This window comes from Cebidichthys violaceus, unplaced genomic scaffold (assembly GCF_023349555.1).
Source record: "Cebidichthys violaceus isolate CVI_PGR_0920_01 unplaced genomic scaffold, fCebVio1.0.p SCAF_13, whole genome shotgun sequence".
Taxonomy (NCBI): Eukaryota; Metazoa; Chordata; class Actinopteri; order Perciformes; family Stichaeidae; genus Cebidichthys; species Cebidichthys violaceus.
The window spans coordinates 15,460,570-15,583,164 of NW_027176296.1; the positions used below are offsets into that span (position 1 = coordinate 15,460,570).

General features: G+C 44.3%; 2 protein-coding genes across 5 annotated transcripts; both read right to left on the reverse strand.

The window, feature by feature from the left end:
• Positions 1-3,741: 3,741 nt before the first annotated feature.
• On the reverse strand, positions 3,742-28,032 carry znf644b (zinc finger protein 644b). 4 transcript variants are annotated; one of them, XM_068707903.1, is made up of 9 exons: positions 27,809-28,032; positions 24,626-24,675; positions 14,603-14,722; positions 9,972-12,671; positions 8,843-9,376; positions 7,313-7,426; positions 7,026-7,116; positions 5,702-5,816; positions 3,742-4,097 (listed from the first exon to the last, which is right to left on the reverse strand). In XM_068707903.1, the coding sequence occupies exons 4-9, from the start codon at positions 12,655-12,657 to the stop codon at positions 4,071-4,073; spliced, it is 3,567 nt and encodes a 1,188-aa protein (XP_068564004.1). In that variant the 5' UTR covers positions 12,658-12,671; positions 14,603-14,722; positions 24,626-24,675; positions 27,809-28,032; the 3' UTR covers positions 3,742-4,070. The 4 variants fall into 4 exon arrangements, with proteins under 4 accessions (XP_068564004.1, XP_068564001.1, XP_068564003.1 ...); XM_068707900.1 differs by having other exon boundaries at positions 5,662-5,816; XM_068707902.1 differs by lacking the exon at positions 24,626-24,675 and having other exon boundaries at positions 5,662-5,816.
• A 27,656-nt stretch (positions 28,033-55,688) lies between these two features.
• tgfbr3 (transforming growth factor, beta receptor III) lies at positions 55,689-117,744 on the reverse strand. Its single transcript, XM_068707904.1, has 17 exons — positions 117,536-117,744; positions 114,053-114,223; positions 100,165-100,337; positions 88,243-88,380; positions 80,131-80,314; positions 77,591-77,753; positions 76,986-77,133; positions 74,139-74,328; positions 73,629-73,903; positions 72,277-72,432; positions 70,660-70,785; positions 70,074-70,259; positions 68,597-68,890; positions 67,852-67,981; positions 64,072-64,116; positions 63,342-63,449; positions 55,689-60,141 (listed from the first exon to the last, which is right to left on the reverse strand). Exons 2-17 carry the CDS (start codon positions 114,111-114,113, stop codon positions 60,023-60,025), a joined length of 2,496 nt encoding a protein of 831 aa, XP_068564005.1. The 5' UTR covers positions 114,114-114,223; positions 117,536-117,744; the 3' UTR covers positions 55,689-60,022.
• Positions 117,745-122,595: the final 4,851 nt, after the last annotated feature.

Below are 122,595 nucleotides of genomic sequence, written 5' to 3' on the forward strand. Positions count from 1 at the left end.
TAATTACGTCTCAATTTGAAGCCTCGCGCCGGTCTATAATGCAGTGATTAAAACCCCTCTCTGCCCCCAGTGCCTTTAGGGCAGCGCGTGATTAGGACCTGTCAGCTGCTGGAGTGAACGGAGCCAGCCATGCGTGTTGTGCAACATGACCCGCTGTTGTTAAAGCTTGTCAACATATTAACCTGAATTCCCCAGTCATTATGGACCGATGTGCACCGCATAAAGAGGGAAGATTGTACACATATGTATGTGTAATTGAAAAAAAAGAAAAAAAAAGAATGTATATTAATAACAGGCAGCGTGAGGTCACATAATGTCCCAAGGCCTATAGGTTCAGACAATAGGAGCTTGAATGAAAACGGTGTTGACATACATCTGATTTAATAATTATATAGGCTGCTTCAGACGTCGTAAATCCTGTTGCTATATATTTATATGTGTGATCTCAACAATCTGGAGTCATCTGATCACGTGGACAAACAAAAGTAAAAAGGTTTGACGTGAGGGGGGGGGGGGGGAATAGTGTTTTGGGAGAGCCAAAAGGGTTCATCTGAAGCACATGTGATCCTTGTCAAAATATATCGATTCCCGTTCTTTCGAGAGACAGTTGATGTCTTCCTTCATTTTTTTTTTTTTTCACCGGCCATCTGGAACCGACTGACGCGGGAGACTCCCGTGTTCCTTTGTCGGCCAATAAAGTCAGGGACCTAATGAGGGAACAAAAAAAAACAAACTACAAAAGTGATCTGTTGACATGCAATTGAGATATGACGCAACATTTCCCTCGGAATGATTTTTTATTTATTTGTTTTCGCAACAGATGACGTCACAGCGTTTCTAGTATACCTTACAATGCAAAGCAGGCGCTTCACATGCAGCACCCTGTTAAGGTGTGTGTGTGTGTGTGTGTGTGTGTGTGTGTGTGTGTGTGTGTTGTTGTTGCAGGAGTGGCCCGAGCAGACTGGGCCTTAGGTTTTTTTTTTTCATACGAATTTCCCCTCAGCCACAATCAGTGCAGCAGAGTTTTTCCTTTGGTGTATCCAGAGGTGAATAATTTATAGGAGGATAAAAGCGTTTGTGGTAGAGAGCTAGACAGTCAGACAGTAGAAGGAGCCTGGCTGGGAATCCCCCCCCCACACCACCACCACCACCACCAACCTCTCAACACACACACACACACACACACACACACACACACTCACACACCCTCTCAACCCTCCCACCCCGCCCCAGCTGAGCTCGACCCCCTTGCCGCGCGGTGGCCTTGCACGATACGCCTCCTCGGACGGCTGCTTGAAGTGCAAATCTGTGTTCCAACTTGTTCCCGGTGCCTGTCAGCATGTTTTCCTCTTGTCAGCAGCGATCGAGCGCGGGCCCGTGTCACCCCCGTGTACCACCGCTGTAACGGGATCATTGACGGGCCAGTGACACTGCCCAACCAGATAATGGAAACCTATTGATTTTTTTCTGCTTTTTTTTTTTTTTTTTTTTTTTCTCACACAGGCAGTCTGTGGCACTACTGAACAACTGGCAGAAGGACAGGTCGTGATCAATGGCCCTCGGGATCACTGCTGCCACGTGCAACTTGAATGGGGGAGTAACGCTAAACCGCTGACAAAAAGTCCTATGATGATTAACGCACACATCAAAAGAAAGACATAATCAAATATGATATAATAACTTGTAATCTAAATTACACGTCAGTAGCCGACGAACAAACACACCAAAAACACAAAGCTATCCAAAGTTTCCCAGTGTTCCCATTTCAATGTGATTCATCAAAAAAAGCAAGTGTTGCAGGTTTTCTGTGTTGTGCATACAGGGGTTTAGATTTGCAGTTTTAATGGAGCAATCTCCAGAGAGGAGGCCCCTTTGATACCCATGGCGATGATAAGCATGCATTGGCTGCCTACCATTGGACCCCCGTGGCAGATGGCGAGTGTGGGTCCTGCAACAACACATTTCTTTATGTCAGCCTTGTCCCTCTCTCTCTTCAGCCAGTGGAATAATGAAAAGCCCAATTCTGGTCATGGCTAACTCAATCTCATTATAATCTCCCTTTTTTTTTTTTTTTTTTTTATTCATTCGGCCCCTTGGGATGCTGTCTGCCAGCGATGTGGCTTTCAACCTCCAGAGAGAACATCTTTTGAAACAGCCAGGAGACCTAATGAAGTCACAGAGTGGCACAATTATTTCCCAAAGAAGGAGCATTAATGTACTTCAAAATTCCCTCCGGAGACGCGTGATGACAATTGGTTTGTACAGCTTTGATCGCTGCTTTAAATACTGCCCAAGATAAACTGCGGGGTTAGCCCCCTTTGCCACTGGTAAGTAGAAAACCCAGGAGTGGCTATCAAGCGGCGGATACATCAAATACTCAGCCTGGAACGCTAAAAACTGGAGTTTAAAACAGCACATAGCCTTAAAATCACTTCCTGTTGGGAATAATGGCACAACGTCACACTGAAATCTCTGCGTTTGAGGGCAGGCGGCAACCTCCGGTTCTGACAAGTGGAGCCAATGCGGAAGTCTCTTAAAACTTGCATTCTGTCTAATGACCATCAGGGGGCGACTCCTCTGGTTGTATAGAAGTCTAGTCTAAAATGACTCTACTTCTCTCTTGATTTATTCCCTCAGTAAACATTGTAAACATGAGGTTATGGTCTCAATCTCTAGTTTCAAGTCTTCTTCAATACAGCATGATGTTCATTTAGTAACTTATGCTCCATTTAGAGTCAAACAGACCATAAAGCAGGGGATGCTTTAGGGCGGGGCTTACTGTGATTGACAGGTCGCTGCCACTAGAGCTGTATCCGGCATCTCTATGTCACTCAGCATTCCAAATATGGTCACTTCTTTACAAAAAGTCAAGATGGCGATGACAAAATCGCCCAACTCGGGCTTCACAACGGCAGTCCACAAACCAGCGGGTGACATCCTGATGATACGTCCACCGTATACAGTCTGTGGTTGAGGGACAGGGAACGGTCCATCGTGACAGGGTCAACTTTTAATCAGAACTTTCTCTCCAGATGACACGATGCATTATTAAACCCAGTTTTCACGCAAAGTCGTCGTCACAACAGTAGACAAACTTAATTAGTCCTCCACAGAATCCACCAGAAATGCATCTTGTTTTTTATTTTTGCTGAAATCTTTGTTTTAATCATGTGCATCATTTACTGCAATAGACGCACTCCCACACGTCACGCTACTCTAATAGCGCCGCCAGTATCGGCATTTTCCTCTTTTCTTCATGATGGTGATGATTAAAGGTTCCTTAAAAGAAACAGTTTACCCCAAAATCAAAAACACATTATTTTTCTACGATTGCTTTGGTGTGAGTTGCCTAGTTTTGGAGATGTCAGCCATAGAGAAGTCGGCCTTCTCTTCAATATTACGGGACGCGATGGTAATTGCGATGTGCAGTTTGTGTGTCGGCACTACAGCTAAAGGAAAAATAGTTCCAACATGAAACCGCTCACAACAAGCTGATTTCTGATTGCCGATGTCTCTAAAACTCTGCAAGTCACACCAAAAGAATCTAGATCGATAAATAGCACTTCAGGTAAGAGGAAGCATTCATTTTTTTGCTTCTGTTTCTGTTGCACAAATCATAAAATGCATCACTTTCTTTGCCAGATTTCCCCCCCTCCCCTCCTCTTATAACTGGAAGTTTGGAGCAGCAACCGTTAAGTCATTACCGTGTTTAAACTCAGTCAGTATACGTCCGAGAGTGACTGAAGGAAGCATAATGATCATTTATTCACGTGAACATATGAATTCTTATTTTAATACAGGTATAGCAGAATAAAATGGAAACACTGAGATACATTGGGATGACAAATGGGAACAGTCCTCGTCCTTCCTTGTCTGGTTGGCTCTGCATATTGAGTTTCCAAAAATAAACCTAATGAGTGAAAATGTGACGATGGGAAATTCAGCGCGGCCGTCCTTTAATTATTCACCGGCCTTCTTATGCACCCTGACCTCGACTGTCCAACGACTTCTGGCTCAGCGTTCTCCAGCGCTGCGGTGAACGACTTCAGCAGAATCACCAACGAGTCCAACTACCGTTCTGTCCATTTCCCCCGTACCTGCATTCCATATTCGACAGAAGTTAACATGGCGTCACTAATAAATGCTTTAGTTTATCTGGCTGATCTAAGAATAACTCACAAGATTTAAATTTAGCGACACGTTCAAATCATGCAAGGTTTACTATTAATGTCACTGATTTCTATACAAACATCTACAAAATGTTGCATTTGAATCTGAGCTAAAGTCTAAAAACTATCAAGCCTGAGTAGGGAAGTGAGATATTTTATAGAAATCCATAATTGTATATTAGAGAGCGCTACATATCTACAAATTTTAAAAAGTTGAATATTTAAAAAAAAAACAACCCATAAAATGATATTTGTTCATTAAAGCTGAATATTTCTTTGATGTAGTTAAATCTTTAAATCCTTACATTAGAGTTTTTATCATTTGATAGGCATTACTGAAATATATACATTCATATTTATATTGGTGCTATAATACTTATTCATGTTTTCTTTCTAATACTGAACTTTAAACAAAAATAAAGTAGTCATCAGAATTGTAAAGTTTGACTCAAAGAAGGACAAACTGTAGCTCTAAAAAGAATCAAATAAAAAGCAAGAACGACCAATTTTTGAGTCGGAGCCTTTTCGGAAATACAGAGCTGCCACAATGAGAAAAAAATAATTCTAACAACACGTTGTTGTTATAACCGGAAAAGGTTTCCGGTTATAACTAGAGAGTATTCCTCATTATAAAAAGATGTTGCCATCGCGGCTGTAATGAGAGCCGAATTTCTCGAACCTGCGCCGATGGGTGAAGGTTAAGCAAGCGGAACAGTGACAGAACAAGCTGTCCCAACGTAATGAATGTCGCTTTGATTAAGAGAGATGCTCCCTCTGATGCAGGCGCAGGGAGGTGAAATCCCACAAAAGCATCGGCGCGCCAGCGACAGCCCCGTGTGCGCCGCTCCACAACGAGAGCGCCGTTTGATTCCACGTCGTCTCTAGAAGAAAGCGAGGCGTGAACTCAATTGAAACGCTCGTGTGTTTTTTGCCAATATATGCATGCTCCTTTCAACTTTTGTTGTTGTGACAAAAAAAAACAAAAAAAAAATCTCATAAAAAGAGAGTAAGCTATTGAGAAATGTTTCTTTTTATAATGAGAAATGTTCTGTTTATGACATTAAAAAAAAAGTTACAAGAAATTGAGATATTTGGATATTTTTGTCATTATAACAAAATGCTTTTTTAACAAGGCACTTTTCTTTATCATGACAAACACAGGAGAACAATGTTTTTCTAACAATGGCAGTTCTGCACCGCCAGATCAGCTTCAGCAAAGCAGCAGTCAATAACGATAAATCCTACAACTTGGATTAGCTAAGTTTATAAGGCAAAGCATAGCATTAAATATCCTATGTAAAGTGTTTGCTAATATATACAATATTATCAATATACTACTATTATTAAGTAGTGTAGATTAACTCTTATATATTCCTAAAAACAACTGCAGGACTAGTCTAGAATGTGTTGATGAGACGTAGAAACAATGTGCAAATTCAGGCAGCTGGAAGTTCTGGACGGGTAAAACTCTACTCCAGATGTGGGCGCTCACGAGACATCCTCATGTGTATTTTGTGATGAAGACCCAGAACCTCAACCATCCCGGTCCCTGAGTGGGGCACGCTGGTGTGCAGAAGGTGCCTCTGTAAGTGCTTGATCCAGTCCTCCTGGATAGACAGGGGACCCTGGAAGACGAGGTCGCAGAACCTGCAGAGAGAGGGAGAGAGGAGGAAGAGGAGGAGGAGGAGGAGGAGGAGGAGAAGGAGGAGGAGAAGCCCGTCACTGTTTCTAGAATCGATGCACTCTCCTTCAGTGTGGAAAGCTTTGTTTTATTGCGTCGACTGTATTACGATTTCTCCTGCATCCAGTTACATATTCCATACGGCGGGTTGTATAGAGTTACATTATGACGCGTTCAAAGTCCATTGAGTTAAAAAAAAAAAAAAAAGAGTATCGGACGAAGGTGCATTTTTAACGTTATCATGATGTGGTCAAATATAATCTAGTTTTTGGTGAGAAACTTGAATACATACAGTCGTTTGACGTGTTTTAACTTTGTTTATTTTGAGCACACTGCTATCAGCTGATATGTAACTTCAGGTATTGGAAGGAAAAATGGCATCAAAACATCTCCAACCTGCGGTGAAAACCAGCATTTCTCCAGTTAATTGACCCCCCCCCCCCCCCGCATACAGACTAGATAAGTATGTTGGCCGACCACTGTTGAAGGCCCGATTTCCCCAGCCTTTGACTTTTGCATTCCTTGTTTTGTTTTTTCGCAACCAGTGAATGGAAGTGACCATATTTGGAATGCGGAGGAGTAACATAGAAACGGCGTATACTGCTCTGGTAGTGACCTGTCAATCACACCGTAGACCCGCCCTAAAGCATTCCCTGCTTTATTGTGTATTTACTCTAAATAAGACTATAATTTAATATTGAAGAAGATACTATAGATTGAGACAATAAACTTATGTTCACAATGTTTACTGAGGTAATAAATCAAGTGAGAAGTAGAGTCATTTTCATAGACTTCTACACAATCGGACTTCTTTTTGCAACCAGAGGAGTCGCCCCCTGCTGGCCATTAGAAACAATGCAGGTTAAAGGCCCTTCTACATTTGCTTCAATATTCAGAACCGGAGGTTGCCGCCTGATGCCGTCATCATTTCAACAGTTCTGCCAATCGTAATGTGGTTGCAAGCCCTTTCTTTAGGGAGCGGGTGCTTGGAGATGCCCGGCGGCAGCTACTCTAAAAGACTTCTTGGGAGTCCCGGATAAGGAGTGGCTGGTCAGAGTTCTGACTGCTGTGCTGCCTTACATCTCCTCATCCCTTTCATTTGGGGCCTACATATGAGCTACGTAGCTGGGCAGGGAGCTCTCTCGCTTACATATGTAACCTTCACTCGTAAGTACCTGCAGGAGAGCGTGTAAATCTCAGCATTCAAGGAGGGTAGCAGCTTCTTCTTGAGCCCAGGCCTTGGCTTCTTCGGTTTATAATCGTAGCCTAAAAAGACAAAACATTGCTTTATCTGACGGAAATGCATCACGTAATCGCTGACAAGAGGCATCGATAAGTAAATAATCTCAATATTGATTTTTACGATCCTAGTCAACATCCATTGTGAGATCTTCCACCACACTTTTGGTTGCACGGCACAGGAAACATTTTTTGCGACACACGCTTGTCGTCACCGGCGTACCTGGTCCTTCAAATATGGCGATCCTCTTCCTTTGTGCATACGCTCGAAGATGACCAGGAAGCCCGGGGAAGGCGCCGTTACACTGAATACAAATCGTATTCGAATCGCATTCCCCTGAAAGATCAGAATGTTGAAAAAACTAAATTAAAAAGGCAAAGAGAACAGGGCGAGTGGATCAACAGCATTTAGGTTTGAATCATGCGAATGTCTTCTTCTATTTGATTGGACGATCTTAATACAGGTTAAGTTGATATTTCTGTTTTGAATCGAGGTTTAGACACTATTATTTAAGGAATGAAGCATTGTGGGAGGGTGTGCGAGTTCACGCCGTAATTTTATTATCAAGCAAAACTGTTAGTCCCAGTGGGCTCCTCCACCTGGTTTCAGTCTAAGCATCTGATTTGCACTCTCCTGTTTGAAAAGTGTTACATGGTGAAGTTTAACACAATCTTGTGTCTCTTCGGGGGGGGGGGGGGGGGGCGTATCTTTTCACATACACCGGAGTCACAGAGGATTCATAAACTACTCTGGAACATCACAGACGTGTTAGTCCTCTGACAGTGGCAGTGCTGAGCCCCATCGCCTGTTAACCAGAGTATTTGTTAAGTAGTGATCCCGAAAGATCTCTCTACATTAAAAATGATTTAGCTTTTTGTTTCCACTAAAATACCTAAATATTGATTAAAAATAAGTTCTGTGTTTTCATTTAATTTTATATGTGAACGACAACTCTATGATGAAATAGCATGATAAGCATCACCCTAACGGCAAACTAATAATTTAACCTAAATCAGCTTTCAGGATCGGACGTGCAGAGAAAGACGTCTTCGGGAGAACATTACAGCGCCGTGATGTTTACATCTTTACCTTTTTTTTTTTTTTTTTTTTTTTTATACCCGGCACTGAAAGTTGGATTTGGACAGACATTAAACAAAATTGTGGAAACCCGGATGACGGGCTTCCAACTAAACATCAAGAGGATCTCATGATTATTTAATATGAACTTCAAAAGCACTTTGGCGACATTCAATCCACCGTATTTGTGTTGCTGTTGTTGTTGTTGTTGTTGGGTTTTTTTCCCCATAAAAATCAAATGATTGTGAACTATTGTTTAACTGGCATCCACCTGCAGTACACAGCTATCTGTGGAGAGATATTAAATATTGATGACAATCAGAGGACTGAACGTTAGTGTGTACACAATATAAATAGTGAACTTCCCTGTTATGGAACAGAGCTAAACGTGTTACATTTGTGTAGGAATAGCACATGGATGATCTATTGAGTAGTTCATTTTCTTCCCAGGTAACAGGGAGTGAGGGGGGGGGGGCGGGGGGGCTGTATTGAAATGCTTCTTATATCTTATGAGTGCTTTTGCCAAATATCTACAAATCAAGTATACTTTACATAAATGCTGACCAGTTTCCACATTGTTAAGATTCCTTTGCTACTGTACCACCTCATCCTGCCATGTTTATGGAACCGTTGGACCATGAAGTTGCTATTATGCTAGTGCATGAGACTCCCTACCATGAGCCCAGTTTGGTTCCTCCATGTAGTCTTTGGTGAAATCCGGGAGCTCCCTGGTTGCGTGGGCTTCCTGGTCGCTTCTCGCCGGGAGCTCCGTACTTTGTTGTCTCACCTTGAGCAGTTCGACTAAAGTGCTTGAGGAGGCCTCAGAGCCTCGTTGTGCTTCTACCTGAAGCCTCCTGTCTGAGAAGGCCTCCGCTTCCTGTTTTGGTACAAAGCTGTCCAGCGTAGGACGCGGACTCCTCATCTCAAACTGGATTTTCACTGGGATGCCCATGCGCATGAGGATCAGGCCGTCGCTGCCGATCCGTGAGGGGAATGGGCTCTTGTCGAGGACCTGGACGACGTTCTGATGTTCCTTTTTGTCCCGCAGCAGTTCGTTTAGGATGCCCAGCGGGGACTTGCCGGTGCTGGTAACACTTCTACCGATTCGCTTCAGGTGTCCCCTCACGTGGTTGGAGAGGCCGGTCTTAGTATCGAACCAACCCCAGCACAGGGGACATTTGTGTGCTCCTTGGGTTTCTGGCTTAACAGCTGTAATATCAGATATGAGATTTGTTAAAAAAAAATATTGTAATGAAAGCCAAGCCAATATTCATGATGTACTGCTTTGGATTGCTTTGTAATGGACAAGCCTTAAAAAGGTTCTATAAACGTGGATTCAGTTAATTAATATAGCAGCTATAGTACATCTAAAGCGCCTATAATCTTAATCTTATACTAACAAAACCAAATCTAAAAAGAGGTTTGATCATTGTAAACATACAGAGAATTACCACAGGAGCTTTATAGTGAGTTTCTCCCACTGACAATACAAATGCATTGAGAAGCAGGTATAATGGCCGCCGTGTTCACTTCAGCGTGTTAACATCTGCCAATTAGCACTTCACACGAATCGCATCTGAGGCCGACGAGAATGTCGTCAGCTTTGCAGGTATTTGGTCGTAAACCGAATCATCGACAGGGATATTTCAGTCTGAAGTGGTGGTGCGACGGTGCGCGATCTTCCACCACCCTGACCTTTGACCTCCAGATCCAAAAATTGGATCAAATTTCAATACTAAAAAAAAACAAACCCTTTTGTCTTGATCAACTAACGTCATCGTAAATCAAACACTAACACTCGTACCTTTACTCATTTTCCTCGTGCCACTGGGGATCCTTCTGCGGATTCGCGGCTGATGGTCCCGCAGCGCCACTTGCTCCGGCGAGACCATGTGCCGAGCGTTGTAGCTCAAGCCGACTCTGTGGAGGTGCCCTCGCACGTGATTGGACAGGCCCACTCCGGACTCAAACACGGCCGGGCAGTAGGGACAGCGCTTGCGTTCCACCCCCGGTGTGGGGGAAGCATCAAAGCTGTCCCCCGTGGACGTACGAGGCGACTCTGGGGAATCGCCACACGCTGTGGTTTCCATATACTCCTCCTTGATTATGAGTTGCTCTATGTCGCTACAGTCTTCGCCTCCGTCCTCTTCATCCTTGAGCACACCAGGGCTTAGGTCTTGGGCTGAAAACCTCTGCCTCTTTGTGAAGTACCTGCGAGCGTACGGGTTCCTCGCGTTCTCGCTTTCCGAGAAGCTGCCTGCAGCTTCGCCGGTGTCGTCACTGCCGCCCTCGCAGCCTCTCTCCATCTCCTGATCCGCAGACGGATTCTCGAGCTTCTGGCAAAACCGCGCCGATATATCACCATTCACATTGTCAATAGTGTTACGCAAGGGCGTTGACATGTGTCTCATTGACGGAGAATAATGGTTCGCTCGCGCTCGTAGGCTCCCGCTTGCCGGGTCGTTCTCGCCACCCTGACAGAACATCTGGTCTAATTTAAGATTTCTGGCTGAGAGTAAGAAATCGGCGGTCGCAGGACAGGTTGCCTGCTTTGAGCTGCCAAAAGCCTTGCAGTCATTGTTTGCAGAGTCTTCCTCCACGCAGGTGAGATCAGTTGCCACATCTAATTTTTCTACCGGCTGCAGGAGTAGTTTTCCATGCCTGTCGACCCTCCACAAAGACGGCGACAGCCTGTTTTCGGCGCAGTCGACGCGGCACTTAAACTGAGGAGAAGTTACAGTTTCGTCGTTGTACTTTTGAATGTAAAAGTCCCCTTTTTTACTACAACGCCGGGGGAAATGGGCCGCTTCTCCATGAGTCGACTTGTGCAGATTTGGTTGGGGCTGGTCGCCGACCTTTTTATAATTACCAAGCGAACGCTCCAGCTCAGAATGTCTTCGCAATACCACATCGTGTTCGCTCGTGAAAAAACACGCTTTGCGCCGAAGCTGAACACGGTCCGCTTCCCCGGCCTCGTTAGCGCGAGTCATTTCCCCGCGTTGAGGCCTGCGCGCGTTGAGGTGCGCGACGCTCAAGTGTGCTTCGAGTGCCTGCTGCGTCAGCGTAACGTAGTTGCACTCCTCGCAGAAGTAGTAGTGCTTCAGATTGTCCCGCGTTTTGGCGTGCTGGACGGAGATTTTAGGGCAATCGCAAGCGGGTGCGCGCGGAGGGCAGTGCGCCGCGGCGCCCCCGTCTTCCAATCCGGCGTTTTTGAGATCTTTGATTCCCTCCAGAAGTTTTTCCAGCCTGTCTCGGTGAATAATGATGTGCCTCATGAGGGAGCTGCTATCACAGAACAAACGCCCACACTCCCTGCATATAAAGGGCTGCGAGACGTTCTCACTGTTCACCTGATTATGCTTGCCTAAATGATACATCATATGTCTATGGAAATGTCTCCTCTCCTTGAAATTAACATTGCATGCTGTGCATGAAAAGAAAAGTGGATCTCGTTCCACTTGTTCCGTCCTCAACCGTTCCACTTTTGAGCTGCAATTGTCTTCATCTTCAGGGTCATTTTCCTCATTACAGCCTCCCTGTGCTGCCGCGCTATAAATATGGTGCTGCGAGTCTGACGCCGCGTTCCCAGAAAGATCTTTGAGTGGCACCACGGAATATTTCATATCCGATCGGGCACCCAAAGAATCATCTAGATCGGCGACGTCAACATTTCCAACACCACTGCAGGAACAGAAACGTCTGTGTGTGTGATTTAAGCTGCTGTTAACCTTTTCCAGAGAGCCTGACATGCTTTTTGCATGTGTGTTGTGCTTCCTGTCCCCTTGGTGCATCACTCTGGTCTCCAGCCTTCTGTCGTTGTGCAAGAGGCGCTCCCTTGCTGAATCCCACCCGACCGCCTCGGCGGCGGCGGCGTAATCATCCGAGGAGCTCTCTGGCCGTTCTACGCCCCGGCGAGATCTTGTTTTCGTGGTCTGCTTTATCAAAGGTTGGCTAATGTGCATTTGCTCCTCGCCGCCTGCACCCGACAGTGTGGGACAGGCCAGTTTGGACTCATTCTCCTCCGAGTGAGACAGTGGCGTGTTGACACCTGGCTGTGTGGCCAGTGTTTTCACGACGGGCCCCGCTGTGTTCTTCCAAGCGTCTGATTGAAGCTCACTAGGTGGTGGTAACACCTCGGGGCTCGTGTCCTTCCCCGCTTGCCACGCGGCATCCAGGACATTGTTGGATAAAACAGTGCCTTTGTTCAGGCCACAGTGTACCTCTGAGGTGGGGTGTGAACCAGGTCCATTAACAAGTGCTCCTGAAGGCAATGAATTGCCTGCATGGGGAACAGCGGGGACCCCGCTGTATACAAATGGATTCGGCTGGGTTCCATTTAAAGGGTTTTCGTGTTCATCCGAGGACAGACCCGCAGCATTGTTCTTCGGGGACAACGTGTGACTCTGTAATGGCGCCTGAGTTCGACCTGGGCTGTCAGACACCCGTTCCACGTCTTTGTCCTCTTGTGCATTTCGCCCCGGATCAGACATAGCACCGATACGTTCTGAAAACATGAAAGAAGATCACAAATTTATCAAGTGCACTTCATATTTTCTATTCATTTCAAGCCCGGCATCGCTTCACGAGCCGAATATTTATTTTACTCATGTGCCGTGTTCAACCATCCGAAGACAATTTGCAGGAGGAAATAATGCAGATGTAAATTACAAAATGAAACACTCTTGCACAACAGGTTTAATAAAGTCTAGCTCATTTTTTTCACGCTGATAATGTGGTGCCGTTAAAAAAAAAAAAAAAAAAGCGGTATTTTTTCTCCATGAAACAAGAGCGGTGTTATTCTGTGCCGCATTCTGATTTCCCCAACACCCTCTTTCGCCACCTCTATTCACAACAAACCCTGCTGTTAGCCCTGAATACCCTGGCGAGGATGCTTAATTATGTGAGCGTACCTCTGGGACACAACCTGCCCCGCTTCTCCGCCTAAAGTTCTCAGTCGTCTGCTAAAATTGACCAATTTCCATGGGAACAAAGTACACCTCCAATGAGATCATATTGCGTCTTATCACTCTGTGATGGTGCCAACACGGATCCCAGCATGAGACTGTTGTTACTCGAATCCTGACAAATTGGCAGGCACACAATCTGTCTCAAACACAAACACACGGAGCCCCGCATAAAGACAATGTTACGCACGTTTTTAAATCATACCTTTTTAACAAGCCTAGTAATGAAATAGGATCTTAAATCAGAATATGATTAAACGTGCGGAAGCTGCATCTTGTGACAGGTTAGATGTCCGGAGTTGATTCAGTTCTAAATGTGCGCTCAGTGGGTTTCCGACATCCAGGGCCGGTCGCTCTCTACAGGAAGCTGCGTCGCTAACGAAGTGGTAAATTCAGTGTTAATGAGTGGCTTCACTGTTACCACCTCCGAGGTAAAACCTTCCGAGCTCCGTATTCGCCCCCATCTGTTGTGGTGTAAAAAGGTTGGAAGGGGGAACAGACGCTCTTCCATTTAAAAGAGAACTTCGCCGTTACCCCCCGAACGGCGGGGTGGCAAAACCATCAAAATATCTTGGTTCGAGATGTGTGCAAAGCCTCATTAGCAGCCAGCTCACACAACACTCGTCTATATATATATATATATATATATATATATATATATATATATATATATATATATGTATGTATATATAACAACCAGGGGTTCAACCGAAAATGCAATTCTTTATGAATTTATTTGCGTCTGTTCACTTCATTTAGTCGATGTTAAAAGGCTGACTCTGCCTTGCCTGGAGATATTTACAGGGATTATGAGCTTTAATACAGTTAAGCTGTATGCACAGATCAATCTGCTGTGAGCCTTTACCAACCCCCGTTTTTTTTTTTGTTTTTTTTCAGTTTCTGTAAATGAGATTTAGGAGGAGCGTCGTTATCATTGTGTACCGTTAGACAATAGGAAACACAGTTATGTATTGGGCCACGTCTTTTGACTTTTGTTAAACTTTCTTTTCTCCGTTTCAGACTTGTTTTTCTAATAAGATACTGTAAACTTCTGGTACAATATAGTTGCCAGTTTATAAGGTACATCTGTGCAATCTGATGTAATCCAATACAACGAACAGTTCCATCTTGATGAAGCTCGTAAAGTTCGTCAGAGGCGTTTCCACTAATCTGTCCAGGGTGGACATTATTAGGGCACAATGTGATGCAATCCAACGGAACAGATGTGTTCAGCTCTGCCTCTGTGTAGCTTGTACAGTTCAGTTTAGACAGGATTTAACAGGCTGTTGCATTGGATTGCATTAGGTCGCGCAGGTGTACGTGATAAACTGCCGGCTCATAACAATAAAAGCTTTAATTTGTACCAACAGAGAGAGAAAAAAAATAAAATTTGAATCACTTTAAGTCATGCAGTTAAACATGATCTTGCGCTGCGAGAGCTGGTGGGCTGGGAGCCGTGCCATGTACTCACATCAGCGTGGCTTTGAGTCTGGCACACGACCTCGGCGCATGTCAGGCCCTGTTCCCTTTCATCTTCCAGTCGCTCTCTGCTGCGCACAATCTCATTTCAGAAAAAGACCATACACTTTGCCTGGGAAAAAAATAAATTAAAAAAAATGCTTGCCTGAATTCATTTTTTGTTCCTTAAAAGCAAACAACAACATTTGTTTTACAATCGTTAAAGTACACTAAATATAACCTTCTAATGACATGGGGCCTTTGAGCAAAAAACAAAATATAAATGTAGCTGCTGTATAGTAAGAAAACATGCACTGACTGAGGCAGGAAACAAATGCTGGACTATGGAAGAAGTTAAAGGGATAGTTTGGGTCTTTTGAAGTGGTGTTGTATGAGGTACTTATACATAGTCAGTGTATTACCTACTGTAATAGTACTGCTGTGGACTGGGAACATCAGCTAAACGTATTTTAGACTTTGTATCCATATACACCCTCTCCAAAGCCACCGGACGCCATTGACAAAAAAGCCCAGTACCCGTGTTCTACCTCGCAGAACACGGGTTTTATCCATTTGCTGGTCCCACCTTCTTAAATGAAAGTATTTGTTGCTTTTATTCTGTATTATATTCATTGTAAATGGAATCTTTTGGGGGTTTTGGACTATTGGTTGAACAAAACTAGCCGTAAAATAAAATCTTAATGGTCATTTTAAACAAATACTTTTAACAATATAAGACAAATCACGTTAGAAAATGATTTAGTTGCAACCCAAGACAAAGTCCCGCCGTCCACTACAAACACAAACAATTAAAAGAGATATCCACAGTGACATTTCTTTTCATCAATTATTTAACGCAAACAACCGAAATAGCCAAACTTAAAAGTCTTGCGAGGACAACACACAGATCGAGTTTGGCGCTGTAGGCTTGCGAGGGCTGCGAGTGTCTAAGCAAATTCCTTCTCCTCGTTCGACTGGAGAGCCGGGCTGGCAGCGCGGTGGAGGCGGCGCTGAAAACCAACTGGGACCAGTCAGCCAAACCATTTCAACCGCCGGAGCTGTCTGTATGGATCAACAGCCAACCTCATATTCCTCTGCCATCGCCTCTTGCCGGAGAAATGTCGAAACAAGGGGAGCCGCGGTCCCTCAAGTACCGCGCTACACAACTTCCTCGGCTAATGGGATCTATTGATTTATTTGACACAATGTGAATTTATGAAGCTGCCTCTTAAGCGTGAGAGTATCAAAGCGAGGCTCAAAAAACAAACAGACGGAGATTCGGCTTGACATTCCGGTAATCCCAAAGGTGAGTACTGTTCTCTCAGAGAAGGTGCCACAGCGGGGGAAAAAAAGAAAAAGAAAAACAAATGTTAAGTTCTTCTTCTTCTCCTCTCTTTGCCTCCTGCAGTTCTACCCACAGTACGAAGCGGCAGAAGAGCAGGAGGAAATTAGCAAAATGCAAATCTCGCTTTCCACGGAACACCGTGAAGAAACACCGCAACAGCAGATTTCACCGAAAACACCCCAAATGTCTTAAATTTGCACAGGAGAAAATAAAGAGAGGGGCTTCACACGCCGCCTTTGTCTGGATTACGCACTCTTTTATCCCACTGAATTCTTGTCACCCAAAGGTCATTTCCATAATAATGGACTCCATTCTCCCTAATGGGATTTTGGCTGTGATTATGTATGCCAGCGTCTTGTGCAGACACTATCAGCCCTGTCATCCTGAATTGCACAAATGTAATTACGCAAAGCCTTTGATAACTAAACAATGTAATTTACTGCTTGAGTGAAAATAGATACGGAGTTATACGACTCAAATTATACATTAAAAAAGGAAAAAGTGTGAGTACCAGAGGCGGTGTGTTGAAAAGAAAATGGTGTTCTTTATTGTAAGAAAGTTAAGCGCTAATGCATGCTTTAAGAATGTTGGATGTACATTCAAGTGATTACAGAAAAAGAGTCACACAAAAAAAAAAGTATTACTGGAAGTGGTCATTTTAAAAAGCCACATTTTTGGGATATACTCTTATTCGATAACATAAAATAGCAATGATATCCGTCAGCTAGCCTAGCTTAGCATAAATACTGGAAACTTTGGTAGAAATGGGAACACAAGTTCATCATGAAGAGCCAAAGTGAAACGGGGAGTAATGAAGGTTTTTATTGCTACTACCGTGTCTAAAGCGTCTAATTCAGTGTCGGAGAAACGACTTGACTCACCGGTCAATTTGCCTTGTTGCGTCTCATAAACACGAGTTAATTCAGTACAGTTCATTAATAACAATAAGGTCTCATCATCGAGGTATCATAGCCTTCAGAGATTTACTCCTCCCCGCATTTGCCACTCGTCAGGCGTTCGTTTCTGACCCCTGGTTGGATGTTGGACAGTAAGCTCAGGAATGTTTTTCACACAGACTGATGAACCAAAAGCTGGATGAGAGATTGCATTGAGTTACAGAGAGGGAACAGCTGATGACCTCATCAGCAGCGCTACAGCTCGTTAAATTAATAATTCATATCTTGTTAGTTTAATGTGTAGGAAATAAAATCACAAAGTAAATGACAAGTTGCTGTCATCGTATTTTGTCACATTCGGATAGAGGCGAGCCGTTTCTCCGCTACCGATCTTTATGCTAAGCTAAGGTAAGCTAAGCTAACCAGCTGCTGGCTGTAGCTTCAGTGTCGATGTTTTTAGCAAGAAAAAGGAAAAAGAGCATTTTCCAAAATGTTGATTTAACTAATAGAATGTTGAAAAGTATAGAAAAAGGAAGGTAAAAATGAAAACGTGCGCTTGCAGTGGACATCAAAACTACAAAAGACACATGGAGACAGGACGAGGGTTAAACTGGTGAGAGCGGTGCCTTGAACCACAGGTGACACCGAATCCTCCGTCCGTCGTCCAACACATATCCTAACCCCCCCCCAAAACTTCTCATTGCCCCCCTCTCCTGAAAAAAAAAAAAGGGGGGGGAATGAGTGAGGCGGCTGTGATGGCAGATTTACTGATGAAAAAAGGTGAAGCGAGAACATTGGGAGTGATAAAAGGGGACAGGGAGCGAGTGACAGTTGGGTTAAGACAGAAGTCATGTTCAATAGCAGGTAGAAACATCAAACAGCGAGTTCACAGGAAACCCCATGCAACCTTGTCTTGAAGGAGGATTTTCTGTTGTGTGGAGTAGATTATATCTGTTCAAGCTGCTGACACGGCCTCATTTGCTGCCCGTAGTGTTGGAGGGGGATTAAACGATATAAACTTTAAAGCTTTAAACAATACCTTTCAAAATTAAATGGATTAAGGGAGGGGTGTCTGATGGGGATTTCCCAAGGCTTTGTTAGTTTTAAACTCTACTCCTTTTAAAAGAAAAAATAAAAGAGGGGGAAGAAGAAGAAGAAGAAGAAGAAGAAGAAGAAATTTCTCAGGCATGTGACCGTTTTAATGAGGCTGCTCTCACGTTGAGGAGGGCAGCGGGCTGCTGAGGCAGATGGCTCTCATAAACATCATATCTGCTCTGTTTAGATACACGACTTCTCATCTCCCGACGCCGAGAGGAAAACAAACCCCGACCATCACCGCCAGCGCTACCCACTTGCCCACTTTTGGCACGCTGCGCCGACTCGTCGAAATGGCACATTTCCATTTTTCTCGCGTCCCCATCCCCCCATCCCCCCCCCCCCGCCCTCCTCCTTCGCAACAATATGCATGAGCTGCGCAATTGATACACATAACCTCTAATCTGTTCTAAGTATACGCAGAGGAGATGCAGCGACTGCGGCGCCGGGTATTTTTGTTTGGCGCCAGTTAGGGTGTTGACTTTTATTAAATGTTACGATTAGCATATAACCGAAAGTGTACAAACACGAGGCAAGACAGGAGTTGTTGCCGGGATTGGGGCGGATGCTTCCCTCTTCGGCTGAGATACGTTTATTAATATATATCAAACTTTGTTGCTGCAGACATGTGACCATCCAGATGAAAGGGAGTCGGTGTCAAGCTGCTCTCCAAATTGAGGACGGGCTCCACACATTGCTCCGCAGACATCAGTGAGCTTAAAATTCGGAGGCATGTCAAGTATCGCAGGTATTAGGATGAAACCTCTCATTATCTTTAAAACATAATGCGAGTGCACCGCGGCAGCAATGGGGAGAGGCGGGAGGGGTGAAGCGGGGGAGCACGGGCCTCGCAGTCACTAATGGCAACCGTAGTGAGCCCCTCAGCAGGCACCTTGGGTTCTATTATTAGACCGGGACAAACAACTCCAAACAGTAGCTGGATCAAGAGTGTCGTGTGCAGCCTCTGATTTGGGTTTAGGGAGCTCGGAGCGGCTCAAACGAGCTCCGGCGTTGAACACGCGGGGGTCAAAAGAGATGAAGAAACCGCGGCCCGTCAAGAAGTCGCGCGGAATGCGGAGGGCCGACAAAAGAAGCGGCTATTTATCTAACTCTATCAGAGGGGGGGGGAGAGTGGACAGCTTGAGCGCCGCGGCCTTGACGGCGACGGGATTCCCACTTGTCATTTCCCAAGGTCCGCGTACACACACACACACACACACACACACGACACACACACAGACGCATGTAAGGCGATTATTCAGCGCTGCTTGTCAATTGTACCTTTTCAACCCAGATCAATGAGTCGTCTTGCACCAGGGGCCTGTATCAACGCCAGTCATTAACATGTGAGTGCCACTCTATCGGCCCCGGCTCCAAATAAATCAAAGGGGTCGGGCCACAGAAGAAAAGGGGCTAATATTTCCTCAATAACCCCAGAGGGACACCATGGAGAGATGCAAATTGCCTCCCAGGAGACCCCGGGGGATGTGGAGGAGAAGCTCGCTGGGAGGCAACGGGAAGCTAATGAGTATAATGGTAAATGTATACAAGGAGAGGGAGAGGGGGAAAAAAAAAAAAACCTCCTCTCTATTCATACCAATTAATGCAATCTTATCAATGGAGGTGTACTGTAGGAGGAGGGCCCGTGTCTAACCCCTAACCCTCCTCCCCACTTCCACCTCGCGAGCGTCTGTATTATTCAACGCGGGGCCAGGCTGCGGTCATTAGCCCTGTGGGAGGCTGGGCCAGGCCCGGGGAGTTAAGGAGATTTTAAAAACCACTCACTCCTCACATCAAAACAAATCGGGCCGAATCAAAGGGGCTCAAACAAAAAAAAAATGTCCTTTCTCGGAGGGGGCGAGGGAAGGGAGTCCGCCATTGTTGTGAAAGCCGGGCTTTCCGCGGCACAGACGCGCGGAGAAAAAAAAAAACACAAGATAGCGTCGGACAGAAGTGGCTTCTCCAGTCGTGCCGCGTTTGAGGGAAAAGGATTAGCGGTGATTAGAATGTCGTGGCATGAAATAATGTGAATCCAAACCGTGATAGTGTTAAATGTCTTTGCATAATAACTAGAAAATGATGGCATCAATACATTTAATTGATTAAGTGGAGCTTAGCAACTGTGATATTTGAGCTTTCATTCATTATTTTTTTTTTTTTTTCTCCCCTATATCATTAACGGATTAACAGGATGTTTTTTCAGCTGCGTCTTTGAAAGGAACGCTTAGCTCGCTGAAAATGAAAATGAATTTCCACGCAATCTTAGCCATTATAGGTTAGGTTGCGATAACTGCTGATGCCACATCAGAAACCTGAACAAACAAAAGTCCCGAAAATGTGCATTTCCTTCAAACAAATGAAAAATCGGGGTAACATTATTCTCAAACAAAAAAAGAAGCTTGTTAGAAGAACTTTCCTAAAAAAAAGAAAATCTAAATGTTGTTTTCTGGTGCAGAAATGTGTTTTACTGCGTCTTGTTTGAAATGACTGACATGTATTTCTAGATAATTCATGAAACAAGTGAATTTGTGGAGGAAACTGGTTAAAAGAATGTCTACCCCACTGGCAGATGTCTACTTGTTGTTGCTATCAATAAACAAAACGTCTTCTTAAGATGGAGACTTTAGTTGCGGTGCCTGAACGCACCTCTGTTTTTTTTTTTGTTTTTTTTTAAACAATCATTCTACCCTGTATAGATCAACTGCATTCACACAGCGACAACAATACATTTGATCTTCTTAAACTACAAACTGATAAACGGAACCCCACAGAGAAATCTGTATATCCATAAATACGTTTATTTCTCTGTGTTTTGCAGCACTTTCCGTCATTACAGTTGTTAGTGTAATATATACAGCGCACCAAAACAGTCTACAGTACCTGTCATCACCAACGGATGGCGGCTCCATGGAAACACAAAAAGATAAGCTGCATGACTCGTTTCCTCCGTCACTTACTACGCTAACTTTACTTTAGCCGCCATGCCAGGTTAACTGACTGACACTTCCATTTAAGGTAATAAAACACACCACTAGGATAACTTAAAGGTGCACTGTGCTGTGCTCCATGGCGCCTCTAGTGGTCAGAAACTACGCCGGGGCAACTTTAAAGTTGCCTCTGAATCGATAACGGCCGCGTGGCTGAAAGGAATCGAAGCGGTATGTAGTTTAAGGAAGCATTTGAACTAACTGAAAGGCCAAACAAATGCCTCGAAAGCATAAAGAAGAAGCGGGAATGCCTCGATCATTTTGAAGGTCACTTATCAAGGCGGGGAAACGTACCTGGCGGCGGGAAGACTTGCCTTGGAGAGATCACCGAGGGGACTCAAATGAAGGTTAATCACGATATAACTTTCTACACGTCTAATCCTGTACTCCACATTTCATTGAGCATAGCTGTATAAAAAAAAAGAAGAAAAAAAAAAGCCCTCCGTCAGCATAATTGCGCCTAACCTGTGCCCCCGCGTCGAGAATATCACATCCAACTCTGAGAATAAGTGGGGAAATTAATGAGGAAAGTGCCGAGCTCAACCTCAGATCGGTATCACAGGAAGGGTTCGCCGCCTCGCAGCCTCCACAATAGAAGCTCGCTAATCCGAACCCTCGGAGATAGACGCCGTTTGGACTTGTGAAATGTTCTGAGGGGATAAATTCAGATTTGACATTCTGATCAGACCTAAAATAGAATAGATATGTAACCTGGGGATTTAGATTGTATTATTATTTTACTTAATGTACTCCTGCAGCACAGCAAATACTAATTACACAAATATGTAATCACACTATAATTTGTATTATTGTAATAATAGATCAGAATATTCTTTGGTCATAACTGAATGTATTATTTAGAAATGATTTACTTCCAGGTTTCCTGTTATGACAACCCTGTTAATAAAAGTTTTTAAATAACGAGCTACCCCCCCCCACCCCCACCATCATTCCTTTTTATTATTAATTAAATTTAATGATATTACACAGTGCACATTTTACTGAGGCTGCTTTTCCAACGCATCAGCCCTTTGAGGGAGGGCTGAGCGCATCAGTGATCATATTCTGCCCCTTAGTGGAGGAACCGCTCCATGACCGGAGTGAGGCTCCTCTGCAGAGGCTGAGCAGCCGGCTGCGTTGAAGACATCTGCAGCTCTTGACTTAGTGCTTCATTCAGGCTTTGATGAACCAAAAGCGGTCTCACCTACCCGGCCCCTTAGGTTTAAGTAGCTGAAAACAGATTCCTCTCCGAGAAGAAGTCACTGTAAAGAGCACAGCGCCACGTGATTTACACGTACATATCCAAAACGCAGAACTAAAGACAACGGGAATCTCAGGTTTGGATGTCGTCGTGACGTAAACTGGCTTCAAGAGCTGCTTGCTTGAGGGGGTTTTGTATAATCAGGCAGCGTCGAGAGTCAGAAACCAGAGAATGAACCCTGATCCCTGGAAATTCATCCAAAAGTATGTTTCCGCGAATCCTTCTCAGTTGAGCTGCAAGTTGAGGAAGCAAAAAAAAAAAAAAAAACCGATTCCTCCCCTGAACGGCGTACTGTCTGCTACTGCGGCAGCGGAGCGTGAACGTTCACTAACGTGAGCTGAAATGTACGAAAGGAAAAAAAAGCTGATCTTTCAGTACGAGCGTTGAAATCAGATGCAGTTGTGTAAAACCAATAAAAAAAGCCCGTCTTTGTTCCAGGTGATTCTAGTGGCCACAATTAAGAGCATTACAATCATTTGATCCTCCCTCATGCAACACATGGATGCAAAATGCCTGATTTTATGAGATGGAGCAAATGATATAAGGCTCCAAATGTATAAAGAGGTGGAGGCCTTGTTAATGCATTGAGGTTATCCATGCCATACATGTTTTACTACATGCATGCTACTTGTATGTATTCCATTTTGTGAATTTAGAAGTATTTGTAGCTAGAAAAAATATGAAAAGAGCTAAAAAAAAAAAAATGGATAAAGAAAGTTTAGTAATATTGAAGTTATACGGCAATAAGTCGAATAATAGCTGCAGTACACTGGTTATTTTCAGTATCGATGAATCTTTTGATTCAACGTTAATTGGTTTGATGGTTTTGTGTCTTTAAATATTAACGAATGTCCATCATGATGCCTCGAGACCAATTATTACTCGTTTTGTCCAACCAACAGTCTAAAGGCCTTTTACACAGCGGGGACGTCGTCAACAAACAACGAAGAAAATGAGAATGAAAATTTGCGAGCAGAATCCTAATGACCCAGCGTCCTTCAGTCTGTCCGAGGTAAACTGGTGGACGGCCAAAGCTACTGAAAGTGAACTTGAGTTCCCTCTGGTGAACAGTTACGCGTGGACCTATGTCTGGGGCTTTTATTGTGAAAGGTAAGAACGGGAGGAGTGGATCTGGTGGAAAGCAGTAATAAAGTTACCTTAGCCTGCATGTTGTCGTTCAACGTACTCTACGTTCCGCGCGACATGATTGGTCGATGCCTTTATTTGCTGAGTGAAAGATTTTTTTTGCCGCAAGAAATGACGTAGCTTTTTCGCCGGGGTAATATTCTCGCTCAGTGTTAAAGTACTAAAAGACAAAAAACGACAAGTTGAAATATTGAACGGAAAGAAAAAAAAAAAAAAAAGGTCCACGGTGTGTAAAACCCAAAGATACTTTAACTCTCACAAAGAAATGCAGCAAATCTTCAAATTGAGAAGTTTCATAACGAGAATCTCTGGCATTTTTGTTTGAAAATGATTTAAATGTTTAAAAAATTTAAAAAATATTTAAAAAAGTGACACCCATAGGGACATGTAGAGATCCTCATTTAAAGGGCCAACATCACGGAGTAATAATAAGAATACATGGAGTGGAGAGTGACTTCTATACATACACAGCTTCCTGTCTATGCAAACGGTGTCGTTTAGTCATGAACTAAGACACAATAACCATTTAGTCGATATTTTTGCTAACTTATGCGTGTAAATAAAAACGACCTGTTTCAATACTTGAAACCCCCCCCCCCCGATTCAAATCACAACGCGGCGACGGTCTCGCCATCCAAATCCTTCGCCTTTTGAAACAAATTTAAACAAAGAGCGGAGCATCGTAAACACTTGTGTGTCAGTGATTTTTGTTTCACGCCGGAGAATAATCAACAGCCAAGCTTGTCACTCCCAGCAACCTGCCAAGTGTAGGAGGGGAGGCACTGACACATGTAACTGACATCTCAGATTTAATTTGACTGGTAATCACACCCAGCCATAGTTTCAGAGCGTTTCACACCTCGGAGCTACAGTTTCAGGTGTCAAGCTGGCGAGGAGACGTACAACTGTGCCTCTGAATGATCACACCTCTTCGGAGCGGGGCCACATTTTAGCTTTTACGCTCCGCCATTGTGATTATAATGACGATAATGCTAATAACGAGAACATTAAGACGCCTGCACAACGCGGATTTTCTTGCTTTGCAATTTTTTAACGCCAATCAACGCTCGCTCAAATACCAGTAATTTCAGTTCAGCGGCTATTTGGAAGAGGAGTTCTGAACGCGCGCTTCGCAGCGGGTCACCGTGTTGTGATTCTCGTCTGAATTGGTGAGCCACAGGCTGACAATAGCACTTCTGATAAGAGACGCGATTCTGCCAAATACCACCCCGTGTTTGAGCGAAGTGGATCTCAATAATCACGCAGGATGTTTAACGAGGTGAAAATGAAACGAATGTGTGCTTACGAGTCTATGTCGAAGCGCCGGTTCCACCGCATGGCTCTGAGAAAACACACCTGTAAACAGAGAGAAAAAGGTTCTTTAATTACGTTAACGAAGCCGCTCACTACACGGATCCACGGATCCAGATTACATCTGACACACCCTGCCTCGGGGAATCTGTCCCCCCAAAAAGTGAAAGCTGAGGACATCCAACCCAGGTATTATGATGGAAGTGCTGACACGATTAGTTGACGTTGAAGTTGAAGTAATCGGTAATTGTTTGGGGTCCATTTTTCAAAGTGCAGGTTGGTCCGATGGACTTCAACACACGGTTAACGTTGAGAATTCAAACAAAACCTCTTGTTTAGGTTTAGGAAAATATCATGGTTGGGGTTGAAATGAGTACAAAAGTAAGTTAACTTAAGTCCGTCAGTTAAAAACGTTACATAGGAACTATGTTATGAAACGGTCTCAATGTAATACTGATGCCTCTCTATGACCTCCATAAGAAAAACGAGACAATCAGCGAGAAGATTGGCTTTCTCTGTATAGTTACTCTCAACGCGTCCTGGGTCGGATTCCACGCAGAATCAGATGAAATCATTCAGAAAGTCCTTCAGGTGAGACCCCAGAGGGGGGGGGGGGGCAGCCAGACCCAGACCCAGACCCAGACCCAGATCCGGCAATGCTGCAGCCTTCGACCTTCGGTCTGAAGCTCCGGCGGGAGGAGGAGAGCTCATTGCCCGTCATAAGCGACGCCACGCTGCTGGAGACCCAGGCTGGAGGCTCGGGAGAACCAGAACTAGGCCTTGTGCGTAGCAGACTGTCAGATACCTGCTGCAGTAAAATGAGAGGTTTTCTAAAAGGGACTCTGGTGCTCAGGGACCACAGGGACCACAGGGACCGCCAAAGTCAACACAAAATGAAAGTTCCTTGAACATCAAAAATATGTTTTGCCGAGGTAGTGCCTTGACGTGGACAACGTAAATAACATGGAAACTAGAGCTGAAATGATTTGGCAATTGATCGATCAACAAAAATATGTATATTTTAATAATAATAAGAAACATGACTCGGTGGTTCCAGCTCCTCATGTGTGTGTGTGTGTGTGTGTGTGTGTGTGTGTGTGTGTGTGTGTGGATTTGCTGTTTTATGTAATAGTGCACAGACTTTTGGACTGTTATTCAGACCAAAACAAAGCATTCACTGACATAACGTTGACGTCCGGGAGTTGCGACGGGCGTTTTTTTTTTCCTCCACCGTTTTCTGACACGTCACCGTGACGATGAAGATAATCTGTGAATGCAGCTCTAATGGGAACTGCAGTTTGTATCGAATACGAGCGAAAAACGTGGAAAACTGAACGGCTCAATGCGACAGTTATTCACTTAATGCGGATGGAAGGCAGCGATTCAGCCGGTGTGATTCTATGGAGGCACGCCGCCCTCACACCCCCCCCCACCCCCCACCCCTGTCTCTGATATATTTCTGCAGACCTCAATGTTCTTGGTAGACCCACCTGATTACTAAAATATCCCATCTCCGCAGCTGCTCCTCAGCTGGGTTGCTAATTCAGGCCAGTGTACTCCCATTTAAGTAGTCCCAGGTGTCTTCATTTATAGCTGTGCAAGCAGCCGGCCAGGCCAGCAGAGAACACAGAGCTGTTTGCTATGCCGAGCATTCAAGGAACTTCAGGCATCTTGGTTAAAATATTTGACCTTGTCAAGTGACACATAATCAATGTGTGGATAACACGCCTCGACCGTCTCATTTATTTAGTCGAGCGGTTGACTCCTTCACTCCCGGCGGTACACTAACGCAGCACAATCGACAGCGGCCCCGTTAAGCTGCCACTGACTCCCTTCCTATGGAAACGTAAGCTCTGCCCTCAGACACCTGCAGGGAGCGATGGACTCACTTATGTAGGCCTCTAACGCTTCTTTTTTTTGTTTTGTTGCAAAACCTCCGTTCCCGGGAGCTGACGTCAGGGACAACGAAGATGCGATGCCTGCGGTGGAAAAACACGGCCGGTCATTACCATTCACCACCACGCTCCGCCGTCAGCTCTTTTGTTGATGATTGACAGTCGTCACAGAAAATCACTTATTGCCGTATTTTTTTTTTCTTCCACAGAGTGTTGGTACAACGATTGGTCACAGTAGACCAGATGTAGATGGATCACCATTTTAAATGAAAAGGGGGGGGTCTGATCTGCTGATATTTAGTCACAAAGCACAGTCATGTGTCTTTTGAGACAGTTATCATGTGGGTACCTGTGTAGCATCTCTGCTAGCAGGTGGGCTACTAGATGCTGTCTGGCTTGTGTCTGCGAGTTTATTCCAGTTTAATTAAGTGACTGCTGGTCAGCCCCAAATTCCTTGTTATTAAGGTCTGATAGTAGCACAGTTTTGGGTGGCCCCTATGTGTCACGTTCACTTGATCACGTACAACGTCGTTTTCCCACTGGCTCTTGCTATTGCCAACGCCACCTATGCATGAGGGGGACAAACTGGGGCTTGAGTCATTTTAGACGGCAATAATTGCAAAAACACAAATTCTGCACACGTACTCTTCTGAAGTGTGAAAGATTTGTTTCCTTATTTCTCGTAGTGTCTTTGCTGCGCTCGCTCTGCTCTCCTGTCCCTGCAGCTCTATCTCATGTCAACTTGCAGGTGGATTCCAGTTTAACTCTGCTTTAGCCACTGGCACTACTTTTTTTGGCGTTTAATAACTTCCATACAACATGGGCATTACAATGTGCCTCACTCTCACACTCGCTCTGTTTCTAATGGGCCATTTTAAAGTCAGAGAAAGGCTCTTTTTCCGTGTTGCCACAAATTGACTGTCCAAACAGTCAATACAAACTGGAAATATTTAGCTAGATAGCAAAAGAGCTGCCTACTCCTCCTGACGTTAGCTGGGACTATATTTTGACGAGCTATGCGACAGTCAGCTCGCTGCTCTGCCCACAGACGGAGCCTCAAAGACGAAACTGTAACAGCGACGTCTCAGAGAGACACTGTGTAGCAAAAGCGAGCCAATTGAAGTTGAGGCAGCAGCAGCTTCCCCCAGTTCTCGGTCACTGCAGTGTTTTCTATTCCCTCACATCGACCCACGACAGCGACACGTCCCTGACTAATGACCACACCTGGCCGCGACGTATCCCTGCGCACATCAAAACCGGACAGCGGGCGGTGAGGCACTTACCTCAGGACGACGAGTCGTGTCCTCAAGTTTGTCATTGCACTTGACACCGTTTGCCCGTCTTCCCCTCTTTCAGACTGTCGCCATTTTGCTTTAAAAAAAAAAAAAAAAAAAATCAGGCAGGTTGCACTCTGGTCCGGAGGAGAGGGATGTTCACGGCGGAGGTGGAGGAATGAGCGTCGCCCAAACTGCACACCGAGTCCTTTATGTCCACTTCAAAGTGTCTCACCGCCATTCAACACTTAGACCAAGTAACTAACTAACAGTAACTAACGCGACGAATGTGAGTTAAGAGGATTACAAAATGTAACATCTCATTTTTTAAGTTTGTGATGGGGGGGGGGGGGGGGGGGGGGGGGGCATGACCTTGAACTGAATGCAACATGAATAGACATTCGGCCTACTTTCTCTCACGGAGACACACAGGCTTTGTGAGTCTGTCAATATCACGTGGGTAAACCAACATTTAATACAAAATGTTATTGCTGTTTATTATTTATGTAAGTTAGCGTATATGACTAAACAGGATAAAGCAGTTGTTCTCTTCTGGGTTCCACAAACCACAACGGAGTCGACCACAGCGTAACTAGGACACAAAGGGTTAAATTCGTCTTTTGTAACCAAGATCTGAATTCCCCCCCCAAAAAAAATGAAATGAAAGTTTCACTGAATGGTAGAAAAAAAAGTATGCTACTGTTTATATATTTATTTATATATGTCCCGCTTTAACCCTCATTTAAATTGCAGAATATTGATGCAGAATGCATGCTTGGAAATACATTATTAATACTGTCACATGTTTGTTTTTTTCCTGCCCAAGTGTTACTTCCACGATTCCATCAGGCATTTCAAACCTCGTCATGTCAGCCTCGACGTGTTTTTATCCCAATGATCATTCCTGTTAATGTTGTTTGACCTCCATCGGACCGGAACACAAGCTTTAAGCATGGTTAGCTTCTGATTGACGCGGTGATGAGCCAATATGTTTAATTGTATGTCCCTTCCATCTTATTAGAAGACAATCAAAGTGTCTGGATGCGTTTTTGTCAAACGTTAAACTGACTGGAAAGTGGAAGCTTTGTGCATTGGGACACATTGCCACTGTGCCGTTGCCATCACTCCTCTGTAAGTCCAGCCAAATGCTCAGACAGACCCTGTTATTGTTACACGAAACACAATGACGCAATTCAAACCACGATATACTTTTATTGTTTATGACACTCGCTGTGCGTTGGGGAAAACATTTTGTACGTGTGTGTGTGTGTGTGTGTGTGTGTGTGTGTGTGTGTGTGTGTGTGTGGGTGTGCAGTGGTTGATTGGAGTGGTAATTCTCATTTTCATAAACATAATAAAACATTGATTGGATTAAGCAAACAACTAACAAATCTTTGAATGTACTTTGCTCCAGTGACTGCTATTATCAACACAAAATAGTCTGCAGACGACTCTCCAAATCTGCTGAATATTCATTAAAGTGGGCAAAATATGACTTATTTATTTTTGCTCAATTATTTAACGTGTGGAATGCGGATCATTAATCATTAATATTGATATATTGAGAGAAACTGTAAGACATAAATATTTGTGCATTAATATTCATCCACCCCACGCCAGTGTGTGTTAGCGCATGCTTTAGCTCCTCATTCAACAGAGATGTGTTTCTTTCAAAGCTGTTTCCAAGTCACTTACTGTATTTGTGCTTGCCTCACTGTGATCTGAGCTTATCGGCGCACCCGCCCAGATGGCAGACAACACAAAGCAATTCCGAGGAGTGCGTTGTCTTTCTGCAGAGAAGATATAGGGATTGACACAAGCCCTCTGTTTTCAGAGCATGAAGTAATTCTTTTAATGGCCTGCCAACTGTGCACTCCAAAGTTTGATTTTGCGCCGCGAAATGAGAGCAAAAATCTCGAACAATTTATTATGCTGTTTGTGCCTCGCTTCACTAGTTATCGTCTGCAATTTATTTCCTACCTTGGGGTACTGCGAGCCATTTTTCTCCATTTTTCAGTGGCTCACTTTCTTTCTTTTTTTTTCTTCTTGATCCTGCATTGCTGCTGACTAAACTCCTGCCTCCAGCCATGGTGTTGGAACATCACAGAAAACTACATCATTATACTGAAGCTAGTTAACAAAGAGAGGCAGAGAAGTTTAAATCGCGGGGGCACAAGACAGTACGAGGAATTACGAGTTCACTCACTCGGGCGCAGCGGCCTCGCTCAGGTGAAACGGCTCACTAATGAAAGGCTGTCTCAGGCCCCGGTTTCAATTCAAGGTCGGCACCGGACCGCTCCTCGCTGCTTGAAATTCATTTTTCCTATCATAAATGATGCCTCAGTTCAAACGTGAGTCCCATGTCTGCAGCGGCTGAGCACCAGTGATGACCTTTTTACATTTCCACTCATTGACATGCATTCATACATTATTTAGACCCGTGCTTTTCCTACTGTGACATGTCATAATGTGTGTCCGTAAAAGGCCCCCCGACACTTTCTGTAAAAACATGATCTATCCGACTTGAGAGATGACAGACGTTTTCATTTTAACCATATGAAGTCACCTGGGGTCACAGGAACAGTACCCATCATTTAAGGTGTTTACGAATTTGCAGGGGTGGGACAAATATTCAGATCCTTTACTTAAAGGGGACGTATCATGCTCGTTTCCAGGTTCATACTCGTGCTTTGGGTTTCTACTAGAACATGTTTACAGGCTTTAATGTTCAAAAAACACTTTATTTTTCTCATAGTGATTGTCAGAATATGCCTGTATTCAGCTTCTTTCTGAAACGCTCCGTTTTAGCGCCTGTGTCTTTAAGACCGCTCAATATGGCGCACCTTTGCAGAGGTAGGTCTCAAGCCGCGGGTGGATACTCAGATAAGGGGGGGGGGGGGGTATATATGCCAATTAGCTGCATGTGACATAGGAAGTGGAGCCGAATCTGATTGGCTTGTAGAATCGGATGCGTTCTGATCCAGGCGGACCCACAAAAAAGTGACTGGGTCATCTTATTTGTGGGTTGGTAGGCAGACACACAAATGGACTGAAGCGGTGCAAAAAAAAGCAGTGTTGTCAGCAAAATGTAACATAAAGGCAAAAGTATTCATTATGCAGCATATATCCAAATGATCTCCATTTGCTTCTCCATAGAGTACAGTAGTAGTACAGTTTCAGTATTGTACTTCCCAAAAAGTCCGAGGCCTCAGAGGAGAAAGATCATGAGAATAAAAAAAAGTCAAAATAAAGCAGGATACTTAGACTTTAATATTTTGACTTTTGGTTCCCAGTGTGTGTGTGTGTGTGTGTGTGTGTGTGTGTGTGTGTGTGTGTGTGTGGTAAATTATTTTCAAACTCAACACACCCAGTTTGTAACGCAGTCTTTCTCAGCCCAAACTGAAATAACCATTATGATTTTTTTATTTATGTATTTATTTTATTTAGCGTAGTGTCACTACGATCAAAATCTGAGACCTGAGCGCAAAAAACACTCACGAGAACATAACCGGCAAAACAGAAACAACACAACTACACAATGAACAGGAATTCAATAATTTAGTGACAAGAATCTTAAAAACAAACCATTAATTAATAAGGATTTAAAACCTCCAAGGCCGAATGCAAGACTCTAGTCTGAGGGCAGTTTGCAGTTCACCGGTTCTGCCAAACATCGGGGCGCATGCATGAGGGATAACTCAGGCGATGTGAGAGAAGACGTCACAACGCTCCTCCAGAGCCGCGGACAACGTTATAATGAGGAGCAATACTGCTAAAAATGCAACTCTAACATGAACCACGTCAAGTGTGTATAGTAGGTCATGATGTTTGAACAGCCCTTCCTCCCCTGCAGTGGTATAAATCGACCACAAGGTGGCAGAGGGAAGCCTGCTGTGTCCACTCCTGCTATGCCTTTTGAAATGAGTCTTATTAACTACCATTAAATCACCGCTCACAAATTGTATTTTGATATGCAAAACGCTTTTTAAACGCATATTATATGCTGTTTTAATCCTTAATATCAGTAAATATGGCATATTAGGGCTTTTAATATTCTTAAGAGATTACCAGGCACTCGTTTGCCTGTGTGCTTATGCAAGGCTTTCAGCGCCATCAAATATTAATTCTTCTAAACTTGCTCTTTTAAGAGGACTTCTTTGATGTTGATGTAATTTTTCATCAGCTAAGCAGATCTCACACGGCGGCGTCTGTTGGAAAGCAGTGGGCCCATAATTCATTGATGAGCCATGTGGGGCGCAGATATCCACATCCCGATGCCCGTGCGAGATCTTAAGCACTTTTTTTTTGAGATGTGGGATGGGTTTAGCAGAGTGGCGCGGTGCTGGGCTGCCGGCCGCAATGGTGCCGCGGATTTATGGGCTAAGTAGAGGGCGAGGGAAAGTAATCTGTGTGAACGTTGCAGTCATTTAAAATGCTTAAAAGTCTGCGTAGACGTCGGGATGAATGAGAAGACATCAGGGCCTCAAAAGACGAAAGCTTCCTCTCCAAATCTGTTAACAACTGACGGTCAGAGTCATTAGAAGAAACACATTTACTTTGTCACCACCACGAAATATACAAGCACCGCTTTGATTCGTGTTTCTGTGGCTGAGCGAGAGAAAGAAGAAAAAAAAAAAGAAAAAATCCGGAAGAATATTACAGAGGCAATTATGGCAAAACATAAAGTTTAAGGTTATCATTATTAAATTATTCATTTTTGACAATGTCGGCCCCTCGGAGTTGGGGAATTGATCTCTCTGTAAACACGCTAAAGCAAGCTAGATTGACACAAATTGCGAAAGACGGAGCCCCTCTTTTGAGCGCCCACGCTTTCCCTTTCATGTTGCCTCACTGTGGGGGCCGAACACTGCTAATAAAAAAAATAAATAAATAAATAAAAAAAAGAGCGGGAAGACCTTGGGCGAGTAACACGGGCTGATTAGTTTTGCACACTGGAGAGCGGCGGCGCTTTGGAGTTCGGCAACGAGATTTGTTTGCTTCTCGCAACATATCTGAGAAAGAGACACAGAGATGGGAATGCTTAAAAGTTTTCACCGACGTGTTTGTTCTCTTCAAAGCGGGAGAGAGAGAGAGATCTAGCGAGTCCGTGTCGGGGCGCGGTGCGTGCGCGCTCATTATTGCGATGAGCCCATTTTGCCTCCCGTGATTGCTCTGTAAAGAGAATAGCGGATGACCCCTGGCTCTGTTGTTAAGTTAATGCTTTTGCACGCGAGGAAAACAACTGGTTTGGGGCCTTGTTATCCCGGACTAGATGAGAGCACGCTGGTCCGCTTGAGTTGGTAATCACACGCAGGAACAACAAGGCCTGTTTGGGTAAAGTTCTTCACTAATGGGATAATTGATTGACAGTCTTTGAGCTTTCGCGCGGCTGATTTATTTACTGTTGCGCTTGCATGCTGCAACGCTTTCAATTTAATTGAGAAGCAATTGGGTATGAGGGCAACACTGCCATAGGGGGGGGGGGGGATCAAGTGATGGGACTGTTTTAATGATTCCCCAACCGGAGAAGTTAGAAGATCCACAGTGAACTGAGTTTCTTTGCACTCTGATCTCAGAATGACAGCACGCTGTGATTATCCCAGTTGGATATATATATAAAAAATATGTATATGTTGGGCACCCAGCTTGTCAATTTCAATATCAAAGATGAACTCTTTCGTGGTGGGAGCGTGGCAGCATGTGATGCCCTCAGACGCCTACAGGCCAGATATTCGCCAACGCTTTGGCGCGGTGAAGCCGAGCAGCTTCCTGTACATTCAGCTGCTGGAATAAATGTGCTACAGCGCTCCGGACGGTGCCAGAGCCGCGCCGTGGAATGCAGACTTTGGCTCCCAGTCTCAGTCTGCACTCCTCACACACACACACGCACGCACATGCACACACACACACACACACACACACACACTCATCCCTCTCACTGTCTGTCTGTGCTGGAGGGCTTCGATCGAGTTCAACTACAATCTGAAGGTACACTGCACTGTTTGTTCATGCCTTTCAGTCGGAGGAGGGCTCGGTGCACTGTGTGCATGAATTCAAAGAACGCTCTGATGGAAGAACTGCCTCATTTAATGTTTTTCTGTCTGAAGTTTTAGGTTTAAATTTACTCTTTTTCCCCCCCCCCAAGGACACACACAGCAGCAAAGAGACACAGGGTGTTTGAATGTGTGCAAAATCTGAAAAAAAGTAAAATATAGTGTAATGATATAATGATTAATGAGGCCACTACTGCCCTTGGGTAAATTATTGTTCAAGCTGCCAAAACCCAGAATTATAATTTACTATAACTTCAAACGCTACCATTTCCTTGTGCCCCTTTTTTTTATCAGGTATTACCTACATTATTATACAGACCATCCATGCAGTAGATGTACATGCACACTATGCAACAACCCACTTTCTAAATGTGTCAATCACACTAATAATTCCAACGCTTTCTCTGTATGATTTCACCACAGCCGAAGCGTTTCCCATCATCCTGCTGTACGCTCATTTTGTTTCCACTAGAGGGTGCTGCAGATGAGCGCTTTCCTCTCAGTGACTTCCTTCTGCTTCCTTTCAACCGTTACCTGAGCAATAAGAGCAACCGAGCCGAGCGCTGCAGATGCTGCATTAACTGCATTAACTATGCATAATAAACATGTATATTATATGGCAGTGTGTAATATGCAATAATGTACGCATCGTTGAATTATCTCCGTGCACACCAATGCATATGTGAGCAAATCCGTTGGTTCAATGCACCCATGCATGCGCAAATGTTTGCTTTATAGCATGCTATATGTGCATCTGGCAAGCATGTGTGTGCGCGCGCAACAAAGAGCTGGGTGACAGCGTGTGTGTGTGTGTGTGTGTGTGTGTGTGTGTGTGTGTGTGTGTGTGTGTGTGTGTGTGTGTGTGTGTGTGTGCGCGCAGCTGAACTTTGCGGCGATGAGCCAAAGTTTTACAGCGTAACCACAAGAAGAAATATGATGTTGTGTGTGTTATCTCATCTCCCACTTTGTCCTGAAGATGAGCTCACCGTGACAGCTTCACCTCCTGACAAGCCTCCTGAGCGCACTGACGCGCGTGGACAACACACTTGGAGCCCCTGGTTTCAGATGATCCTGACAAAGTCTCTGTGACAAAGTCGGAGTCGCGCTACACTCATCACCTTTTTATTGGGAGAGGATTTGGACTAGGTCGCGCTCTGGGACAGCTTGGCTTCCCCCCTTTTCCTTCCATATAACTCTCCGAGCTGACGGTTCGTCCGCTGCCGCTGTCCCTCCCCGTCCCAGATATTACGCAGGGAGAGAGCTCAGCCTGACGTTGCGCAACCCTCTCTGCTGGTTCCCATCCAACACAAACCTTCTCTGCCTCTACAGTGCGGTGTACAGTACCCTCTGCGGTGCCAACGAACACATGTCGGGCAGCAGCAGAGACCACACTTTGTGCCATCTGTAACCTGGGGGGGGGGGTCCTCCGAGCAATGAACAAGTGACAGCTTCACCGCCCCCTCATAATGAACGGATTTAAAATGATCAATAAACAGGACTCTGTATTTGTTTGTGTTGGAACCTGAGCCACGCTGCTCCACGGCCGTGCATTATGCTGTGGAACAGAGATCGCCGGCTGCAGTCTCATTAAGAGTTAATGGATCATTTGAAGGCGTTGAGTGATGCCGCGCCTCTTTCTGGAGGTACACCAAGCACAACTGGCTTGATGGAAATGCTGGTTCGGAGCCAGGACTCAGTGGAAGGACTACATCTCCCAGCTGGCCTCGAGGAGCAGCTGCAGGAGAAATACTGTAGATGTGCATGTGTTGCCTTTTTAGCCTCGTTTCTTTTAGCCCTTTGGAGTCTAGCAGTTAGGTGGTGCGAATATGAACATCTTATTCTGGTTTCAGAAACAAGATACATTTTGAGAAACCTGGATATGCATTTTTGTATGTTACCCATTACTCCATAAACTGTAGTTAGTAACTTTTATCAATATCATATTTCATCACATTTGCTCAAACTATCACTATGTCCTGACAGTAGTACACCAGACAGTGAGGTAATCAGGTTTCTCTGCCTCCTTTTAGGGCTCTTATTGGCCTTTGCAAGAGTCCACCAGGCCAAGAGAAAAGCCTCCAATCAGAGCAGAGGAGTCTCAGCTGTCAATCAACGCTCATGAACACCGATCAAACTATAGGCAGCGCTGATCAAACATGAATCAAGATCACGTTACTGTATTGTCTTTTTTCTCACCTCACAATTTTAGTTTGCTGTTAAGCTGTACAAAGAGAAAGTTTGACCCGGCCTGTGGGCGGAGCTTGTTTTTTTTAGCTCGACTAATTACATTATATTACATTACATTACAGTCATTTAGCCGATGCTTTTATCCAAAGCGACTTACAATAAGTGCCTTCAACATTGGTAATCAAAAGAACTACTAGTCACCAGAAGTCATAAGTACATTTCCTTTTCCAAACAAGCATCTAAGAGCATGAAGCAGAGCATAACTCAGAGCCAAAGTACAGGGCAGAAACAAGAAAAACAGTTAGTGCTATCAGTAATATGAATACAATAAGTACAACAAGCTAGTATGAGTACAATAAGTGCAACAAGCTAGTATGAATACAATAAGTGCTAAGTGGAAGGCTCAGGGTAGCACTTCCTGAAGAGGTGGGTTTTCAGCCTGCGCCGAAAGATGGGCAGCGACTCCGCTGTCCTGACGTCAGTGGGGAGTTCATTCCACCACTGTGGGGCCAGGACAGAAAACAGCCGTGACCGGGTCGATCGGCCGCCAGGACCTCTGAGCGACGGGGCGACCGATCGCCCCCCGAGGCAGCAGAGCGAAGTGGTCGGGCGGGGGTGTAGGGCTTGACCATGGCCTGGAGACTAATTTCAACATGGCGTCCAAATTTTACAAACTTTCAAATTTTTCAGCTAAACGTACAGTAAAATATGTTTCTGGAAACGTTTGAGGCAGGAAATAGACAATAGAGTAACTGATTACTCCATACGTCATAAGGAGCAACTTATTTGTATCAGGATAAAGTGACAGAGTAAATATGCTCTTTGGCCATACTGTCGGTAGTAAGCTAGCTAGCAAGACGTGCTAACAATTATAGAGCAGATAAACACACTGTTTAGTCAGTCCCTAACACTTCTGCTCCTGTGGTTTTGTATTCATAGAGAACTTTTAATTCTGGATGGATGGAGCTGGGTTTGTCTGAGGCTGATCACCAGACATCCACAGCGACTCATTGGCAGCATCCAATGCGAGGATGAGTTATTCCTCTCCGTCCCGACACCACTCCTCAGGGAGCCGCTTCCTCTACACATCTGGATCACTGAGCTTTTTTTTTTTTCTTCGTTCTCTCTCTCTCTCTCTCCTGTCCTTGCGCTGGGGTTATTAGCATTAATCTGCAAAGTAACATCTGTGAGTCCCTCTTCATTTCTCCATATTTTTCTCCTCCCTCTGACCTTCTGTGTGATTTGGTGTCTGCTCACTGGGTTTACACCAGGCAGCCAAGTCTCTCCAGGGCGCAGATGTTTTTCGCTGCTTTGTGGTGGAAAAGCAGGTGTCCGCCGGACTGCAGGTAGACGGACCGCAGCTTCCAGAAGAGGAGCAGTCTGGGAAAATGCCATGCGCCGTTTCAAAAGACCCCAACAACTGACGCCACAGTTACAAAAAACTCATGGAAGTCATTGAAAACAATTTGTTATTCTCTTATTCAATTTCCTGTTTACTGTGCTGAATGCGATGCTACATGTGAGAGTAGTCTGTCTGACAAACTGAAGACAGCTGATGTAATTTCCTTTGCTTAACACCCTCTAAGTCCCATGAACAAAAAATGGCCTCAAACTGGAAACATCTGGCTCAGATAAGACGGACAACGCGTGAACGCTGAAACCCAATAACAACGGAATCACAGAAGCAACATTTCTATAAGCAAATAAAAATAAAAATGTTGGTAAGCAGACACTAGCTCGCTCCGTGCAAAGCTCGCGTTTAAAAATCTAAACCAGGCTCAGGAAAATGTGTGTGGGAGAGCCAGCCAACAGCCTAATTGTCAGTTGTGGCTTATCTAATGGCCTAAATATGCTTTATAAGAGAGGGTGGGGGGGGGGGGCTTTTTGTGTGTACGCCACAGTTTTCATCACAACAGAACCCAAAATCTTAACGATTGCCTGCGTGATTGCGTATTACCCCTGGGAACGGAGATTTGGTGCGGCCCTGCTACCACATGAGCTTCGCCATTAACCATGCACTTTATAGCCAAGACGGCCCCCCATCCGCTCTGAGGCCGCGGTCTGCATTTTTACACTACATTTCTTTGGCACCGCAGCGTATCAGATGCTGCGATGCAGACCTGGACTATACTAGCACACTGTGAGGGGTTGTTTTTACGCCAACATCCTGTTAATAGTCAAGTTTGATCAGTCTCAAAGTCACGTTTGAATATTTCAACTAAAAGCATGTTTCATTCAGAATCTCACCACAGATTGCATCTATTTTCTTTTCTAAGCTGCAGGTAATTGCAAATAACATAAATAACCCTCCCAAAAAAAGCGATTTTTTTGAAGTCCATGAGGTTGAATTATTAGTAGTCGGCACTGCGGTTTCAGAAGCCGTATGCACATCAACACCGTTATTTCTGCACAGGGGTTGTGTAAAGAAATGTATCAAAGTGGACACTTTTTAAAAGGACTAACAACAAAGCGTCAAAAAAAAAAAAGTTCACAGTTCATACGGATCAGAGGGATTATGGGGGGGGATAGTCGCTGAATGTTTGATACACAGTCCATGACAGAGACTTTGCATCTGCGAGTATCTGACCACTGAAGTCTCTGGATCAACAGCGGAGCGAGAGATGAAGAGCGGGAGTGATGCTCCTGCAGGGCAACGACGGAGATCTTGAAGGACTGCAGTGGACTGTGCATGTCCCCCCCCCGTGACGCGGACAACGGAGCTACAGCTCTGTGATGCCTCAAAGGGCTGCTTTGAAATCTCAAGTACACAAGTCGCACACACACACACACACACACACACACACACACACACACACACACACACACACACACACACACACACACACACACATCAATCCGTGGGCCCACGCCATCAGGAGAGGTCACAACGTCGGCCAAAGCAAGACTTTAGTTCATATGCTGGTGGGTGCTAAACTTTTTGAGCTTTTTAAATCAGACAGAAGTTATATTTCAAAGAAATCAAAAGTGTTAAAAAGGAAAATCTGTATCACTCAATTCCAATGAAAAAATCCACATAGGATTCAGTATGCATTCAAATCTATGTTTACAGTATTCATCTGGCCCTGATGAATAGCTGTCCTCTCTAACAATGGCTTGTTAGTCAGGACAGACGACCAAAGGCAGAAGTTTCAGTCCAATCTTCAAGTATTGCAGGGTTCACCTGGTTTATGTGACAACAGAAGAAGAAGGATAACAAAAGGATATTTAACCAGACATCATAGTTCCTAATTTCAATAAGTAAAAAGGTACAGGGTGTAGGATTTGGCGGCATCTAGTTGTGAGGTTGCAGATTGCAACCAACTGAAACTTCTCTCATGTGTGCCAAGTGTACAGGGCGGGTGACCGTGGCTAAGTGGAGAGCAGGGCCGCCCTTCAATCAGAGGCTCGGTGGTTCGATCCCTGGCTCCACTACTCCACGTCGAAGTGTCCTTGGGCAAGAAGGTCCCGTAGCTTTGCCTACGGAGTGTGAACGTTGTACGATGGGGAGGTGTGCACCTTGCGTGGTAGCCCCTCTTGTCAGTGTATGAATGGGTGTGAATGGATGACATGTAGCGTTAAAGTGCTTTGAGTGGTCGAAAGACTAGAAAAGCGCTATACAAGTACAGTCCATCTACCATACCTGTCAAACGCTTCACTGACCCACTTTTAGCATCCTAAAAACATTCACCAATTCAGAAAAACTAGTATTACTGAAAAACACATTTTATGGATTCGATCCCAGGCTGGACGGCCTTTCTGTGTGGAGGTTCTCCAGGTTCCTCCCACAGTCCAGAGACATGCAGCTTAGGTTAATCGATGACTCTAAACTGCCCGTTGGTGGGAATGTGAGCGTGACTGGTTGTCTGTCTCTGTGTGTCAGCCCTGCTATAGTCTGGCGTCCTGTCCAGGGTCTACCCCGCCTTCGCCCCAATGTCAGCTGGGATCGGTCCCAGCACACTAAGGCCGAATCTACTGTAAGCTATGTCATCGGGTTTCCTTGTATATGTCTGGTACTTTTATTGTGAAAGGTATGAACGGGAAGGAGTGGATCTGGGCTGCGCTGCCTTTGCATTTCAAAAACACTTTGTGGCTTTAAAGTCAGTTGAATCATTAAAAACATTTCGTACAATTAGCGCTGAATGTTTTCATGTACGAATGTACAAAAGAGGTCTAAGGTCACGTGACGTATCTAAAAAAAAAATAAAGAGAAGACCATACTGGCCAACAGGGAGTTAAGAGGGCCTTCATGTCAACGGTCATGGTAAACACCCAGGGGAACAGCAGGAGGAGACTGCTGACAGAGCGGAGAGAGAGAGAGAGCTAACCTTGACGAGTGCGTTGCCGACAATAGACAATATAACTCAAGAGAGCCAGTCAAGTCAGCACTTGTAGAGACAGTAGAACAAATGAGTTCGAGGCTCACGGCTAGAAATACGGCAGCCTTCAAACAGCGAGGCTACTCTGTCAAGGTTGTGGAGTAAATACGTCGCCACCGAGAGGAAGGGCCGAGGCTGGTGGGAGAGAAATCTTAGGATTCAGGCACTTAAATATAGAAAGAGATACCGAGCTGGCAGTGGAGATTTTACAAAGACAAGACTTTTTTTTGTAACTTTACTAGGAGACTCACACCTTTCATGGTGATGCAGGTCAGTACAGTTGATGTTTGAGGGCCAGCGAGGTCGGCTCCAGGGTCGGCTTGGACATTCAAATGTGGACATTGTTTTTTTCTCCCGACCAGAGCAGTGGTTGTGCAGTAAAGCTTGTGGGCAACATGAAGCCTTCTGAACCCTCGGTATAATCACATTGCACGAGTTAACTTCAAGTCTTAAAAAGGTGTCATTTCGGCGCGAACATCATTCATTTGCAACGATACTAGGCCGGTTGAAAAATTTGCAAAGTTTGCCCTTTAAGTCTCATTGTCCTCTTTCAATGAAACGCTATGATCGGGCGTCATCGAACTCAACTGATAAGAATTTAATGCATGTTTGTTTTTTACTGCTACAGCAATTATTAGTGGGGTTTTTTTTTGTACATCTAACTCAAGCTCCTGTGTTGAGGTTCGGCCTGGATTATGAAATGCAGCTGATGCAGGCAGACAGGAAGTGACAAAACGAAAATACAAGAACTCACTGGCGTGGGAAGCTGGTCTGAACAGAATTAACGGAGACTCCACCGGTGTGGACAGGAACTGGGAAAGGTAAGAAGTGCAATCAGGCACATATTTGGGTACAACCTGGCTGGAAATGAGCTGGTTCTATACTGCGGGGCTGATGAGGGGAAGTGGAAACAGGTGAGCGGCTGGAAGTGAAAGTCAGGTGACTGGGACAGGTGGGAGGGTCGTCTGGCGGCTGCGTGGGGCTGGGGAGGTGGCTGGAGACAGTGGAATGAAAACAGCTGGAACAGACTCTCTGCTGCTCTGGCAGATAGTATTCTGCGGCGATGGTACGTCATCTTTAACACATATTTGTGTGAGTTCCATCTATTTACCATATTTGTTTTGAAGAAGACCCAAGCCTTTCACGAGCCTCGCTAAAACTGATACTAGCAGTTCATTTCCACTGCGTCAAGTATGTGCTAACACCTAATATGAGCGCATAGAAATTAGGTCACAGGAAGGATGGAAAATTGAAAAGATAGAAGTTCTATTTCTATTCTGTGAAGAACTTTGAACTGGTTATGAAACGCTCTCAATTTAACACTGATGCCTCTCTATGACCTTTGGTGTTTTATTTTTTGCTCTTGTGGTCTTATGGTTTTAGGTTATTATTATGTTGTTTTGCTGTGTTCCTTTTATGTCTTTGCTATATTGGATCGTGGTCAACTGTTTTTTTAAATGTGCTCTATAAATCTAAATTTGGATTCATAAGTTAAAGAGACCACCAGCGAGAAGATTGTGTATTTCTAGTTATTCTTATCCGACGAGATCAAACGCGATCATGCAGGCTCACCATTGTTAGGAAACACCACCGCTTCTCTTCACAGTAACCGCCAAAATTGAAGGCAAAATGAAAGTTCCTCGTATCAGCTTTAACGTTAATACATTCAGTTTGGAGACTTGCTTCACAGTAGCAATTTCGATAAGGCCGACTTCATGCGAGACCTCCATAATAAGAGCGTGGGGGTGGGAGCAGCTGGGTAAGGCATTAGCAGATCAACCCAAACACCGTCTGTGCGACTGCAGCGCGCTCTCACCACTGCCCGGCGAGGTCACGGCGCTCTGCTCTGCATCACGTTCACGTCGTGATTTATTGCGCGGCAGAAAAAAAATTCCCCCTCATTACGGGGGAAAAACGGTGACAATTTGAGACACTCGTGTGTGTGTATTCCTCCAACGAACCAAACAGCCGATGGTGAGCAACATCTGCTGGCCCACGGAGGTCCCACGGTGGTGTTTTCATGTACCTTCAACTTTAATCCTACGAATGTGACTTATTGATCACGGTGGGGGGGGATTTACGACATTACGACATTAAGATGTGCTATTCGATGCACACTTACTACTGTACACTGTGTTTCCCTTTCCTTTTTGTTTTTCAGACTGAACTTTTGTGCAGCTGGGCTCCAGCGGACGTCAGGAACCTCCACAAAAAAAACAAAAACGTGAAACCTTGAGACGGTGACACTTCCATAAACAGAGGTCCCTGTGAATCATTCGCTTTAGGCCCCTAGCCCCCCGAGTGTTTTTACTACGCTGACCATATAGGGTGTGGACTCTCTGCGGGGCAGCGGAGCGTGGCTGGATCTGTTTACGCCGGAGCAATCGGGCCATCGGGACTTTTAGAAGAATCGGTGGGTCTCTCGGCGTGCGTCGGCGTGCCTTCCTGACAGATCGCAGAGTAAAAAGAAGCAGGCGTGAACAGTCGCTGTGTCTCCAAAAGCTCACAGAGTCGCGATGCGATGCGCAGGGGGTGGGGGGAGAGCTGAGAGCTGTTTACGTAATCCTACCATTGCTTGTCTGCAGGATATTATTGATCTTTGGTGGGGGGAGACTCAAGAGCACGTCAAGCCAAGCTGTCAGACCGTATAAACGAGTCGATTCGTAATGAGGAGCTCGTGCAGCTTCGCTTCAAAACACCCACGGTCTTCGACAAATGGCGGCGGGGCTGGGTATGCTGGGTATTGTGTTCTGGTGAGAGAGGGTGGAGTGCTTGCACTAGCAGACGGAGACGAGGAGGAGAGACAGAGTCTGTTATTAAGATTGAGATGAAAACTCCTCGGGGAGTCTTTCTGGTAGCGTGTCTGTGGAATGCGGCTCAGTTCGGCCAACATAGAGGGCCCCTTTAAAGGGATGTATACCTCTGACGATTGTACTCTGATGTTTTTCTTCGCCCCGGCACGTGACCGATATTTGGAAGAAAGGAAAAAAAAAAAAAGTTCCAACATTTTCACTTGAGCTACCCTTAAAACAGACATCAGCGTTCACGTCGAAGGCACCGCTCGCCGCTACCGGCTGCTTTTAAAGGCCAAATATGAGCGATGCAACGCAGGGAAAGGACAGAAAGTGAGCCGTCCATCCATCCTCCAGAAGGGGGACAAAGCCACTGTTTCTGCAAATGACGAGTAAGTCTCTAGTCTTGGCTAAGAGCCTCCAATCCACATGATTTAAACAAGTCATCCTGTTTTTTTACGAAACCTAAAACTGTTTGAAATGTTTAAAAATAGGGCGACAGTGTTGTCAGAGTACAGAAATAAAGATAGCAACCATTTGTGAGTCAAACGTGTTGCACGTTACTGTCCCTCACATCTGAATGTGATGAACCGACATCATCTGTTTCTACCGGCCCTCCTGCTCGCGCGTTAGCCGCTGTTAGAATGATTAAAGGAAATTGTATTTGCTGCACACTTTTTTTTAATAATTCTATATTTTTTTAATAGTTTTTTTCTAGTTATTGTAGTCTGACTTGTGTCCAAGTCAACTGACTCAAATCCGTTTTGTTGCTGAGTTGATTAAAAGATTTAATTATGATTTTTTCTTTTTTTTCTTCACTAAGGCTCTGGTTCCCTTCTCTCAATATCAGTTGCAGATTTTTTTTATTTATTTTTTTGCAGAGCAGCCCACAGCTTCCCTTTCGACGCTATATTAGACTATTTTCTTAAACTACACCTCTGCTCCATTCACCTTTCAGTGCTGCCTCGGGCTGCGAGCGTAATTTCTACGCACACAGTCCGCACATCTGTTTTCTGGATGACAGCTTTCACTGATCAGCTGGGGCTTTCACTGGACCAATGGCAGGAAAGTTCTCTATTTTTCTCTGATTATTAGAGCTGAGGGCAAACATCTGGTTGCATTTAGGAGCGGGTACTTGGACCTGGCTTGTTTGGTTTGGTTGCAGTGCAGATTTGCACTCTGGAGGCCTGGTGAGGCGGTTCTATGTGCAGGATTCTGGATGGAAAAACAAATGTTAATGAGGTCTGGCCTTCTCCCTCTCCCTCCTGCATCTCGCTCTGTGTGTCGCTGGACGAGCCGCCCGACGGCAGAGAGGGCTGCGTTTTCATCGGGGGGGGGGGAAGATTTACCAGAAATCAAAAAACATACCTTTTTTATTCATTGGTCAAATTTGGTTTCCATAACATGTCTTCGTTCAAACCAGAGGGAACATAACACCCCAAATACACATGTAGGTGTTGTCTTAACTCACTTTGTCTATTTGCGTAATTTTACAATACAAATCTTTCTCAAAGTGAGTTTTTTTTCTCAAACTCTGAGCCAGAAATCTCTGCTTCAGTAGCACTTACACACACCAAACTTTCCATCTTGATTCCTATCTATATTCTGAAGATTCATCCAGAGGGGTTTGTTCATATCTCATTCATAGCCTGATTTATATGACATATTATTACTAAAAATATGGACAAAATTGGAGATGATAGGATTTATGGAGTGAAAAAAAGAAATATACAAATTCCTCTTGTTAAAACATTTGACTCAACAAAATGAAACAATCATTTTGAACCTGCGGCTTTACCCTACGTTCAGATTTCTGTTGTGGAAATGAATGCAAATTGGCACATATTTAATAAGGTAATGCCTCATACATATTCAAACATTTTCAGAAAACGTATAATACAGAAGATAATTGTCTTAATGTAAGGAGGACGTTTCATGGTGATGTCTGTCAGATAACAGTTCTCCCTTGTGTCAAAGGTTCTTTTTGTGTTTTTGGAGGAATATGCTTTCTATTAGAATCATTTCATCTCATACTTGCCAATAATACTCAACCCTCACTTCATGGCAAGAGGCCATGGAACAACCCAAACATGCCCACAGTGGAGACAACTGTTCAAGACTCCACTGAGAAAGGTATTACAATGATTGAAGATCTTCAATGAAATATTTGCCAGAATAACATCAAATATCTCCTCCAGACAATCTTTTCAAAGAACTTCATATCAGACCCGGATTGCAGGAAGGGGCTCGGTTGAGGTGCGGTCCGGCTCCTGGAATTCATTTTTAGTATTTGTTGTTGTTTATTCTCTTTTTAATTACTGCATAATTACTGCTTAAAGAGGAAATAAAAGTATGATATGTTTGGACCCTTGCCCTGACTACATTGGATATGGGATGTCTCTTTCAATAAACAGATTTTGACTCAAGTAAATACTTGTATCTGGCACACTCAGTGTCATAGTCTTACAAATTCGCTTCGTTGCCTCTATGCAAGTCTAAGGTTGGTTTGGTAGACTATAATGCCGTTCAAAGAGGGATTTCCAAGCAGCCACCTCTGCTGCATGGACCATCTGCTCCCCAGCTGATACGCTCGTTTTTGGCTCTAATCCAAATGAGCACTGCAAAAAGGTCCGCTGTTAGAAATAAACAGCGGCCGTCCTCCTCCGTATGATCAGATATGAATCAGGCTACATCACAGCAAGAACATCTGGACAATGTTACTGGTTTACTGATGGAATTAAGCTGCAATTCATTTGAATTATTAAAATAAAACTTGTAATAAAACGGATATTCTCTAATTCCAGGTCTTTAAAATGAGTTCAAATAAGAAAGAAATCATCTTTCAGGACGTGCAGCATGAACACTTCATGTTGAGAAGAGGCAACTCAAAGTGAACCGTGTTGACACAGTGTGACTGCACAACAACAACAATAGAAGTGTCTGCAGGCAGGAAACAGTAGAACACAGTGAGCTCTTATAGGAGAAGTTCAGACGATCTGCTGCGCTTCAGGAGTTGTTCATGGAGGCAGATATTCTTCTGATTGGGGATATTTTGAATCTGTTTTATGGTGTTTATTTCCATATATAATATTATATTAAAGCGTCAGAAATGACATTGTAACACTTTGTCAAGTTCCTTAAGTTATGTATTCACTGTTTTCACATTCATATCTTTTTAAGGTTCCCTGTTATATTTGGTCTCTCACCTCTCCCTCTCGTTTCACATAACTTCACTTCTTGACCCGGAGTGTTTCCAGCCAGTGTGATCACCTTTCCCCGCCCTGATCAGCTTCATCTGTTCCTAATCCCCTCCTCCTCCTCCTGCTCCTGCTCCTCCTCCTCCTCCTCCTCCTGCTCCTCGACTCTGGTTTTCTCTCACTGCCTTTTAGCCTCATCCTGTTTTAGATGAGTTTACCTGCACTGACTGCCTACCTGTGTACCAAACCTCTGTCAGTAAAGACTGTTAGTAGAAGATCAAATCCCCCAAAAAGCCTTTTTGTATTTTGTATTTCTTTCTCTTAATGTGTCTATTTATTTTTTTAAACAGTTGTATAAAATATTTCGATGTTTGGATTCTCCCCAAAACTGCAAATAGTGAGAATGTAGGCTTCTCCCAAAGGGACAGCGTCTGCCTTATCACATGCATCTCTGGAAATAATGATCAGAATGTCACCAAATTTGAACTGGATGCTCACAGACAGTTATTGCATCCAATCATATATATATATTGAAGCAATAAATAATAAAATGCTTCATCAATACCTTTGTTCACCTTTGAAGTGTATACAGTTAAACAAACATGAATTATAAGCGGAATATGAATGGAAAAGGCTTAAGCAGTTCCAAATAATACCTGCTTATATTATGACCACCATGAGGTCAATATTTCAGCTCTTTATTGAAATATTTTTCCAATCTGTGATCCCAGAGGATCATCTCCTGACCTCTCATTTTGAGCAACCATCAAGTCAGGGGAAGAGGTTCAGCCATCATCCCTGCTATCAGGGATTCTAGTTCTCTGGCCAAATCAGTGTCGCCCGACTCCGCTGGTGCAGCGGGGGACTCCATCGCTGTGGAGGCTGATGTTGCGGAGTCCAAGCAGAAGGACTCATAGTCATTGAGCAGGTCACTGAAGCTGCTGACGTCCACAGTGGAGAAAGTTTCCGTATGAGGACGCTGCACCTGGATGGTCTCCATCGCACTCGCCTTTTGGGTGGATGGCTCCGTCACAAATGTGTGTGTGGGAGGAGCCTCCACCACGCCAGTGTGCACTGAGGTCACACATCGCCTCTTTGTCTGCTGGAGGACCTCTCCAGATGTAGACGCTGCTGTAGAAACAAACAAAACACCGATCAATCCTCTAAGACTTGGTAAAGGACGGTAAAAGCTTCTTCTTCTATGTATTTTGACTCTCGATGATCTATCATAGTCCAACAGGAGCCTGGCATGAAGTTTTCATCCCATTTGACATGAAAACCAGCTGTGATCCTCAGAAATATTGTCTTACCTTCAGCCATCTTGGCGGCCTTGCTCCTGTTCCTCTTCCTCTTTACTCCCTACACAAAAACAAACACGTTAGACTTTCCATCTGACAGGAGCTGATAAAAACAAGACTCCTTCACTGACTTTGTTTCATAAGCTCTCGTATTCTGGCGTTAACATGAGTTGTACATACGTAATTGTTGCTGTTTGACCAGTCAGGGTGGCGCTCAGCATGTAGACGTTTCTCTACAGCTGCCTGCTGGTAATATTTGGCCTGTCCTGCATGGGAAAGAGACTTCCACTGTGGAAAGAGGACAACATTAATGAGAGCGGGCTTCCACAAACTCCCACAATGCATTTGTGTCAGAACAGTTTGCGTTAAGACGTGTTCTCTAGTTATGAGACGATAACTGAAAATCATCAAAGGTTCCTGTCCAGATGTGAAGATTTAGATTTAGAGGAAAGGGTTTTCTTGGACACTGATCAATAAAGAATAAGCACATCAGCAGAATCTTTGACCAAACTGTCATGAAGGTTGCGTAACATCGAGTGTCTCTCAGAGCAAACGCACTTACCTTCTGTCCCAGGATGCTGTTGATAACCGCCATCCCGCCGGTGTTCATGTCGGCCTCGTGGTTCGGCCTCTGCTCCTTCATGAACAACATGAAGGCGTTTGGCGGCTTCTTGACGTACGGCCCATCGAGGCGCTTGCCTTCACGCTTTCTCTTTCTGTGGGAATACGGAACAAGACAGAAGCATTTTAGGAAGAAGCTCTGAAGTGAGCAGAATAATACAAGACATGGGCGAAATGCATCATCGTCTGTGCTGTGCTGTTCATTAAAAAAGACCGATTATTATAATATTCATGCAGGAATATTGGTCGACAAATAACAGACACAACAGCTGAAAAACTAGAAAAGGTGAATGTGGTTTGTTTAAGAGTTGGTGACCACTGCCAAAGATCATGAGCCAGTCATAAAAAAGTGCACGTTGACCAGAACTGCAGAGCTTACTTTGTGTTAACGGTGTTCGGTGGAGGAGCAGCCGAGTTGAACAAGGAGAAGCTCTCTGGAAGCTGGTACAGCACTTGTCCATTCCTACACAGAGACAGAGAGACAGAGAGACTTTAGTCCATAGAAAGATTGTGTTTGAAGATAAACAGAAGCTCAGTGTGTGTGTGTGTGTGTGTGTGTGTGTGTGTGTGTGTGTGTGTGTGTGTGTGTGTGTGTGTGTGTGTTACTTACAGGACTCCAACAATAGGCAGGTCCTTGAACAGGTCTTGCACCACAGGAACATTGTTATACTGGAGACACAAACACACACAGAGCGGCTGGTTAGAGAAGCTGCAATGGTGTCACCTGTCTATCAGGCTACATCACTGCAAGAACATCTGGACAAAGTTACTGGTTTACTGATGGAATTAAGCTGCAATTCAGTTGAATTATTAAAATAACACTTGTAATAAAACGGATATTCTCTAATTCCAGGTCTTTCAAAAAAATATTTGAATGATTGCGTCATGCATGAATAATTAAACAACCTTTCCATTCTGTCATGTTGTAAGTTAAGGTAGGGTTTGTAAGTTGTTGAAAGTATTAGAATATCATCTAATGCTCATTACATTCAACATCAAGTGAGATAAAGTGTACTTATATTAAAATCATGTTCTGTCCTCCATATGTTTGTTCTAATGCATCCACCATTGATACCAGGGCTGCTACTAATGATCACTTCCATTATTGATTGATTGATTAACCGTTTGGGCTTTAAATTGCAATAAATAGTCCAAAAAATGTCCATCACAATGTCTTCAAATTCCCTTTTTGGTCAAAGTCCCCAAAAGATTCACACTTGAAAAGCTGCAACCTGTGAATTATGGTCATTGTTGTTAAAAAATGAAATGAATTGATTATTTCAAATAGTTGCAGATCTACTTTGAATTAATGGACTGATCCTTTCAGCTCTGACTGATGCTGATCTTTTCTGATGCAGGTATTGATAAAACTCTTATGATATCTCTCCCTGACCTCTTCTTATCTTACCTGTCCCTGGCTATGAGAACCTGCCTGATTGTACAGGGGACCTGGCTGCTCAGATCTGTGTGGGTCTGCTCCCAGGGGGGTGCACCCATCCATCCCAGCAGGGACGATAGGAGGAGGTGGAGCTGGATCACAACTACCATCCCAGAGGGTGGATAGCAGATCGTTCAACTCCTGATCTGACAGCAGGTTGTTGATGTCCTGATCTGAGAGGAGATCGTTCAACTCCTGATCTGTTAGCAGGTTGTCAATGTCCTGATCTGATACAAGGTCGTTCAACTCCTGATCTGTTAGCAGGTTGTCAATGTCCTGATCTGATAGGAGATCATTCAACTCCTGATCTGACATCAGGTTTTTGACGTCCTGATCTGACAGCAGGTTTTTGAGTTCCAGATCCAGATCAAAAACAGATTCTGCACTCTGATCCATGTTGTAAGACATGTTTGCTGTCTTCCTAGTCAGATAATCATAATGATAATAAAACAATAATAATAGCTGAATTAGAAATATCATCTAAAGTAAACACACAGCACAATAACAATCTATTACTGACAGAATAATAAAATCCTGATGTGTCTTAGGGGTGTAACGGTTCACAACATTCTCGGTTCGGTTCACTACGATACAGTGGTGCCACGGTTCGGTACGGTTCTGTACGTTTTCAGTACAGCAAAAAAGCAGAAATGCCAAATCCTCGCTGGTGAGACTCTCAAGTCGTCTTTAATAATGAAAGGTCGTGTTTGATACTTAAGATCTTCTCTAAAATCTTCCTCTATAAACTCAAACAGACACGTTTAAAAAAAAAATTAAATTTTTTTTTTTAAAAATGCATTATTAAACAATATATAAAGTGTATAACTTTCACCTGATTGACACCTTGAGGTGGTTTGCTATCAACCTGAGGTGAAATAATTTGTAACTATGCACCATTTTCCTCACATGAATGTGATTTGAATTTAGCTCATGAGATTTTAAAGGGCTGTAATTTAAAAAATGCTACTTCAGAATGTCTTAGCTCATGATGAGATTTTGAAGGGCTTTAATTTAAAAAATGCTACTTCAGAATCTCCTGTTTCTCTCTGAGTTTCACCTTGAGGTTAATTGCTATCAACCTGAGGTGAAATAATTGTATAACTATGCACAATTTCCTCTAAAATCCCATCTGAAATTAGAGAAATTGTCTCATGAATGTGATTTGAATTTAGCTCATGATGAGATTTTGAAGGGCTGTAATTTAAAAAATGCTACATCAGAATCTCCTGTTTCTCTCTGAGTTTCACCTTGAGGTGGTCTGCTGTTAACCTGAGGTGAAATGATTTCACCTACATGCTACATTTAAATACAGCTTACATGTTGATGAATCAGTATTAATAATCCAATAATATAAAATATGATATAAACTTTGAACTGAGCCAATCTGCATGATACGTTATTATGCTGATAATACTTGTGAATCTTTCTTCAACAATTCTTTGAGGTGAACAATTTGACAATTAACAGAGCAGAGGAAATATGTTTAAGTAAAGTTTAGAGAGATAATAACATCCACTTCATGAGTGTTTAACTTGTACGTGAGTGAAAACTGACATTTACACGGAGCTGATCAGCTGTTAGAGTACTTACTTAATAGTTCACTGACGGTGGAGTTCGTTGAGTTCGTTGACTTTGTGTAAAGTGGTTTTCTTCCAGGAGAAAATGAGTTGTTCACACGGTGAAGTCAAAAGGTGAAATGAGGAGAAGTGAGCGACACACTCTATAGAGCCTCACCGAACGTTCCGTTTCTGCATAAATTAGAACGTTTAATGATGACGTTATTCCGAGCTATAGTTGCTGAGATCTCACGTAATTAGCATGAGATATGTTTAATATGATCACCTGTTATGAAATGGGTATCGTTAATAAATGTTTGTGATATTGTGTCATGCATGAAGTGAAAATATGCCCAGCCTGCACGGCCTGACAATACGCCATAAATGCATATTAATCAGAACCACAGCGCTGTGTGTACGTTTTCAAACAATAAAATATAGTAAAAAAAAATCCTTAAATCATTGTCTGACTATGTTACTGGAGGAACCATGAATTAGTAAATATTTCCTCCGCATCATCTGTACAGCAGAATATTTCAAGGTTTAGTTAAGATATTTTTATTTTCATGTAATCTCCACAATGCATGAACTAGTCCAACGCATTACAATGAATACAACATACTATAAACCTCTTCTGTGACATGCATGCACAATCACTGTCATTCGCACCATGACAATACCACATCTACTGCACGCACGCCTACTTAGAGTGGAGAAGCATTTCACGCACTCTCAGTTTAACGTTTAGCTCCCTCTGTTGAAACTTGAGTAATAAATGCCAAGCAGCAAGGTGGTAGGTTCACCTTCTGTGTTGGTTCACGTATGCGCAGCAGCGCAACGCGCACAACTTCCGGTTGAAGGTGAATATCGATCCGCGGGTGTGGTGATTATGAAATACTCTCTCAGCCAATCACATCACCGCTCTCATAGCTCTGACACAGCTGTGCTGATCACAGTCAAACGCGATAACTGCAGCTCAGCAAACGGAAAGCTTTACCTCACGAACACACATCACCTCATATTCATCATTTCACTTTCACATCTATCTATCTATCTATCTATCTATCTATCTATCTATCTATCTATCTATCTATCTCTCTCTCTCTCTCTCTCTCTCTCTCTCTCTATCAATATATCTATCTATCTATCTATCAATATATCTATCCATCTATCTATCTATCTATCTATCTATCTATCTATCTATCTATCTATCTATCTATCTACCTATCTCTATCTATCTATCTATCTATCTATCTATCTATCTATCTATCTATCTATCTCTCTCTCTCTCTCTCTCTCTCTCTCTCTCTCTCTCTCTCTCTCTCTCTCTCTCTCTCTCTACGCCACTTTTTGCTGTAAAGAAAGTTGTAAAGGAGGCTGTGATGAGCTGCCGGACGTCTTCTTCGTAAGAAAGCACGATATCGACAGCAGAGGCCCAGTGTCGTAAACAAAGTGCACGGCGGTGCGTAACGGCGGTGCGTAACGGCGGTGCGTAACGGCGGTGCGTAACGGCGGTGCGTAACGGCGGTGCGTAACGGCGGTGCGTAACGGCGGTGCGTAGCGGCGGTGCGTAACGGCGGTGCGTAGCGGCGGTGCGTAACGGCGGTGCGTAACGGCGGTGCGTAACGGCGGTGCGTAACGGCGGTGCGTAACGGCACTGCCATCTGGAACATCACTCCTTTAGATGCTGCAGAGATTTCATGAAGTATAAAGCGCAGCAATTTCCTTCCTGAAGCATATTGGGTCAAGAGCATTCAGTCATAAAAAAATACATATATATATTTAGAAAAGAACTAAAACTGCAAGGCTGCAAGGCCGTGCAAGAGGCCCGTAGAGAGTCGAGGCTCACTTCACACAACCCATGCAAACGTTCTGGGTTTGAGGCACTTTGGGGTCGAGGCCACAAGTTAGCCAAGTGTAAATGAATGATGTGTCTGCACAAGCCCCGTGCGCCGCTGTGCTCCCTCCTAAAAAGTTAGGACTTCAACCACACGGGAAACACACACTACCAACCACCTCAGTTATTTTCACAGGAAGCTGTTGGGTCGATGCAATCACAGGCTCCTGCTGTGTGAGGGAAGATGTGGTCAGGTGTGAATCGAATGTGGATCTGGATGAAAAGGAGTAAATGATGTCTCGGCCCATAGTGAGTTTTTAAAGGAATCTGTCGTTGTCCCCTTTCATCGTTGGTGCTTGAAGTCCTTCACTTGAAAAGCGGGAATAGAGACAGTTTGTCCTAACAGTACAGCCAGAGTCAATGCTGCATGGGTAATTTTTCCAGTTTGTTTTTGTTTTCAGTTTAGATTTGTGGCTTGGGCAACAAATCAGTAAGTACAATTAAGTGCATAGGAAGGAATCTGTGTGTGTGTGTGTGTGTGTGTGTGTGTGTGTGTGTGTGTGTGTGTGTGTGTGTCTGTGTGTGCGCGCAACGGGTCCAGCTTGGAGATGAAGGAGAAAGGAGTACAGAGAAGAAAAAAAAGACTTTAACATTAATCGAGTGGGAGATGTTTGTGGTATAATGCTAGTTATGACTGAGCCTTTTCATTATGACCAATGTAATTTTAGGCTACAGGGATTTTTTTCTTCTTCTTCTTCTTCTTCTTCTTCTTCTTTTCTTCCCACTGGAAACACGCAAGTGTTTTCCAGCAGTAAGTTCGAGGGCCTCAGATGTCTAAAAAAAAAAATACACACATGCTGTACCCATGTGCCACAATGAAAACAGGGTTTGCAATTCAGCAAAATGAGAATGCTTTATGGATTCTGGCAGCAAAATGAAACGTAGCGCAGTCATATGTTGGTGCAGCATAAGAACCAGCTGTGATGGGAGGCTAAAGTTAGCTCAGGGGCTATACGGTTTCAGCACAGCTAAAAAAGAATAGCCCTGACAGGAAAGAGGATATCAACTAGGGCAGATAAGGACGTTAATGGCTAAATATGTATGTTATTTCAACTTGTTGAAAGTGAAATTTGAGGACTACGTCAAGGGGAGCAGTGCCTGTACCGTATATCTGTATAACTGTGTGAATGTTCGAAATCCTTTGGCCATTGTTACCGAGTGTTCTTTACAGTGAGAGAACCGTTAATCCGGGCTTTAAAAACAGGAATATTGGCTGTCCATTCAAGTTATTTAAGAAAAGATTACTGGTAACTTTAAAGGCACAGTTCATTCGATAAGATAACACTTACATCCGTGAAGCTACAGCCAGTTAGCCTAGCTTAGTGCAAACACTGGAAACTATTGAAAAAAAAGCTTCAGCTTCTACATTAATGTGAACACGCTTCCGCACTAGAGAGCCAAAGTGAAACAGGAAGCGTCATGTTTTGATCCAGGAGTGGGAAAAAAAATCGAATTTTTACGCTAATAACTAAAAATCCAACTTTGGAAAAACAACTACTAAACGTTGTTTAACTCTGTGAAAGTCTTGGAGGTCGTTCACTTCTTACACACATTGAACTTTTGATGCCGTGAAGCAAGATCTTCAGCGTCTTGTCTCTCGGGCCCCAGTCCCTCGCAGGACGTGCTGTTATTGTTCCGACCTCATTGCAGTCATGTGCCATGGGACAGGAAGAGGCGCTGTGAGGGTTGGTACAGGCAGCCGGTTAACATGCTCTCATCCCCCTCCGCTGTTGCAAACCAGCCAGAAAGTCTCACTTAACTTAATTCAAGCAATCGTGTCTTGGAGCAGAGGTCTGCTCTAAATTAGAGCAGCCTCCTCAGCGTCACTGTTTGGAGTCCTGTCAGCTAAAATAAAATAAACCCCCAAAAGCTGTTTTTTGTAATGCGGTCCTGTATTTGTCATGCACTGTATTGTCTGGGGCACACGTAATCAATGACTAAATGGATTAGCTGCTGAGTGTGAAAGCCAAACAACGAATTTGTGTTCCAGGGGGGAGAGCTGGAAATGAAAATAACGACATTCACGATCTGAACCGGGACTCGACGAGGCAGGGGGGGGGGTGACTGCTCGTTTAAGAATTTGATATTAGTCATCGGTTTGGATAGGAGCGCGTCGCAGCGCGAGGAGGTGCAGCGTGGGGGGGGAAACAGAGATGTGACATCACAGAGGCCTCAAAAGGGGGGGTCACAAGGAGCCGTCGACCCAAATCTGGGCTGGCACGACGGGAGGCCTCCTGTCCTGTAAACGCGCTGCTTTACGGTGGTCTCCGAGGAGCTGTGATCGAAAAAAACCAAAGATGGAGCACATGCCCTGTGGGGAGGGGAAGACCTCCACATGGTCTGCATCACGCTATGAGCTCACCACAGACGAGCCCAGCGCTTACACATCATTATTACATTTCACTGTTCTGAACACAGGAGGCATCCACGCTGTACCCACGCCCATGTTTGGAAATCATCAAACGACACTCTCGAACATTATTACAGAGATTTTTATTGGACATAATGGGGTATACAGCTATCGTGCGTATTTACATCATATAAAAAGTTTCAAAATCCGGAAAGAAAATAATAAACGGCTTATCAAAGTTTTACACATTGACAACGCTCCCCTCCCCGCGAAAAAACAAAAGTCAATCTTGGCGACGTGGGAAAGCTCAAACTCTTCATCGTTTGTTTTGAGAATGAAAAATAAATGTGAAACTGCAATAAAACCACGCGGGGCCCCCTAATCGGCCCCCAACTGCCGTATCATCTAGGAGCGTCTCTCAAGTTCAAACATACAGAAAACACACTCACACACGACGTAGCGCGCACATTACACATCCATAGAGAAACGTGAGGTAGTCAAATGGTTAAAAAAATATAAAATCGATAACTACATACATGGATTTGTGCTCCGATTACAGCTGTTTTCAGGTCAGCGTTAACTATAAGTCATATCGTGATCTTCTACTTTAATACAGCATCCTTATTTCATATTGCATACTTTAGACACATGAGGGTAGCTGTGTGTGTGTGTGGGGGGGGAGAGCCCAGCATGCACTGGGGCAAAAGGCAGGGAGGAATGTGGTTATTTGAGCAGCAACTCTCAAGAATCGCATGGTTAGTTTGAGTCGAAGAATACCCCCAAATGTTCTCAAATGGGAAGATTGGATCCAGAACATGAGTCGAGTCTCGGCCACTGAACAGCGTGACACAAGGAGGGGGGGGGGGGGGGGCAGGAGGTAATTACACGAGGGAGATGGATTCGCCGCGGTCGATAAGAGAAACCCCAAAACTAGAGGAATGCCAGAAAGCCTTCTTGCCACAATGACCGCTGATTACCGGCTGCGGCACATCTCCGCTCTGCAGGACACAGATCTTTCCCTGCATGCAGTGGGGTACAAGTGCGGCTGTTCACAATGATGCTGCTTGATAACGGCAACGTTTCACTGCTGCATATTTACTTAATAACTGAGGTTTTTGGCGAGGACACACCTGGCAACCGGCCCGATAAAACAAAACAAAACCAAGTGGTTCTAATGCTCAATAACAATTATTTCTCGAGTGTTATTGAAAACAGTTGAGTTTCCAGAAACACTATAACTTTTGGATTTGTTCTCCAGCCTCCATTCTAACAGAACACACACACACTTCTTATACGTTCCACTTTCATGTTTGGTTTAACTGCTGTCCTCTTCAGCATTGACACTTTTTTTCTCATTATTTAAAGTGGGTTCACGTCAACAGGTCAACAGTTTGTGATGTGACCTTTGTGATGTGACACTACGGTAACTGAGGAGGAACATTAAAGGGAGAATTCGCCACTTCTTATGTGGATGTCCGGTCAGCGTTGATGGTAAATGTAGTCCATGGAAACAATGAGTTCCTCAGCGAGTGCTACATGGACCCAGAAAGCCGGGCTCTCCTGCCGGCGGAGCCGTGCCAGCAGTGCCTACATGTACCAGGATGCATTGCAGCTTGTAGTTCTGCCGTACTTCCAACTCTTGGATACAGGAAGACAAACGTTTCTGGGTCAATACAGCCCGCACTCAGGAATTCAACACAGACTTATATAATATAGTTAAATATGAATTGCTACATGTTATCTTCAATGATGTGACATTTGTATTTATGACATATTCATTTGCAAGGTTCTCTAACACGATTTCTTTACTTCATTATCTAAACAGAATATTCAGTGAAAAGATGATGACAAACTATGGTAATGTTCAAATAAAACATGAGGAGCTGTATTCCATGAACAGAAGAAATGACCTGCATTATATATATATATATAATAATTATTACAAACTCATAACACGTTTTGTGACACATTCTTCAATAAACAATTGAAATATAGAGTTTCAAATGTACATAAACATGTTGTCAGTGCAGTGTCAAAATTTGTTAATATTAACAACTGGACTCTATCAAATGTAGGTGCATATATCAAGGTCATAGTAATAATAATAATTATTATTATAATAATTTCATTTTCATCAGTTAAAGTGTCACAAAACATGCCGTGAAGCTTTCATTAATAAACTAAATAAATCCCCCATAAACAAGTATGTTTGAGCACATCCACAATTCACAGTACATACACACACATAGAAGACAATAAATTTCTCTTGGTAAATATATTCCAAAATATAATTTTATACACAAATATATATTTAGACTCTGTTCCCTCTGTAGAAAGCTTTACACATGTTTACATAAGAAAGAAAGAAATGAAAAGCGTTGAGATAATATACATTCTGGTTTTCTTGTTGTGGTTAAGTCGATAGCGTTCAAAGTTAGTCCCACACATACAGCTTAGAGGAAGGCACGACAGCAAACATTCGCATCATTCTGAGACGGTGGGGGGGAAGTCGTGGAGTTGCAGTTTAAAGAAACAACATGAAAATAAATGTCCATAACAATGAGCTTCGTCTACAGCTTATTCAACACGCCGTCGGTGCCAAGATTTATACAAAAAGATAAGAAAACCCATAACCTGTACACTGTCTGGCTTTATGATGTAACAAATCCACTCTGTCGGATAAGAGGACAATCAGCTGAGTGTGTACAGAACAATAATGTCATGCTGGGGTTGGTAATGTTGACAAACTAGCAAGAGTGCGCTACGTTTTTAAAGTGATCCAACCGGAAAAGCTCTTTCCTTATGAAAGTAGCTAGCGGCACTAGCTCCAAAAGTCGCTAAAACTAGCGAGAAATTCGTTAAGTCGGCAACACGGACACCCCGCCCCCTTTTTTTTTTTTTTAAGAAGAAGAAGAAGATTACCAACCCTAGCTTTAAGTTATTGTTCAAAAATGTAAGTTATACTCTAAGTTGAAGTATGTTCAACATCCTGATTCTTATTTTATCATTGTAAAATGAGGTTATTGTATTAACTTGCATCTCACACTGATTGATCTTGTCTAATCCAGAAGTACAAGACCAGCATTTGCACAGACTCGTAACAATTTTGAGTATTTACAATATTAACAAAAATATACAGGTGTTAAAAGAATGATTTGTCAATTTGGGAAATAGGCTTATTCACCTAATTTTGATTGCGATACGAGGATCGATACCACTCTGTGACGTCTGTACGTTGAGTATGGAGCTGGAGCCGGGAGGTGATTAGCCTAGCTTAGCATAACCACTGGAAGCGGGAGGGGGAAATAGCTAGCCCTGGGGAACAGTTTCTCTTTACGTAACTTTTAATTTTTAGAAAATGTTGAACTATTTCATCTAAGCTAACCGCTTCCCTCTTCTTTTCGTCTCAACGCTAAGCTAAGCGATCACCTTCTACATCAAGCTCGGCACTTAAAAGTCCAGACATGAGAGAGGCGTCGATCTCCTCATCTAACTTTTGGATAACAAGCGAATAAACGCCATTCCCAAAAAATGTTGAGCTAGTCCATTAGCGACGACTGGTAAAAGGGAACCCATAATGCCCCGGTGACGTTGCGTAACGTCGATGAAAGTGAGGCTCAGAGGCCCGTCTACTGAAAGACATGACTAGAACGTGAAATAGGTCTTACCAGCCTGTGCGTATGAATCCATTAGGAGGGAAGTATGCTTACATTACAAAATGTGGCATTTTTAAATCAGCATGTCTTTCACATTTTTCTTTCACATTTTTTGGCGTCTATTCTTCTGTATACATTCAATACCTAACAGCATCTCTCTCTCTCTCTCTCTCTCTCTCTCTCTCTCTCTTTGAGTCAAGATGAAGACTTTCGTTCACACTGCACTTTTGTCCGCATGTTAATTAGTGGTTGCTTTGCTCCTCTGCCACCGTCAGGGTTGCACGCTGTGAAGTGTTACAGTCCAGCCCGTAACGTCTCACTTACTAATACTGACATCACTGCGGCCTGATTGCCGTCCTTGCTAGTGGAGTAGACCTGCCTGCTACAAACAGCATGGATCTCACCATTTAGGGTCAAAACAAAAGGCTGTGATTTGTGGTTAGAAAAAGAAAGAAAAAAAAAAGCTTTTTGGATTGGAAAGAAATGCCTGAACTCACATTTGTTTCTTGTAGTTTTTCAAACTAAATATGGCGGTGAGGCTGCCAAGCTGGGATCGCTACCGTTACAGACCAGTAGCACCAGGACAGCACATGTGTCTAAAAGCACTTGAAGTGGCACAAAAGGAATTTACACAAGGATCAACGGTGTTATTGTGTGCGTGTGTTTTTTTTCCAAATCATCCCTTTTTTTTTTTCTTCTTTCCTTTCTATCACATCCCCTCCAAAAAAAAAAAAAAAAAAAAAAGAGTTCCTTTCACGGAAGGAGAGCAACAGACCGGTGACCCGCCGGGTTGCGTCCTGGGCTACGCCGTGCTGCTGCTGGAGCACGGCGTGCTTTGAGTGCTGCCGATACTGTGGGCCGCGCTGCTGTTCTCCGAGGCCGGCTGGGGCTTCTGGACCTGCTGTGGGCCAGCTGTCTCACCTGGACAGAGAGAGAGAGAGAGAGAGAGAGAGAGAGGGAGGGAGGGAGGGAGGAGGGGATTGGATCAAAGGAAGATAGGGAAAAAACAGGTATATGTATTACAGAACAGCAGAGAAAGGCAGGAACACGACGAATCGGTTTGGTTAAAGCTACAAATTGCATTGTTCTTACTGTTTAATCTCCTACTGTCGCTACTTGACATAAACCTCACACTCTAGCTAAAAATAAAACGCTTCATCCCGATGTTTTGGGCAAAAGACCACACATTTTTTTCTCTCTCTCAAGTATAAAAAACATCCAGTTTTCAGCACAAAGCACTTGGCGAATACGCAAAGCCACACAACACTGGACTTCGTTTTACCATCTTCAAGCATAATCCGCCACAGATTCACAAAGTGTGTTCAAACGCTCAGGAACAGGGAAGCTTCACCTCACAGAGCCCAGAAACAACCGGCCACATCCTCTCTGACAGATGACATTTTTGAACGAGAGAGAGAGAGAGAGAGAGAGAGAGAGAGAGAGAGAGAGAGAGAGAGGAGAATTGGCGTTCATGAAGTTCCTTTTCTTGAGTAATCTGGATTCAATTAGCCTGGCTTTAGTAGATATCGCAGAGACAGGACCTTCAAACCACTGACTGGTTTATTGTTCTATGTCTAAATAAGCGTTTCATTTGGTAGACTCTTGGGATCCGACGCTTCAATTGAAGAGGCTAATGAAAGCGCTTACAAATGTTTAGGAAAACGTCTCTGACAGACAATGAGCAGCTTTTTGAAATAGAGCCAAGTCTGTGTTTAATTTCAGCACTTGGACGCAGTTATTACTGCAGTATTTTCCTTGTTTGCTTCCTGGCGTCTTCTCTTTGGCAAAGATTTTTCCAATCAATTAGTTTGGTTTGTACTAAAAGTTGTGTGTGTGTGTGTGTGTGTGTGTGTGACAGGCATATGTGTCCGCAGGCGATCTTACATGGCGCTCCCTCTTTCGGGGCCCCTCAGTCCTGCTAATGTTTAGCAGAGCGGAGCTGCCAGCGTTCTTTTCCCCCTCGCAGGACCGAGAGCTCTACCAAACAAAAAAAGAGGGCCTCGGATTCACCTCATCTGTCTGGGGAAATATCACTCCCAGAGTCCAATATTATCTTTCTAACCCGGAGAGATAAAGGCTGCTTTTATGTCACAGAAATATACTGTGTATGGAAACTCTTAGTATCCACTGTGTGCAGCGTGGACCAGCAGCGTCGCAGTCATCACACGGCTTGAGGAATACTACAAGTTTAAGTTTGGACTCTAGAATCAATAGAGACATTTTCTATTATCTCTGACCTGCCTCTGTCTCTCATGAAACATCAATGTGAGACAGGGTGGGACCACCATCCTAGTTTAGTCTTTAGGATGCTAACACATGCTTATTAGCACGAACATTTTTGATTTGGCACAAAATTGCAATTTTGAATCGGAATTAAAAGTGATAATTTATTCAAAGTGGAACAAAATTACAAAGCTCCCCCTCATGGTGGCGCTAGAAGAAACGTCGGCGGATCACCAAAGTCACTAGCGTCCATCTTTTGGGTGCAAAGAATGTCCTGAATATCCATCCAATAGTCGTCGTTTGAGATATTTGAACCAAAGTGAAGGAAGGAGTGACCGACGTCGCCCACGACGCTGCTGTGTGTCTGTCACCATTATTTTCTCTGCCTGCGTTTGGATTTCTGAGCAGATGTGTGAAATTCCACCCCCCCCCCCCCACCCCCGGTGAATCTTTCAGCCTGTTTTCACAATCGGTTAGAATTATTGGTCCGTGTGTTATTTCACCATTTGAGCAGATCTCTTGCCAGACAGCGACTGCAGCCCTGGCTGAAAGCAGACCTTCTGTACGCGCCAAGATAACGAGCAACACGTCAAATAATATATGGTGGGGGCGCTTTTCAAAAAAAAAAACGCTTATTCTTCTAATTGCCTTTTATGGAATTAAACCATATTGGATACAAAACCTCAAACATAATGCCAATGAGTGTGTAACCTTAAAAAAAAAAAAAAAAGAAAGCTTCTTTCTCAAGAGGCCATTGTCCTCAGAGCCTGAGGGGGAAAGACCCATTTTTGTTTTCATGTTTCATCACTGTGTAGTTTAAAATACACTCTGGACTGATATTTCTGCTGGTTGTTTTGGGGGATCTACAGCACATTCTTAGGGTTTACATGGAACTGCCACTATCGCCATGTAAGGCCATTTCAGCCAAGTTTAGAGCAACACGCCCAGCTAAGGCCTGTTCTGATAACATCAACAGGAACATGTTGTGAAAAGTCTTTCCAGCGCTACCATCCTCACACCTGTTTCTCTGTACATGTTCACTTCTGATGTCTTTGGAAGAGCGGCCAATGAGGCACTCTAGGAAACCCATAAAGCTTCAATAAAGTGGCTTTCTAAAGCGGAGCCAATACCAATATTGTGATGAAGATAAAAAGGCACTAAAAGCGGATCTTTTCTGCTACATGAAATCGTGTTTAACAAAACACTCAGCGTGACTGGAACAGTTTAACTCTGACGAGTGTCCGGGTCTTTGCCTCGCTCACAACTATCATTTACTGATCGGGGCCATTTGACGCCGGCTAAATGTGAGCTTCAACTTCAGCAAAAACGTAAACACTCACGTCGGTGGATTTGCTGAATGACCTCACTCAAACATCCTGACCCCCCATTTATAAAAGACGCTCATGGCGATCAACAGGTCAGCGGTCAGGCCGGATGAGAACAGAGCAGCTTTATGCAGCGGTGAACTCCAGAGGGCTGCTGGGAGCACACTTCCTCCCAGGGGGTCAGCTGGGGTCGGCGGGCTGGGGGACGATGGGGAAGATCTTTGGCATCTAACGGACAGATTGTGTGTCTTTTCCTGTGAGTGCCGCTAAACCCGACATGGGGGAATTTCCAACTCGTCTCCAGCCATTGTACTGAGAATATTCGCCGACCACCCCGCAGCTCCCGAAAACATTCAAAAGGCAGGAAAGAGAGGAGCCCTCGCTGCTGACCAACAGGATATATTTACAGTAGAGGAGTCAATCTGTTATTGTGAACTGGCCCCTGTCAGCAGCAGGATGTTTGGCATTCCCCGCGACACATTTCTGGCACACTCGGACATTCCTTCGCGTCTTATCTTTTCACTGAGGCGGAGAGGTGAGCCGGGGCCGCGGAGCAGCAGGTAAGGCACCTACCTGTGTGCGAGTAGATAAACCACAGGGCTCCGGTCAACATAGCCCCGATCACGAAGGCTGCAAAGGCGATCCCCACCACCGTCGGAGTGTCCAGCACGTACAGCACGTCTGGGGAGACAAGGAGGCGCACGGTTCATACACACTGACCTCTTTAGGACTGTTCAGGCACAAAGGCTACGGAGCCCCAAAGTGCCCAATATCCAATGAATAAGAAGACAATACACATAAATAATGACATGAGTAAATTGTGTGATGAGCCAATCATTTGTTAAATAATAATAATGAAAAATGGTTCATCTTAAGCCATGTTTCCATTCAATTGTCAAGCGAATTAGTTTTAATGGGGCCCGTTTAAGCTAGTATTAGCTGTCCAGCAGCAGAAAGAGCGGATCAGTCATGTGAGTTAAGTGTTTGCTATGTCAGAATTTATTAGAACTTATTCGGCAAAGACATTTCCATATCCCATTTAACACATCAACTCATTTTCGACAAAGGCAAAATCGAACTCAAGTGAGCGTTAAAAACACATTTTTTTTGCGCAATTTGTATCAAATTTGTGCCATTTTCACGCAGCTTTTCTAATGCAATACTTTAAAACATGTCAATGGAAACACGGCTAATTTCTCACCATTTCATTCTCCATGTCTTATTTCTCCATATAATTCACATACAAAGACACGCATGTAAAGCGAGAATAATATCGTGGGAAACTTTTGTGTAAGTAACTTACTGTCAACGGAAGCACCTCGTGGGCTTTGGGTCGCTTTGTGAGTTACTGCAAAACAAAAACAAACGGGGACAATTCAATGGATGTTGAGCATCGTGTCCAGTGATGCACATCATACATTTTAATTGCTCAGCTCCAGGCCGGAGGATAAGCACATCGCTGATATTGTCCTGTGTTGATAAGCAGCTCTCTGAGGAATGTGACACAGAAACCTGAACCAGGACAAACGCTGGAGGAGAGCGGCTACTCTGTAAGCTGACAGAGTCTCTGATCGCTTTACTTCAAGCCATCTGGGAGGCTTTCCAAAGTGAGCTGCGATGATGTCTTAACAAAAAAAAAAAAAAAAAAAAAATACAAAGGCGCTTGTGTACGGGCAAACTCAAGAGGCGAGCCTGGTTCATGTCCAAGACTCCGGCACAATGGGTGCTATTCTTGGACGGGACACCTTTTGAGTTTTCAGATCGCATAATGGACGATGACGGGTCATCAGAGGGGACTTTTAATATCAGAGGGGACGATGGCCAGAGGACGTCCTTTTCTGTAAAGCCTCCGCCCCTCGTCACGTCGCTCCAGCGTCATCTGTCCCAGTAACGCTGTCAGCCCCACGCCTAGAAGAGAGTGGAAGAGCTTGACGACCGAAGTCTTAAACTCGACTTAAAAGATTACGTTTAGCGTGGAGAGATTTGCACGACTCTCGTCCATGTAGCTTTTCTAATCGAAGCCAATGGGGAACAATACTCTGCTGGACGTCTGTCAGGTCTTTAGCGCTGTTCACTACTTTAACAGAACCACACAGCACCCGAGGAGTTAAACTCACAACCCAATGTTTGCAGCTTCAAGCCACTGCTAGAGCTGGAACAGTTTGATATCTCTCTGAACGTCATTTGTTTATAGAAGCCTTCTTGCTGTGGAATGAGCGAGCATGCTTTTGTTCAACTCTGACCTCTCCTCACAGGGGCGTGGCCTGCTTGTTCGTACTCCTAAAGCTCGTTAGAGTGCTGCAGGAACGAGTTCCTAAAACAAGGAAGTGAGTCAGCAGTTTTGCGCTTCCGGTTACCTCGTCTCAAAGTCGATGGGTGTTTTTGAATTGTTTTTCGGTGAGGTGCCTGAAATAAGGTGAAGAGATTTGAAAGTTTCGTTTCTACGACATACGTCAGAAAATACCCCACTTGTGAATTTTGACGCTTTTAAGTGTCTTAATTCGTAATTGTCGTAATTGTTTGTAGCCTAACGTTAGCCTTTTACTTCTGCCGATTGCATTCACGCTTCACAAAACATCAAAGTGGTGTTCTTATGTGAAGATTATCCTGCCGATCAAAACGTGTGAGTGTCAAAAGCATCGTTTGTTTGCCACAGAGCTTACTGTCCTGCAATAATCCAAACGTCAATGGGAAAATCCCATTGACGTTTTTGTCGAGGGAACCAGCGCGATGCTGAACTTCTGGGTTACATATTTCTCTAATGGCCACAGTCTGCTGAAGCACCCTTGTCTTTTGAGCTTTAAAACGATAAGTCTTGAGTTTCAAATAAATGTATAACATCTAAGTAAGCTTCTTGACATCAAGCGAGTGAATACAGCAGCCCACAGTGAGAACAAAAAGAGCTCATTCTGTTGATTTTAAGGTGATACATCATTACAGATATCCATCACAGAAGAGCAAACACATTCGTTTACAAAGTACATTTCAAACACCGCAGCTTCGGCCTGTCCAATAGACTTCAACACAAAAACCCTGTGACGGAGGGTTTTCTTTTGAAGCGGATTACATTACTGTTCAATGTAATGCAATAAACCAGACTTATTATAGGTTTTCCATCTTCTTGCTTTACTCTTTGCAGACTTCTGCAGAAGTGCCGCTTCGACTCGCGCAACAATACAATCAACACTGCCAACCTCTCACATAAATGATACTTTTCAACCTTTCCTGAACGTTACCAGATCCAGTTCAAATTTATTGTGAAGCAGTAAATCCACTTCTGATGGCAGAGCTTTGAGGCCGTTATGTTTTTTCCGTGCACCAAAGTTGGCCAAAAGTGGCCCGGTTTGATTTGTAGATCCGCTGGAGCTCTTTGGGATACTGTCCAGTGCTGAACTGTGGCCCTTGAAAAGGCAGCTTGTTTTGTTTACCTTCCAAGCACAAGAGATGCCTTTTAAAAAAAAGAGTTTGTTTTTTTTCCACTGTGTTTATTGGACATTTGTGTTTACTTTATCTGTTCCATGGAAAATAAACCCCGCAGACCTGGCATAGTGCTGTGGTGGGCAGTGCCTGTTCTGGACCTCGCTCACTCATTTACTGGAGGTTTCGGAGTCTCTGTTCACCGATAGCTTCAGCAGCTTCTTCTGTAGCACCAACACTGGAACTTCTGTGCTGAAAAGTGACTGCATCTACATACCAGCCCAGCCTTGAAACCCTATGACCAATTAAAATGTAAAAGAAATCCACCCACTCCTGTTCAGCGATGTTCTGAGCAACTCCCCGACTACTCACTCTAGACCCGGCTGGTACCGGATTTTTGAGGCCGATACTTAACAGTATATATATCGATAATTGAGAGTTTTAAAAAATGAAAATAATAATAAATCCTTAAAAGGAGTCGTGGCCAACATAGTGTACTGAGCGTACAGCTACAGCTAAAAATGATTTTCCTTTTCATTCCGGATTAATTGATTCTTCTTTATCTTAACCCTGCATGTGAGAAACTACGTGTCTTTGTCACTTCTCGTGATTCTTAACAGCTGACCCATAAACCGACACAACACATCCACACCGACCTTAAACAGGCCAGTATCGGGGCCGGGGCTGATGCATCGCTCAGGCTCCAGCTCACACCGATTCAAATGATGTGATGTATATTAAAAACCATGAGTCAATGCAGTTGACTCAAACTGACCACTAGGTTTGATGTTGATGTCATCGCTCAGAGGGGGGGGGATGCTGATTCGAATAAAGCTCTGGCAGTCCACCAGAGATCGGGCACTCATGATATCACCCCATCTCAGTTTAGGCCATAATTAGTAAAATGTGACCGTGGTTACCTCAGTCCTCCCCCCCCCACATCTGCAGGCTGCTCCCTCCCTCCGATCACACTCACAGCCCTTAGAGACTCCACAACACAATGAGCGGCTAAACAAGTGATGATCGAGGGGCCTTTAGGTTCTGGCTGGACTCCCAAAGCCAACAAGAGGACCTCCACTCTCCTCACACACACACACACACACACACACACACACACACCCTCCTCCCCTAGTGAAGGTCCTAAGTGAAAACAACTGGGGCTTGGTTCTGTATGATTCCTCTTTTTCCACCTCTCCCTCAGCATGGACTGGTCCACAGCAGCCGAGCTGGGCCTCAGCGTTAGCACGATACCCTTTACTACAGTCAACCACATGCTAGCATGTACACACACACACACACACACACACACACACACACACACACACACACACTCTTGTGTACGGATGTTAATGTAAACAGACACGTGGGCGCATACACAATCACACACACACTGCAGTTAATGGTGACCAGATGTGGGGAAGTGATGTGCAGCGTTTTGTGGTTTCAGTCTAATCGCAAAGTACCGGACCGAGCTTTCTCTGGCTGCTTTCTCCCTTTACTCCGGTTTCCTGATCACACTTTATACTCTAAATAATGTAAGTCAGAGCTTAATTCATCATTTGTAGCGCTGTTAAAACAAAAAAAAAAAGCGAGAGATTTTCAAACCCCCGTGCGTGTTGAACTTCTCAGTGGGTGTAAAATGTGTTTTTCTTTGCTCTCTACTAACCTGTTTCCTCCGATCGACCGTTTCCATCCACCACCACCAGCGGCTTGGTAGTCGTCTTGTAGTTCATCATCATCATCGCCATGATGTTGTCCCCAGACAGAGAATCGCAGGGCTCCCTGGGGCGTAAGCACTGTGTGGACAGAATTGACTTTAACTTCAAACTTACAGTGAAGAAATCCCCCCCCCAAAAAACAGTCACGTCACTCTGTAAAAAAAGATTTAACGCGCTCTGATTTTTACAGAGGGGGAAAAAAAAGGTTTTGTAAAAACAAAAGCAAACATTCACATTTCTCAAGTAAAAGTCTTCCGTCATACCTGACAGGAGTATGAACTTAAACCAAACAAATGACACAAACTCATGAGCGTGAAGCCGAACCTGATCGGAAATCTGAGTAAAACAATTAGATTCGATTTTTTTTTTATAGAAATAAAAGCAGAGGTAAATGCTTCAAAGAGATTGTGTGTGTTGGACAGATAACACAGTGAGATAAAAATGAAAGATGCTTATTTAGTTCTGCAGCTGGATACTTGGCAAACCTTCCATTGATTCATGTTTCCTGCTTAGCTTTGGGTGCAGGCCTGATACAGAACGACTCGGGCCGGCCAGAGCAAAGATGGAGCACTACTACACCGACTTAACATCGTCCCAAACAAAAACACTGCTGATACTTTATGCCTCAGGAGAGACGGTATAGTAAAACCATTGCATATAGGCCAAAGAATAAATAAAGATTATAGTGCATACCGTTGGTAGTCTCTGGTTGCTCTGAGAGCTCTTGGAGCACAGACACATCTTGCAGTGCAGGAAAAGCAGAGACCTGTTGAACGTTGAGTTGAAGGTGAAGCTGAAGCTCTTCTTCTGCGGCTGTGCGTGAGGGACAGGGAAGTCCCTATGAGGATCGTAGTCGACGGAGTCGTCCGAGGGGCAGACTGTCTCGATGAGAGTGTAGTTCGAGGCCACGTTGGGGTTGGAGTCGGTAGAAATGAAGCACGATATGAGGAGGAACCCCAGCTCCGGGTCGGATGCGGCTGATGTCACCTGGAGCGCATGACAGAGAAGAAATACGTGTCGTTTGACATTCGTAAAGGCTGCTCTGATGAACACTAGCACCATCATTTATACTGCATCTTCTACAACATGTTCTACTTCAGTACAAGATCAGAATATTTCTATTTTAGACCCACTTGAGTGTCGTGTTGATCTTCTCATCTAAAGCTAGATAAGCTCCTTACCCAAACTTTCCAACTGTTCCTTCAAAGCCTCTCTGATCAATATTTTTAGACAAAAAATGGATCAAATTCACATTATGTAATATGGAAAATGGGTGCAAACCCAGTTTCCATCAGCTCTACCAAACCTTTAAGCACCTTTCAGCTCACTGTCTTGGATTTAAGGCCGCATCTTTAATGCTAAAAATCCCTCTCATTAATCCCACTATACACTAAACAGCACCAGACAGCTGACAGACACCAATAGAGACTAGCTGGTGAACATGGTGAAGCATTTAGTTGCAAATGAGACGGATATTTGGCAGAAAAGAGAGTGAATATTGGACTATCATTCATCGGGTGGACAACAAAATGACTCAAAATGAATGCTAATGCCTGTTGGATTGGTAACAACTGTTTGCTAAATGGTTAGCTATGTCGACTGCATTGAATCTCAGTTATTATGCCATCAATGTCTTTCCATCTACAACCTTCCGTTGAGTTATTATTCCCCTTTCTTTTGGATTATCAGTGACGGTGTCCTCATTGAGAAGGTCTCCCATACACATACACAGCAAAGCCTTTGTAACCAGCTGGCTCAGCGAAGCAACCTCCCACTGATATCATCATAAATCATCTTGTCAAATGACCTCAGAGTGCGAGTCTTTGCCATCTCTTACACGACCTCCATAATTGTGTTGTGAAAAGGAGGATTTTTAGGCAGACAGACAGAGGAGAAGAGAGGAGGAGACACAAAGACTACGAGGGGGTGAAAGTGAGCATTGGCTTTTTAAGCCGCAACTAGACAAAATACAAATTGGCTCTGTGGATGCCGCACTAAGAGATCAAAGCAGTTAAAGTCCCAGACAGAGAGCACAGTTTTGTCACTAAAGCTTCCATTTGGGAGCAGAAAACACACGTTGCGTAAGACAAACACAGCATTAATCTGCAAAAACGCGTCTGACACGTACCCTGCTATAAAACGGTGATTTATTAGAAATGCAAAGGCATACCTCCACGAAGACTTGCTGCTTTTGCGACACAGTGTAGAAGGCCTGGCGCGAGGGGCTGTTGAACGGCAGCTTGTTGTACAACTCCATGTTAAACGTCATGTTGCTCGCCGGTTGCCTCCCTCGTCCCGGTACAATCCTGGGAACCGTTGCTGGGGTCTCCTGGTCCCTTCGGTACGTGCAGTTGAACTAGGAGGAGAATGAGGCGACGCGATTATCAGCAGGGATCTGACATCTGATGCCACCGCTAAGCACCTTCACCCTCTGTGTGTATGACCACATTAAGATGGGAAGGAACCCAAACCGCATGAACAAGAACAATAAGTGGGAGACGAGGAATGGATGAGACAAGGGGAAAATACGTTCGTAGAGGGAATAAGATGAAGAAACTTCAAAATGGAAACTCTCAGGTCAAGTCCATAAAACAGAGATCATGGAAAGACAGGAAGATTGCAAGATGAGTCTTTACGTGCACCAGGGGACAGCGGGGAATGGAGTTTCCCCCAACTCTGAATGATTTACATAGAGATGTAGATGACTTGTCAACTTTCACCCTGCAATGAGCCGCAGCTGCCACAGTGATTCTCACCGCTATGAAGGACGTCCTCTCTAAGTCCACCGGGTCTCTCAGGAACAGCACGTCTTCAGATTCCAGATCCTCAGATTCCAGCGGCCTGCCACTCCCATCCTTGGTCTCAGCATGACTTATCAAAACCTGCAATCCACAGAGACCTGCGTTACTCACAAAACCTAAGCAGCGTCAGTTAGTAAGTGAAAGGAAAAGCTTCACGAAAATCCTTTCCAGATTTTTTTTTTTTTTTTTTTTTTTCCTTTTTTAAAAACAGATCCAGTTGTGAGTAGTGCTCCGTAGGCCAACGACACAGCGATTCGAATCTTTGAGAGGAGTTGCCAAAAGACATTCTGCAACCGATGAGTTGGATTTAAAATGTGGGAATGTCCCGTGGCTTCAGCAGTGGGACTCATCCTGGACAAAAACATAAAACATACTTACGGAAGAATGTCAGGGGTCGGACATGGCTTTAAGAAAATTCTGATTTAATGAGGTGAGGGGACAATCTCAGTGACGCTGACAATGCTTTTCTCGAGTCTGCAACAAATTAGCGAGTTGATGCGCCGTTGGTGCCACTGCTGAATTAAATCAACATGTCACAGGACAGCAGAAACAACAGCCACAACACATTATCTCTGACGTGTAGGGAGCCGGACAATGACATTTGTGTCTCTTTTTGACTAGAGGTCAGAGGTCATCCCTGCAAGTGCTAACACAAAAGACGACTTTGGACGTGTGCCCAGGTTTAGACAGCAAATGTGTTGTTCCAAATTTCCCCCACAAAAGATCTCAAAAGGTTGGGGAGGAAGCGATTCATCCTTGCTTGTTAGAACAAACACGCTGAATGAATGCATTCCACAATAATGAAGACGACTTGGGAGGTTAGATGTGACTGCTGAATCCCACACTGTTCACCACGACATGGAAATGTACTTTACACTCGTCATATTTTTCCATTTTCTATTCATTTAAAAAAAAAAAAAAAAGAAAAAGAAAAAGAAAGAACTGTTAGTGGAAAAAGTGTTTAAACTTCGAGGCTCTGAGTGGGCGTTTCCTATCAGCTCTTCACATCTGATAGCTGGCGATGCGAGGAAACGTGGTGTCAACTTCCGTGATGCTCCGCTGACTGGAGGATGTCATTCGATCCCTCGTTCTCAACAACCATCAGAGATTCAAGACGTTTGCATTCCACTCAGAAAACGGAAGCTGGGCAGCTGTGCTAATTAGCTTCCACTCAGAAAAGGACGAAAGAAAACACACTCACATACTCGGCAAAAAAACGTTTTCGTTTCAGTTGAACTTTTTAAAGGGACAGCGTGTAAAACTGAATACCCTTTCGCTACCCCCTTACGGTGGCCTTCAGCTAACATAAAAACATTGGTTTGTCCGTTCAGGCCTACTGTAGATATATCGCGGTGCAACATGGCGGACTTTGTGAAGAGGATCCGCTCCCTATGTAGTTATGAGGGGCTCATTCCAAGCTAACGAAAACACAATGATTCTTAGTTTCAGTTGGAAACTCTTTTTTTGTATTTATATTATAAACTACGGGGCAACTTGAAATGCCTCAGGTAAACCAGCTGTATGTGCATGACTTGTTCTCGACCTGAATGTAATAATGGGTGTTGTACTCACGGAGTTGATGTGGAAGGCTATTGTGCTCCCCTGCATGGGAAACACGGTGGTCAGGCAGCCGGTCAGAGGAGTCTCCAGAGTGTAGTGGGTGGCATTGACGGTTGCTTTGCAAGCCGGGTCTTGAAGAGTGAGGTTGGCATGAGTAAAGCCATTCACCTGAGGAAATGGCAAAAATGGCAACATTGGATAACCATCAAAAAAATGTTTTGCTTTATTAACTCATTTTCAGAATAAAAGAAAGCGGTTGTGTGAGACTTCGAGTTTCCCAGGAATAAACAAATCCCACAAGGTGGTCTAGCTCCAGCCCCAGCTTCTCCTAATTACAGTCTATGCCAGTTTCCATTCTGTGATGTGGGCTGACTGCGTCAGGCCCGCGTTCAGACACCAAATGTTGGGAAACGTCGTGCTGGCTTCAAATGTCAGCTTTTGTATAGCAGGGACGCTGCCGTTTAATAAAAAGTAATGGAATAGTGACAACATTTCTCATTGTACTTACCAGTATTTCTTTATATTCTTACTTTAAATCAGTTTAAGGCCTTCATATCGATCTACAAGTGACCTTCAGATGTGTTACCACACTGAGCATTGTGGTGTAATAAATGGAAGCTTAAGACACTTCATCAAAAGCCTAGCAACATGGAGGTTGATGTTGGCATTTTCTAATCACAGTGCAGAAGACATTCATTCATTCAGCCCCCTAATTGGTCCTGACACTGGCATTCTCTTTGGGTGTCCTCCATGTTTGTTGTTTTCTGTTTTATCTTCAGTTTGTCACATCAAGTCTGTGTCACAAGAGCAGAGATGTAACAAAACAAAAAAAGAAACCCAGAGGCAAATGTGACTGATTGGTTGGGAAACAGAAGATTTCCTTTGTTTTGTTCCTTGCTTGAATAAAGTGTTATCGAGCATTAAGTATTATAAAAATAATGTTCTGTCTATTTTACGTTAGAGGGGAACATTCCGCAACTGTTTGCTTCTGTGCTTTAACAATGTTTTGCTTAATTGATTGGCTGATTGACAAAAAAAGTATTTATTTAATACGGTTATTATTATTACTATTTTTATTTTGAATAAGAAAAACATAACTTCCTATGCCCTAATCTTCTTACAAAAATTTATAAATTAATACTTTTGGTAGTAAATAATTTTAAGTTTTTTTTAAATGTTATATGCTATGTATAGATAATATGTCTGTGTTTCTGGTTTTTGGTTTTCGGGGCTTTTTCTGTTGTGCATATTTGGACATGTGTGTTATACTTGTTGCATTATGACACAATCAAATTAAGACTTAATGCCCTATAATATGTTTCTAGGCAGGATCCATGATGGATAAAATCATGCTGCCCACTCACTTGCAGGCTTTCTTTAGTGATGCTGACCACCATCCTCGTGTCCTCACACTGTACGCTGAGGCCGACACTCAGGGCGCCCTGGTGCTCCTCGGGCTCCCCGCTCTCCATGGGCCGGTTCTTCAAGAAGGGCAGAGAAAAGAAGTCGGACGCAGAAGAGGGGAAGTGAAAGGGCACACCGGAGCGTCGGGTCGCACCTCCAGCTCTTGGGTGGGGACTGGAGTCGCGCTGGATGGAGAGCTCTGGAGGCAACATGCTCTCCAGAGGATCCACCACATCTGGAAGTCACACATTGTTAGAACCTCATGAGGCTGATTTTACAGGCGGGGAAATGACACAGGACCACGACTATAAAACCTCACGATTTCACGCCGGTTCCTCTATAAGTACTGTAAAATGTGCGATACTGGTCATGAAACAATTGCAGCAGCTGCTAAATGTCTGGCTGTAATTTACCTGAACACACTATTTCTATTTCTGCTTCAGATCAATTCAGTTGTTGCTTCAGTTTACCTGGCTCTCTGAGGCGGATGTTGAAGTGGTTAGCCATGGGAGTGCTGGTGTAAGAGGTGACTGGACCGTAGCCGTGCTCCGCTGCCCACTTGATCAGGGCTTGTGGCCCAGACGGCAAGTGCTGCTTGGGTGATTTTGACACTTGCATCAGCCTCTCCGTATTGGAACTGGCACTCACAGTATCAGAGGCCTGTGGAAGAAGAAAGCGGAGTTATCTTGTCTTATCGAAGATCAAATTGTCATTTCTAAAAGACCGTGTATTTAACGTAAGCTCCCTTAAGATTTTCAGGAACAAAAGACGTGATTTACTGCTCCACAGGTATCCAACTTCAAGTACAGTCCTGCTCTCATTCTGCGTCAAGTGTGAATCATGTGCATGGGTGTGAGGTAATGGGCGTGTCGGCTCTCGATCAATGCTGAGAAACCATCGTGTTAGTTGGCTCCTAAAAGTCGTGTCTTGCCCTGCTGCATGACACGCAGCACTGATTCACTCTCACAGCCATTTCCCACACATTCAGGCTCTCTTGTGCACCGCTGAGGAGAGGCAGCTCTCTGACAGAAGCAAGGCCTCCTTTTTTTTTTTTTTTACGAGGCTATCGTATCACATAAACTGTTGTCGCTCTCCCAAACACTGGTTGCACAAGAACAGCGTCCGATGTGACTCTGCCGTCAAATAAAAGTCTTAAATGTCAGCCATTTGGGAACAAAAGACGCGGCTTTGTGTTCAGACTGACCGTCCGTCTGTGGTTTTAAATTGATGATTATGTGCGGCGGCAGCAACAAACAAACCACCCGAACACACGCTCGCCATGCGTGTTGGTAACTTGTGAACACGAATTAAACGTTGAGAAACTTCTGTGCTAAAAGAAATGTAGTAGATAGACACTAACACAGTCAAATTAGCATTGTTTGAGGTGATTAACTTTCAGTTTGTGTCTCCATCTTTTCGTAGTGCATAACCACCGATGCCACCGATATCAAATTGAAGAGTTTCTTTTATAATTGATGAATCATTAGCTAATAATTTCTCAAGTAAAGATGACAAACAATCGAGGTTTGCAGGTTCTCAAATATTAGATATTTCCTCAGTTAAATATCAATTTAAATGAAATATCTTTAATTTAATGAGCTTTGGAAACTTGTGATTTCATAAATTAAACAATTACTTGAAAATAAAAAAATCGATACATTACTCAACAATGAAAACAATCTCTCGTAGAAGCCCTTATGTGCATATTAGTAACAGTGCTCTACTCTATACAACACAATCAAATATTAATATGTTGATATTAAACAAGTATCATTTTTTACCGTGGACATAATCTTAGTTTAGCGTGGAAGCATTCTAACATTAGCTATTAGCACTACACACAAAGTGCATCTGAGGCTGATGGGAATGTCATTAGTGTTGCAAGTTTCGGATGACGGAGTCAGGAGAAAAGTGAATGGAAAGTTATAACAATTCATCCAGAGGGTGACACTGACTGATATTGAGTCCAAATGCATGGAAATCCATCCACTAGTTGTTGAAATATTTCAGTAAATAACTAAAAATGTCTCCCTCATACTGGTGCTGGAAATCAGCAGCTCAACAAAGTCAGAGGGGTTCATCCTCTGTGGACCATGAATGTCTGAACAAAGTTTTTACGCCAATCCATCTGATAGTGGAGACATCGCAGTCCGGCCCAAAGTGGTGGACAGACAAAAAGGGATCTACATTCCTGACCCAAACTGCTTTATTGTTGCACAAGGGAAAAGTGCTACTTCAGTATAACAACACACAGATCTGTTGGGAACCTCCAACAGAGGCATGACAAGCAACTTGTGCCGATGTACGTGCGACTGGCATCACGCTCACCCGACCCGACTGACTCACTGTGCGGCGGTGACCCGGCAGCTGTGCAAACGCAAAATCCTGGCAAAAAGTGCAGCGTCATGGCCGAGGCAGCCCTGCAGGAGTATAAGCGTTACACAGTGAGGAAACACAGACCCAACGTGCACACCTCCACTGAAATCAGCACAGGCCTAGCAACGAGAGTCCATCATCCCACCCGCGAAATACCAAAAAGTCACTCGACAAATGAAATATTTTGATGAATGCACAACATTAGTGGGTCTCCTTCAGTTTTAATGCGCTGTAGAAAGCCAAGGTTTAAAATTCCCTCCCTGGAGCGATACACAGCGTTTGGACGACTGCCAATCCCCCTTCGACATAATCTACAGTTCAACTACTCTTCCAAAGTGTACATAGGTGTCTTATAGTTCCTAATGGGTCCTGGGAGACTTGTGTAGCACTAATGGAGATTTAACACCAAAACTGCGCACTCAGCTTTGATAAGTATAAAACCACATTTCTAAGTAAAGGTTCATTCTGACATATTGCAGTAATTAGCCAGTGTTTGTCTTTCGTGCGCGGCGAGGAGCTCCTGGCAGCTCGCTGCTTCAGAAAGTGCCTAAAGCGAGCTCGTAGTGCACGTTGTGACTGGCGGGGTGAGCAGCTGAAGTGCAGCAGTAGTCTTGGCTCTGAGAACGTGTGCGACACCGCCGCCGCTCTCTCTGAACGCGATGACAATGCCCCGAGCTGCCGCCGTGAAATTTCACAGTTCCTCCGAAACCCGTCATCCCCCGCCCCTCTCCTGCAGCAAGGGGACCGGGCGCCGCCGATTCAACGCACGAAAAATATCCGGTGTGACAAAATGATTCAGTCATCGGTGCAAAGCGATGACATTTCTGTCTGCGACATGACACGGGGGCCGCTGTGATGTGCGATAAGACTGCGCTAAATCTCAGTGGCGAGGATGTTCCTGAACGAGGAGCTATTGCGCGTCGTCACGCTGCTTCGCTTACCACCACGTCCAGCTTTCCGATCACACTCTGGGCCTTGACGACCCAGTTGACGGACTTGGCGCACTTGAGCAGCAAGACGACGTCACGATGCAGCAGGGCATCGTCCTCCAGAGGTCGTAGATCAACTGTGACGTCCACCTGGAAAGCACTGCGGGAAAGGAGAAGAGGAGAAAACAAAAAAGAAGAATTTTGGACGAGGAGGTCTACGTGGTGTTATCGCGCCTCCAGTGTCTGGCCAACTAATTAAAAAAAGCTGGACGCATTCCCAGAAAGAAGGATGCAGACATATGCACGACAGACCAGATAGCACTGGAATGAGATACAGCGCAGTTACAGACGCATTCCCAGATCTGCTGTCTTTTTGAGCGAACTAAATAATCACTCCGCTGGGGGAATGAGGAGATTATCTGGCAAACCTGGACATCGACATCGCAGTTTTGAAATAGCCTTTCTCAAAAAGAACACTGTTTAGTGAAGAGTACCCCCCCCCACCCCCCGCCTTAATGCGAGTTCCCATCCAAAACAAACTCCTCAGAGCTCAGTGAGAGCATCTTGACCTCGAAAATAAACTATGACAACATGTATTCTTGGCTTTGGCCGCTCACCTGCTGGAGTTGGGGGCTTGGAGCTCAACGATGTGGACCTCTTGGTCTTTGTCGGGGCCAGATAGGACGCAACCCTTCGATGCCTGTGGCTCCACGTAGACGCCCAGGTAGTTCAGAGACAGGAAATTGGTTACAATCTTGCAGGTGTCAGAAAGCAGCGGATCTGAAAGAGGAGAGATTGTTTGCGTTACTGGTCGGGGAGGCTATTTTGATCTCCCATGAGGAGAAATACTTCCGCTACCGGGAGGTCAGAGCACGAGGTCGGCTAAGGAACAACACCCCCCCCCGTCCTGCTCGCGGAGACTTGGGTAGGGTGGATGTTTGCTTTCTTTGACCCGTCCGTTGCAGCTGACTAACAGTCTCCCTGCTCCCTTCACCACACAGCCCTGCAGCTGGTATTCCCATTGTCTCAGCACCAACCGGGCCCCGCCCTGTGCCGGATGAGGTCGACCATGCTCTGGTTGGCATGACCTGTCTACTTATCAACAGAGAAATTGTATTTTCTGTCTTTTACGTGGGAAAAGTAAGCAATATTCTTAACAGAAGTCCTCCACAATGGACAATAATATTCATAAACACATGTTTATATCAGTATAGTGTTTGTTTTTTTCCACTGTTTGAAAATCCGCTAACTGCTGACAAAGTTTTTAAAAAGTTACACCCCTTCTCAGCACTAAGAGAAAAACACAAGACAGCTGCTTCCTTATTTGGCAAACAGAGCCTCGGACAAAGTGTAAACCGAAAGTTGGCACCTTCCTTTCCGGAACCCTTTAGCTCTTCAAGGCGCTAAAGGGGAGACCTTGAGCACTGGTTAGGAAGCAGAGCGAGGACCCGTCCCATCTTCTCGTGACGCCGCTGACGACACGGAGGAGTGGAAAACTACGGCTCTCAGCTCGAAGGAAACACTGTGGCACTCTGGGCTTTTGCCAAACCACGAGTCAAACGCTCGCAGGCCGAGCAACCGCTCTGTGCTCCGCAGCAACTAACAAACACAGAGGGAGAACTTATCAGCGGCAGCGGTGGAGCTGTTGCTTCTCTCCAGACGTGAGCCTTGTTTTATTTCCACGCGGTGAAGGGTTCTCATTAAAAGTCAAGATGTCCTGAGCCGAAGTTGGACGTGCTGTTCCCTGTTTGGGCCCAGTGGAGAGAAAAGTCCACGTGAGGAGATCAATCATAAGCCTCCGATGATCGATCACCTGCTTACCTCTGCTGTTCTTCCACCTGACATTTGGTCAACCTATGCATGCCCTCCAGCAGGATTTTGTACATTTTTGGGTTTGTATTTATGTAGCCATATTATATTCGTGAAAACTAAGTCCTAAATAGCAACTTGACTATTTTACAGTTTTTCTTCAAATCACTATCCTTTCTGTAACATCTTTATCTGTCTCCCACTTTTCACATGATCTCACATACATACATACATAACTAGAATGACAACCTCGTGGTTGTATGCCTCTGCTTGTCAGTCATGTAGCAGTTTACATCTATGTCTATGTCTGACTGTCATCGCTTGATCATTTTATCCTATTAGACATTTGTGGGAAATTGTCTTTATTGGCATATAAATTCTTGAGTAATGGGGCAGAAACATGGTTTGTGAGCTCACAGTGACCTTTGAGCAGCAAACTCTACTCAGTTCATCCATTAGGCTAAGTGGACGTTTTGGAGGAAATTCCTTTTAGACGTTCCTGAGATATTGCCTTCACGAGAATAGACAACCCCGAAAACAGAATGTTGCGTTAAAGATGCCCTTTGGAGTTTTTGACCACTAGTTGTGTTATGGAACAATATTATTTTTATGAGAGGGTCTCTGTTTTGTTTTTTTATCATGCATGCGTACAGACGTACAAGTCAAGTAGAGGACAGCCAGTTAGCAAACATGGATATAAATATAAAAAAAAATCAGAAAAAAATGTACTTTGTGTTCAATATGGTTGTTAGACCTCAAGGATACAAACAATGTGTTGTCGGAATTAAACATAAACATAACTTTTGTTTGTTGACAAGAAAATTCCACGGTGCACCTTTAAGTTAGGCAGTGCTGAACATCTTCATGAATAATTATGAATTCCGGATATTTTGAACTCACTTTTTGTTATGCAGCAAGATGCTCCAATAGATAACCAAACCCCCCCCCCAGCAGGTCAGACTGTGGTTGTACTGGATAATATATATATATATATATATATATATATAATTCAGCAGAAATACTGAAACACAAAGTCCATGCACCTTCTTCATATTCGTTCTTGAGGCTGTGAGCAGCTCACTGTTACACAGGTATCCTGTTCAACAGTAAAAGGGTGAATGCCCGTTGAGCGAAGGAAATTCTTTTCCCAGAGTAGTGCATGTAAACCTTTAGCCAGGGTTCAAACACAAAAGCTAAGTAAAGTTATGGGAGCTGAAGGGGAACGGGGAGGCGCGCCTCGGGGGCCCAAAGAGCTATGTTGGGAATTTTGGGAATCTAGCACACACACACACACACACACACACACACACACACACACACACACACACACACACACACACACACACACCTTCTCCGACGTTGATGTTGATGTCTTGAGTCATCCTGAGCTCAGAGAAAGAGGTGACTGCCCTGTACTTCTTCCGGGCCCAGTTGAGGAGGTGCTCGTTGCCATGGGGAAGGGACTCCTTCTGGATCTGGCAGGAGAGGGAGAAGTTTCCTGGCTGGAAGTGGACCTCTGAGCCCTCAGATACCTTGAGGAAGGGAAAGTGCAAGGGTTAGAGGACAAAGGAGCTCCTGTGTTATCTGGGATAGTAAATACAAATTCTATTCACGCTTCAGTGACGTCTTGCATCTATTTCCGTTGATTTATTTCCTAAAATATTCTGTGTTTCACTTAACAGTTTAACATTTGGAGATTACAGTTGATGGTGACCTCTCTGTTGAGAAGGATATGCACATAGAAGTCAACTGAAGAAGAAGAAGAAGAAGAAGAACCTCAGCATTTCCAAAATTAAACCTGCTCTCTAAACATTGGTGGAAGCCATCCTTCACACTCACATCCCAAACCGTTATTTCAGAAGCTTCTACAAATATGCCCCGCGTATTTTTACACACGTTCCGCCGCACAATAAGGTGTCTGGTTTCCAGTGTTTGTACCGCGGGCTGCGCTTGTGGTGCGTCATCGCAACGGTGTAGGTCTGCGTCAAAATGGCCACAGGGGTGGAAGACACAAATATTTGACGCGGACGGACTGAGTGACGGGTCATAATAGCGAAGGAGGAAGTCTCAAAATGACACAGAACGTTTGTCTCGGCGGTATTGAGGAGGGACCGCCCCTTTGGCACTCGTCGGAGCTCAGCCAATACGCTTCATTTCAGAGTGATAAACATTCACGTGTGCCGAAAAACTCTACCGGACAACCGAAAAGGAGTTTGAGCAAACGGTCTAGTGCCTCTAGGCGTACCTCATTTCTCTGCTTGTTTTCCTTCCTCCCTAGGTATCCTCTCTGTATGCATGAGCTGAGCCAGTGCTGGCAGGCCCAATTAAAACACCAAATCCTCCTGGATCCAAGAGGAACACGTAAGACCACTTCTTCGCGATGATGTTATGAAGTTGTCCCTAAATCGCAATCGCGCTCGAGCGATAATAGAATAATATCCCTTTGGGGTGTTGAGGCTTTTCAGACATAACCGTTCAAATCTCCCTCACGCACAACATCTGCCTGACCTCTGGACGGTCCTCTCGGTGTTCCTGGCATCGTCACCAGAGGCAGTAAATACCGGGGGCCGAGGAGACGGGCTCTGTCGAAGAACTCAGGTTTTTTTTTTTCTTTTTTTTTTTTTGTGCGTTTACTACGGCGAGAAGCGACGGAGAGAAAGATGGCGAAAGAGGTGGTGGCCTGAGCGGGTGAGGAGGAGGCGCTTCAGGGTTACTTTGCTATCCCTGCCAAGCTCAGCAGAGTTTATCAGTTTAATTGCAGGAATACGACTGTAATTAGTCGCAAAGAATTAGAGGGGGAAAGCCTGAAAGCCAAATTAGCTCCAGGCCTTCCAGAGCACTGAAAACCTCAGGAATTTGAACCAGGGAAGTGAGGGACCCACTGTGGGCTTTAACAAACTCTCTCTCTCTCTCTCTCTCTCTCTCTCTCTCTCTCTCTCTCTCTCTCTCTCTCTCTCTCTCTCTCTCTCTCTCTCTCTCCCCTATATTGCATGCTCAGTTGACAGACCCAAAAACTTTTTCCTCTGGTGCAACTCTATTCCTTTTTTTTTTTTATGTCTGCCCCTGTTTGGTAGTTTCCTGGCAACAAAAGCAACGTGTTTGCGCCGAGGTGGGAGGCGAGGCGCAGACCAGGCCGTGTTATGCCGACTAGTTGGCGTGATGGAATTTTGGTGCTCAATTTGGCACTAAACCGCGTTTGCGTTGAAACCATATACAGACCGTGTCGACCTTATCGCAGATGCCGGGCGATTTTAGGTGGCTTTCAGTTGGCACGGTCCAAAATAAATAAAACAAAAAAACGCACAGAAAGTGCAGATGGCAGGAGAGGAAACACTCTACATGTTTACCGTGGATCATGCTCACTTGTGTTTCCTTCTGCTTGGAGCTCCATGGCAAAGAATTACACTCACACACACACACACACACACACACACACACACACACCTGGACCACTTCATTAATCGTCATCTTCAGACGAGACACCGGGATTTAATATGAACTGACATTGTGCGTTTTTCCAAACACGAGCTGGCAAATCTCCAAACCTTATTTTGCATTTGTTTGTATTAAGATATGAGGACTGATCCATTAACAAGTGGACATCAATTTGTCTGTCCATTCTACCATCAAACGCATATTTGGGGGATGTGAATTTGTATTTTGAAACTTCAGACACTTCATGGAGGTGAACACGAGGTTATGGTCTCAATCTCTAGTTTCAAGTCTTCTTCAATACAGCATGATGTTTATTTGGTAACTTATCTTCCATTTAGAGTCCATAAAGCAGAGTATGCTTTAGGGCGGGGCCACCTTGTGATTGACAGGTCTCTACAACGGCGTTGTCTGATGTTTAAGACTTTCGCAGTGTTTTCAGTTCATGAAGGTTCATCGTAACCTCTTTGGTCTTAATTAGTTGTACTTAGCTCCTCTCAGATCTCGTGTCCCTTCTGGTTGCAAAAGAAAACCGAAGCCGACAGCCAAAAAAACCCCCACAAACCAACGTCACTGGAACTACGTCCATTTGTTCTATACAGTATGTGATGTTTGGTCTTTACTGAAACCTACCCTGCCTCCGACCACTCATTCTATAGTCCTTCTTTGAATAATGTATTCATCCTGCTCCCAGCTGGCTGCTCCTGATTTGCGCCAACGCCCGTGGGAACCAAATTTGCAAGAAATGTGCTGGCCACGCCCACTTGTGTTTGTGCTCAACTTCAGGAAAATAGAGAAAAGTGCTGGAAAGGATAGAACAATTTCTTTTATGGGAATTTTCATAGTGGAATATACACTGTAAATATAAATGTACTATAGTGCTTACGATTTACATAAGCTGTCACTCTCTAAATACCGTTACTATTGCTGCTAACGTACACACGTTAAGCCAAAGAGGTTCAAGAGCCGAGGTCTTCTGAGCCCACGGCCAACTAAAGCATAACCATCATCTCTTATGAAGCAATCTGTTACCGCCACTGCCAGAAAGTGTTCCTGGATGTAGATCTTGTTAGCTGCGAGGACTTTGTAATGTAGAAATGTGAAGAAATACATGAAAACTGGATGTAACCTCGACTTAAGAGGAATTCCTCAGACTTGGCAGACAGTCGAGCGCAAACAAAGAATGTCCAGGAGAAGCTGGTTACATACCACGGGGGACTGAGACTCTCGCTTTCATGTTCGTAATGACAGAAACTCATGTAACATGTTTGTAAAGGTATTCGAAGGCAGGAATTTTACTTCAACCACTGTTAGCTGTGTATTATATCTGTTTCTAATGTCTTTTACATTCTAAGATCACATTAAACAGTAGATTTCCCGCCCTTTCCGCCTATAAGCATCAACATATTATGGCCATATGAGCAGTCAAAAAGGAGAAGGCGTGCCAAATGTTTGAGATCAATTATCGTGCAGCTGTAATCCTCCACTGAGCAACACCCTGAGTCTGGGAAATTGCAAAAGGCTGTTTAGAAATTAGGAGGTGTTGCAAACAGAGGAGGGGGGGATGGAAAGTGCAGAAAGAGGGGGTTTGACAGATGATACGAGCGTGCATAAACTCTCCGGTGGTATTAATGTGATAAACGCTTTCGTGGCTGATTGGATCTCGTCTCTTCTTGATGAGATGCTGATTGCGCGTGTTCGTGTGAACAGGCGGGCTCTTTAGTGGGGAAAACAACAGCATATGTCTCAGCAATCTCCTGCCCGTTCCCGTCTCCAAATTAAAACCAAACTACCCGAGGTTTCCATCAACGGAGAGAGCTCTTGTGCGAGGGCGAACGAGCTCGAGCTACGAGCTCTGAACTAACGAGAGAAACGCGGGAGCGTAAAGAGCAAAGCTTGGCAAACAAACAATAGGCGACGCGAGCCAACAGCAAAGCTTTACGGTCTTGTTCCATCCAGAGTCACAAAACATTTGATCCAGATCGAGTCTTTCAAGCACTGATGCATCACAGCCCCCCTTCCCTAACCATCGAAAAATAAATATCTGCACTTGGCCGCAAAGTCAACACAGCTCACTCTGCACATGTGTCTCACTTGGAGCCCTGGTGTCCCTTGGTAAAAATCTAATTTGGCATGATGTCAATGTTCATATTGCATGTGACTTCAGACCCACGATGATTCCTGTCTGCTGCTGATTGACGTAAAGTACTGCGCAGAACATGTTTTACAGCAAAAGTCTGGATTCTGGCGTTTTAAAAGGCGGAGGGGTCCGCTGGCCAACAGCAACAGCACGCTCAGCGTCTCTCTGAAGCTTTTCCAGGCAGCCCATCTGTGTCCAGGGAGCCCAGAGCCTTGGGACCAGGAAACTAGGACTGGCAGGCCCGAATCAGAGTCCAATTAGCTCAGGGAAACAGCCTCTCCGATGGAAAGGCAGAGCGAGGGAGGTCTGGCTGTGGGTTTCTGTTCTGAAGTGTTAAGCTCAAAACCAGCTCCTCTCGACTCTGTTCCTCTGGGACCTCACCACAGCGACTCCCCCACCTGAGAGGGTTAAGGGAAACAAGTGGGAACTGGCAAGGCCACTAATACAGTGAGGTGTTTGCATGTGTGGTCGTGGTGCATACATGGTTTTGTGGCAAGTTTTTAATTTGCTAAACCCCTCCTCCAAAGGAGGAACCGTAACCAGGTGCTTTAGATGTCACCATATGTTGGAGCGGTGTGCAGAGGGCATAGAGACTCACCATTTAAATAATGTTGGAGGGTGGTTACATGAGCATACGTGTAAGGAATAGATTGCACCATGCGTTTACTGATAACACCATTCACTGCGGTGATCGTCAAATTTAAAACCTCTTTCACATGGTTCTCATTTTATAAGCAAAAGAATATTGTGTCATCCAGAGATATGGTGTTTTTCGACTAATCCATGGAGCTAATGCTAGCTCAATTAGCTAACTGGCTAAAGCTATTGAACCTACAATTGTCCTTTCAACAGTCGCCGGCTTTTGTCTAAAATCTTTCTGAAAGCAAGGAACCCTTGTTTCAAACATTACTGTGAATTTGTGGTTAATATGTCTTCATTTTTATGGAAACTGCATATGAAAGAGGAAGCTAGGCGTAGCAACAGTCAGTGAGAGGGGCTCAAGTCTTCTTCATACTCGCTATGAGCATGCAACGCAATGTTTGTTGCAGTATTTCTCCGAAACACTATTTAACTCATTTTTAATATATTATTATATATATTTAATGTAACAAATATATATGCCTAGCTACAGATAATCGGAAGTGCAAAAATAATCGGAGCCTCCCGCAAAAATATGATGCGATGACGTCACTTTTGGGCTCGGCGGTTGTTCTCCTGAGAACCCGGGACGCCTCTGGGTCACGGCCATGTGCGGTCAGGCTGGTCGATGAGATGCCCGACAGCGTGCGGCGCCAGAGGGCTCGGCGCTGTCACTCAAACACAAAATACATAACCGCTAATTCAGCGGGCTTTGTGTCTGACTGCAGAGGCCCCTTTATCTCTCCGCGCCCCACTTTAAAATCATCACGAACGTCAGACGAGTGTCCCACTGAAGGGCCGACAGAGCAAGGCTAATACCTCAGTGTGGTCTCCAGTCAGATGTGTTGCTGCTGTAAATTTCCTCTGAAAATACACATTCCCCTTCAATTAAAAAGTATATTCATGGCAGCCTCTTGCTCAGCAGAGATTAAGAAGACGTAAAAAGTCCTTTGCGGTGCAACAGCGCTGATGTCCGACATCATTAGACACACAGCAACAGCTCTGTGGGGTTTAATGATGGCTGTCAGCTGTTTGCTGTCTTCCACCACTGACAAGAGGAGACATTTACTGTGATGCAGGCCTGCTGCTCTCTACGGCAACACACCATATCGCACATTATCACAGCTTAGGAAAATACAAGCGGGCCAGATGCACATCCATCTGCATGAAATGCTACACTTTCCTTTGACACAAGAGCATTTATTTCCATTGCTACAGGAAACACTCATTAAAAGGAGGCACTCCGTCTTCATGTTGTTCTCCGACAGCTGCGGTGAAATGCAACGAGTTTTGTTCGGAACGATCCATTTTCGAAATGTAATTATTTGGATGCAAGATGAGCGAAGGTTCAGAGCTCTATCCTTTAACTATGCAACCATTTTTAGTGCACAGAAATCACTGATTCATCAATATATCTGCTTAAAGTGACATGTCTATAAGGCTAAAATAGTTCCAAGTGGTCGCAAATACGCGTATTAATACTCTGGTCAAAGGGTGCTGGGACAAAGACAGCATGGGAGTGGTGCACGAGGCATACGTGTGTGTGTGTGTGTGTGTGTGTGTGTGTGTGTGTGTGTGTGTATAGGTGAGCCTGTGAATAACGATAGGATTTTGCAATCCATAACTGTTTTTCTCCGTGTCGGGACGTTTTGGTGCGTGAGGAGTAAGCAAGAAATCCCTGGGCCCCATGTGGAACTCATTTGTGTACCTGATACTGCATTCTTGGAGAATGCTGTGGTGTTAACATACAATTGAAAGTGATTACTTCTGGGAAGCCAAAAAATATAGAAAAGCCTTCAGCGCATATAAAGGCAAAGAGAAAAAAAAATAAAAATAAAGTTTTCACCGCAATATAGTATAGTTAAGCCAAGGCCGAGGTTGCTGGGTCTCATTTCGCTATGATTTTCTCATGTAATACACAGGCTTTGAACAGGGCCGATGAAGCGGTCCATTTTTACATTTTTTATTAAGTTTCCCAGCGAGGCCCCCTGGTACCTTTACTAAAAATGGCTGGCTCTCCAGGGGACTGATATATCCCTCTTCCTCCCCCACGTGTGCTCTGATCCCGACTCCGTTGAGCTATTTTCATAACTTTAAAAGTGACACAATGTAACTTTTAAAAAGGAGGAACAAACACTTTTCCTACAAATTAAAAGTAACACTAATTTCCAACTCAGTTCTCTTAGCCGCTGCATCCTTTGATGCTCTGGTGTGATTCGTAGCTTATGGCGGCGGATGTTAACAAACCTGACCTGAATGAGTCAGTTATGATTGTGCTCTTGTCGCACTACGTTTTAACAAGCCACAGAAAAGCAACACGGAGAGGAAACTACACTCACAATGCGCCGTTGTCCTGTAGCTACCGCTTTGAACCACAGAGGCTGCTGTTCCGCAGAAAGCCACATTGCCTCACTTCAACGGTCGGCGACGAAAGCTGCTTTTTTTTGAATGAGTGTCTTGCAGACGTCATCTCAGATTGGACACCAAAATGCAACTGTTGACATTCATTATTTCACAAACAACTAGGCATTATGATTCCTGGATTTCAGCAAATACCAGAGGGTGAGGGATCAACTCCTTACTCAGCAGAGCTTTAGTGGTTTCGTGTTTGCTGCCACACATTCCCCGTTGTTAGGGTTTTCGTGGTGTACGGATACGCCCTGTCTGATTTGAACAGCTGCCAAGATATCAACAAGACTGTTAACGGAAGGGAGGTGGGGGGGTATGGCCCCGTGGTTATAGGGCGGGAATAAAGCTGACAGGGCACATTACATCTTTTTATATAAATACATTGTACACCACGGTGTGAGGGAGTGATATTGGTTTGAGTTTGGCAAAATAAATAAAAAATTAAAAAAAAAAAAATCACAGTTACAAACTGAATCATTTGATATGAATCAAAGAGTATTTGTAGTTCCACATTTATATTACAAAAGCGCTAAGAATTCGTCTGCACACTTCTGAGAGGAGTGCACAACTGTAGCTAAATAAGGATGCGCTGATGAAACGCTATGTGTGTGTGTGTGTGTGTGTGTGTGTGTGTGTGTGTGTGTGTGTGTGTGTGTGTGTGTGTGTGTACAGAGATTAATGCCTCGCCACAATGGCCATGCGTGCACGCACCGTTATCGGGGGCGGAGCTCCCAGTGAAGCAGGCTACTGACATGGGAGCACGGTTTAGCATGTGAGGAAATGAATACGCGCTTTTTAGGAAGTAGGATTTAAAAGGCTTGGTGTGATGCGGGGACTCACATGAAAGGTACGTTTGACGCCCAGGGCCAGGCGCTCCGTCTTGATCTTCCAGATCAGCGGCTGGGGGGAGTTCAGCACTAAGACCAGCGGCTTCTGGTGGCGCTGCAGAGACTGGATCGGCTTCAGGTGCAGCTCAACCTGGTAAGGCAAAAGAAAGGGATCGAAAGTCACATAAAAGGCACAACACACCAGTAAAAGAAAAAGTAGAGCGTGGAAGAGATTTAGGCCTAAACAGTGAGAGAGAGGGAATTCCCAGCGCGTCACATGATCCCGGTTCACACGGCTGCACTGCGCAAAACGTCGAAGCTTTTGATATTCTCGTGTTCACTGAAACACGACCGAAAGCACCAGGCGGTACAGTCACTATCTTGGTGTAATTGCTGCGCTGTGATGTAGATTGTTCTTCTTTATCGGGCTTTGTGGTTGTTTATGCACTCCCTTTGCTGATAAACTCACAGAGGCGGCATGCTGTGTTCTCCCTAAAAGGCGCTTGCTTAGCTCCGATACGAAGCCTCGGCGGGGCCTGAACTTTCACACAGTGGAGTCTTTGTTAGCGGGGGGGTGGGGATGGGGGGGGGATAGTAAGCGGCGGGTCCCTGTTACTATCTTCACAGCACGCAGCTATGCCTTTTGGTTCTCAGCCTGCCATTTAAAATGGATTTTCACAGTCTGGTAGCGGTAGACGGGGAGAACAAACGTGATGTTTTGGGACATAAACTGTTGTTTTCTTGTTTCCACCAATTGGACCAAATCTAGTCAGGTGGTTAATGGCCTGAGCGTGCGCTCAACTTATCCCGGGCAAGGATCTGGCTTTCTATCGCCCTCCTTGCAGATAAGCGCAGCTTTTTTTAAAATAGCACCGCTTAATTGGTAACATTGCCATTGACGTCGTTGAGTCGTTAAAAAATAAACCCTCCATCGCTCTCTCTCTCTCCCGCTTTGATGAGAAGTGATGCTCTAGAGGCTACGGTGGTCGCTCTGACACTCGTCTTTAAACTTCCTCCCCTCTGTGTTCCCAGACTAATCCCATTAGCCCCGTCCTGTGTGTCAGCGGTGAAAGGCTGCAAATCACTAATTCAACCCACAAGGATTCGCATTATATAATAGAACCACCCGTACGGTAACTTAATGAGTCGCAGCACGCGAAAAAAACACTGGCCCGACTCTTTTCTCAATCAATCCAGCCTCTGAAGCTGTGATGGGACCAGCGATCTGTGAGGACGATCACGGTGTTGTGATGTTGATCTTTCATTCCAGAAGTTGACCAATTAAAACCCTGAGTGTTGCCGTTGGTGCAGCGCTGTTAATCCCATTTTCTGTCGGATTAATATGTTCTTTGAATGCCTGCGTCTGCGCCAGAGACTCTGTGTCATCAACGCATTAGTAAGTCTTACCCTAGATCAACAAGGTGATCACGGAGCCGGCTCAAGAAGTAGTTGAACGTGAAGTGATTTCATAACTGAGCTGGCTAATCAGTGTAAACTGCTGGATTACTGAAAGTTGGTCGACAGTGAACAGTATTCTGAATCTTCCAGTTAAACCTCTTAAGCTCATTATATCATTTTTGGAGCTTCTAACAGTAAAAGCTCAGTGCAGAGCTGTAAATGGTATCATTAGTGTTCATTAGATATACATGTTTTTAGAAAATAAGTTTGTGATTATGCTCGAAAAAACATTTTATCTTTTATCAATTTATTTTGTTACGACTGAGTTTCACAGGTGCTGGTCTTTGGTGGACTTTGTCACCGTCGGACGGAGCCAGGCTCCCCTGTTTTCAGTCTTTATGCTAAGCTAACGGAACTGGCTGTAACTTCATATGAATCATCCAGCTCTTGGAATAAAAAAAAATTAAAATGAATATGCGTACTTTTCCAAATCAAACTTTTCCCTTGTGGGAAAAAAAAAAAAAATTGCATGTCAACAATAATGACCACGAGGCAAACTCCGTCTGCTGACGAGGATGATGTGATATGATCGAAAGCTCCAGAAGCGCCACTAAATGAACCTTCAGGTGACGGTGTTCCAGGTCAAAAGTGAACTCTGAACCTCAACAAGCACACAGCATCTTGCTCAGTGCTGCGCAGACCATAAAAAAAAACGGCCTGCAGTTCGATTCACAGACAATAATCACCATTCAAATGTCCATATTGTTCAGAAAAATTGAAATATCAGTAGACAAGATGTGAAAAAAAATACTGCTCTGTATCTCTCTCTCTCACACACACACACACACACACGCTCTACGCTTGCATGCCAGACTCCTGCTCTCTATTCTTTCCAGTAAGCGTAGTAGTGTAGTGTGATTTTTATCTCCTGGCAGATGCTCTGCGTTCAAAGACCTGTCACTGCGATGCTGCATGCAGCCATTTAACAAGAGACACCGACAGCACAGACAGAGTGAACACGAAGCATCAAAGCCTAATTACCAGTCCTCCACAGATGTACGCCCCGGAGGAGAGCGACACAAACGAGTGTTTAGTGATGTGGTCCATGAAAGTGCTGCACAAATCATTAAAAAGTCCCTCTGAGAGAGGGAAGTGGAAGAAATTACTGGATGTTGATCCAGACAAATAGATCAGAGACTCCGAGACTCACTGCTCTCTCTCTCTCTCTCTCTCTCTCTCTCTCTCTCTCTCCCTCTTTCTCTTTTTTTTTATTGTTTTTGCATATTTGCTCCCCCTTAGTCCAGACTCTGGAAAAAGCGAGCGCATCGCTCCTCTGAGAATAACAACAACCAAGATATAATCATACCTGGCTTGGCTTTGAGGCCCTGGCTTTGAGAGATGGAAGAGAGAGCCAGAAGAAGAATGGGAGCGAGCGAGGGAGAGAGTTGTAAAAAGAAGAGGAATTTTAAACTCAGACAGAAACATCTCCAGGAGACGTGAGTCACCTGAAAACACAGGCATAAACAGAGCGCTGTGGAGAGGAAGTGCCAAGAGGCACCGACGGTGAGGAAGAGAACACTGCGGCGATTATCTGCCCTTATTCCAAGGTTTTAGCAGGTGAACAGTGATAATATCGAGCTTGATCAGCACTGACAGGAGCTGGGGTGCACAATGTAAGCAGCAGCTGGTGTGCATCTCTTCTGCCCGCGGAGATGCCGTCATGAGGTCTGGCAGGACCGGCAGCAGACCTTGGCCGTGGTTGCACTTGCCTTTTCGAAATGTTAATTTTCATACCGGAACATAGCCGATCGGATGTATTATGTGGTCAACGGAGCGGCTGTAAAACGTTGGATGAACACATTTCTATTCTTTAATATAAAAGTCCCTCGTAAAGCTTTTATTTTGAAGGAGCAGAATCTGTACGAGTTGGGTTTTCACCAGGAGTAACTCAACAGGACTCAGACAGCGTGTCTCAGCTGGGCTCCAGTCCTGGTTTTCCTACTCTCTTCCCTTTGCTGTCCTCAGGAGACAAACTCCAGTGTGTGTGTGGGGGGGGGGAGAGAGATGATGTGATATGTTTGATAAGTATTCAGGATTGTGCCCACATGCTGTCCACACCTCACTGAGATCCAAACCCAGTGCGAGCCAGGCAACCTCGGCGTTCGGATCCAAATTTGAGCAAGATCTGATCTCCGGGCCGTACAGGCTCGGCGTTTAGTGCGTCCTGGCGTGACTGGATGACAACAGTCGCATTAAGAAGACAAGTGTCCCCGCGGCCTAAGTCACACAGCCAGGGTGTGGAGAGACGAGGTGCAGAAACACCAGGCATCCGAGTGCCTCTTATGGCGTTTGGCGAGGATCAGGTGGCGCTGAGTTGTTCCTCTTGTGGCTACCTTCAGGAGGCCACGCCTGATTGATTATCAAGGAAGGCTGGCACATGGATTTAGGGGGGTCCAGTGTCCATTACAGTTACGGGGGGGGGGGGGGGGGGGCATTTTGCCAGCAGCCAGGGATGGAGGCTTGTCCTCCCTATCACGTTACTGAAACTACACTCCACACAAGGGACGACAGCTGTAGCAGCATAAGCCGGGCCTGTCACAGAGCATACCATTAGTGGTGGTAGCATGTGTAAACAATGGCAATGTTAAAAAAGAAACAATACGGCTTCAACTTTAAGCTCCAAATCACCAGCCGACTGGAGCCGCAACCCAAAACGACGAATCCCACGCTGACCTTAATTGTATAACAAAGCCACATGGTTAGATTTAGAACATGCTGATGCCCGTGACACTGTAATTATAACGCCTGATCTGCTTGTCCTGTCTTGAGCATGTGGTTGCAATTTCGGGACCTTTCAGGCCAACTAGATCGTGCTAAGTTTCAAGTGCGCTTGACGAACACGCAGCGCATCGACGTCGCAATGCGATACTTTCCCAGCATTAAGCAGCAGACGCCCTGCAGCCGGGGCTCAGTATCAGCGCGGCTCAGTGTCCTTGCAGCTTCCTCTATTGACGGAGCCGATTAAGCGCCTGATGATCCTGTGTTGATGCAGAGAAAACCCCAAAACATCCTTTAATTAGCCAAAAAAGTGGGACTAATCTAGGAACACACACACATACACACACACTCTCCCTCCCAGGAAACAATAATCAAAAGAGAGCACAATGTATTCTGTGGCATGAAACAGAGACGCGCGGAGCAATGTCTGAATAACAACGACTTTGTTGCACATTTTTTAATTTTTAAACTACATCAAGATTGCAAAAAGTTGAAACAGGGGAGGGAGAGCTGAGAAAGGCCGTCTGCCTGAGACCAATCACAGCGTGTTATCTGATGCCCGCGTATGTGCCTGTGTCTTGTCTGTCTGGATCTTGGTTTTTTCTGGATCACCGAGGGCGTACAGAGGGAAGTGGGAGCCGCGCCGAAAACCCGTTGACCGCTCTTATCAGCGCCACCCACATATTTGAGTGCGATGGGGACGCTACCTGGAGCCTTTTTTTTCCCCGCTGAGCCGCGATGGCAATCAGTCTGCACGCAGTTCGAGCGCACGAGCTGCGAGAACGCAGCCTGGAAAAGACGGCAAAGTGAGACGGGACCCGCTGGATAGCAATCTGTGAGTGATATGGCAGAATGGCAGGACATGCTGAGCAAAATAACTCGGCATCCAGGCGGGGGTCAGGAGGACAGACCGAGATAACGCTCTGATTACAGTCAAACAGGAAATAAAGTCAATTTTTTTGTGCAACAAAATTGTATTTATGTATATTTATTTATTTATACACCAGGGTTTGAAACCTGAGTTCCATCTGACAATGTTAGTGCTGTGATTTCATTGGTAATATCTGTGTGTGCAGGCACAAATAATGGTTCATAATATCACTTCCATTTCAAAAGGGCCACACAGCCAGTTGTTTAGCTCTGGGCTGATGTTCCATTTGTGATTTCAGCGCTTCCTTTGTGACTTTGGATGTTCTACCTTTTATATAAAATGTATTCACATCTGGAGATCTCCAAGGAGAAAAAAAAACATTGTCCTAGGGAGCAAAAAAAACATGTGACTGCATAACATTCGGTAATCCTTAAAAGCAAGTTTAAATAAAAACATTGCTCTGTGTGTGTTTGTGTGTGTGTGTGTGTGTGTGTGTGTGTGTGTGTGTGTGTGTGTGTGTGTGTGTGTGTGTGTGTGCGCGGTTGGTCTTGTGTGCGAGCCCTTCTCTTATCTGACACTGTGCTCTCGCCAGCTGTTTGTGCCCGGTGAGCTCCTCCAGCTAGTCACTCACACAGTCGAAAGATATCCGCGAATTCCTGCCGATAAAACAATCATCTGCTCTGCCTCACCCTGATTCGGAGCCAGTGGCCGTGTTTGATGTTTGCCTTTTTGGTAAGCTGATTAGAGAGAGATGGCAGATTGGCGCTATCACCGGCCCCTTATGTTTATTTTCTGCCCCATCACCCGGCCGTATCCCCAGACAGGCCTCTTGCTTTGAGTCGCTTTGTTTTCTGCTCCACGGTTTTGCAGTAACCGGGGAACTAGGTGTCTGCCAGAGTGCCAAGCTCTGCATCAGCACACATGTGGTGGTGGGGGTTTGTTAGCAGGGTGCAAAAAGGCCACTTGAGCATGTGACAGGAGGAACATATGGAAAAATGTTCAAACTTGATACCTACACCGTTGAAAACAAAGTTGCGGGGGGAAAAAAAAAACACACTTCAGGATGAGGTCATTGTTTTGGTAGAGCTTAAGTGGCAAAACACCAACACCTTCAGGTCAACAGCCAACCGGCAAAAAGATATTTTGCCTCGAAATCCCAAAGGGTTTAATTAAAGCTTGGCTGAAACTTGAGCAGAGAGTCGAGTTAACAGCAGAGCTCCCCTAGACTGTAACTCTCCTTCTCTCTCTCTTTAGAAGATTAGATCTTTTTTATACTAATCCTGCTTGAATTGAATTGTTTGAAAATGTGAAAATGATTCCAGCATTACTTGAGGAAATCACGACCCACGCGAAGCCCCAACTTGGCACTGCGGCCTCTACTCTGACTTGCCAGCCCCAAGCAGTCGCTTTACTAGTCCTGTTCCAGGATACCGTCTCTCAGCGTGGTCTCACACTGAGAGGCCCAAACGGGTATAAGACAGAGAAAGGGGGCTTCTGTTTCTTTGATCAGGACCATTGGAGCTGAGGAGATCATCACTCTGTTTTTCAGACAAATGTGAATACCACTTCAAATAATAAAAAGAGAAATATTGTACAGGCGAGCCAGCGTCGTTACTGGTCATTTTACGGTTATGAATCTATAAAACAAAACAGCCCATTGTCTGAAGGAGATGTTGAGTAAAAATCTGGAGAATGTATGATTAAAAAAAAAGGAGAAAATTGTTGGTTTGAAATTGCAAACTGGCCAAATAAAGCCAGCCCAAAAATCTCCCTCATTGTGGTCTGGCAATGCTCAGTGGGCGTTGTGTAAGGTGGGTCATTTCAGACTAAAAAACAAAAGGACCAACGGACCTTTTCAACAGCAGACTATTTGAGTCGTTATAGTAGGAAAAGCACAGGTGGAATTGATGAACATTAGCAATGACTCAGCACCATTATGTATTCCAGTGAGACGGCACAATCCTAGCGCCTCTCTTCAGTGGAACGCAGCCATCGTTAATGGTATTAAATACACTCTTCTAGAAATACTACACTTCTCCTGAACATCTCATTGAAATCAGTTTCTAACAAGACAAATTTAAAATGTTCTAACAAGAGTCTAGAGCCAAGCTAGCTGCTTCGTGATTCCGTGACTAGGCTTTGAGATAAATGCTAATGCTGGCATGCTAACATGCTCACAACGACAACGCTAACATGCTGATGTTAAGCAAGAATAATGTTAAACATGTTCACTATCTTAGTTTAGCATGTTAGCATGCTAACATTTACTACAGCTGATATTATTTTTATGACATTCATCAACCTCATGGTTGCGCAAGAGGAGAATTCAGGGGATCACCAAAGTCATTAGGATACATCATCTGGGGACCATGAATGTCATCAGAAAATTGCTTAGGAATCCATTTAATAGTTTTTGAGATGTTTCAGTCTGAACCAAGGTGGTGGATCGAACTTCACTCGACTCGATCAGTCTTCGTCAAAGCTTGCAGCTTACAATGTGGCAGCTCAAAATCCAAAGGAAGAGCAACAGAAAGCTAGATGAAGGAAGACGATATGAAGGATCAGACATTTGTCAAATGTACATGAAATAACAGCAAGCACAACGTAGAGGTACAAGTAAACTGAGACTGAACCCATCATGAACGACACAGGGCGTTGCATGAAATTGGTTGTGCCACACCAATAAGGACGTACTCACTGGCTCATTGGTGGACATTATGAACCATGACCGGTCAACTAAATACTGTGCTTGAGCAAAGCAGCTGGGATGCTGTACTTGACTTCAGTCATTTGATTTGTGTGAGGGAATGCTTGCAAAACTAGACCGAGCCCATTTCCAAATTCATTTATTTTATGTTGATACAAGAGCCTGACAGCAACACCCTTGTTAAATAAAATGGGCACTGATAATCATACTTTAATTAGGGCTGCATCAAGAACAATACAAGAAAACCTATTCATGACTCCATTTGAGCTTCCACCTAAATCCAGCACGGCTATACTTTCACCTAAGCAGCTGAGCACATGGCTTGTACATCACTAGAATACTATCCAAAATATTATGGTGGGTATTTCTAGCTTTGGGCTCCTTGAATGAATGATTAGCATATTTCCTCCTTCTGTTGTGTTATGCTACGGTGACTGCGGGCCCCTGTGAGGGTGAGTGTATCCCGGGCGAAGTCACTTCTGAGGTGTTCTGTTGCACTTAATAACTCAGCTGCGGTCTGTGTGTGTGTGTGTGTGGGTGTGTAGGTTGGCCCGGAGCCAAAGTGTGTATTCTGAGTCAGGTCCAGCTGTGCATTTCTCTCTGTGGATAACAGCTCGTACCCCTCAGCTGAACGGGTTCCCCGGTGCAGACAGGAAACAATTCATTGCTCTCACGTCTTCACTGGAAACACGGGAAAAAGTGAAAGCCGCCACCTTCACACGTGGTGAAGCAGGCCTCACACGTCGCAGCCCACAACCACGTGATCCCTTTTGTCTGCATTAGTGCGTGTACACACCCGCGCGCAACGGCGGATTTTATTCCCCCGACCCGGCTTTCGCAGACACTCGGCGATGAGTCACTGGGGCACATCGTGTTCTCCGGCACACAGCCAGTCACAGCCACAGGCACCTCTTGTGCTGCAGGCCGCCGTTCAAAACATCCAAATGCAGTCGGCTCTGGGGCCCGGACACCCGCTGAGGTGAGGAGGAGCGCTCCGGGATCAAATCTACAGAATCACACGCTGACCGGGCAGCTCTCCGCTGACTTTGAGAATAAGCGGAGGATTACACATGTGACAGCAAACACGGGAAAAGACCCATTACCGAGAGTGAACTCCATTTGGACGCTTCCAAATCTCACAGCCAAAAGCACTCAAATACAAGAAATAGTTCAACATTTTGGAAAATACCCTTCTGGCTTTCCTGTTGGGATTTCTCGTGTCTCTACACTAAATACGAAGCAACACATCCAGCTGTATACATAGTCATAACTTAGCACCGACATCAGTGATCGGCACAAACTGAGCTTACAGAAGGACGGAGGAGGAATGGATCGTGAAGTTTACGTGAGCGGTTTATTTCGCCGTGAAACTGGGATGCTGTTGGAATCCACTGTGACTCTTGTGAATCCAAAGTGACAGCAGCTGTTTACCTTTGCAAAGGATCAAGACATACACTTTTCAGAGCCACCTTTCAAACCTAAAGGTTTAAAGAGTATCCCTTTAAGAGAAGTGGATGTGGAGTTTCATGGTTTGTTCAAGAAACCTTCCACTGGAAGAGACGAACCTCCTTACTTTACTTGTTTTCAAGTTGCTTCAGAAATCAGGACTATGTTTAATGCTTCAGACTGTTGAGCAAAGATGAATAATAAAGTGCACTGTGGTCCTTTTTTCGCGGCCTCATCCTTGGCCAAATGTGGCCAAGGATGCTAAACATTTCAAGATCGCCTTCCTTTCAATTTGTAATTTCCTTTTTCCCCCTCTGGATTATCACCTCCTCCTGTCTCTAGAGATCACAGATCAGGGTCGGTTTGTGTCAACGAGACGACAGCGTGACGCACTGCGTGCCCTCCAACTCAAGTCTTGTCGAAGGCTGAGCGCTTCAGGAAGAGGCTGCTCGCGTCCGATCTAGGCCGATCTGTGCCCACGACCCAGGTGGAAACCCAGTCACGGACCAGAGTGTGGATCTTATCTTATCGCGAGCAGAAAACTCACGGTACGAGCTTCTGCCGGGGACACCTAATCTCAACCAGAGCTGGGGTGACCTTCCAACCACCAAGGCTGTGGGCAGAGGGGAGGGGGGACACACACACACACACACACACACACACACAGACAGCTGGATGTCTGCCTCCTCCGCAAACGTCCTCACTTGACCACGGAGGTGACGGGTTACCAACAGCTGGAGAAACTGACTTGTAGAGATGGATTTCACAGAAGGTTTTACCGGACTATCTATTACAGTTAGGCAGCGAGCGGTCATTCACGGAGCTGATTATTACATACACCAAATGCAATTAACGTTGGAAAATAAACACGCCCATTCCTCATTGTTTTTAGATGCATTACATTCAGCACAGAGCCAAAAGACACAAATTCAAAAAAAGTAACAAAAGCATACAAATAGTCCGTTTCACCACCTCGTCAGCTGACTGTAGTCTTGAACCCTTACCTGGTCCGTCACTACCGTCACAAGGGTCCCTCGAGAGCAAGTGAAACTGAGATTCAGACAGCCAGTCTCAAGGGTTGCGGCAGCTTCAACAGCAGCAGAAAAAATATGGTTTGAGATTGTTTGACTTTCTGAAGTGTCCTTATGGCACAAATTTAAAACAGAAAAAAAAGAATCCTTACGTGAAAACTCTCTTTGCTCTATGTGAGGATTGCACTCAACAAGCTGTCCCTTAAAACACCACTCAATGGGTCTAAAAATAAAACCCGGTTCGGTTTGTTTCGTATGAATATCGATGTGTCTAATCATCTTTTTTCTTTTGTCTCCTTTGTCTACGTTTGTTAACTTTTTCCTTGCGTGTGAAACAAAATCAGTGCATTCTTAATAACTGTGACGTGTTGGGTATTTATGCAAAAACAACGCGCTATAATTCAATAAATACTGATATTAACTGGATTGCACTGCTTGTCTGTAGGGCAATGAAAAATAAACTTTGTAACTTTATTCAAGCAGGGAAAGTATTGCACCATGTTGGGCCTGATTGCATTGCATCTCTGCAATGTGTCTTTTCTTTCGTTGCAATGTCAACGCTGACACAACCTCCCACTCAGCCCTGCGTGAAGATTGCAATCAAAAACATCTGTCAAACCTCAAATGTAAAAGAAGCCCCGTCACTGGTTCAACTCATCCACATTACGTCGTGTGGCGTAAACATGAGGGATTACAACAAAAAGACAAATCCCTCTCATTGTTATGATCACAGCACTCTTATCGTTCAGGTTCAGAACAAGCACAGCCTCAGAAAGCAGAGTCATTGCTAGATTTACCTGCTGAGGCAGCAAACTCAAACACACTGTGTTTCTGTGTATTTGGCCTTGGGGATGTTTAAGCCTGCATCAGCAGCAAAATTGCAATGGCAAGTGTATACATGCTGCTTTTCACACCGCTGTGACTGAGGGGGATGGGAACGTGGGACTGTTTTTAGGTGTTTCGAAGGCCGTGGGCCCCGTGATTCACCCTCAAACTATGGCTATGGCGGCCCGCCACGACACGTGCTGTATAACACCTGAAGACAGGGAGTGGTTTCAAAAGCGCCATCGAACCCGTGGAACAATCACAGGAGATGTGCTGACAGTTTGAGTGAGCGCGCCGGAGAGAGTGGTAGGAAAATACCTGCGTGCAGACATCTAAACGACTGACTAATCAGAGTCTTGTTTTTTCACCCCCCTAGAAAGTCACGAGTTAGGTAAGGTAAGCTCATCTGGTCATGAGGTCTACTGTACCTCCATTTTTAAGTGTCGCGAAATTGAAGAATTATGTGCTTTTTTTTCCCCAACTGGTTTGGAGCAAATAAGGTAGTCAGAGGTTGGCGCCATGTTCTACGCATGGCCGTGATCCGCAAATAAACGGAGTAGAAGAAGTAGAGGCTGCGACCCGAAAAACAAATGTACAATAGAAAAAAAGGAGAGGAACTGGTTTCAACTGGGCCAGTTTGAATGGTTCCTTCATGTCTACTGGTGTTGGCCATGCTTCATGTTGTCCCGGGACAAAGACTAGCATTAAAATAGGCCCCAGGTTTAAAAAAATACCAAAGTTGCACTGTAATGTTAAAAAAAACACTGATAGTAAAAATGTTTTCCGAGAAATGTTTTCCCTACGTACTATTTTGGTTCGCTGATTATGGTGGCAGACAACATGACTCCAAGTTTAGATCTTTTACTCAGAATGACTCACGTCTGGTCCCTCTGGAGCTAGTCCTCTCAGGTTGACGATGTGGACCTCCTGAGGGAGGCCCGTGGTGCCCCGGCTGGCGCAGCCGGACATGGCGGTGAAGCTCTTGGACGTGGCCTGGACCGGGTGTCCCGTCCCCACCGGCAGCAGCTCACACGGGCTGCGAAACAGCGGCCCTGCGGTGAAGAGAAGGAGAGCGTTGACTCATATGTCGTAATGATCACCTCCTGAGTCAGTCGTCATCTTTCCAACAAGTCATTCGTAATGAGTTTTTATAAGTAAATCCTCATTGTGAAAAGCAACTAATACGGACAAATGTTACTTAAACAAAGCAGCAGACGCTCTATAATGTAGGTTTCTCCTCTCGAGACAATGTAGCGTCTCTCAGTGTGACCACCTATGAGCTGAGTAACATGTGAGACATATAATCAAGCATTCCAATTTGAATCCTCTTAAGGCAATTTTGGCCGTTTTTATTTTCTCTGAATGGTCAAACTGGACATTTTATCGCTTAGGAGGAGAACCAGACTGTACACTCAAACAGCGCTCCGTCCTCCAAAGCCTGTCAGCAACCGTGAGCTGTGGCCTTCACTCAATGCATATTATTATTATTATATGCTGCTAAACAGAACAGACTGTTCAAACGAAGTTTCGTTGTATAACATGCAATGACAAATAAAGAAATCTAATCTAATCTAATTATTGTTCCCAGTATGGAATTTGGGCCAATAATTACATCTGGTAAGATGGAATTCTTTCTCTACTGTGACTGAATACGGCAAAAATATTACCATCACAGGTAGATAGATGCATTTGTTTAAGTTGTAAGCGCTTTAAAAGAGAACTAAACATCAACGTCTGTTTACAGGGCTTGGGTAGTGCTACTGTATCTGTGAATATAAGCGTTATAAAGCCTTTAGCAGTCCTTTTGCATTGTGGGTAATGTAGGCCACAGATTTTGACATGATAGAGGAATGCGTGGAATAAAAACAGATGTTTTCTCTGGCTCTGATGCACAAACATAAACACAGGTCTTAACTAAAATGCTCAGCTGGCTGCCTCTCATTTTGGCAATCCTACACGAGTAATGTCATCGGGTATCAAATCTGATTTGGTCCTAATTTCATCATCAGTGATCTTTATTGGCCATGAAATTCCAGAAAAGGGTTAGGGATGGACGCGTATCATCTCCCATTTGCTCTATAGCGGCCACGACTAGAGAAAACAGTAAGTGAGCAGCGACGCTCAGTCAGTCGGGTCTCCGTCGGTGTTTTGTCTACTGTAATGAACAGTTTTGGTGACCTGTGAACGGCCTGGGCCGCTTGGCTCACACGAAATAATTCACCCGACGTTCACAGGACGGCGCTTAACGTCCACGTTTGCTCTCGCATGATATGAAACTTCCGTTTCAGCCGCGAGCTTTCAGGTGGTTGACGGGCTTTCTTTAGTGCGAGCTTCTTCCTGTTCTACGTCTGTATGAGCCACTTACTCGCATTCAGGGTGTAACACAAGCATACAGCCGTCTCACATGAAGCCAGGGCGGCAACAGGAACACAGCGGCGAGGTTCGAGCGAGGCACCGAACAGCCCGTTTCCATTAGAGCGTCACGTATACTGCGAGAAGGTCCGAGGCCAAGTTTTTCTTCCTCACGAGGTCAGACCTTGTGTTTTAGCCCACAGCCCTGTGCCAGCCGAGGCCCCTCTCACATTTCAAACACATCACGCTAAACGCGCAAAAGGTTGCCAATAGCAATCAGATGGAACATTTGGAAATCATTAAAAGTCTGAGTGAAAGACGGTTAGATAACAATGTTTAACTCTCCGCCGACCGACTCCAAAAACACGGTGCCTCAACAGCGGGGTACAGCTAAGGGGGAAACGTTGTTTTTTTTGTTGTTGTTGTTGTTGCTCAGAACACATATCTATTGTTTTTGCATTCCAGTAAGCCTATGGTACATCGGCATAAAGCCAGAGATTATGTATGGATAGCTCCCCTCTCCTTGTTGTGAGAAAAAACAAAAACAGAGGCTTTATTGTTACCATATTTGTCTCTTGAGACAAATCCCGAGCCCTTGACAGATGTCTCAACGTGAACTTTGTGGCGCCTCTTATTGGGAGCGTACATATATAATAAAGCAAGCCGTGGGTCTTTTTATGGCGATAACAGGACGAGGCTTCTTAATGGCAAAAACCTGTGGTGCATCAATATTTCAACCCCCGCTTTAACCCCCTCCCTCCCTTTTCCTCCCAAAGGACCGACGTCTAACCATGTCATCAAGCCTCACTCCCACAAACACGTCTGAGGGCACTCCGACTCACTTTTTCCCCTCACACACGGAGAATAACAAACAACTGCCAGACAAACAAAGAAAAACGCAGTTCTTTCTGGGAGACTGCCAAAACATTACAATACGGATTGGGCAATGATCGGATTTTTTATTTTATTTTTTTGTGCTTAAAAATACAACAGAAAAGGGTGGCTTCTGGGAGAAAAAAAAAATGTACCACATAGATAGAAAAGTAGGTTTAGAGTCTAAGAGAGGCGAGTCTGTCTATACAATACCTCATAGGCCTCTATGACATTATCCATAGATATTAATGGTCCCCAGAAGATGATTCCTGATCATGACTACCACACAACTGAGAACATATGTGGAATAAGAACGCAATTTATGCAGCAAAATCACAAACATCCGTGACGCGAGGCTATTTCTGATACATTGGACGGATTTTGAAATTGAATAAAACGGTAAAGACCGATCAGAAGATCGCTGATCTACATCGACCGATGCTGCTTCCAGCAATCGGCCCCAAAAATCCTGATCGAAAGCCCCTTAAAGTCACCTTTAAACTGATGTAGCTAACGTTTGTAGCACAAGGTTGTTCATCTCCAGAAGACATTTGGAGTCATGTTTATTGGCATCTGATGAATAAAAGTCTGCTGTTCAGTGCTGGGCAGGTACAGTGAGTCTGTCAGCGCTATTACCCTAAAAAAACAGCTGCCTGTTGCGTCTGGTAGCTACGATCACGAGGGCCGTGAGAATGAACTAACAACAGGTAGATTGAGGGCAATTAAACAAAAAAAACGTGAAGAAAACAATCCTATTTTATATATTGATGCTTTCAAATGAACCGTGCATGTTTACTGTATTACATCAGGCCTTCACCACTCATTCAATTGTTCTGTCTAGCTCCATCACATGTGTTATTACCATCAGCCTACAGCATCAATGGACAGGAACAAATTGTTTAACAGGAGAAAAAAAAAACGCTTGCAAGTGTTGGCTGTGCCACAGCTTTGTATCTTCTGTCACCACATCTGTCTGTCTGTCTGTCTGTCTGTCTCCCCCCCCCCCTCTGTCTCCCCCTCCTCTCCATGTTTCCTCGGTCAATCGATGGAGGACAGAGTTTGTCCTGTCCAGCTGCTACGAGTGCCTTTTAGCCGGCCAGGCCAAACGCCCACAGCGGAGGAATGAGAGATGCTGTTGTTTGGTCTGCCTGAAAAACAAGTCCAGCCAGACACTCTGCAGACTAGAACACCAGCGCCGCCTTAACCCAACAGATACAGACAAATGGGACGTTAAAATGGGATACTCCAGCTGTAACAGTAATCGCCCAGATTTATTGAACGCCGTCAAGAGTCACGAGAGTACCAACTGTATGAGAGGCGAAGGGCAGAGAGTGTAACCCTAACTGTATCCTGCAATGAAATATGCAAAAATTACAAATCTGTTGTGTCCATCTAGACGTCTTTATAGCTTGCAGCTCACCACTGCTGGTACCTCAGTACTAAAATATTGTGGTAAACTTACCGGACAACTGTATTGCGGTAAGCTACAGACTAATGTCTCCAAACCTCAGCTTGATACATTGACAATGAGGAAACGTGATGCATTACCAGAAAGGTAATTGCAGTGCACATTTTGGGATTTACGTTCATTTTGAAAACTCAGCGCTTCATTTCCCCAAAATCTGATCCGTGGTCTCCATCGTGACATAAAGATGAATGATCCTAGACCTTCATTATACTGTACATCAATCTCAATCCAGTCAAGCAGAGCGTACTGAGCCTGCAGACAATCCACAGAAGAAGAAAAACCAGGAGAGCTCCGATACCAATTTCTTAACTTTCAATTCATTTCGTTGACAGGCATGGAAGGGGAGTAAAATGTACATTAATTTAATTCAATTTCTGTAAAGATCTGTATTTTTTGTTATTGTTATATTTGCAAAGTTATGAACTTTTACATTATGTCTTTTTCGAGTCTCAGAAATGTTTGAATCTGCTCTTTGAGCTTTGCATGCTGGGAGTTGTGACACAGTTTTAACGATCTGAAATGATCTGACACAAAAAAAAAATGTTAAAAACCATCTGAGCAAGACCGGGTACCACCCACCAGCGTGTTGTGCTCTGCGGTACATTTCCAAATCTTAATATCTTAATACTTCTTCCAATAATAGCTGCTTGGCGATACTCAGTATCTGGTATAAAAGTGTTGGATCCCGTCACACATAGTAATAAAGCCCCTACTGTATAATAACTTCACATTTGACCTGTCTTACTGTGCAACGTAGAAGCTAAATGAACTGGAAAAATGCCAAAATGTTCTAAAGAAACGTATGCGATGCTGAAACTTTCCTGTCGAAACGTATTTGAAACAGTTTTTCTATTGAAAAAAGTTGAAGCGGAAGTAGCAGTCAAACTACAGGTACTGAAGTGAAGTGAAGTGCTGAGACAAGCAGTTCAGCTTAAAGCGCTGAATAAAGTTTTTCCTCGGCGGTTCATGACCTGTGTGACTCAAGACGTAGAGGACATGGACATGAAGGACTTGTGACTGACACGCACCTTAAAGTACCTCTTGTTCTCCCAACCACCCAAAGTGAAATGTTTATTTCTTCAGTTGTGCCTTTTTTTTTAGGGGGATCCTAAGTATACACGGACCGATTCTAAGAGCAACACTGGATTTGGCATTACAAGACCACGTGCACCAGGAATATATTTTCTGTAACGAGATATTATCGTCTTTTATTTATTTACGTTGCCTCAAATGCACGCAGGCTTGACTGTGATGGTGTTGGAGGTAAGACAGGAAGTGAACATAGTAAATCCAAAATGAAAGAGGGAGCATTGCATAAATACTCACCCTTGATATATTTAAACAATGAGAGATCCAGACGGTGATGTCATTAGACACTTTGGCAGCCTCCTTTTGAACTATTACCTCTTTTATGATTTAAGTGCTGATATTTCTTTCAGTTATGTTGTAATCCAGTCGATTCCAACATGGGATCAAAGGACGGGGAAATAATTGTATTTAATTTAGTTGTACATCCAGTGAATATGTTGGCTGATGTCCTATTAAAACACATTGTACATTAATCATGTGGTTTCTGTCATTACTCCACTGACTTAATGGATGGAACACAAACTATTCCACTGAGAAGATGAACATAAGAATGGAGGGAAACAAACTGAAGAATGCCTGTATTGTTATCCACATCATATATTAAAATTATTAGATAAAATAAGAAAGTATTTGTTCATATTTGGCTGAAAGTATTAGACAAATTGTCCGCAGTGCAAATATTGTGTTTATTACAACTTGAAAAGCAGTGGATCTCTTTTCTCTGCTTGAACATTATAGTTAAAACTCTGGACTCAATATGCATTTTAGATAATTATCATCATTTGATCTATAAAATGTTGTAAAATACAGAATCACAGTTTCCTAAAGCCTTTCTTCAAAAGACTATTTCTGCCCAACTAATAGTCCTAAAACGTTAAAATATTCAGTTTGCTATCACATTAGACAAAGAAAAACATTGAACTGTCACAATTAAGAAGCTGGAACTGGTGGATATTTAGCATATTGTGCTTAAAATAATTTAATAAAAAACAAACCAATTATCAGAATACTTTAAAAATGAATGAATCGTTTCAGATTCAGACAAAATAATACATTTTTTATTATGTATAATCCAAGCTTCTGTCAGTTTCAAAGTTCTATTTTAATCTTTGAATTTCAAACTGAAAGATTACCAGAGTAGAACCCTTTCTGTTGGGTGAATGTATCAATGCAGTCCTCTCCTATCTCACCGGAGACAAACACTTTGTTGCCTTCCACACTGAGCCAAGACTTGGGCACAGGAAGTGACGTCAGTCTGTGTGCCAGTTAGGGACAAATCTGATGTTCCCACAAAGCCATTTCCGAAGATAAACAAACTGAACCTCCCCCCCTGTGTGTGTGTGTGTGTGTGTGTGTGTGTGTGTGTGTGTGTGTGTGTACACATCCTCACATGTCGAGTTTTCCCAGTATTAGCATGCAAGCTAATCGTGTTTCTCCAGATCCATGAGAAAGTGAAAGCGGTGCAGATTACCTCGCACATGTCGACAGATAACACAATGTCATGATTTCCTATTGGAAAAAGAACAATATTGAAACTGACAGTTGTCCAATAATGCAAAGATATAGCAAGGCCCATTTAATGAGAGTAGCACGAAGGGGCCTCTCTGTTTCTATACATCTCCTCCCTATACCTGAGATAAGTTCCCATATGAACCACAGGATTAAATGAATCCTCTGGTCTCCTTTCTGTTTCACTGCAGGCCATGATTCCCATGAACTACGCAAAAACCAGTTTAGGGAACGTAATATTCTGCCCGCTTTTGTTTTCCTAAGGGGCTTTGGACTAAAAGAATCGCTGGCTCTGCAGTGTTGACATTAGCGCAGCCCACTCACCCCTGAACCTTGAGCCACTACTACAGGAAGTGAGTAAAGCCTTTCATAAGGGCAGTGTAGGTTCACTTCATTGGGCTGCCTCTGAAGAGGATTTATCTCTCGAAGGCATAAGAGGAGGAAGCTGGAACGGGATGAAGGGAGGAGGGAACGGGGTGAGCCTGAACTCCACTGGGGAAGTCGTAAACTCACCCATCAAAGTGTGGAATCTGAAGTTGCATATCCTGCAAACCTGTCTGGAACTCAATATCACCCGAGCACGCTCCATTGGTCATCGGCAACTGACAAAAACGGCTAAAAGACGAGTTTAAATGGATTCCATTGTATTTATAAGGGAAATGTGGAGCAAACGTAAAGTATGGATATGCACGCGAAGATTTTTAAGTATATTAACCGGCGTTCATACAATACATTACATCCGTCAGTGGAGGGTGCCATTAACAATGCATTGCACTGATAATAATAATAATAATTCAGGAGAAATCTGAATGCTCTTTCCTGCATTTATATACATGTTTATCAATGTAGTAAATTATTAATGATGTGGTTATCTTTCCATGATTATTACAGTTTAAAAACAAGGCGACGTATCTACAGCCATGCTTGTTGGTTTATCTGTAATTGATCTAAATCAACATATGAAACTATTCCGTTTGATAAAGCTACAGTAGTTGACATGTTACAATGAAAGGCAGCTAAAACACGTTCCTGTTAGTGACAGTGAGCCTTGTTACTATTCATCCGCCCTGACAGATGAAGTGGGCACCTGTTGGTAAACCATCACCATTAGTTGAAACAAAACAAAAAAAAACAAAAAACCTGACCAATTACGAGCGGCATAAGAAGCCCCGGGCGAGCAGGGGAGATGGAAGCGGGTACATTTCCCTCTGCCTCTGAATGCAGGCATAAATCAGAGGGCTCTGAAGAGATGGATGACAAGGCTAATTCCCAGAGGAACACAGGAGCCACTGTGTAAAGTGAGACAGCTGAGCATGTGTGCTTACGACTAAAGACTTTGCTGGCTGTGCTGTCACTGTACGTCTTTACTGATGGGTGCTGACATGTGCTGTCCGGACCGATAATATCAGAGAACAAACAAAAAAAAAAAGTTGTCAGGGAAACAAGAAGTGGCTGCTCGCGTCTCTCAAAAGCAGTAAATGGTTAAGTAGTCGAGTATCCATGTTCAGGATCAGTAAACGAGAGCTGTACAGTCTGGAGTGTAACGTTCAGAGTTAAGAATGTAAAACATGAAAACTACTCTGCAAAACAAATACCCGTCCGTCCATCTGTCCCCCCCCCCCCCCCAGGTTACAACCATTAGCTCTGTTAACACTGTTAGCGTGGCTAGCGCTGTTCGCTCTGTTAGCGCAGTTAGCTTCTAGCCAGTGGCTCAAACATCTCTGTGTTCAGAGCCGCCTGTGTGGGTTGTAGCTGTCGTGGTAATGAACCCGTCAGTCACACATTGCATTAGATCGACGGATGCAATGCGGCGTTGACATACCACAAGTGGACCGCATCGGCCATCAGCTCGTCAGTACTTAGCGGTACTGGAAGTACCCGAGCAGAAGTGCCTTCCCGGGTTAAACGGGGAGATGGAGAGAAATGGAGGGCAATCTCCCTCATCAATCATTGATGGCTGCAAAAGCCATGTTCTCAGACAGCAGCTCGGTGGGGGGGTGGGAGGGTGGAGGGGGGGTTCGGGAGCGGCCGCTTCATCTGCATTCACAAAGATTTAAGCCCAGTCGGGTATGCAGGGAGGTGTGACCTCGGGTCACTTGTGTTGTCCAACTTCATAGCAGCCTCATTCCATTTGTGTTGGATCGTCTACCTCAATGTGCAGCATTTAATATCAATGATGGAAAGTCAGTATGTTGGACAGGCGGGCGTGAAAGGCTAGCCGGAAGTTTGACGGACGCTTGGAAATTCCGAAAGCCACGGAACGGAAAGACGTTTGAAACACGTGTTGTAGAGCCTCCACAACACTGTAAATCACGATGCACTCACGTATGCAAAAAGAGCCTGATTGAGCCGTTTCTGTTGGGATTTTGTTCCCCTTTTTAAAACATTAATCAGATAGAACCCCCAAAAAAGACGTCCTTCCTGTGATCCTGTGATATCTTACAAAAACATCACCACTCAGATGCGATAACGGGGGCCTCTGAGAAGCAGCAGGTTGCCATCAACAGAAAGCAAAGAGAGAAACAATGGCGGCCCTTTGTGCCAGCGCGAAGGAGCCGGCGAGGTGAGAAAGGGCAAGGCGGACAGCGTTTTCACACGAGCTGGAAGGGGACTACATTCCTCCGGGGGTTCTTCATCTTCAGGAAAAGGGGGAGGGCGAGAAAGAGAAGAATGACTTGTCAAATGCCGCGCTGCCGTCGTGTTTTAACACGTACAAAGGACGCTGGGGAGGCCTCTTCACTGAGACAGCTCACAAACGGAAAAGTGTGACTACAACAGTTTGAACAGTCACCAGACAATAAATACGCTATGAATAGAATACAAAGATAGCACATGGTATATGCGATGCTGACGGAGTGCCACACATGTGCAATACAGTGATGTGCTCCTAAATGGCCACTTATATAAATAGGTTTTTATTTTATTGTGCAGATGCTTCAAATAACGACGGGGCTGTATTCCAGCTACCATAACAGCCTATTAAAGTGCTTCTTAAAGGGCATAATGTCGCTAATGGTTATTCTATTCCTACAACAAACAGATACCGTCTGTTAGAAATCTGAAATCAAATTTTGAAAAACAAGTGGAAAAAGAGATAATTTCTAAGAGTGAGTGTGTGTGTGTGTGTGTGTGTGTGTGTGTGTGTGTGTGTGTGTTTGTGATCTAACCCAAATGTCTGTTAGGGTAAAGTAAAGGGCCTGCAGCCATTTTTTGGACTGACACTCTTGTTTTTGCCATTCCAAATCTGGGACACGGAGTTTCAGCGGCACTCATCTGGTGGAGAGGGAGTGGGGAAGGTGAGGCCCCAGGAGGGGCCGGTCCACTGAAAGACACCACCTGGAAGCCTCCGGCTAGGATCCCATATTAGGACTTATTCTGCAGATAAAGAGTCGTGCGCTGAAAAGTTGGCACCTCTGCAGCCTCATTAGGTAACTCCACTTCTAATAAACGCACACGGGTTATGGGCGAAAAATAAGAAATTACACCTCATCCAATACGACGCGATAGCACAATTTATTTTGTTTTCTTTCCACGCTGCTTCCGAAGGTTATCTGAATAGAGGGAGTCCAATTTTGTACAATTACTCTCTCTTTCTTCAGTGAAGTCACACTCCGGATGACTCTGTTACTCTAACTCTCCCCAGCTCCAGTAGCTTTTCGTTTCTCTTTTTTTCCTTTTTATATAGGGCTGTGAAACACAATGGAAAGCGCACGATCTCCACAGCTGTCTCCCATTACTGGCTTTGACCAAAATTATTTACATGCCTGCTTACTGGAACTATGGAGAGAGAGAGAGGGAGGGAGAGGGAGGGAGAGTGAAGGGGGAGGGATTGGGTTTACTCCAGCAGATTTGCGTCAGCGTCCTCTTAACGAGCGGCTGATGAGATATGAAAGAGCTGGACGGAGATACGAGTCTCTCTGTGAAGACCTGTCTGCTCATTCTGGTTCCAGAGAGTCAAAGTGAACCAAAGTCAATACTCCACAATCTCATTTACACACTGCTGTTAATTAAGCTGGGTGACCTGTATTCAATAAGCAAAAGACACAAACAGGGCCGTGGCGACAGTGCTGTTGAGATAAAGGCCTCACCACAGGGGGGTGGGGGTGGGGGTGGGGGGGGGGGCAGAACTGTAATTAGACCCGCGGGACTCCTGTTGCTAGGTAAACATCCCGACCACTGGGCCTAGCAGCCTCTGCCTCTGTGCTGCGCCGCTCGCATGAATCGCGGGGCAACATCTGGATTTATAGCGCGCTGGAAGGGACTCTTGTCGGTTTGGCACGCTGTGCGTGTGTGGAGTGTGTCGATATTTGGACCAGACGACCCACGCCAGCGCCTGCCTCTCTCCAACCCCCCCCCCCCCCCCCCCCCCACACCCCCCACACCCCCCACACCTCTCACATTACAGCGGTTGCGCAATGCATTTTTTAGGCAGTCCCCCTCTCGCTGGCCCTGTGAAAGCATTGTGTGTATAGAGACGAAGCTTTTGCTCATCCGTAAGGGGGGAAAACATTTTGAAAAAAAAAATAACTTTTGGCATCACAGTGGCCGGTGTCTGCCAAGAGTATACAAGGATGAAGGCCGAAGAGAAAGTTGTTTACGTTGCTGTAATAAGTCGAACGTATACGAGCTGTGATTGTGAGCACAATTCAATTCCCTTTTTCCAGTTATTGTTTTATTAACAATCCCGCTATAGGACTATGTGGTCCCACAATGAGCAGCTGAAGACAGATCTGCACTAATAGCTCCATCACTCATCAAGCCGACCCATAAGCAAAACCAGGAAAGGCTATAGGAGGAGGAGCAGGAGGAGGAGGAGGAGAAAGTGCTCCAGCAGTGTGTTTTTCAGTGAGTCACCAGCCCGGCGTTGTGCCTCCAGTATGAACCAGCATCCTGCCGGTGCTGTTCCTGGCCAGCGCCTCAAATTAATACCTGGCAACGGCTCCTGCAGGACTCTATTCCACAGCGATACCCAAACTCAGCCCAAATGTCTTCACAAAGTAGCTGTTTTGGCAAGCTGGGGAGAGGCAACCACAAACTGGTAGTAAGGGATATGGAGGACAAAGTTATAAACAGCTAAAAAGAAAACAGAAAAACAGAGCGAAGCAGCAGAACGGAGCCTTGAAATATGGACGTCAAGGTGCTCTCGGCTCGACTTTTAAGAGTTATGGGAGGCCCAGATCCTGGATAGCATTACGCTGAGAGAAGACTCATCGCAGACTAATCTAAACATTACGTAAGAGCTCTCCTGACAAGTTTAGAGGGCAGATGTGACTGTTTACACAGATGCTGCGAGATGATAGAAATAGACAGAAAGACGTGAAAGATAGGCTGAAGAGGTAGTGTGAAAAATAAGGAGGGCAAAATTGGAACGCTTACCGCTGAGAGTGAAAGTTAATTTTGGCCAAATGAAGGTGGAAGAATGACTTTTAGATTTTAAAAATGGGTTTCCTGGACTGTGCTTTACCCATTCAGCATCTGAAGGTTTGTCCGTGAATCAGTGAGTTCACTCGCTGCCAGCGCACTTTTTGGGGGAAAGGGCATTTGGTTGACTGTCTGTAAATATCTGTCCCTTGTGACACTGTACAACAATGCGCTGAGCCGTACGAGGAAGAATTTAGAGGAAGACTTCGTACGCGACTTCATTGTGTTGGAGATCCTGGCATTGTGGTGGAAATGATGTTTTGCTCTACCCACGGCGCATGCCGACGGCACTAGCTATTGTTTGAGGGAAAAGTCAGCTCTGTGGAGTGGTGGTTCAAGCCTCCAGAGAGCAGAGGAGAACGTTTGAAAAAATAATGACCTATGGCGGCAATCAGACTGAGGGCACGGAAAAAAAATAAACGCAAAACACTTTTTTTTCCTATACGCGGCACGCCTCCTACCGGGGGTAATTATCCCCGATCCAGAGACGACACGCAATGCTGCGGATTAAAGCTGGAGCGAGCTCAAGTCCAGAGACGTAGATTGTGAAACCGCTGCTGAGTGTTGAAGCCAACGTGTTGCTTTCATTAGATCAAAATTGACTTTAGTTACTTTAGGCCTCAGATTCAGCTGTACTCTTGCTGTGTCCCAAAAATCCATAGTAACTGTATACAATATTTGATGTATACAAACGTCTAATTGACTGATTTTAGCAGGTAGTACACAAGAAAAAACATCCTTATTGTCTTATGCTAACTGGAAACGATGCAATATGTGTGTCGTTGCACTTCAATCAATCAGCAACTTCAGACGGTCCACAAAAAAAAAAAAAAAATGTTTTTTTGAATATTTTCTGTATTATTTCTTTTTGTTTTATGGAATTTTTATGGAGCTATCTCACCGCTATCCACATTTTATGTTGCTGCCATGAGTGAAAAGAAATCCAATTTTCCTTTTCTGCATTGCACTGTGGTGAAATAATGCAAAGCTACAGCACAGTGTGAACATACTACATCCTGAAGCCTGTACTGTACTGCATGGAACGTGGACACAGCTTCTGTGTTTAGTGCTAACGTGCTAAGCTAGTGAGCATGTTAAGCATTATACCTGCAACACACCAACATGTTGGCATTGTCATTGTGAGCATGCGACACTGTGTTTGCGTTTTAATTATTATGTCACAGTAGTAATTAACAAAAGAATAACAAAACTGACTTTCTGTGAGGGTTATTATAAGATTTGATTATTTCAAATCATCATTGCTTCCTGCAGCCAGAACCATTCTCAGCAATGAACAGAAACAAGCAGAGCGATCTTAAGAGGACAGAGTTGACTGTGACAGAGTGAAGCAAGTGGTGTCACAGATAAAAGTCTCAGCACTCTGGGAGCCTGTTGCTCAGAGTCACAACTACCTATTGGGAGTATAAAAGGTCACGAGAAGCATGGCACATTCCTGAAAGTGAGAGGTACAGTATTTCTCATCACTTAGATAAAGTTCCTATGGGGTGAGCAGTGACATCAGCAGAACCCGACAGGAACTGATGTGACACATTGATAACGTACATGCATTTCCTGCATCAGCCTTTGTAACTATTTTCACTCTCTCGCTCTCTCTCTCTCTCTCTCTCTCTCTCTCTCTCTCTCGCTCTCTCTTTTTGTTTTGCCGGTTTTGAACCGCTGTCACGTTGCGAGGCATTTGGCAGCATCTGAGCCTCCTTCCAATCAATCTGACAGATACGTGTCGGCCCGCTGACTGTTTGTATTCTCAGATTGAACTTGTCAGCACTTTCTTAAATGTAAATCCCCCTTACTCACGGCTCTTGACAAGCGCTGTCTCGAAAGGCATGCTGGGAGAAACAGTGGAAAATCCCTGGGTACGGGGCGAGGTTTTGGTTGTCTGACAACACAGCGCTGCAGGGCTCGGTGCACAGTCAGTGTCTTTTTTTTAATTCCTGATACCAGAGTTGCACAGGGTTTTGACTTTGGCTCCTACCAATGAGAATTCTCACGGATGTGTATCTGATGACTGCTTTTGCGCCACGTGTAGGAACTTACCTGCAGATGCCAGGCAGAAAACCGCAAGGAGCAACAAGGGAATGGGGAGTCTTTGAGCCATCCTGCAGCTCCCAGTATGAGGATGCTGAGTGAACAGGCACTTTCTCCTGCTTTTCACGAGGGCTTCCTTCTCTACGAAGCAGTCGACAGGAAGTCAGCGTCAAGCTGCAGCTGCAAAGTGAACAAAAAGTAGAGAAAAGTCAAGGAGAAACCAAGGAGAAGGGGGGGGGGGGGGGGGGGGGTTGAGCGTGGCCACACAGCGGGGGACTGGGCTCAGCTTAATAAAAACCCCGTGGGTGTGATGAGATGAGACGAGAGAAGCAGAAGTTTGGAGCCCGGGGGGATTAATCCGGGAGGGTTAATTGGGGGGTCATGCATCCTGCGACCACCTTTCCCTCCGCCCATGGCCAGTCAAGAGAGTGTGTGTGAGGAGCGTGGGACGGCTGACTGGCTCGCCGGGTGTGAAACACTTTGGAACATGCCACAGGTTATTACGGCGCTTTAATTGAGAGCGCCAGGAAAACAGCAAAACGCTCCGGTGGGGTCTCGAGTAAGCGGCTTAGCGCCACCGCGCTAATCAGCATGACGTCGCCTCAAGCTTTCGCTGCAGCAATCTGACCTCAGACACGGACTACACAAAGGGTCCCGTTACTCCTATACACCGAGGATGCTCAACCGACCTGAAAAAATGAATGTGTAAACAAACAAGTGACATGTGACTTCAACTAAAATGTTGTTTTTTTGCCAAGAAATTTGTTTTTTTTTTGCTCCGAATCGCAATGTTCTGTACTATAATTTGGTTGGTGCAACACCTGTGAAGGTGGGCACTAAAAAAAAAAAAAAAAAAGCGGCCACTATATCACTTAATTTCCAATGGTCACACGTCGTGCAGAACGCATTGAATTGCACCCATATTTACATTTATATTGACACATTTTGGTGTTGTTTATTGTGTAATATGGTGTGTTAAAGGCCTTTGGTCCCGTCTGTTATTACGGCCCTCCTTACATCAGCGATGTAGCGCTGAGGTCATCACTACCGGTTACTGTGAGATTTCACATTCTGGTCATTTGACATCACCACTTCTGATTTTTGACTTTTGAAAGCTTTAAAGAAAAGAGGAAGGACATCAGATAGTATTGACACTGCATCAGTGCAGGGAGCAGTGAGGATCAGAGTAGAGAAGCAGAGGGTTTTCAGACCAATACATTTGTACATTTCGACCCTATTATATCCAAAATAATAGAAGGCCTTCTTAATTACAACAATCTACGCCCAGCAAGGATCAAAGGGGGATTATTGAAAGATCAAATTGGTACAAATGTATCCTGGTGTATCATTTTCAACGGTATGTTTTTGGGCTCTGACTAATTCTTGTTACAGAGAGGTTGTAATATTCTTTTTGGAGAAAAGTCATACAAACATTGTCTGAATCTGAGTGTTATCTGATTCTACAGACAACACAGTAGCTCGAGTTGAATGTCAAACCCGTGTAGAAAAAAAAAGGTGTTTAAACCAGTTTAAAGAAGATGTCTGCGCCTGCCACAACGGAACTAACAGATGTGCCCCTATGCACTTTCAGCGAGTGCCCTCTGTTTTTGAGTTACGCCTCTACTCGACCTTCATCTCCTCTCTGACTCAACGAAGGCAAACTGTGCTGTTGGTGTGAGGCGAAGACCAAATTCGAGGGAAGGCCGAGAGAAAGCAGTCTCCTGCGCTGTGGGTCGCAAATTGAAATACCCGATTCCAAAAAAAAACGAACCGTTAAAGTCACAGTCAGGGCCGCAAAGCTGACCTTCTCCTAACTTGTTTTGGGTCGAGTGTGCAGGGTTTTTTTTTTTTTTAACCGCGGCGCTGGTTTTGTTGCAGCAACAGCTCAAATCACCTCATGTGACTTCTCTTTAACCCCGGCCGTCTAAAGCCGAGAAACTATTTCACCCAGGAGGAAGATCTGGAAAGTCCATCAAAACACGCAAGACCCCGAAACGCACCGCACATTACGGAAACCCAGCAACATACTTGTGGTCACTTCCATGTTAAAGGCCCTGGCTCGTATCTGTGTCATCACGTGCGCATATAGCTGCACTAAAGTGTTGGTCGGTCCGGAGGGCATATACTGTGTTACCGTAATCACAAAGACATGAGTGAGGAGAGCAGCGGCACAAAAGGCTGAGGCGACGTGTGTGTGTTTGTGTGTGTTACATGCAGCCTTTTGTGGTACAATATTAAGGTCCTATGACGTGGTGAAGGGACCTTAAATGAGCTCTTCTCCTCCAGGCTCAGGCCTAACAAACCACCAAACCTCCCACTCCTTCCATCACAAAAAGCCCCTCTCTGACTGACAGTAAGCCCTTCACCACAGCCTCATTTGTGAGCAGAGCTAGAGACCCTGTGGCCACACACTACACTGTGCCGCGTGACACCCTGGACTGACTTCACACCCTCACAGCTGCGCATGATGACGAGCACCTTTGTGAAATGAGTCACACCATGATCTTTGACACACGTGAACTATAAAACAAGTCCATTTTGCTTCTGTCAAAATACTTCATGTATGTGACTTTAGAGTATTAGTATTGAGATGCGATGTCTGTCGACTGACAGAAAATCAATATGCAACTATTTTAAGAATATATATAAATGTCCAGCTTCTCAAATGTGAGGATGTGCTGTGACGTAATTTGAAAACATCACCGTGGGCCTTTAAAAAAAAAAAAAAAAATGTCTGACTTTTCAGACAATACAACTCAGCAAGAATCCATCGATTAATGGATAAAAACTCAGCACAATAATTTATGAATAACAATTGCTACTTGCAGCTCTGTATTAGGCCTAAATGCAATTGATTGGTATAGATGACAATGTTGCATTCAAATGTCTCTCCCTCAACTAACCTACAGTAAGGCTACTGGCGATACATTAGTGCAGCACATCGGATAGATAACATTGTTAATTAGTGTCAATTTATCTGCACTGTGCTTCTCCAGGGTCCAAAACAATTCCAAACATTATCCTGGTATTAGTGGCAGTAAATACGCCGCGAATCACCAGCTTCCAAAAGTCAAAGAAAGTCCCGGTGACCCTGAACCCATCATATAAGAAGTCACGTTTCATCCCACTGGAGCGTATCTCCACTTGAAGGGAACACCTCTGGACACGCTGTTTACCTGTGTCGCGTGTTTATTTCCCCGTATTCTAATTTTTAAAAAAAGTGTCCCCAAAAAAAGCAGACTTTAGCTAAAGTAATAACCTGTAACGTTAGCTTCGAGACGGGACGCTGCACGATGTCAACGCATTCAAGAGGCAGACGTCCAGCTGGATTTATGGGCGGTTGAGTAAACGCAGTTTAGTTGGAGAATAATATATATATTTGTAACAGTATTCACAGACACCGTGCACAATGGCAGTCTCTAGATAAACCGTACTATTCTAGAAACAAGCTACGGTTAAGTGTGAACAATTCAAAGCCCCTTCAGAACGTACCATGAAGAGTCTCCAGAAAGTGTGGCAAGTAAACTTGCTTGAAGTTGAAGTCGCTCCGGTGGATGCGGATACAACAGTCGTTCTTCTCTCGGCTTTTGCACTCACACAATCCCGTTCTTTCAGACGAAGCGGACGTGATGTACACACGCACACACACGAGCAGCAAAAAAGTCTGTGTAAACAGCCCCTCTCGCTCAAAGTTTTAAACACTTCACTACTATCTCTCTGCTTTTCTTCACTAGGGGCTTCATTAGGGGGGGGGGGGGGGGCGGGGCGTAGAGGGAGGAGGCTGAGACCGAGATGCGCGAGCTTCCCAAAGCGGGGCGCACGGTCTCCTCACGAGCCCCTGCACGAGCGGCAGCAGGTCCTTCGGTCGCTTCTTCTTCGTGACGCACTTTAGTCCAAAGTTTAAGAATGCGCGACAGTGTGCTGAAATGCCTCAGCGCTCCGTCCCCATTTACAGTGCAGACAGATGTGCAACTCAAGAGAAAACTTAAAAAAAAAAAAAAAAGTGTTATTGTGTAGGGTTGCTATAGGTCACTCTTATCACAAGAGGGCCCTCGGAGCGATCTCTATCTATATGGGGGTCCTTGATGCCAGATTATGGCAACGTCTGGCTGAGCAAGAGTCTTTTTTACTAATCATTGCACACTTACATAACTCTGCTGTGCACTTGAGCACCTGTTGCTGATGAAAGAGGGCTTAAATATCTAGCTTACTGTTGAAAAGAAGATAGTGAGAATGTAGGGCGATGCATCTGCATGGGAATTATATCATTCCGGTTAAGATTTTAACTAACAAATAGTCGCAACATCCTGCATTTAAGTACAATAACTGCTTTTACTTGACTTGAGTATTTATGCTACTTTGCACATATCACATTTGAAAGGAAACTATAGTACTTTTTACTTTACCACATTGATTTACAGATCAATGCTTAATTAATTGCTTTAATCTATAGCACTGCTATTCAAAGACAGCAGTGCTGGTTTCCAAATGGGATGCCTTGTGGACCAAGATCTATATTTACCGTGTATTTTGAATCATGTTTGACCACATAAAAAACAAGGCAAACATTTACAGAACATTGAAACATCAAAATCACCACATTAAAAACCCTGTTAGATTGTTGGATTGATGCGGCGCCAGAGAGAAAATCACTAAGGAATGCTGCCGCTTTGAAAGAGCTAAATATAAGTAACCATTAGTGTATAAAGTTGTTTAAATGAGTATAAGATTTAGCATTTAAATGAAGTAAAAACACGGACTGCTGGGCGGATCAAACCCCCCCAAAAAAAATAATTAGAAGAGAAACAAAAACTTTAACTCCCAGCTATCTCTTGGCAGCTGTACCTTATCCATCCATCCAACAATTATTCTTTTCACAATACATATCATAAACAGCATAAATATGTATGTATGTATATTTATGTGCATATTTGGCATTACAATTCAATCAATATTATTACTCTGTAGTCGTACGTTTTGTGCACTTCAAAATGTGTAGTTAGAATAAAGGAAATACTGCAAGTGACCTTTGACCTTCGTGATGATTAGACCATAAGAAACAACACTTGCAGACTTTAAGTGGGAATGGAATTTGACACAAGACAGTCACTGTCATGGCTCACTGGGAAACACTAATGTTATCAGTAACGCCTGTGCTTTTTCTAATATGACAAGTCAAGATGTCTGCTGTTTAAAAGGCCTTTATGCACACAGACACGCTCGACAACTGGGCCTTACTATTTACCATCAAAGGAGTAGGAGCAGTGCAGACTGGGCCATGTCCAGGCTTTGGGTTCCCTAAGCAACATCTGTATGGGCACCACTGGAGATGCTGTGATTAAATACTCAGGTGAATGGAACAGTAAACCAGGAAGTTCATATCTTTATTGACATAATCTGTTGCCAATAACAGACATCTGCAGCTTCTGGAATAGCAGTCATCAAGAATTGTGAATTTCTCGGTGTAGTGGTTTGAAATGCTCAAATGGCGAGTGGATAAAGCAAAAACGACCAATCTGAAAGTCATGTTTCCATATGGAATGGTTATGGAGGTAATTTGGTTATTTTGTTGTTTATGTTATGTACATGTGGGTTGTATATGGGTTATCTTTGGTTGCGGAGAGAGGAAAGCACATGGTTACATCACATTAATATGGCAGATGCGTTTGCTCAAAGCAACTTACAATAAATTAATTTAAACTTCCATAATAAGTGCACTCACCCTCCTATAAATTATTGCTTTTGATTTAAGCCAAATAGGAGTTCAGAGTAACTTTCTTCTCATACGAGGACGGATATTATTGCATATGTAAACACAATAAACATCAATTGCACATGGTGGCTTCTCTCGTGTTATATTTTGGGTGGCTTCAAATATTCGCATGTGAAAAAAAAACGAGCTCTCACAAGACGTTTTTGTCACGCGCTTTCAACTTTCACCACCCCACCAACCCAAATCACAAGCACTAAACTGTGTGCATAATGATTTCTACGTGTGAAACCTCTCCAGGAACAAACACCGACTGCATTGCTTTGCTGTGATATCAGACTTCCAGTGAAAAGAACATGCCGCGTGACTGGGTGCAACATAAATGTCAGCTTAGTGATTTACCGCTAACGAGATGGCACCTGTGACAAGAAGGAAGGAAACTTTTGTTGTTGAAAAACACACACACACACACACACACACACACACACACACACACACACACAGACGCTGCCGCTTCTGAGAGCTGACAAGGAAAACGCTCAAAGGGATCAAATTATTTTACATCTCATACATATGCATGTCTCCGTTAAAGTGTTCCACTTTGTTTATTTGCACTGTGTTAGGGTTGTGAATACAGCTGAGAGGAAGGGGAATAGAAAGCGTAACAGTGCATCAAAGATACACACAATCTGAGGCATCTTCACGTTCCATTAATGTAACCGCAGTTCTTGAGTTGGTATTGACCCAGTTGATTGCACTAGCTGTCAAGACCAACAATGCTCCGTGAGAGGCATCATGCTGCACTCAGTGCGCATGCCCCCCCCCCCCGACTGTAGAACGAACGCGGATCGGCAACCTTTTTTCATATGAGGAGCCATTTTAAAATGCGTTCCACATAGACATTAAGGTTAGTAGTATGTTTGATTATGACACCACATTGAAATAACTTCATTCCGTCCATAAAAGCATCGTGTGTGTAGCGACATTTGTAAAGGTCCCATATTGTAAAAAGGGAGATTTTCATTATTTTTTTAATTATAAATCAGCTATATAAATGTCAAAGTATTTAATATTTCAATGTATCAAAAACGCTTAAAAAAATACACAGAGCCCGTATACAGGAACTGTGCCTTTAAACTAGCCGTCAGAGAGCTGTGATGTCACAACGGCAATATATATATATATATATATATATATATATATATATATATATATATATATATATATATATATATATATATATATATATATATACAACCGTTTCACAGTTTTAAATGCAAACTTTGTAAATGTGTCCCAGTTTATTTCCGGTGTGAATGACGTCAGCTGACAGGAAGCACACACGGACCCGGCTGTTGCCCAACAGTATGAGAAAGATAAACGGTTTGTTTTTTTTTAACACTAAAACATGTAAACATGTAGAAACCCCAAATTATGAACCTGGAAATGAGCAGCATATGTCTCCTTTAAAAAACATGTTTCTCCCACAGTCACGACACTGTCATTACATATGAGAGCGCTACACAAGAAAGCTGCCATCCTTATGAAAATGTCCACATCTGAGTTGAAATCATTAACCCTTCCAACCCTCCATCAATTTTGTTTATCAGCGATAAACTGAACAAATTCTGCAAAGAAGGCGAGGAGTACTAGCCAATCAGAGGCGGAGTAGGGCGGGTATTTGAGGAATGGGAAGAAAAATCAATCAAACTACCGTAACTAACAGCTGCCAATGGCTGCAGGCGAGGGGACACCTCAACGTCACGTTCTAACAATGTGTTCACGTTAATGGCAGTGTGGCACGGCTATTAGAGTGCATGCAGTGAATGAGTATACATACAACAGATCAATTAATCACCACTTCAACCGTGATGCATTCAACTGCCCACTCTATTGAAGGCATGATGGAGAGTTAGTGAGATCAAACTGTGACCATAGATGCGGAAATTCTATTCTGCTGAGTCAGGATTTAAAAATGGAAGCACATTCATTTTACAAAGGGCAACAAAAACTCATTTAATCCACAAAAAAAGAGAAGAATCAAATGTTTTAATACAGGTTTAGAGCACAGTCTGATATTAAGAAAACCCATTCAAAGTGCTTTACAGAGTGATAAAACACTCTCCAGCGTCGTCGTTGGGACATTCTGAATAGTGTATTTGGGCAGAGAGTGTTATTGGAGGGCTCCTGACTTCAGGGAGTTATCAGAGGGCCAGAGCAAAGAGGGCTCTGCTTCCATCTCAATAGTGTTACGACTTTACTCCAGCTGTCTCTTGGTAGACACCATGACTTTGAATGTTTCTGTTCCCCCTTTGATTTAAAAACACCTATCAGAAGCAGGAGAGATGGGATGATTTTCAATGCTGCGCAGCGTGTTTTTCTTTTTCTTCTTTTAAGTTTTATGTCCTGAATCAAAGCAGAAAGCCACCTGGATTCTATACAAACGCGGACTGTCCTTTTCATTCATTTAGAAACCAAACCACATGCTACCATATAGGCCACTCCAAACTGCTGGAGTTATTTGTACAGACATGTGGGGTGCATTAAGAATAAACGTAAACAGAAAGCCAGCTAATAACAGATTCATGCTGCCCATGTCTATTCCAGTTTTTCATTAAAATTTAAAAATGAGTTTGTTAACTATCTCTGTCAGCATCCAAAGTGAGTGGAATGTACTCACATGTTTAGACTTTCACGTGCCTTCATGTGTACTCTGTGTTTGAGAGTAAGCAATAATAATGAACTATTCAGCGTTTTAAACTTAGCATAAATGTCATCATTTAGTAAACACAAATATGTGGATTCTGTTGCCCTCTTATGGGTGCAGACCACGGTAATGCCA

What these genes read in the sequence shown, in the direction of transcription:
- znf644b (XM_068707902.1), bottom strand. Translation starts at nt 12,657, where the DNA reads ATGTCTGATCCGGGGCGAAATGCACAAGAGGACAAAGACGTGGAACGG. An exon ending in ATTTACACGCTCTCCTGCAG is followed by an intron (nt 5,817 to 7,025) that starts GTACTTACGAGT and finishes CTCTCTCTGCAG; the next exon opens with GTTCTGCGACCTCGTCTTCC. An exon ending in AATACACATGAGGATGTCTC is followed by an intron (nt 4,098 to 5,661) that starts GTGAGCGCCCAC and finishes TATGGAATGCAG; the next exon opens with GTACGGGGGAAATGGACAGA.
- tgfbr3 (XM_068707904.1), bottom strand. Translation starts at nt 114,113, where the DNA reads ATGGCTCAAAGACTCCCCATTCCCTTGTTGCTCCTTGCGGTTTTCTGC. An exon ending in CAACATCAACGTCGGAGAAG is followed by an intron (nt 77,754 to 80,130) that starts GTGTGTGTGTGT and finishes CTCCTCTTTCAG; the next exon opens with ATCCGCTGCTTTCTGACACC. An exon ending in CGGTCGATCGGAGGAAACAG is followed by an intron (nt 64,117 to 67,851) that starts GTTAGTAGAGAG and finishes TTTGTTTTGCAG; the next exon opens with TAACTCACAAAGCGACCCAA.